We start from the raw sequence: 123,797 nt of genomic DNA, 5'->3' as shown, positions 1-123,797 counted from the left end.
TTTTTAGAGATCTTTGATCACATGGGAAATTCCAGATTCCAGCTTGATAAACGACTGTGCTGGCTATTATTTGTCTGTACATAGATGTAAACTGGATAAAAAAGTCATAAATAAATTGTTATAAATTAGGTAATGAAAACAATTACCTCTACTACAGAGACAGATTAGTTATGGAAATGATAAAACATCAGGAAATGAATCATAGTTAATTGAATAGCAGTCATGCTGATACCCAATAGACAAGGTTATGTTACATTAAAAATATCATAAATAGTATATTATGTTTGCATAAAATAAGGTGGAGAAGCAAACTGTACTGTAAATTATTTTATTTTATGCTTTGATTTTAAACTTTGCCAAGATATATAAACCATATATAAAAAATACAGCAAAGTACCTAGTTGATTATACAATTTTAAAAAGATATATAGATTTTCGAAACAGTAATTTGAAAATATTAAATCTTACACAAATTTTAGGGAAGCAATATGTTTCAAAATTGTTCATTGCACATTAAAAGATTCCTGGAAATTCTTTCAAAGGAATAATAATAAATATAAATAATATTTGTCGCTAATAAAAAGCGATTGATATATGAAAGATAAAAGTAAAAAACATCAAAACTTTTGCTGTGGTCTATGTTTTAAAATAAGTACAAGTAAAAGTATATTTATGAAGTGTCATAGACCATTAGTGGAATTACCTCTAATTCGCGTTTTTTAATGACAAACCAACAGGTATGGGTAACGGATCTAACGCCTACTAAGACCACGAAGCTTATATACTACAAGATGGGTTAGGAAACTGAATCCAATAATCCTCGGGACGTTTTAGTCCGATATCTTCTTCAAACGTAACAAATTGCTTCCGGCCTTTAATGACCTTCAGAAGCTGTTTAGGTGTATACCCAGATTAAATAGTTAGTTGGTGGAATTTCTTACTAAGTTCCACTTTTCGCTAGTTTTAGCTAATCCTTACAAGCGAACTACATTATCTCTCATGCATATAAGCTAGTAAATACAATTTTTCAGTGAAAAGTAAAATTTCAAAACAGTTAAGTACATAAGATATACTAGTTATACTAGCTTAGAACTGCAAATAATAATTATATTTTATACTATTGAATTAAAATGATTAGTTCAATATCACCTTGTAATATTTAAATAATAAGGGACTATCCTTGTCACTAATTATTATGATATATCTAGGTTTTACCTTTGTTTCTCCAAATAACTCTTTTTAATGTGCAGGCACGTCTGTGATATTGAAACATGGTTTATAGAAAAATGTTCGACGGGGGTATGCCCCCAAATTGAAAACACGACCCTTGAACCAAATAGAAATGCAATTGAAGTGCAACCGAAGAGGCGGTGAGCAAAGATTGATGGGGCGCATCGCCGAGAGGTGACTTTGCTATGAATTTTTCAGGGTTTCAGCACAGATGGGAAATTTCGGATTCTGATCTGATGGCGGGCTTTCGCTAGTAATATTTTTCTGTGTCCTAGGTGATCGGGAAGAATTCTTGTTCCCAGTTGTCTTTAAATTGCGGGACATGTGACTTGATAATGGTCTAAATAGTGTCCCATATTCTCTGATTAGTGCAATCTATGTAATAATAATAAATAGTTTGTTTAAAGAAGCATGTACCGTGATTTCAAGAAACATTTTTGATCCAAATTTAACTCAAACGTTTCTATCTATAGCTTTGTTTCTGAGATACAAGGTTTTTTACGTTTTCAAGCTTTTTCAAATTTCTTCTAAATACTTTACCAATTCAAATGGATTTTAGATTTTGACAATTGTTAAAAAAGTACTTAATTTAGCATAAAAAAGGTGGCAGATACCAGTACTCGAAGATTAGCCGCAAGATTTGAAATATGTCATATGCTGACAAAATCAGGTGAGTGTGTTTTACTTATCATTATCACTTTTTGAGTTTTCTACTAGATTTACTTGTCAGGTACTGTTTCATAGTTTATCTCATTTAAAATAATTAAATTCTCGTTTATAAAGGACGATATGCACTCATGGTAGTGCGGAAATTTGATTTTAATAATCTTTCCTTTAAATTATTAGTTTTGACAACAATGCATAGTAGTTCCCAAGTGTACATGCGCTGTAACTAACGCGCTCCGTTGTTTGAGGTTATACCAGCTTGTCCAGCGGCGAAGTATGATAGTTACTAAAGAAAGATTTTAAAAAATTCAGTTCTTTTCGATGGAATTTGAGGAATCAAACTAATGATACGTGTTACTAAAGGTCAAAGCTAGCCTCCGTATAAATATGACGCCCAATTAAGGTTACACCCTGCCCTCTAGATGCTACTTGGTGAATCAATTACAATGATTCAGTTCGTAATCCATGACCTGCTGTGATTTTTTAAATCGTGTCTAAATATTGAATATTACAATTAAAATGTTTTACTTTCAATTGTTTTTTACTTACTGTGCTAATGGCATGTTTACACTTATAAATCGGGACACCCCTGCACGTGTAAGAATTAGAAAAACGTATCTATTTCTTCCTTCCCGAACGATTTTTCATCGAGTGACGATTCCAGCAAAAAGCAACAGGCCAATTTGCCAGCGGTCCTGAATTTAAATGAGTCATGCTTGTGACAAGCAACTTTAACGTTTCGCTGGGCTCACCTTTACCCCTAAACGGTGGCGGTTAGGGGAATGTAGACTAAAACGCGGCGGAACTTTATAGTTTGGGGGGTGTGAGCGGTGGCTGCATCACAATTACAGGGTGGCAACTATCTTCTAAGTGTTCCGACGAAAATGTTTTAATTTAGACGCGTTCAAATTCAATTCTGATAGAGACGTTTTATCGAGTGTCCCAAATTTCAATCAAGATTTGAATTTTGTGCGATCTATGGGGTAAACGGTCATGGAAAATTTCGGCAATAAAAAAAAATTACAATTTTTGATTAAAAACCAGTCTTCAATCAAAATTACTTCTTGAATGAATTTTCTAGTTCTAAAATTTCAGTTGAAATAGATTTTTATTTCAATCAATTGAAATATTTCAGTAACGCAAATTCCTTACAACATAGATAACAATATTTTAATACATATTTTAAAGAGTTATCCGTACTAAGTCGGGTAACACCACAATTTGCAATTTCGTGACCCATTGCATGATACACCTTGTACGAAAGGATGTCATTAGATTTGCTTGTACCCCCATTAAACCACTTTAATTGGTCCATATTGAACATTAATACACATGTGCTGACACCTGTGAGAACAATTTCGTTGGATGGCAGCCTAAATTGCTGATACGGATCGCTAGGAACAGAGAGATATGACCATGTTCGTTGCAAATGAATCTATATTGCCAATCAACGGAATTGTAAACGCAATACACAGTCATTATGTGCTTTATTTAAGGTTTTTTTAAATAGAAATTTACAAACTTCCGGAAGATGAACTTTGAAGTGTTGGAGTAAGACAAGAGAAACGCTTCAGAGAGTTGTTTTTGTAAATCTACGATTTGTGAATACACGGTGGATTAAAGTTTCCAAAACGACAGCTCCCAAGACCCACGTAAACGATTTCGATACACCTCTTCTTTGACGTATTGCCGTCAATTTTTACATCATAGAGAAAACGGTGCCCACCAGATTCTCCAAAAATTTGTTCAGGATAATAATTATTCAGGTTCTTTTCCAAATTTGTTTGTCGACTTAACTTGATTACTGTTTTTGTTTCAAGATTGTACTATTTTCTTCCAATACTTAGATATGTCGCAAATTTGTAATGAATGTACCTAATCATTGTTTAAATAAAATTTATATGTGTAATAATTTGTGTTATATATTTTACAGCACTCCAAGACAATTTCTAGAAGATTTATAAACATTTGCAAAAATGATTTCAGTATATGTATAGAAATATAGTATAGTATTTTCTATATACATTATAGTTATCAACAATTGTTTAAATATTTTTATATCTACCATTTACTTTTCATGTAGATATTGTATTGTAGAGCTTTTTATAATGATGCACAAATACACAAGAGTTCACAGTTAAAACATCTGTTATTGTTTCTCTCAAAGATTTATTAAAACATGTAAAATTTTCTACATCTTTTACATCATCAAAACAGGTAAAAGGTAAACTAAAAGAGACAATTTTCGGATATCACATTACAAACTATTTGTACAATTGTAGCTTCCCGACGGGTATTGATCATGCTTTGTTATATTTGTACAAGGATATTGGGTAATCGTTATTTTCAACAGAGTTTCAAGTTTCAATTTGATAAACAACCGAGAAGCAAAATAAATTCCATTTCATTTCCTTCCCATTTGTAGTTTGCTCCTGTTAACTGGATTGCCGGCACCTCATAAAATATTTAAGGAGCAGAGTTGTTTAATAGATACCCTTTGACCTTTATTGATAACTGTAAGTACCTATTCGAAAGAAAAGTCTAACAATATACAAAATATAAGATTTTTTTCCTTCACATATTCTAGTTGCGTAGGAGCAATATCAATTTACTTCTGTCATCGTTTTGGCGTGAATTTTACACAAAAGCAAATATATTTCTAGTTTTAGTTGGCAAAGACTTTGTACACACTGAAGTGAAGTACATATTTTAATAATACACCAGATTTTTTTTACCCGTAGTAGGTGAAAGAGAGGTTAGGATCAATAGTCTGAACATTTTGATGGCTGGTTTTGCTCTCGTTAAAATTAATTGCTTCTTAACTGTCCTCTCACTTTGTATTGGCATTAGATTTTGGGCAATGTGTTTTTCATTGTATATCATGCTGTAGAATCTGCAAAAGTACACGCCAAAATACAACTTTCGCTTACCCACTTATTTGATGATTCGTGGCAATTTCGTTTAGACATTTAGATTTTTGGCAGGAAAATACTTGGGAAAAGTAAATGAACTACAACACCACTTAAACACGAAGTTTAGCTTTAAATAGGCAAGTCATTTATCAGGTATCATTAATCTTGTGTTAAAGAATAATAACAGTTGATGTGGAGGAAACTAACCATTAATATACTGAAGAACGTAAGCTTGATAAAGAGTTTTTATATTACAATTCAACTTCCGATTACTTCTAACAGTACTTCCATACGAATTTTTTCGTGGAAAGAACGTTATATTTTACGAAATGTTTCTCAACCTGAAGCAGATTTTTCACTGCAGTACATTGCATGTAATCTAATACTTCAATAAGTTAAAAAAATCCAATAACCCAAACATCTTTCTAAATTTCTAATTCTATTCTAAATTTTTTTGTCAAATAAATATACTTTTTTAATGTTTGCAAGCCTTTCATCGGGATCATCAAAGGGCGGTTTATTTTCGACGTAATTTATTTTCGGCTTGCCAGAAAATTGCGGCTAACTTTATCCACGCTAAGAATTATTGCAGAACAGAAGCCTTCGCCGGACGACTAAATATAAGCGTTTGTTAAAATAAAAGGGAAATAAGAATTCAAATACCTAAGGCGGCGGACAAAGATAACTCCATCTTACTACAGATTTAGCTGGCGATGTTAAAGGGTTGCTCGGACGAGCACGGTTACACATAAATAATGGAGAGCTTCAAGTTAAAGCGGTTAGAATATTACAAAGTTGAACAAATTTATTGTTCTGGGAAGAAGTTTGCTTACATCTGTAACAGCAGTGTGGGCGGGTATTTGTCGCGGGTAATGGGTTTTTAAATTTTAAATGAAAATTGTATGCAGAACGTGCACCTGGGGTAGTATTCCCAGTGGCGGCCGGTGCGGGGGGCTCTGGGGCGGCGCCCCCCCCTTAGGAGTTTTAAAAATAATTTAGTTTACAATGTTCGTTAAAATTGAAATGAAAAATTATTTTGAATACGTGGGCTCTGCATAGCTCCTACATCCGTAAAATGTTTACAACGGTGGTCATGGTTAACGTCACGCAGCAGTGAAAGACGGAGTAGGAGTAGCGCATATTTATTGTGCAGTTTGGGCATTGTTTAGTCCAAATAGTAGCTATTCACGACTTTTTTTCTTATTAAACGTAATTTGCTCAGGTGTGATGTAAAATTTTGTTACTTACGTATTGCTTCTTGTGTGTTTTTAAAAGATTGTAAAAGTTTAATTTGATTTTAAAAACAGACTAACAGTAATGCTATACAGGGTGCCCCAGAGTATCGTGTACAACGAAAGACCACAGATTCGTGGACTCAAAATAGGCAGATTAGGCTATTCACCTATATCCAAAATCGCTTCGTATGGCCGCTAGATGGCCTTAAAGTTCTTGAAAATATTTTGAATTTTGTAAATAACTCGAATACGTATTATTCGATTTTTATTATATTTGAGGTGTGGACTTTTGCTTTAAATCTACACATTCGTGAAACAAACAATTTCACATTGCAAAAGCAGATGTAAAAAATTGAAACAAAAGAATTTAAAATATGACGTAAATAAAGTATGTTAAAGATATTAACAATCAAGGTTTAATAAATAGGGAGGGTGTAGGTTTGTAAACAGAATAATAGGTCCCAAGAGAGGTATTAGAATTTTTAATAACGTACACCTAAGCAAAGAAGCAATTCATTTATAATACTTGAATTTTTTTAAATATATTGTTTTAGAACTATTTAATTGGAGCTACACGAATATCACCAACTATTAGCGACACAAATTATCTAAATTATAAAAATATTGAGCTATTTTTCTATTAAACTTTTCCTGAAATAAAACCAGAGATATTTCAACTAGTTTAAAACGAAGTTTGGTAAAGCTTGTCAAATAATCTTTGAATGTACATCATAATAAATAGTCAGTTGAAGCTATAAAGGAAAGCCCTATTTTATTACACTTTTCTAACTTCATTTTCTCGGTTCCAACAAATAACCGTGGCCTAAAATGTATATAGGAACAAATAAACTTACAAAATTATCATAATAATTAATATTTCATGGTTCACTCAAATTACAACGCTTCTGAAATATAATACGTACACCACATTTTATATAAATTTCTGGTAAATAAAATTATCCTTTAAAAATAACTATTAATCTTAGCACAATAATAAATAAAACTCAATTCGCGACAGAGTAAGTCTTCCTCTGCCGCAACAAGGATGTATTGCTTTTCCATTTAACCGTGAATAAGGGCTTACGAGTCATTAATATCCTGTGGGTGCATTTATTTTGCTGAGGCAGGGACTACAAGACGAAAAAAAATAATTTCATAGGGAATGGGTATTACTGTCCAGCTGCAAAGAATGCTGAAAAGGAATTTTGTCGATTTCATATTTCTCTGAAAATACGAGTATATATATAATCCTCCTTTCTCAGCAACTTAGTCTCAAGATGTGGCATACATGGAAACTATCATTCAGTAAATTTAATAAAAGCAACAAGATTTCACTACAACTGCCGATTCCTTAAATTGCGAAGTGAATAGTATTGTATATAGGTACAGATTATTTTCGTTATATTGATTTCTGTTTTATTGAGTCAGACGATTCCATATGAACATTTTTTACTTCTAGAATGCTTCTGACACTCTACTGGAAGAAGAGTTGAATACTCTTTCGCAATTTTCCTTCCCACAAAATTAACTGTAATCTAATGACTGAAAACAATGAAGGAAAATCAGCATATCCTGACGATACTTGGAAGAAGGAAAATAGGTCCATGCTGCTAGATGGAGAAGCAACTCTCAAAATATTTTGAACGTCTGAATCTTTATTTTGATATACCTGAAAATTGAAGGGAATGTAAAGATTGAATAGCTGTTCCTACAAGATGATCACAATGGCAAATTTTCAGCATATCCTGACGATACTTGGAAGAAGGAAAATAGGTCCATGCTGCTAGATGGAGATGCAACTCTCAAAATATTTTGAACGTCTGAATCTTTATTTTGATATACCTGAAAATTGAAGGGAATGTAAAGATTGAATAGCTGTTCCTACAAGATGATCACAATGGCAATGGTCAAATAAGAAAGTTACTCAATAATTTTAACAAAAAATTCCTGATTAAATCAAAAGAAGGACAAAGACTATTAAGATCTTAATGTGTGACCTTACTCATAACAGTAAAAAAATCAATTTTCTCGACGGAGTTTGGGAAAACAAACTTGTATGTATTTCCAAAGATCAATCTTGCAACTAAACATTGACTCAGCTCATTATCTACCCCAAGCCGATTAACCTCGCACTTCGAGCACGTTAATCTTTTAAAGTTCTGGCAATAGGGAGCCGCAGGGAAGCTCCAAAGCCTGTGACAATTTTTTCCAAGTTGCCGAGGAACAATCTGTGAGGCATTTCAAAATCAACAATCTTCCTGGCATGGGAAATTCAGCGACCACGGGCATGCGTTCAGCGTTGGAATAGGCAAGTCTTGTTTCGGTGTTGCAGTTCAGCGTCGACCCAGGTAAGGAGAACGCCGTCGCGACGCGCGGCGCCCCACGTGAACGTGTGCACTCATTTTCCGGCTTCGATTTTCCTCGCATTTCATTAGAGGAAATGAGCCTTGCTGCTTAAGTGTCAGTGAGAAATATTGGTAGCGCACCTCTTGGACCGAGATGGGTTCTATGGTAAGTGTCTCAGCTTGTATGGAGTTTTCTCATTATACAGTATAGAAAATAATTTATCAAACACTTTTCAAAATAATTTTTTTTTAAGATTTTTTTTCTACTAAAATGTTACAGAACATTAAATTTAGCTTATATATTTTGCTGTTGGCTACTATCATTGAAAGGAGTTGTATTTTATTATCACAGTTCTGTGGATTTAGTGGATTTACGATGCTACATGTAACAGTTCCGAATGCACATACATATAAATCTAATTTAACTCATTTTTTTATATTAATAAAAAAAATTGACTACCTGAAACAGTATTTGTATATCCTTATAATTATTCGGAATTTAATATGAATTATTTGTAATTCTATCAAAGATAATATTCAAATAATAAATCTTCTTCTATACACTGTCTCATACTTCATGAGGTCACCGATGTATCTAGGTTTTGCATTTTTGTATCTAGAAATTAGTATATACTAATTTGTTATCCTTAGAAAACCCTCTGTACAAATTTGAATATAATATCTTTAAAGGTGCTCAAGATATGGGTGCTCAAACAATTAGTTTTTTATTTTAGCGTGATAGTAATTTAAAACTGCCTTTTTTCGAGTCAGATTAATATTGGTAGGTACAAAAGAAGAAAGTTTTCTACATAAAGCAGAGCGGCCTTGTGATAAAATTACCGGGCAAGATATAAGAAAAGTAATAAGGAGCGTCAAAAATTAAAGAAAAAAGAAGTTCGTTAATTTAAATTGAGAGAATTATTTAGTTATTTAATATTATTTTATTATTTTGTTTGTTCTTTTACCATACATTCTCAGCGATAAATATTTTTAATAAATGTGAAAATCTTAAGGACAGACAGATTCCTACGCTCATTACTTAATATTGCTTATTAATTGTCATTACTAACTTGATTTAAAAAATTGCACGAGAATTGAATAGCTTTATAAAAAAATTAAAACATTAAAAAACTCCTGGGTAATCGAACACTTTTAAAAATAATTTGGAAGTTTTCGAGGACAATATTAACTAATATATTAAAAAAAAAGTCAACCCCTTATTTAATTTTTTTTCAGAACGGGACGCTTTTGACTAATATTAAATGTACTTATACTGAGTAATATTCATAATCAATTTGACACCATTTGCTGATTCAGGAGGATTTTAGCTATTAAAAATTTGCAGGTATTCATCTAATACACGAACTTGCAGAATGTACTTCTGACTTAGAAGTTATTATTGGAATAACTCCAGAACGAAGCCCGATAGGAAAATTTTTTTTATGAAGTACTACAACTATTTTGACATCCCCTGTATACCCCTTCATTTTCGACATCACCTTTCCGGACACCCTGTATATCTATTTTTTTAAATAAATGCACTTGCTGAAGTCAAACACCTTGTGTGACCTATTGAAATCAATTCATTTATTAGTAAATATCGAAACGAACAGTTAAATTATGTTTCAAGTTTTTTTTTTAAAGAAATGTCTAATACGATTTTCTAAGATTTGGTGAAGGGGTAGACCTCACTGACTATTTTTCATGCTGGAAACAATATGTTTAAATATCACCCCATTCATTCTGAAATAAAAGAGTAGTGCTTGCGAACGTGAAACACACTAAATAGTTTTTAACTTAGTGCAGGAAAAGTATTTTTATAGATTTCGTGCGGAAAACACGGTTATGATTTAGGTAATGGTTTTTCATTTATGAGATTTCTCTTACCAAAATCTAATAATATTAAACTACAACTGGCATTTTATACTGCGGTAATCGTATGTAACGACGCATATTACTGTGCGGGGTAATAAAATGTATCTACCTGCAACTGAACGGCAATTTCGCTGGCACCAATTTTGAGAGAGCCTTTTTACATTAAATTCCCATATTTCAAAAGCTTATTTTTCAGACCATTGCCTCTAGCTACGGTTACATAATAATATTGAAAATAAATATAAAATTGCTAGGAATAGGTTTCAGAAGAATGAAAATCAAGGACAGTATTCGATAAGTATTCGAAATGTCGGCAGAAATGTAACTGCTGGTAATTTCATTGAATTTTACTTGAGATGCGTCTTATTTATGTTATTGCTAAGTAGCTAAGATAAAAGTTATACGGGCTTAAATGATGACTAAAATTTGTATTGTAATACAATTTACGATAAACGTGGCTGAAAACATACATAGGTATTGTATTTTTGAAACCGAGAGAGTCGCACTAAACTAAATTTGTACAAGACATAGCTAATACAATGCGAAACAACGCCTTAATGTTAAAAATGTTGTCAGCGTAGTACATGGAGGAAACAATTTTTTTTTTAACCTGTCGAAACAATCGCTTGAATATTCAATTAAGTAAATGCGAAAATACCTGCCGATGCAGTTTCTCAATTTGAAAATTTTACTCTGGACGTAAATGGATTTAAAATTGCACCAGCAAACTTTTACAACCCACAGTATGGGCCGTTAAAGTTTAATGCACTGGTTAAAGTAGGGCTTCATTATTTCCCTTTACGGTGCAAACTTTGTGGTGGAAGTTTTTACTATTTTTTAATAAAAAGCAATGTGGTTTTTATTGTAGAAATATTACAGTGTATCAAATATTACACATTTTTAATGTTCGAATTCAAAAAAGAAAATCTGCGGATAAAATTACAGACATTAGCGATCGTAAATCTTTACGTCACATTATTGTCTAAGAGATAAAATTTTAAAATATATTATAAAAGTTACTACCGGTAAAAATTCTATGTGGATGTAAAGAAGTAATTTTTAATTTCAGTTATAATCTTTATCAAATTTACTAGAGCGACTCTATCCCTAAAAGTTATAAAACGTCTATAAAACAAAAACTGTTAAAATGCATTTTGCTTTTCATCACGTATTTCTAGTAGAATATCGTATCCCAGTGGTATCTCTATATGTGAAATATCGATCTGCAATTGGCACACAATTCAAACTATTTGTGGTTATTTGTGGTCCACTGCTCAGAATTCAATAAACATATATAGGAGCTGTAAGCCAAGCGAATAATGTAATTCATATTAAAATAAAAAAAAATGGGGGGAAAATGTAGAGTAATGACAATAAATAAAGAAGTCGTGCTATCGTATTTTTTAAATTTGAAGAAAAAATATGCAATTTCATCTATGTGGTCGAAGTATTCGATGTTGAAGGCTATTGTAAAGGTCAACGAAAACATGGATATTGGAAAATATAAGCTTACTGCTTATTTGATGAGTGAATCGAGAGGATACAAAGCAAAACAAGCTGCAGTATTGGAGAGAGCACATATTGAAGAATTTTTTACAGGGGCTTCCGATAAAGAATATTTAATGATGAAGGTAATATCTGTTGGTAATACATGTTGTTAGGTAATGGGGGCTTCTGGTGCTTGTTGATGCTGCGAATTGACTAATTTGAAAATTAGTGACGCATAGGACGGTGGCAGTTACCTACTTGCTTCAATACCTGATACCAAGCATTTTAAGAAAATTTACAATTACAGAAATGGATTGTTGAAATATGCAGATAATATATTTCTCTGCGCCCAATTCGCCTAACACAATACAGATTCTTTTTAAGATGCATCAATCAAAAATGTACTTAGCCTGTTGAAATTAACACTGGCCTCAATACCTTCATTCCTGAACATCGCAAATCCAGAATCATATACTGGCCATTGTATGAAGCGCACTTCAACAACTTTATTGGCTAATGAAGGTGCTGATCTTACAACCATCAAACGGAATGGTGGATGGAAGAGCTCCTCTTTAGCAGAAAGTTATGTTGAGGGGTCTATATCTAACAAAGTTGATATTGCAAGGAAATCCAGGGAAAATATAGCTGTTCCTTACAAGAAGAGACATCAGTAACTTGTGCAAATTCTTCACAAACTTTGGCAGATGTTATGCGTTCCGAAAATGATGGCAACAATGCTTCAAGGGTTGTTATTAACGCAAAGGATGATAAATGTGATAAAACAGAGAACTAAATATCTATTACTATAAATGTAAATGTTAATGTTAATAAGTAAATAAATTAAANGTTAATTTAAATTGAGAGAATTATTTAGTTATTTAATATTATTTTATTATTTTGTTTGTTCTTTTACCATACATTCTCAGCGATAAATATTTTTAATAAATGTGAAAATCTTAAGGACAGACAGATTCCTACGCTCATTACTTAATATTGCTTATTAATTGTCATTACTAACTTGATTTAAAAAATTGCACGAGAATTGAATAGCTTTATAAAAAAATTAAAACATTAAAAAACTCCTGGGTAATCGAACACTTTTAAAAATAATTTGGAAGTTTTCGAGGACAATATTAACTAATATATTAAAAAAAAAGTCAACCCCTTATTTAATTTTTTTTCAGAACGGGACGCTTTTGACTAATATTAAATGTACTTATACTGAGTAATATTCATAATCAATTTGACACCATTTGCTGATTCAGGAGGATTTTAGCTATTAAAAATTTGCAGGTATTCATCTAATACACGAACTTGCAGAATGTACTGCTGACTTAGAAGTTATAATTGGAATAACTCCAGAACGAAGCCCGATAGGAAATTTTTTTTTATGAAGTACTACAACTATTTTGACATCCCCTGTATACCCCTTCATTTTCGACATCACCTTTCCGGACACCCTGTATATCTATTTTTTTAAATAAATGCACTTGCTGAAGTCAAACACCTTGTGTGACCTATTGAAATCAATTCATTTATTAGTAAATATCGAAACGAACAGTTAAATTATGTTTCAAGTTTTTTTTTTAAAGAAATGTCTAATACGATTTTCTAAGATTTGGTGAAGGGGTAGACCTCACTGACTATTTTTCATGCTGGAAACAATATGTTTAAATATCACCCCATTCATTCTGAAATAAAAGAGTAGTGCTTGCGAACGTGAAACACACTAAATAGTTTTTAACTTAGTGCAGGAAAAGTATTTTTATAGATTTCGTGCGGAAAACACGGTTATGATTTAGGTAATGGTTTTTCATTTATGAGATTTCTCTTACCAAAATCTAATAATATTAAACTACAACTGGCATTTTATACTGCGGTAATCGTATGTAACGACGCATATTACTGTGCGGGGTAATAAAATGTATCTACCTGCAACTGAACGGCAATTTCGCTGGCACCAATTTTGAGAGAGCCTTTTTACATTAAATTCCCATATTTCAAAAGCTTATTTTTCAGACCATTGCCTCTAGCTACGGTTACATAATAATATTGAAAATAAATATAAAATTGCTAGGAATAGGTTTCAGAAGAATGAAAATCAAGGACAGTATTCGATAAGTATTCGAAATGTCGGCAGAAATGTAACTGCTGGTAATTTCATTGAATTTTACTTGAGATGCGTCTTATTTATGTTATTGCTAAGTAGCTAAGATAAAAGTTATACGGGCTTAAATGATGACTAAAATTTGTATTGTAATACAATTTACGATAAACGTGGCTGAAAACATACATAGGTATTGTATTTTTGAAACTGAGAGAGTCGCACGAAACTAAATTTGTACAAGACATAGCTAATACAATGCGAAACAACGCCTTAATGTTAAAAATGTTGTCACCGCCGTTCTCGGTAGTGAAAATTCGAAATATTTGGAATTATTCAAATCTCGCGGCTGAAAACATACATGGGTATTGTATTTTTGAAACCGAGAGAGTTGCACGAAACTAAATTTGTACAGGACATAGCTAATACGATGCGAAACATCGCCTTAATGTTAAAAATGTTGTCAGCGTAGTACATGGAGGAAACAATTTTTTTTTTAACCTGTCGAAACAATCGCTTGAATATTCAATTAAGTAAATGCGAAAATACCTGCCGATGCAGTTTCTCAATTTGAAAATTTTACTCTGGACGTAAATGGATTTAAAATTGCACCAGCAAACTTTTACAACCCACAGTATGGGCCGTTAAAGTTTAATGCACTGGTTAAAGTAGGGCTTCATTATTTCCCTTTACGGTGCAAACTTTGTGGTGGAAGTTTTTACTATTTTTTAATAAAAAGCAATGTGGTTTTTATTGTAGAAATATTACAGTGTATCAAATATTACACATTTTTAATGTTCGAATTCAAAAAAGAAAATCTGCGGATAAAATTACAGACATTAGCGATCGTAAATCTTTACGTCACATTATTGTCTAAGAGATAAAATTTTAAAATATATTATAAAAGTTACTACCGGTAAAAATTCTATGTGGATGTAAAGAAGTAATTTTTAATTTCAGTTATAATCTTTATCAAATTTACTAGAGCGACTCTATCCCTAAAAGTTATAAAACGTCTATAAAACAAAAACTGTTAAAATGCATTTTGCTTTTCATCACGTATTTCTAGTAGAATATCGTATCCCAGTGGTATCTCTATATGTGAAATATCGATCTGCAATTGGCACACAATTCAAACTATTTGTGGTTATTTGTGGTCCACTGCTCAGAATTCAATAAACATATATAGGAGCTGTAAGCCAAGCGAATAATGTAATTAATATTAAAATAAAATTGGAATAAAATTACTAAAATAGTTATTTATTGTATAGGTGTTTTAAGTAGCATTTTAGCAAGGAACGTTACGAAAAATGTTCGCGACGAATTTAACAAATGGGTGGAAAATGAAGAGTAATCACAATAAATAAAGAAGTCGTGCTATCGTATTTTTTAAATTTGAAGAAAAAATATGCAATTTCATCTATGTGGTCGAAGTATTCGATATTGAAGAATATTACAATAAAGGTTTACAAAAATATAGATATTGGAAAATATAACAAGCTTACTACTTATTTGAAGAGTGAATCGAGAGAATACAAAGCAAAAAAAGCTGCAGTATTGGAGAGAGCACATATTGAAGAATTTTTGCATAAAAATATAAAATTCATCTTAGAATATTTGACTTCCTATAATAATATATATTTTTTTTTAAACTTCTTATTAGTATTGTATCCCTTTTACAGAATTTTACTCTTAATATTCATTCCAGACTCTAATTTTTTTTATTTCCAAAGTACTTTTCTACTAGAATTGGAAAGATTGTAAAAAAAAACGTTAGCATGCATTTACTGACTCTCTAAACTTTTCCTGACGTTCATCACGTTTCCTGATCAAAAAACAGTATTATGAAGCTATCATCCGCAGCTTGATATTTTGAAATTGTTTGTAATAATGTGGGAGTTCCTTAATTGCCATGAATATTTTTACGCAGAGCAGGGCCTTTTGTCCTTTACGAATATATTTACTTACAGCTTTGATTGAATTGCCCAAACAAAAGTCTTTTCTTACTTCAGTTCCGTCCGTGGGATGTTTTATTTCGGAATACCATTGAATCAGAGATAACGCAGAAGCAAACGTGACATTAAGGGAATATTTCACGGAAATAGGAACCTTGTTATGCGACACCTACAAAAGTTCAATCCGATTACAGTTTTAAAGTATACAAATATACAAATACAAAAATAGGCACAAGAAAACTTTCTTTGGAAAGAAACTTGGTACATAATATAGAAATTTGGTCCAAACTTAATGAATTATTTAGTTCATCCGCTGAAGACGAAGGCGGATAACGTCTTTCATTTGCATCGGAATCAGAAATAAAGATCACGTCCTAATAAGAAGTTCGTATATCGTATAAGCAGCAAAAAAGCGAAATCTCAGCGGCAGCTAAATGAAAGCAATGTTGATGGCATATTTTGCGGTGCAAAAGCTACCCTTTGTGTCACATAATGACGAGGGCGAAATGTGAAAAAGGGCGAGACGAAAAAAACGCCGACAATAATGGGCTCTCTGCGAGATACCTGCACATAATATGGGACTCACATTAATTATTACAGAAAAGGACTTTTTCCGTCTGCGTTGTGCCCATAGATATCAATTGAAGGGAAAGGGGATGGACAGTTTTGGCACTAATGCAGGTTTACATCTGTTTCTTTTTTCATTAATTTTTAATAAGGACAGAGGAGCGGATATTCCTAAGGAATTTGTATTGTTCTCTTTATATTTTTACTATGTATTAACATTTTTCAATAATATATAAACAAATATTTTTGTTGTTTTCGTGTTTGTTTTGATGGTCGAAAGCTGCTATTGTCTATTACAGTCAGCTGAGGGGCATTTTAGTATATTGTTTTTAGAAGTTTGTCTTAGAAAACGTTGATATTGAATCAAAGATTTATAAGTTGATTTAATTTAATTAATCATTGGCGTATTTTATAATGGAGTGAAACACTCGAGCCCATTGCAATATTTTATTAGAAATTTTTTATATGAATTATTTATTTAAAAATATTTATTGGGAAGACTGATTTATTGCGCAACTTTTTTACCTCTTGTAATTTTTCGTTAAGACCGATAGTTTTCTAGTAAAAAAATTAGATGCGTCATCGTTCACTCTTAAAGGGGTAATTGCGAAAATTTGTAAAAATATAGTAGGCGGATGTCGTAACAAATAAATTGTTATTTATCACATTAATAAATTGACACTTTATTAGTAGGATGCTCATACCAAGTTTCGTGCCTCTAGCATTCTTCATGTTAAAGAAAACAAATTAGTCCAAGCATTATAGAGAAATGCTTACAGAAATTATTACCTGAACAAAAAAAATATGACCGTATAGAAAATTAAATTTTAAATTGAGTTTCTTGTTCTTTAAACTCGATCCAATATGGCGAACATGGTTTAAAAAAATCGCAAAGTTGAAAAAGAACGGTTTTTCTAAAATAACTAAAAAAATATAGCACGGATTGAAAAATTTTAAATGAGAAAGTTGTAGGTTTTAAAAAGATCTATCGACTGATTTTTTGAAAGTATCGATTGCTTTGTTACTTTTCGAGATATATCGAAAAAACCGTTAAAAATCTTCTCTTTTCTCTTCTTCTATAACTCGTTTACATTTACGTGCCCATATTTGCTATTTACTGCAAGCATAGCCCGCGGCAAGCCAAAAAGGTATATTTTTTAAAAATTTTAAAATATTAATTATTTTTCGAGATATATCGATTTTTTGAAAAAAAGGCACTCTCGAAAATTAGCTAGATCTTCTCAGCGGATAGCCCTACAGTAACGATTTTCGGTTTATTTTCTTCGTAAAGAGTTATATTATCATGTTGTTAAAAAATGTTGACGATTTTATTAATTTTAAGGATCAAAAAATGACTTTGAATAAGTTGCACTTTTTTGGGTATGTTTTTTTCAAATTACTATTTCAATTTTTATTTTATGAAAATTACTTTTAAAGAAACAAAACTAAACATTTACGGGTCTATTCTGCTTCTAAGTCGAAAATGCTATAATATTCGTATTTAGCTACCCCAGATTAAGTACAAAAAAATAATAAAAATTGAAATAGTTATTTGAAAAAACATACCCAAAAAAAGTGCAACATTTTCAATCATTTTTTGATCCTTAAAATTAATAAAATCATCAACATTTTTTAACAGCATGATAATATAACTCTTTACGAAGAAAATAAACCGAAAATCGTTACTGTAGGGCTATCCGCTGAGAAGATCTAGCCAATTTTCGAGAGCGCCTTTTTTTCAAAAAATCGATATATCTCGAAAAATAATTTATATTTTTTAATTTTTCAAAAATGTACTTTTTTGGCTTGCCGCGGGCTATGCTTGCAGTAAATAGCAAATATGGGCACGTAAATGTAAACGAGTTATAGAAGAAGAGAAAAGAGAAGATTTTTAACGGTTTTTTCGATATATCTCGAAAAGTAAAAAAGCAATCGATACTTTCAAAAAATCAGTCGATAGATCTTTTTAAAACCTACAACTTTCTCATTTAAAATTTTTCAATAGGTGCTATATTTTTTAAGTAATTTAAAAAAAACCGTTTTTGCAAACTTGCCAATTTTTTTAACCATGTTCGCCATTTTGGATCGAGTTTAAAAAATAAGAAATTCAATTTAAAATTTAATTTTCTATTCGGTCATATTTTTTTGTCCAGGTAATAATTTCTGCAAATTTAACATTAATCCGTGACAGAATGCTTGGACTAAATATTATGTTTTGTTAATGGAAGTAACAGATTTATCACCATTGCAAGCTTTTATTGTCTGACCCTCAAGCAAAGACCCCTCCCTGGACAAACTCAGTGCATGAAGATCTTATCGTCGCATAAAGGAAATAGTAAGCCAAATAAAACAAAACATCAGGCCGAGCACTGTCCTAATCCCGCCGTTGTAAATCCTTTTCGCTGCTTATCCTTGCTATTTCGGTAGATTATTCGGCTTCCTGATGAAGGGACCCGAGCAGCATAAATGTGTACGGCGATGGGATATCCCGGCCGCTGCAGGGAGCAGCTACGACACATTAAAATGCAAATGTTGTTATAAATTTTCATTAAAGTTAATCACTAGCCTATTATAATTCATTGAGCAAGGGCGCTTTGTCGAAAGCAAGGATAACATTTGCACGGAGTTGACGGGGTATTTACTAATGAGGTAAAAGTTAGAATGTGTTCGCCCTAGGGAAATTTACACGGAGGGAAGTTTTCGTTGGAATTTTAGAGGAAGTTTAAACAAGTTCGTGTCCTACCAAAGATGTTATCATTCGAGATAGCTATTTCCGCTTTGTTTGATGTTTTGCCACTTCTGAAAAGTGCAAAAGTTAACCGAGGTCACAAACAATATTTAAGAAATATTATTTTTCTGTCTACGGCGTGTCCTGTAAGTATATTCGTAAGATCAAGATGTCCTTGGATCATTTTAGACTAAAGAACCTTAATGTGTCAAAAACCTAAAAAAATATATTTATTCCAATATATCTAAGAATGTCTGATATTGGCAGATTTGTTGCGAATTATTTTTCAGGTATTATTCTTTAAAAAATTAAGCGAAATTTAAGCAAAACAGTTAAATAATTTCATTTCAATACAAAACTACTGTAAACAAATTGAGATAAGTTGCTATTTCTGTTTGAACATTCCTTATTTTTTTGATGCCAACCATTTGGTTAACACATTTTTCCCTGACATACTTCACAAAAAAATCTTCGACTTGTATGACGTAAAGTACAGTATTTGCGGTATATCTTCATTTGGTCCTGGTTGGTTTTGAAATTGGGAATTCTTATAATAATAATTGAATCTTTGTCTTCTATATCATCGATCATTATCTTTAGTAGATCATCTCTTCTCAAAGCTCCACAAACAAAAATTATTAAAATGACCTGAAAAGTCATTCTAATAGAAATCTAATATCAGGTGCTTCTTGTAAAAATCTCTCAATTTCCTCTTTCGTTAGAATTTTGAACTTTTTCGGACGGTATCCAACTGATTTGTTTTTCAAATATGGAATTAGTTTCGGAAATTGTCTGATATTTATATTTTTTTGGCATTCATTGTACTTTTTAACATGGAATATATAACGTACATTTGTTTAATGCGCTATTTCGATAGCGAAGATAATTTCTCAGCATAAATTCTCGCCTTCTAGAGTGTCATTTGATCCCGATTAATTTTTTCACACATTTCTCACAGGGAAAGCTCACAGTAGGACACCGGATTAAAATACGGTCACATAAAGGGGACGGTATAAAAAAGGATAGAAAATAAAGGGATAATGCCACTTACTTGCAAGGACTAAGGAAGATGTCGCTTTCCTTGAATAGGGCCTTAAAAATATAGCAGTTGATGTCTTATTTATGTTTGAAATAAAACATATTATTATTTAAAAGAAGGAATAGCGTTGCTAAAAGATAAGAGAAATTAGACAAACTAAAGACAATTATGAAGTCAGACTTGCTATCCGTCAGTTACAAGTACTCGAAAATCGTTTTACAACCATTTAATCTTGTTTTGAGTATGTGTTTTCTTCAATTAAGTATATGCTCAACCTATACGACTTTTTTTCTTGTCCTGTTATCAACTTTTAACGCGCTGTTCACTTGATGATCCCTTAAAGTGAATCAGATTGTTATCTTCGTCAAATACGTAGTAATTGGTGTCATAGAGGGGCAACAATGCACTTGAATGATATACACTTGGACGGACAAGCACGGTCCGTTATTATTCCAGGCAGTCCTTCACAATTACCGAGGAGTTAACAGGAATTCAAATTAGCAAGACTACGTTACGTGAAATCCTAATGGATATAAGGAACATCTCATTGGTAAAGTGAAGCATTCATGTTTAGAAGTCGGACGAGAAGCCGAATGGCAAGGGAAATGCAGGCGCTGTCGCCCCAGAAACGTGTCTGATCTCCTTGGCGAATCGGTGGGCAGATACTAATTAAGACAAACATATAACAGTTGCTGGAGAAAGGCTAATGATATAACAGTAACAGTTAACCTGTGAAGGACAGTCGGCATGCCACCATATATTTTGTTTTTTTATTATAAGGCAAACAGTGTTTTACCTCAAATGTATTTAGTACAAACCTGACCATTTCTGGATTATTGGAAGTCATAAAAAGCCACTATCGTTTTAATAGTCCAATCAAATTACTTTTTCAGGTGCCAAAAAATTGTTCAGTAATTGGAAATATGTAAAAATTAGGAAAAATTCCGTAGAATTCAATGAGATACTGAATTTTTGGGCTTCATTTTCAAAATCTCGTCTAAAGTTCGCAAAAAACAGTTTCTTTTTCATTTATAAACAAAACTAAACAAAACAAAAGTTGAAGGAATTTTTAATACGGATCGAATAAACTGGTTTTTATGGATAAATAAATTAATTAGTTATTGTAAAAAAACCTCTAAAAATCGCAATTTTTTCGAATAGCTGTATCTCTTTCAAAAATAAATAATTTTGTATGAAACTGATAGGATAGCTCTTTGTGAGTAAAATAAAATGATTTTTTCAAAATTGAAAAATATTTTATAGTTTTTGCAAAAATCGAGTTTTTCGAAAAAAAGCGTTTTTATAAAATCCCCAAAGGTCGTCACACCTTTAGGAATGGGGTTGGACTTGAAATTTTTGTTTAACAATTACACTATTAAGTATGTGCAAATATTGCACCAGCCTCAAATCGATTTCAAATTTCGCAAAAAACGATCAAAAATTCGGTTTTATTTTCGGGGCCATAAAACTTTGATTAACTTTTTGATTTCAATTCGTATCAAAATGTCGATACTGCCATTCGAAAGTTGACATTTTTTCACAAATTAAAAAAAAAGTCTTCTACGACCAACAGGGGTCGAGAAAAATCTGCACGATCTCATTTACTAGGGAATTCTTCAAGGTCCCCACTTGAGTCCGCTACTCTTTTTCCTATTTATTAATGACCTTGAGAATGTTAAACCGTGAAAATGTATCTCTTCACTGGGTGAGGATCACACTTTCCAGGACCTTTCTACCATATTAATACGTAAATATTTATTCGACCCAGTCCTACTAATGATCATTTTCATCTAAACACATCTTTCTTCATGAAATTCAATATAATATAAGAGCCTAAGTAAAGTAACGATATTAGAAACACTTTCTATGATAACCAACCGTCTTCTACAGTGTAATGGAACCAACAAAAAATACACCCCTCTGTCCTTTTCATACATGGATATTGCCACATCAAAAGCACAATATTTAAAGCGAGCGTTTGTTGGTCCATTCAAATTTTCTGGTTAATTACAGGTTTTCGCGAAACGCACGACTAAACCGCACATATTACAAACGATACGCTTTCGTATTGCGGAAAAAGCGCAGAGCCATCAGGATAATTAAAAATTAGAGGAACGTTTACCGCCCGATCTTTTTATGACGGAGTTATGTCGTCAAGGGCTAAGTAAACAGCGTTGATGAACACGGAGCCCAACGTAATTATAAAGTATACGGCGCATTTTGCCTTATTTAGGCCAAAACGCACAGGTCGGTCGTTATTTTCGTATACACTGACAAAAGGGTTGATTGAATGAAAAAGGTTTTGATTAGACTAAAACTGAATGTTCAAAAGCCTCCAATTAGAGTCAGAATCTGCAAAGACCTAAGATTAGTGATAGAAGATCAATGAAGGTGAATTATCTGAAGCAAATACCAAGAGTTTGACTTTTGGTCTCCAGTCAAGGACCTTTGGTTTCAAACATAATCTTTGGCCTCCGGTCATCGATCTTTGGCCTCTGGCGACTCGTTTTTGTCTTCTGGTCATTGATCTTTGTCCTCCGGTTATTGATCTTTCACCTTTAACGTTCAGTTGATTGGTGACTATAGTAGATTTTAAAACGAATTTTCCAGATTTCAGTCTTTCTATGTATAATGACGTATTTGTGGTATTTTGATGTTTTTAGAAGCTTCTACTGTATGTTTAATATAATTACCCACACTGAAACCAGTATTTTGATTCATTTTGTCTTTTTGATGTTTTTGTAGTATTTGCTAATGTTTCCAATATAATAAATTTATTTGGGTTTTAAAAACAGCTCTAAGAATTTGTTGCTATTTTTCTAATAATAATTTGAATCTAGAAGATATTTATTTTCATATGATATGGTAATTATGTTTCAATACTTTTAATAACAAATATAACAATATTTTCTATAAAAACTATTATTGAAGTACCTATCTCACTTTCTCAGTGTAAAAATATGGCCTATCTAAAAAATGGAGTTCTTCACCTTTTAAATTGTTATATTTGTGAATTCAGCCATTTTTTCTTCAAGCTGTAATATTTAAATTCGTTTTTTGAGTTAAGTTGAGAAATTTTCTGGTAAAGAGAGGAATGTTAATGTTTGTGCTACTAAACCATGTTTACATAAAAAACATATTTTTCTCTGAAACGCGGGATAATTTTTAAACAATTTTATTTTTGAAATGAAACCTTTGTTCCGCAATTTATGCGACTTTCGGGACCACTTTTATTATACTCGTACGAAATTCATTCTCGGTCTAATAATAAAAAGCGATGAATGGGCGATTGTTCTAGAAAATATTGCGTCGGATAATTTCATAAAAAGCTCAAACACGGTGTCGAAGCTTAAAGTATTAAAATGCGCCCACATACTTAACCGACGGTTTCATTGGGAACCAGCTGAATAGGAAATTTCACAAAAGCCCCAATATATTACTTTTTAATACAAAAACTTTAAATTACGGTTATGAGATGCTTTATCTGGGTCCCCCGGCAAAGCTGATTAATGACTAATTATCGATTTCCAACAAAATGCCGGTTAGCTTATGTTATTGGATATATTAATAACGGTTGCAAATCAATATATTACAGCAGCTTACAGCCAGGTTTCATAATTGCCACTGCAATTATTACAAAAAACTGGTATTCAGAAACAACGTTTTATAAAGCAATGAAGTCTCATTAATAATAATAATAGTAATACCCTACCCAGTAAGAATTTAAAAACGTGACTCCATTAGTAATTGATTTTTTAATGTTTTTCTATTAAAATTTGCCATAAAAGATAGATTATACACCCGATAAAATACAGGGTGAGTCGGATTCTACAAGTCAAAATAATAAGAAATGCCCACTCGTAAAATTAATTCACTCGTTTGTAAAATATTATTTTAATTTTATACGACAAATAACAATTGTCATCTTTTTCCCTTGAAAATGGTCAAGGTAGACTCCAAAAAATGTAATGAGACGATCCAATTAAATAAACAAGGGTATTGTTTGATCTATGCAGCATAGAATCGTTACAGAGATTTATTGATCTGAATAGAAGCAGCTATTTGAAGTTGCAAAAGATTTGGCCTTTCATTTTTAACATATCACAAATAGCTACGCAATCTTGCGAATGTTTTTTCATTAGGTAGACGTCAACTTGTAAAACGACCTACGTAAAGTGGTTTGACCTAAACTCCCTACAATTTTTCATATCACATGTCAGAAGCACGTCAGCAATAATGTAGGTATAACTGAGAACAAATCCAGATCATATAAGTACATATACTTTTCATGTTCTGTGATCTTAGAACACCACGGGGATGAAATGAAAAGTTTACCCAGACTTTGTCGAGGAAGGAGTCCCAATACTAGAATTAGACGAATCACTTAAACTTTTAAGACAAAAGTCCTCCGTTCGTGCCATTAATTTTTCACCAATGTCCCCACGACCGACTAATTTACCTAAACTTCTCCGAATGGAAAATGAAACCGCGATCTTATGATAGACTTAATCCTCAAAGAACATCAATTTACTCTGGCTGTTAGTCGGGCTCCAATTTATAATTTAAGAGGGAAACAAGATTGCTGAAAGTAGGATTAAAATTCAGTTATACGAATGGCATTCAGCTATAGCTTCTTGATGTCAAAGGCGGATTGTCAAATGAACTGAAATTACTGAGCACTTCAAGAGAATAATAACAGGTCTCGGCTGTATGCTATGAAAATTCATATAAATCGTGACTGTAACTAATAGGTCGCATCCTAATAACCTATCAGCAGCAATTTAGCGAACTAAAAGTGTATTTGTCACATGAGGACGCGCTAAATATGCTTCAAATTTTTTGATAATTAATTTGAAGAATAAATATCTGTCTTTACTCTTTTTTATCGGATTGGTTTCAGTTTCTAAACAATTACCAATAAAATTCTACAACTTCGCCCTAATTTGGACGATTGCGGTTGGAAAAATGGACATCCTGTATATAATTAGTTGTTTCCAAATATGTGACAATATAAAAAAGCGTTAAGAGAAGTCACATAGAGTTAAGAAAATAACAATCACCCTTGGCACCCTTTCCTTATAAGTTTTGATGGGTACATGCCTTATAATTATCTTAATTACTACAGAATCCTTTCAGAAAGTAAATTATAATTGAAAGGAGAGATAACAGGAAAGCAACGACGTTCCATAATTCCTCCTTAGAAATGTAAAACACTTCCCAAGTTCCCCTTTGAACAAATATATTTCATGCTTGCCATAGAAAACGGATTTAAATACATTTGTAAACTTTGAGCCAATTACGGTGTTTGCTTTGACTATCGATTTGCAGAATAAAATTATTATGGGGTTCAAGTTTTAGGCAGCATTTGTCAACCAACCGTTGCACGCAAAACTGTGTGTCACATTATATTATTTAATAAAAAAATACTATCCCTTGGGTTTATTTTTTATTACTCCTTGTTTAAATGTAGATACATTCGTGACTTTAATGGTTTTTTAAATACAGACATTTCTATTAATTAAATATTGTTAAGATATTGTCTGAAAGTATTTCTTTGTGGCATAGTTTTATTATTCTCCTTAAAATTCATCCAAATCAATTTTTTGAATTTTGAGAACCATTATTACCAATGAAGAACATATTTCCTGGGTATGTTTCGATGTAAACTGATTCATTGCTACTATTTCCCAAATTTTACAGGCCATTATCATAAAGCAACAACATCCCTTCATTATTGTTTCCCTATTCAGGGATCAGACAAGTTATATCGCTACACTGGCCATGAACCAAAATATATTTGCATATTTTAACAGCCCGTTGCAATATATAACCTTTCATGCGTGACATAATACGCTGCATAAGCCTAGCTAACTAGCGTAAATTTCAGGGAAAAGCTTCAGGTATTTTGTGGGATTGTCCCGTTGTTTTTTTTTAATTTGCAACGAGTAGTTCTTAGTACTATATATATCTCGTTCATTTGCTGCACACCTGAAATAAGTCCTAGTTAACTAAAATGTTATTTGTGTACAGTGGCTTTACTGCTAGCCTTTACCGTAAATGAACGTAAGTTAGTTTTACTAGTGAGCTCACTTCACTTCTAACAAATCCTGATAAATGTAAGGCAATTATTTCATACAAGCTATATTATTTTAAAAATCACTACGATATACAAGCTAAACCGAAATTTAGTACTGACATACATTTCCTTGAAATTAATTAATGTAAATAAAATATTATTGTAATTGGATTCTGTTGAAGATAAGCATAAATCACTTAAACGTAATTGACTAAATCTTCCAACTGGCGCATCCGCCATTTCATCGACAAGTCGTATTCGGTTTAATTCGACAGTCATTAATTGTATCCCGGTGTAATCCAGCCTCAAAACACTTTGAAAGCAATATAGGATTGTCTCTCACTACTTTTCAAAGTGGCAAAATGGATGGGGGGAGTCGGTATCAATTGTAATAGGGTGTCGATGAAACCAATCCTGATTTACGTTTCCTCTCAATAGTCGTCAGTAGTAATGTGTAATAAGACCTGTACATACATATTTTGCGGCGTTTTTCATCATCTTAATTAAGAGCGTTTTCTAGGACCTACGTATTTTATATCCGAGAAACTGTACGACCCAACTCTGCGTAATATGTATACAATCCAAGAGTTTACCTACGGATGAGGTCTCATTCCGGGTCATATCTTACGCTTCTTTGCACAGAAAACGTTTAAATTTGCTGTTCTTGCTGTTTCCGACCTTACAACTCAAGTCCCGTGTTTGTATTATATTACAATATTTCAGAAAGATCCAAAGTATCCTCCTGGGACTTCTAAATCAATAGAAAAAACAAACTCGCCTCACTTATAACCCAACGAACACTGGGACGGATAACGCTGTTTAAAATACAAGAGACAGAAACAAAGAGAGATGAGCGAAAAACACGGAGAAGACGTTAACATGATTCTATTTTAATATAAGTTTCGTACATACTGTTTTTCAGATAAGGGTGCTGTAAACTTTTGTATGCTGATTCCTTATTCTATTTTATACTGGTTGTGCATACAAAAACTTCACTTACTCTCTTCATCTATGCAGATATTTAAAGATATGACGCTCTGTATCTCAAAAATAATAGGCTATTCTTAAATTGTAACAATTTCTCCTCTCCTTCATTTTTGTTGTGCTGTCCTGTTACGCGCTGTATAAATAAACATTGGAATAAATGAATAAAATCCTGACGGGATTATTTTGAAGAGAAAAACTTTGGCTTTACGTTTCGAACTTTGTTTTAAATGGAATTACGGGGACTTCCACATATGGCCGATTTCATACGAAACTGTCAACGTTTTTTAAAAACTTTTGCGTAATATCCCTGCAATGATTTACATTTAAATTAAACCAGGGCTTTGTGTACAATCATCACAGGAACGTACAAGCAAAATGTCGGGTAATAACGCCCAAACGTCACCAGAAAATTAACCAATTGTAATTAGGTTTTGTCACGTTAATTTGCCATAAAGTGGCACAGGTTGCATGATGAATTCGAAATGAGCGAAGAGCTGAAAAAAGTGAAGGTTACATATTCCCGGTATTGATTTTAGTTAAACAGATACCCTTTCAACTGGTAACCTATCTTCATATTTTTCATCAATTTTATAATCATCTAGACTTATATTTAAGTACATATCATTACATTAAAGTATACAGGTACATTTCTAAGTAAATTGTTCCAAGATATTTTAAATCACTTCACTTCTTAAGAATTTTTAATGAAATTTGGTACAAGGGGTAGCCAACCATTAATAGTTTCTGCGTTAAATATAGATATCGCTAGTAACGACATTATACATATTTGCTTTGATGGGTTTTCCAAATGAAATTATTTTTAATGGAAAACTTGTTGAGAATCGCTGATTTCAACATACAGGGTGTTAGAAGTTTGACTGCCTTAATTTTAACAGACGATATAATGCATTAAAATAAACAAAAAAAACCTTATATGACATGGGTCCTAAACTCAACCATTTCCGAGAAAAAAATTATAAAAATTTCCAACTTGATGTAAAAAAGTACATAACTACGACCATAGAATACCACAAAATACAATGTTTTTCGCTTTTTTGAACTTCTTTATGCTTAATTCTAAAAAATAATTATCGTTGTAATGAATTTAAAATTCGATAAAATTCATATCGAGCAATGTGGCAGCGGCGAGTCTAGACTTCAAAAGAGTTTACTATTTCAGTCTCGAAATGGAGTTTATAATTATCATTACACTTTAATTAATACGTGGGAACTTGTAGGTACGTACAGAGAATGAATTTCAGACACTTACCGTACGTCGCTCATGCATAATGTAATCCAGTGGTTGGTTGTATGGGGTGGCACTTAAGTTGGAAGAACAAGAAAACACCAAAACTTTCCAGGAAGTGTCTTAATAACAATAAAAACAAAACAAACAAACAAAATAACGACACAACGGGCTCGAACAACATTATTAATTTATTTATTTACACGCGACAGCGTACCGAGATTCAGGGAATACGCGATCCATAGCAAAATTTGGAATGACTATCCATTATTATTAAATTAACCCGGGACTCTAAAACTAAGTAGACTGCTCAATGTGGAACCCAAGGAAAAACTTCCTTTTTCGGAGATCTCTCCTGAATTCGACACCTCGTTTCGACACGCCCATTTCTTGGGTCCAGACGTATTTGGCGGGAACCCTGAATATCGGGACGCTTTGGCATAACTACGCCATGTTAATAGTTGTCTAATGGACTGAATTTACATTTATATAAATAATTCTGTGACTAACTGGACTTACAAGTAACCCTAGCCTTCCTCTAGTGACTCCGTGTAGCAATACGGGACGGATTAGTCAATCTCATTTAATCTACTCTTACAGCTTGGAAAATCCGCCTAAAAACCAGCTATTTGATCTATTATTATTTTCCTCGCCACAATCTAACAACTTATTTAAATATATCGGAGTTTCTACGTTCTTTTGAATGCATTTGGCGCGTTAATAGAAATATCGATTTTCTCTTTATACCAGATGCTCAACACATGGCCCCGACGGTCTAAGTGAACTAGTTAAAAAATATTGCTAAATTTCATGAGGCCTTCTACCAAGGACGACCTTTTGGCGACGCTAAACCTACTTGAAAACTCTTAACCTTTCGATAATAATTAGTGTTGACTGAAATATTTTACTTTTTGGCCCACACGGAACTCTGAAATTCTAACTTTTTAGACTATAAGTCAAAGAAATACCTTATCATAAAAATGTTGCAGCCTTCTCCTGCCTATGACATGCCAAATGGTTTACGAATCCACAGCGTCCACATTTTTCTAAGTAGACAAGATAATTCGTTTAACGAAACGTTGCCTACAACATCGTTTACGCCGCCTTTACATTCACTATCGCATACAGGATAAAATAGATTTGCATAACTTTCAAACGCATTAATGCAATTCAGTGCACAACTGAGTTTAGTATTAATTACATTAGGCTGAAATCCGTGCTAGACGGAGCTTAATCCATCTTCGTGCTTGTTCGAAATCGTAAAACCAACGACGACGTGATAATCAGATTTTATTATCGTCAGATGTTGCTGTATGAAACGTGAGACGTCTGTAACGACTGGAGATGCAACTATTTACTAGATTTGTTAACTGTATTTCTCTCCAGACTTGAGCAAGTTATAACAAAATTTTGTTGCTAAGATTATTTAACCTCCTTGTAGAAGTTTGGTACTGTTTCCTTTTTTTTTCTTTTATGTAACAAAAATCGATGATTTAAGTTAGAAAAATATAAAAACCAATTCGGTTAGGAATGACGTACATCTTGGGCTAAAATTAAAGTGACCTTTCCAATTTCTCCATTTTTTATCATTATTTTTTATTATTTCATGAAAACATCCAACTCGTCAGTCCTCAGGGCGAGTTTTATGGAAATAGTGTCGCGAATCTGCGGGAATGTTTTATTTAGAGGCGAGTCCGCGTAATCACATTGTAGATCTAAAGTAGACACGCCATTCTCCACTTGGCAATAAATAAGCAGTTCCCGAGGCACTTACACGTTACTCCATTGCTTTTTCCGACCCTGGGGCTCCCCGCGACGCATACCAGGCCACTATTGTGCACCGGATCATTGAATTTCTACCGGGTGGTACACATACGCCTTAACTGGACTTCCCTTTTTATTTATGTATTTGAAAGTCAATTCAACTTAAAAAATCACATAATTTTCATTGACGAGGCAATTTTTTGCTTAAACGGAACAATGAACAGGCAAAATACTAGGTTTTGGAGCCCAGAAAATCCGTACTGGATGCAAGAAAAACATACACAACGGCCGGAAAAAGTGAATAATGTTTGGGCTGGAATAGTAGAAAATCGCATACTGGGACCTTGAGGGCAATTTGACAGGCGACATTTATTTGATTTTTTTTGCGTTTTCAGCCAATTCCCGCAATGGATTTTTTCTAACCCTAATGAGCACAATATGCCTGCTGGTGATGTCTGGTTCCAATAAGATGGTGCCCATCCACATTTTCGCCTCGATGTAAGAAATTACCTTAATGACGTTTTCGCAATCGATGGATCTGCAGAAGAGAGTCGATTGAATGGTCACCACGTTCCCCTTACTTAACACCACTAGATTTTTTTGGTAGGGTTATCTAAAAAATAAAGGGAATGTGCACAGACTATCGAAGGATTGAAAAATCGTATCAAAGAAGAAGTTTGAAACATAACACCAAAAGTTATTCAAAATGTAATTATAACTTTGAACATCGAATTGGAAATATGAAGAAAAGTCCAGTTTCTCACAATCCTTTGTTTTTAATAGACCACCGGTTTCGAGGTCAAACTTTTTCACCTCATCTTCAGGTCCTACAAAAAAGTTTGATTAATTTGATTGTGAGAAATTGGACTTTTCTTCTTATTTCTAAAATAAGTTATAATGGAAACTCACATTTATTAATTTTGAACTATGAATAGTTGTTATGTCACAATTTTGTAATATATAACTATTTTTATTTTTAATGGATCATAATCTATTCACATATTTATTTATTTTATTTATAATTGTCTTCCTATACAACAAAGTCAATTGCACATGGAAAAAAATGATTTTTCTAAAGCGTAGTCTCTTACAAATATTACTACGCGAGTTGCTTAGAGTGGGCATACGGAGGCTCAACAAAAAGGCAATTTATTTCCTGCCTGGGCGGTGCTAATACAACGCCTACTCTGTGCGGTTCCACATTTTAATTCAGTTTTCAGGAAGAATGGGGCTATCTATAATTGATATCTGCACAGCCAAGTTTCAATTCCAGGATATATAAAAATAAACGTAAAGGATATTGGATAAAGGTGTTGCTCAAAGTTAGAAGTTCACACGTAGAAATTCGGTGCTTTTTACATTTTTAACGTGATGTATGTATAAAAAAATATTTTTATTATTTTTATATTAATAATTTTCTTGCTCTAGAAGCTACATTTATTTCTTCTGAAATAAATATACTGTGTTCTGTTAAATAAATGTGACGACATGAAAAAAATTTAATTGAGAGAAAAGTAACATAGCTTATGTATGTATGCTAAAAGTATGTTACGTCGGCCTGATATTACTATATACAGGGTGTCCCATAATTAGTGTGCAATACTTTAGCAGAAGATTCTACAGTCAAAAATAAGATTATTTTTTCCTATAAACAAGGGTCGAAAAAAGGCTTTCTAAGGGAGCGCCCCCCCACCTAAAAGGGGCCTCAGGAGATCGTATTTTTCAAAATATTTCCAAAACCAAGTAACGTATCATTATGAATTTTAGTACGTTGGACGCTCAATGAATGTTCTAACGAACTACACGAAAACTGTTTAAAAATGTTAGTCAGGGGTGTCTCAGGCAGGGGACCTCACGGGTAAAATGCGCCCCCAATTTTAGGCATGTCAATATTTTCAAATTTAAACATCAAACAATGATTGATATGAGTTTTTCACAAAAAAATGTACTCTTGATTTACATTGATAAAATGCTTCGTTTTCGAGAAAAATCGATTTTAAAGTTGTATTATATAATCTCAAGAATGGAAAAGGATTACATGAATAGGTAGGTAGGCCATGAAAACAAACGTTTGTTTACTTGACCGTGAGCCCCCCTACCTGAGACACCCTTGACAAAAATTTTTAAACAGATTTCATGTAGTTCGTTAAAACATTTATTGAATGTCCAACATACCAAAATTCATAATGATACGTTAACTGGTTTTGCAAATATTTTGAAAAATATCATCTCCTGAAGCCCCTTTTAGCGGGGCGTAGTTCCCTTAGGAAGCATTTTTCGACCCTTGTTTGAACAATTAATCTTATATTTGACCGTAGAATCTACTACTAAAGTATTGCGTAGAATCTACTGCTAAATTATTGCACAATAATTATGAGACCCTGTATACTACTTTCATATTTTTGTATAACAAAAGACTGGATTTGCATTGTACTTTAACGGATTCAATCGAAATTATGAACGACCAAACGAAAAATAAATTGTTCGAAACCAATTTCCTTGCAAATTTTCATGCAAAAAGTGCCCGCGATTGTAAAAATTCAATTGTATGGATTTTCGTCTCTATTGCAATAAAAATGAAATTGCGTTCAGTTTCCGATCCGGCACGGTTTTGTATAAATCAAATGAACATGTGTAAAAATCTCTACGGTCTTTGTTTCGTGAAAACTGTAATCCCACTTCTGCATTTTATCGTCCGTGTAATTTCGCGCAATATGCTTTTGAAGTGGATTTATTGAATTTATTACCGCCTACTAATAGCCAAAGCATTGTATGTTTTGCTGCTGAAATTTTAATGGCCACTTTGAAAAAAAAAACGTATATTATTGTTAATTGTAACATTTATACGTTGAAAATAATCTTTCTTTAACTGATATAAGTAGGTAATCCGTTTTGAATACAAATTCAATTAAAAAATCCAACAATAAGTATGATATTCCACTCAAATTAACGTAGTTGACTTCGACTTCCATGTAATGGAAAGCTTCCAAAAACTAGTAAATATTTTAGCTTTCTCCCTTGATGAATTTCCCCGAACACGCTGTATTTTAGTCTGTCACAGTTAAGAGCTTTCTGCTTCCACCCGACGTAAATAAGGAACCTAACAAAAAATCGAACCCGTGTAAAAATAACCACAGGACCAAATCAAAGTGTTCCAGTCAGCGGTATGTGTCGGCAAACAAGGTCGTATCGCTAATCAATCCCCTTGCATGTTTTACAACGCTGTGAGCTACAAAAATAGACGTCACGCTGCATTACACACGTTAACCTCATAAATGCCTGCCTACAATTTCGTTTCACCCTCAAATGGGCACGGGGGTCAAAAGGTAAATTTTAAAGAATTTGGTTGTGTTGTCAATATTTAGACCACAAAATACGTTGCTGACTTAATGTGGTAATGGTGTTGGAGTATTGTGCTTATGCGCAATTCAGTTCAAAAACGCTAAACGGGGGAAGTTAAAAAGGAAAAAGTAAAGAATCAAGTTTTCATTGATCAGCTCAATAATTCCCCCGTGACATACAATGTGTTGTCTTTTATTTGCCTTGAATCTGAACCTTTTTTTTTTGGTACACTGAATCAGAATTTATTCACGTCTGGCCAGGAACCTTAAAGACAGTAGTTTTTCTATAATGAACAACTATATGGAACACCAGTATTTTTTAAGAGGTTGTGTTTCATTTTTGGGCCCACTGTGCTTGGCGCTAAAGTTTGTTTAAAATCATTAGGTCAAAAATAAGGTCTAATCCAACTCTTTCTGTTTGTTAACATCACAGAAATGAAATTTCCATTTATTTTTTCCTGTGGTAACTAATTTCCTATTATCAGAAGATATGTGGAGTGGGTGCCTATTGAGTTTTATTCCTCTTCGGTGATTCTCCCTTTCAATATCCAACAGAAGTCACAGGTTCCATTTCTTACATATTTTGGTAGAAAATACTTAGATGTAGGTTATTTACTTCATTGCTAGTGGTATTATTATGGTTTGAACCTCAAATTGTGTGTTGTTAATATCAATGTTCTCCTTGGGTATCAATGTTTTTGGAGCATACACTTTATGACATAAGTATTAACATCTCTGTTAACTACCATTACTTTTTTCGTTTCCTTACAATTCTTCGTAAAATCCATATGTTTTTTCTTACATTTTCTGTAATTTCATTGAAAATAATTCATCACTGGTGGAGGTAGCAGCTTCTTTAATATCGAATGGAATGTTTTCTTCGTCACTTCGGGCGCTTTTTGTCTTTAAACGTCTTAGAGACTCGTAAAAATATAAGCCCCAAAAAACTTAAAAACTAGTATACAACAGTGATACACACTTTTTGTTTTACTGTTTAGACTGTAAGAGTTTGGTAAAATTGCTTTAGTAAGTTCTTATGTTACTTTACTTTTCGATCTAGATCAAGTAATGACGAGCTAAAAAGTGATCGGAATAGACATTCTCTAGAGCAACAGCACAAAAAATACCTTCGTTTCAACTTTGTAGTTTTCCAGCCCCTTTTTCCGCAGTTTCACAACGAGCCAAGCAGCCAAGTCCAGTTTTACATGCAAGGCCCACGAGACCTGGATATCTGCATTACGGCTGTTGTACTCTCTCAATTGCTTCAGTTCTGAAATGTCCCGGCATGACTTGCTGCGGCTGTCGCAGCCAGATCGCAGATAGTCCGCATATATTTACATTCAACCGTTTCGACATTTCCGTCATATTCACAGGCCATACGTTCCTGGTTTAATAAATATCTACCGCAAAATGACAGGGGGAAAGGGAGGGTGTGAAAGGGGATGTAACGTAACGCGTCCGATTACGAAATATTAGCAGATAACCGTTATTGTCCACACTGATTGGTTTTCTCTGCCGCAGCGTAGCCGTTTGGCGTTTTGCTTACGTAATGAGCGAGAGAAGCAAATACATTTGTATTATTAATTTGTAGGACAAAGTTTTATGTGTCACAAATGTTATAAAAAATGTTGAAGAATTGTATGAAGCATAAAGATAACGTGAAAAAAATTAAATGTGAGGACAAGATCTAATAAAGAGTTTGAACTTTTGATTTGTTCAAATTCGTAACTACCTCATTTTTAGAACAAACACACTTGTGTCCTTTTCCTTTTTACCTGAAACTAAAGGCTTTTTTTCGCGAGTGAATATTGGTGAATACGTCTGACTTGTAGTTACTGTTTCTATCTCTTTTAATCTTATTTCTAACCTTGTCTAACCTGAACAGATCGCGAAAATGTATATATTCACTATTCAGTGATATGTAGATGTACTTTGACGACTCTGACTGTTTTAACTCTGATGTTTAACTCTGACGGTTTTAACTTCTAACCAGTAACCATAATTTGTCATCATTTATTGCTTCCAGTAATCCAGTGTTGTGGGAATTGGTGTTATATCTCACTATATAATATATGTATTTGCTTCAAATAAAACTGAAGGAATATATCAATGCTTTCTTTAGAATATTTTTAAGTGGCAAATTTAAAAAGCGTGAAAAGTATGTAGATTCTGATGTTGCAAGATATGCGAATATTCGACATAATCGTTATCGTAAGAGAATGGAAGGTTAGGTCGGATTTTTATGTAATTCATACGAAAAAGACTTGAATTACAAATGATTCCACCAATATTATCTCTGGCCTAGGTCACAAAAAAAAGGATAATCCTGAAGCAAAGTGGATTGCAAATATGTCCCATATAAAAAATTAATCTCACCATCAAGTAAAATATTTGCTGTTTCAACGTNTTTTAATTTTGGCGCTAACACATAAAACATACAAGACTATACACACATATACAATCATAACAATATATATATATCATTTTGGCGAAACAAATTCCATTTTAGATACCAGGTCATTGGCTTAGACTTTTTCAGAGATGAAGTCCTTTGATAAGTATTTATTGCTATTTGCAGGATGTACTAATCTATGGTTGTTATGTTCCTTGATTTTTATGAATTTCTGATAGTTCTAAAACTCAGTATAAGTCGTACTTATTTTTCTGGATTTGCATTGCTGTAGAATCAGACTTAGTTTTCTCTCTTTTACACCCCTGTTACAGAGTAGGAGTTTCCACCAGATAATGTTCCTTCTATAGGTATATTTGATTCAGTCTAAATGCTTTCACTTACAGATGGTGTTCCTGTCTCTGGACATGGTGGTGACGGGACTCAGCGTTCATATACGTAGCTATCTATGTGGATTGACTTTCTATTAATGTGTGCCCTAGGATTCGATTTTTTTCTTGACAAGGACAGTCTAGGAACATACAGCTACCGTATTCTTGCAATTACTTCATTAGTATGGTCCAGATACCTTTCTTGTAGTTTTATATCCAAGAATATAAATGATAAATTTATCAACAACATCTGAACCAACACTCTTGTTTTAGAATTGTCGACTTCAGATAACTTTCTTCTTAAGTGTTTCTTAAGTCTCTTGATGTTTATTTCTTTGATGGTTTATATCACATTCGAAGTACTAGTACGTATTTCATATATTCAACGACACAACTTCAAGAGAGAGTTTGCTAGAGAATAATGATCCATTAATAGCGAATTGCAGAAATAATATTTTTGATAAAATACAGTAAGGGGAAAATTTGTGTTAAAAAATAACGAGTAATAGCCTAAAAAGAGCCCCAAACTATGATAATAAAACCGAGATTCCTACAGAAAAAACTACAGTTTGATTGACTGAGACAATATTTTCCCCAGTCCAACTCAGTTGTTCCTCCAAATACCGTTTTAATAGAAACATCTACATAAAGGACATTTTTTCACCGTTAGCTCGTTTTTGCGGAAATGGGAAGAAAATTTCCTCCGCTTTAGTTCGGGCTGAAGGCGGCAGGAAAAAACAATAATATAACAGCGAGATGGCAGCTGCTGTAGCATTACGGCCTGATTTAAAGTTTCCCATTTTATTACGCTCGGAGACAGCCGTGGATGCGCTGGCGCTCGTTTGTTATTCGGATGGCGGGCGTTCAACGGCCATCTTCTATTTATTCAATTGTTTCCAACATCGACGTAATTGAACTAGGAATCTATGAGTGCAATTTATGTGCAATAAATTGCATGCCTAATGATATGTTTTATCTACAGTCAGCACGACGACTGCGACAACGATACGGTGAAAATTTAGTAATTTATTAGAGGGGAGAAATCTGCAAGGTCACATTATGACCTCATTTGCTAGAATGTATACAGGGTGTATGACATTACTTCAGCATGAGATAGAGTAATCATAAATGAACAAAAAAGTTGCACAACACTAGTGCTTAAATTTTAGCTCGAATTTTAGTAATTATGAATCTCTTAAAACAGGAACTTAACAAATTATGAATTTGAAAGATATGTAATTAAAGTACCCAAAGATTTACGTCGTCCAAATTATCATATGTATTAAAAATAATGTAGATACATACCAAAGAGCAAAATTCAGTAATTTTTAATGCACAAGTATAAAATAAACTACGACGTATGTTCAAAATGTGCACCATCATTTTCTATGCATGCACGACACCTTCAAATCCAATATTCGCGTACTCGCTGGAAAACATCTCAAAAAAGGAAATAGTGCTATGCAAAAAACACTCCAATTCGGTTGAATTCCAGATACCAACTGTGTATTGGTGGACAGCGAATTTTAAATTTATTACAGCGCTAATTATTTTATAGAATTAAGCATAAAAAAGTTCAAAAAAGTGTTAAACATTGTATTTTATGGTATTCTATGCACGTAGTTATGTCAATATTCCTTAATTAATAGAACTTTTGTACAACAAATTGGAGATTTTGATAATTTTTTTCTCAGAAATGATTGAGTTTAGAACCCACGTCATATAAGGTTTTTTTGTTTATTTTAATGCATTCTATCTTCTATAAATTAAACTTCTAAGACCCTGTATAGTAGGGCCTGAATTTGATGAATTAGCTTCGATATCCTCCTTGTTACAAGAAATATTTGTCCTTTTCCATTTTACTTCATAAGTACTGACTCTGCTGTTTTTGTTTGGCATAGAGACATTTGGAAGATTGGCATTTTATTATTCAGTAGACCGCATTTGCGCCCAACAACGATTTACATTGGTAAAACCTCAGTGTAAGCTTGAGGGAATTTTGGAAAATTTCATTAATTATGGGAACTGTCCTTTCCATAAACAATAATTACTTATAATTAATAACTTATAGTAGTTTTGCTCAGCAAGCAAAATCTACATCTTTAATATGATAAGCGATACGTATATGTCGGCTTCAGTTAACAAAATATTATGTAGCTAGTCTTGGTCGATCGTCTGTGGGAATTCATCACTGGCCAAATTAACATCCAGATTAAATCAGCGTCGCCAGCAGATGCCTTGTAATTAATTAACCTAAAGCGGTTATTATCTCCCTTTCAGTAAAAGTTCCAAATGATTATTTCAAGGAGTTCTATTATTAATATTTTTACTGTTTAGGTATATCTAGGCGTTGTTAGTTGAATAAAACTTTAATCGTAGCGAAGAAATGGAAGAATCCATTAATTAATAACTGAAAAACACAGTTTTTGTACTTAAATGTAATGAAAATTTGAAAGGGTTTATTTAAGTGAAGAACCAACGCAAGCAAATAATCTTGATGACAAAATGAGCTCAACATGCCTTATTCCAAAGTAGATTCATTTTTGAGAGCCCAAGTTCCAATTAGAACAGAAAACACAATCAAACTATTAATTACCTGCACCATTACAGAGTAAGAAATTTATATATGATGAGGCAAAATGGCTCAAAAACTGCATCAAAAAGCTGTTTCTTCAAGACAAGTTGATCAGACTAAAATTTTTTATGCTAAAATATCATATATTAAACCTACACAGCCATCATGACGCTTCCGTTTCTTCTGAAATAGAGACATGTTTCTTGAAACATCGAGAAGTATAAACCTATGACATGGCAACCAAACCAGGCAGCTAGGCAAAATGAACTATTATTTAATAACTTTCTCTCTCGCATTAACAGTTCTGTTATGGTAGATCCAAAACACATGTACCTACAAAACCGCATGGAGACTACGGCAATGCAATTCAGTTCGTCTCTCTGCAGACATTTATTTCACGCTCCATTTAGGATACAAAGTTTGTGTATTTGATACCGAATCCTTGTCGAGGCTGAGCATCTGACCTTTCTGTAAACCGTAGGATTTTCAATACTCGCTATCTATCAAGCCTGCTCAGTTACAAGTATAACTGTTCCGAGTTGTCGATATCAGCCCGTTTTGTCGCAGATATAAAGTTCTAACATAAAATCAGCATGTCGTCGCTTATTTCTTTTTTTAATATAACTAATTCTTCCTTTTATTTTAATTATACATAATACTTACGAACTTCCAAGTTCGTATAATGGGAGATAGAAAAGAAGTTGATTATTTAATATGTATTACTTTAAAATATTTTTAAAAAATACACCTCATTGTTCTAGTACCGCTAATTTATATAAAGACTTGTTTAAAGTGATACACTTTGTCCGCAATTGTCAGTATTTAGGCCAACACTTGAAGGAAAGTCTACTCGAAAAGTGGTTGATTTTATTAAAACATTGATGCGCTTATTTTAACCACATTAGGTTGCACTCGGTGCAGAAAAGTTGTGCAGCGGCAAAAATATCAGTGCCTAAAGATTTATATATTTGGGATGATATAGAAAATATATAATTAAGGAGAAAGAAAACACCAATTAACAGTAGGCTCAATGTTCCGTTGGTTGAATTTTGTTTCGACAGTACATCTTCTGCTAATGTTAAAATTAGTTATTTCTTAACTATTACTTTGACACTTCTAAAGAAAATCTCTTTTGTTGTGGTATTAGTCCAGGGGCGAATATTATTAGTGGTTATTGTTTTGATATTAATCAATTAGTCCATGGGTCTGCCTGACCTATAGCAGACCAGATCCTCCTGACCATTCTCCCGATAATCTTTATTTAATCCAGTTATCAGTGAATCTTCTTTGGCCGTATTTGGAAAAATACTATAATGTTAAAGCCATTACTTTTTGAAGTGATAGTTCTTAGAAGAAGTACTTAGAAGTAGCTTTATCAAAGTGAAGCTACATATTGACTTTTAGACAAGGGTTTATATAAATTTTGGATGTTTTATGTTGTAACCTGAGGGGTTATTTATCTATCTACCGCTATGACCAGTACCATAACGGTGTTAACTGACAAAAGAGTTTACTATTAACTTCTCGAAAGGGAGTTTATAATTTCATTACACTTTAATTAATACTTGGGAACTTAGAAATGTTGTACGTTCAGAGAATGAATACCTGACACTTACCGTATGTCGCTCATGTATAAGATAATCCAGTGGTTGGTTGTTTAGGGTGACCCTTAAATTGGAAGAACAATAAAGAAACACCAAAACTTCCAAAAAGGGTTTTAATAACAATAAAAATTAAACAAATAAACTAACGACACAACCGGTTCGAACAACATTAATTTTATTTTATTTGTTTTATATTTTCGTTTGTACGACAAAAATTGAGTTACCTTTAAAAAAAATTTCCAAGTTCGTACACAAGCTGTATATTTTACCTCCTCGTTTACATCTGTAAACAGAGTTGTATTCGTTTATAGATGATATCCACCTCCTTTGTCATCAGAATTTCCTTTTGATTGTGGGCTACGTCGTATTCTAAAGACAATCTAGAGGAATACGCTCCTTAGTTAAGAGCTAGGTAGGATCATTAATCATTGTAAATCCCATGAGCATACCCCCCTCTCCTCTCCCGTGTCCAAACAACGCATTCCTCGGTGTACATGATATTAATATACGGAAATAGTAGCTTTATAATTTGAAATGTTTAATACAAGGTTATATTTTCACATTAAAGCTCAAAGCTCGTTAATTCCATAAGTTGTTGATACTGGTTAATACACTACAAACGTAATTTGAATTATAACATATTATAGGATGTTTCATAAATAGTTTTCAACAATTTAGGCATGTATTGCCTTAAAGACCGGATGGTTCACGAAATATATATACAAAGTTATCGTTTTTGATGATTTACGTAAATGCAAAAATAAAATGTTATTACTTGTTTCAGAGACACTGCATATATTTTAATATTACTTGTGCTCCATAGGTCTCGTATATAAAAATGCTGGTTAGCATTATTTTTAGACAACTCATGGCAACAACTCGGGTTATGTTTTTAGGATCAATAACTGCATCAGCAGAAGCACTCACCACGTTGATATTAATGAAAGTTCCCTTAGTTTCAAAAGGAAAACTTTAGTTGCAAAATCGAATTAATACTTTACTCAATCTCCGAAAAACTTAAGGCGCAACTTTTCTTAAAAAAATTGATGAACTAATATGAAGTGAATTGACGATCCTTGCATTTTCTTGAGCACTGAAATTGCATTGAAAGGCTGCAAATATTTTCTGTACTTGTGTATCCTATGTTTTTATATCAGTATTTTTTTTAAAATTTTCAATTTTTTCGGATAAGTCTAAAATAGATTATTTTTCTAAAAACCATGTAAAATATTTTTACCTGACTACATAATACATCAGAGTGGAGCTTCTTCGTCTTATTTGTGAATACATCGACAGAAACCTACTACGAGACTTTCTGGAAATAATTTATGTACGAAGTTCAACCAATGTATGACATAAGCTCTTTTCATATACATTTACATGTCATATTTCTAGATGTCGGCCGCAACGGTAGATACGGAAATATTTTTCAGGAAACTTTTGTTTTGCAGCTGTATTTAACCCCCGTACTCTCACATGGTTTGGGAAATATCAGAGAATTTTATATGGGAAATTACGTCTCTTAGACCGATCGAAATAACTCATTTAGAAGGAAAGAAAGGAAAATTGTTACCTGGACTTTTATAAGTCGAAATGGTAAAGGGGCTTATAATAAAGAAATAAAAAATAAATGCGTGAGCAGGTGTGGCGGAGGGTTGATTTGAGGGGTTGAAATGTTATGGAAAATTGTATCAGTGGAATTTCTGGCGAAAGTTGAGGTCAAACAAAAAAGTATCTAATACAAAAGTTGCAGATCATGCAAAAATCTACAACTTTTGTAGAAGTCACATTTTAAGATAACCTCAAATTTTCCGAGAAAAAATGCGAAAAACAGTTTTTTTTCTGATTATTCGTTTTTTATTTCTCATTTCCACAAAAATAATTTAATTTTGACGAAACTTGGTGAAAGTATACATTTTGTGTCTTAAATAACCACTTTTTTTTTAAATAAAAAAATCAAGAAGTTTCCGAGGTATTTATTTTTTCCGGTCTGAAACACTTTTTTTCAAAGAAAAATTTTACTTAGAAAAATCATCGTATCAAAAATGCAAAAAAAAAATTAAAAAATGATTAGCAGTAATGAATTTTTCAGTAATTGTTGATAATTTGTTTAAATTTAAAAAAAATCAAAAACTGATTCATTCAATTGTACGGAAAAAAATACAAAAAAAACTGTCTCATTGTTTGACCCAAAACTTTATTTTTATACAGTATTGCCATAAACTAAGTCGAATAGGGAATAAATAAAATAAATGATAAAATTTTTCCGTAGGATCGATTTGTCTACTTATTCTTTTAAAATTTTGATGAATTCATAGATATACAGTGTGTCCAAGATAAGGATGGGATAGCATTAGGATCTAGGAAACGTAAGAGATACGGGGTGGCTGAGATTAGAAAAATGTTGTGTTTTTTTTTATAGATAACAATATGCCGTTTAGAAAGTTTTAAAATTCCGTGTAGTTCCGGAGATATCCGGAAAAACCCGAAATTTTGCAAAATTATTTAATTTTTTTCTGGCATTATTTGAAAACGAATTTTAAAATAAATTGCATATTTACAATGCCACTTTTTTCGCCCTATATAATGGCTCCACATTTTTGCAATCCGACGTTTCGTCTTCGAGGGGACACCATCAGGTTAATTTTTTTAAATACATCGCTGCTATTTTTATGATAAAATCTAGTCACGTTTAATTCTGAATTAGATGATATTACTATTGTAAAAAGTTTTTAATTTCTTTTAGCTATCATTTAAAATTTTTCCTGAGTACGGCTCTGAATGCTTTCAAAATATCTATTGATGAAGGATGAAGTCATTACAATATAAAAGTCAATATCGCTCAAAATATCCAACAAAATTTTCTACTACTATTAGCAATACTAATTAGAAATAATAAAACATTTCATAAATTCGTATTATTTTTTTATTAGGTACAATTTTTTAAATTATTGATTAAAATAAATTGTTGGATATTTTGTGCTGTATTGACTAATATTGTTATGACTGCCTCCAATAGATATTTTTTTTATTAATTCGACTTGGATGTTTATAGCGATACTGTACAAAAATAAAGTTTTGGGTCAAACAATGAGACACAGCTTTTTTTGTATTTTTTCCATAGAATTATAATCAGTTTTTGATTATTTTTTTTAATTTAAGCAAATTATCAAAATTACTGGAATTGTTCAGTAATTTTTTATTTTTTTGTGAATTTTTGAGCATGTTTTTGAACTGTGATTATAGATTTTTTTATTTCACCTAAAAGTATATATCAAAACGAAAAAAATGATCACGGCAGAACTCTGTACGATGATTTTTTTAAGTAGAATTTTTCTTTGAAAAAAATAAAATGTTTCATATTGGAAAAAATCAATATCTCGGAAACTTTTTGATTTTTTATCTAAAAAAATTTACAGTTATTTAAGACACAGAAAGGTATACTTTCACCAAGTTTCGTCAATATTAAATTATTTTTTCGGAAATGAGACAAAAAACGAGAAATCAGAAAAAAAGTGTTTTTCGCATTTTTCTCGGAAATTTTGAGGTTATCTTAAAAAGTTTGACTGACAAAAGTCAACTTTTGTATTGGATACTTTTTTCCTTGACATCAACTTTCGCCAGAAATCCCAATGATACAATTTTTCACAACTTTTCAACCCCCCAAATCAACCCTCCGCCACCCTTGCTCATGAATTTATTTTTTTTTTGGATATATTATACGCCCATTTACCATTTCCACTTATAAAAATCCAGGCAACAATTTTTTTTTCAAGTGTAATATGGTCGGACTATGGTATATCTGCCCGGTCTTTATGGTTAAGTAAAATTTGACGTCAGTTCGATTCATAATGTTTTTGAAACTTTTGAAAAACACATTCTTGATTTCGAAGTACCTAATAGAATTATCGATATTAGCATATTTGTTTTTTATGAATTACAAACTTTAATCCTACAGAAAAGATTTTCGACAGCTTATTCAAAACACCATTTAAAAAATATTCCCATTGATTTTATCGTGTCTAAATTGTAGTTGTTTCATTTTACCCAACTCCGCACTTTTGTCCGTATTTGGCACACACACACACAAAACGAAGGTAAATATCACGAACAGGAGGCCTGAAAAAAGTCCAACCTTTCATAAACAAGACAAAGCTTCCATTAAACTGAATAAATAAAAACCGTTTGCGCGAAGCGCGACCCTCGCTCTTGAATGCTTACGCTGCTGCTATATATCATTTTACCTTTTATTAAAAATGAAACTCAGCTGTTCGTCCGAAGTATCGGGAAGCTGAAGGAAACACGAGACAGTATCACGAGCTGCAGAAATTGGAGAGAAAATTATAAAACAGCAAAATATTTGGCGTTATTCAAAAGATAATTTACTTACAAAGATCCCAAATGCAACTGAGTTAGAAGTGATTTTTGAAGATTGATTGTAGAGTTGTGTTAGTTATTAGATGAACTGTGTTTAACTTGTATATATAATGACACTTGTTACATGATAGTATGACAATAATGAACTATCGATAATATACGGCGAATATCAGCCAAATGCTACAGACGCATCGCTTCGTTATGTAGAACGTTTTTTGATTAAAAGAAAATGGCTAAAACCCTTACACTGAATCTGCATCACCTTTACCGGAAACTGTATCAAGGCCGTGTATATTTGGAGCGTTGAACCAATCGATGGAAACTGACTCGACTGTCTGGCGTCTGATACACTGCCGTAAGAAATTCCGACAACCGTCTACATCCGGACTGAAAATCCGCTTTAAATATGCATCAGTCCGCACCTTAAAATTTTACATGCCCGGGGCTGTCAGTCATTTCGTACGCATCAAATATAACGAAGGGGGCGAATACGTCCCCCTTTATCACTCACTTATTGTGTTTCGTCGAGAACGTAATAAAAACACAAGAAGTGCCGGAGTGCCTCCGTAGAAGACCTGGAAAATAAATATTGCATTCCCTCGCCTTCCTAACTACTCAGACATAAAGCTTTTTGCTGCGGAACTTCTTGTGAGACCTACTTAGAGAATTAGTTATTTCAGCCAACTCGGAGTTTTGTTTTAACGTGATAATAGTTTTTTTGGTCGACCACCGGACAAAAACAGACCGTGGGGATGGTATTTTGCTTTAAGTGATTCGTTATGGGTAATATTAATACGAACTAAAAAAATCCGTTGCCTCGACTGTCCTCTCAAAATAAACCATTTCAAAACTACGTAAAAATGTGATTTTCAGTCTTGTTAAGCTGTATAATGTACATTTAACATAACTAACAGATAATTAACATGTTTATTTTCATATTTAGAAGGAATTTAATGTATTAAATTAAAAACAAAAACAATGTAATGCATTGAAATTGATATTGATTTTTTAACCAACAACTGCTTAAAGAAGCAAAATTGTATCGAGGTAACTTGATGTTCTGTAAGTTCTGTACCCTCTGAATTATTGAACTATACATATATGTAGTAATGTTAGCATTCACAAGTGCCAGCTGCCAGCAACAGACCTTTCCCAGTTTTGCTTGTAGTTGACTTTAACAACGTACTTGAGTTCTTCCTGCGTTTTTTAAAGGAAAAGCCATGATTTATTATTAAATCTAGATGCTTTCCCCTGCTTTCCATCCACCAGGTGTTCGTTCAATTTTATCACGACGACTGAATCACCAAATATAATTTCTTATGAATACTGAGTACATTTACATCTAGAAAACAATGTATCAAAAGGTCAATGCATGACTTCAAAAACTGAGGACACTACAAAAACAACAGTCGAAAGTGTACGAAGTACACAATGGCTTTGTAATTTATAAGGTCTCCAGGCTCCAGCAAAATGTCCGCCCATTTTAGTACAAACATCGCTAACGCATCTTCTTGCTGCTAATGGTGCAAGTCCAAAACTAACCCGTATATTTTGTCGCGTTGTATTCATGAGCTTGTACGGAAATTTCTCCGTTTTTTGTCCGCTTATGAGCAGAAACAGTGAATAGGGACATTAACTTACATACTACTATGTAGGAAAAAAGACACATTTTCTTACTAGTACTCAATGAAATGTGGTAGGTTTTATTATAACCTACTGTACGTTGTTTATTATCAATTATTTAATAAACAGTTCTATCTGAATTTCGTAAAAATGCAAGAAAGTAATTGTGTTCCTGGGGTTGTTTTTGAAGTAGTTCAAGAAGCAATTTTCCATTTATTTCCAGCAATATCCATGGAACATTACGAAAAAGTGTTCGCCAAATTTAACGAATGGAGGGAAAAACAAGAGTAATGACAATAAATGCTATAGTATTTTTTACATTTGAAGAAAAAATATGCAATTTCATCTATTTGGTCGAAGTATTCGATGTTGAAGGCTACTATAAAGGTCTACAAAAATATAGATACAGGAAAATATAACAAGCTTACTGCTTATTTGAAGAGTGAATGCACTAATGATGGGAGTTTCTGATCCCTGTCGATGCTGCGAATAGGAACATTTTTGAAAATTGAAAATCTACTTGTTTCAATACCTGAAAGCCCGATTATAAGGTGATTGTGGATAAAATAAATTGTAAGTACTTTGAAACGGTATTAAACACAATGTTGATAATTCTTTTGTCCGATTCCTTAACAGCATTCGGAGATTTATAAGTTCCCAAAGCTGCAATTTCAAGAAATACTCGTACTATACGGTGATATATAGTTTAAAGGATTGTCTGACTTGGATACTTTTCGTTACATTTTCGCAACCTCTTTCTTCGAGCAAAAATTTACTCAAAATCATTTTAAATGCAAATATACCAATTTTTTAATCAACGAATAGCGTCTTTGAATGTTTTAGGCATAATTACAATTTCCCTATAATTCCGTAGCCAATACTTACACGATTTGTAACGAGGTGATTAAAAAAATATATATATTTTTAAATTAATCAGTTACTGAGGTGGCTCGTCTTCAGCAAGATCAAACTGTGTATGTGTAATATCTTGTTTGCTGAGAAGGGCCTACTTGTTGCCACTTAATAATGCAGTTTGGATCCATTAATATTTCCAATACTACTCAGGACATTGTTCGTAATTAGTTGGCAACTAAAACTTCGAGGTAGCAAACCTAGCAGTGAGCAATCATATTACAGAAATATACGCCCTAAATTTCTGGTTGAGGACAAGCATCCCTTCATATCTGGGTGAAGAAATAGAACGAGGGCTAGATTAACTTAAAATAAACTTTGAAAGCCGTTGACTATGCAAATACACTGCAAAAACTTAATTCGGACAGCAGTCTCTTAAATTAAGCTTCCTTAGAATAATATCTAAAATTGAAAAGTGAAAAAAAATTCACAGTTGCTAATTCTTTCAGTTTTAAAAAAATTTATAATTCGTAAGTCGTTAATAGCTATCAAAAATATGGTGAGTCCCGGATTAGATCCTCGAGAAACTCCTGATTCTATAGCAAATACTACAGATTTACGCCCACTGCGGGAAACATAATAAAGTCAATATTTCAAATAAATTTTAAAATACTATGGTACCAGAAGTAAACGTACACCAAGATGACGATATATCTCTACATATCAACTTAGCATGTTTCCAAGTTAACATCTCCCTCAAATTTTAATAATCGCGTAGAGTACAATTAAGCCATCGGGGCGGTTTTTTTTTACCTCGGTCGCTCCAAGGATCCTTTTTATGCCGACGAGTATATCAGGCAAGGTTGCAAGATAAAAAGGTCTTTCGTTTCCATACAATCCTAGGCGAACAATACAGTCCACTATTATCTCGCCTCGACAAAGCTTGTTTGGTAATTAACGTGGCACAGTCGAGGAAGTCATTAAGCGGTTATTTAGTGGAAAATTCTGCAGCTCCCATGTCATAAATTACCCTCGAGGAATAAATTCAGCACAAGATGTATGTCTTGGTAGAAAAACAACAAGAGCGGCGTTGGTAACAGGGACCAGATTTATAGTTGAAATAGTACCTTCTCATAATGACACACTTGTTAGTTCGAATCAAGGATGTTATATTAAACCATATGATGCAAAAAAAAATAAAAAAGGTGATAAATATACACTTACTTTACGAAACAAGGAATTACCAACATGTCGAGTACTGCTGGACTTGAGAAGGATTGACACAACATATTTTCACATGATGCTTTATGAATAAATAAATAGAAATAGTTGATGAACAGTACATCTTATTAATTGTAAAGAATCCTGTTGGCTATTTCATTTCTGTTACTTAAACTGTCAGCAACATAACTTTCTGCAATTGTGGCTGATTTCCACCCACCACGTCTCTTGATTGCTAATACATCAACTCTTGTATTAGCCAACATTGCCGATGTTCTTCGAAATGAATGACCTGTATATGTTTCAGGATGTTCTAGATTCAAAAACTCTGCATTCTTATTAGGAATCATAGAAAGGGTATTCTTGCCAACTGGTTGGTTACAGCATCTACCTGCTTGATAGCGCATAAAGAAGCGTGAAGTAAAGCTTTCTTCGGAAGTGGAAAAAGATACATTAGAGGCCGTGGGGAAACTATTGCCCCAAAAATTGCGGATAATATATGAAAAAGATTGATGCTGAATACTACTTGATCTGTTGATTTGACTTGTATAAAGCACACTTTAGCATTTTCTGTAAAAAAGATGTTATTTTTCTACAATATTCTCTTTTTATACTTGTTAACGGAACTGGATAATATGTTCACCGGGTAATCTCCTTAGAAAACTTTATATATTTCCAGAGAAAACTTTCCTTTCGCATATCGATTAAGAGGACGACTTCGAAAATTGCATCAGTTAGCGGGATTTGTCTCTTCCTTTATGGCATTTTTTCGGGGATAGCAACGGGATCGTTTAGAATGACAACGCATTGTTAGAACTGACTTCGTTCCACACGCTAAGGAGATACGGAGCCTCGCTTAAAATTGGAACACAATATTTTCCTAAAACTCTCATCAACGTTTAGGTATGCTAAAAAGCAACTTTAAATGCGGATTAATAATGTAGAAAACAACTACTCTGAGGACTAAAGCCCCGTCCATGAATGAATTGCACCCACAACGTATACCATCCATGTTAGCTACGTCTGGAGATGTGCTGTTATGTTTTATACAATTTAATATCAGAAATGTATGACCTATTCCTAAACGACTACTATGCTTGCTCATGGCGACGTATTAGCATTTTACATTGCTAACACGTCCTATGATGCTGTAATATACGATGTCAGGACTTCTTCAGAACATGACACTTCAACCCCTTGAATTATGTTGTGGCTGTATGTCGTCAGTCTCGGTTTACGGATTCACTTTCATGTCTTCGGGGGGTCCAAATGAGGTCACGTAATTTCTTTGTTCGGAACAAAGGGGTAGGGATCCCGTAGCGAAACGGCCGAGACAGTTGCACACTTGCGAAAACTAATTGGAACTAGGGAAAACTATTATAATTACCGGATATTGCGTTGCAATGTTAAATACTTCTCTAGTGAAGTATTTAATCTCAGCTCAGTTTCTGACGTTGAAAAACTGTTTACTTATTTACCTACTAATGAACTTTTTTTTTTGTTTACATCGCTAGATTTTGATTTTATTCGTTGCATATACTTTCGTCTGGAAACTCCAAACTGTAATTAAGTGTAAGATAAAAAGGCAAACATGAACTTGGCCAGACTCATTAAATTTGCATAGGATTGGTTAATTTGCTTTAAATTGTGTGCTAGTAGCTAAAACCAGAACGAATCAAACTGTGTAAACTTAGCGAACGAAACGACGTTCTGGGTAACTTTTAAGTAGCGTCGCTGTTTATTAGCTGTTTGAGGGGTCTATTATGCAGGGGAGAGTTAAATCGTTTCGATGGAAATTCAGTGATTGCTGATTTTACTCCCTTTGAATACGGGGTCTGTTCAGAAAATAACCGAACTTTAGTATTAGGTTGCATTCTCTACAAATATTTATGAAAAATTTACAATTTCTTACGAGAATTTACACAATCGAAGATAAAAAGTTGAGAAGTTCTTTGATTGCACTTACATTACATCTAAAAACACAAGTCACTATTTTTAACCAAACTGTTCGAAAAGTAAACAATGACAGTACATTTATATCTTAAACAATCGTTATGAGAATAATACAACTTTAAAAATTTTATTAAATTGACATTTTAACCTGGCGCTTACCTCATGTGATCTAATTAATTTTAGGCTGAAAAAACTGACAAACAGAGAAAGTAAACTTCCTCATAGCGGCCTTAATTAATTACGGAATTAATCTCAGCAAGTACTAGCCGCAAAATAGAGGCCACAGCTACCTCTGTGCCACTGGATTATTTTGCAGTCATTTATCACGTAGATTTTCCGAAACCATACTAAACTTTTGGAACTGTAATGCAATTAGCACCGGGTAAACGAAGAACTATTTAAGCCGTGACGTTTGGAAAACGGATGAAACATAGTTGCAGTAACTTTGATATTATTAATTACTTTTGGTAAGGAAACTGCCAGCCCGAACTGCGCTGATCGCTTCTGAGAGATAGATCATCTCTATTTAGATTCAATTTATTTACACTACCATCCGTAGTTGAATTAATTCATTCAAAAATGTTCTAAATAATATATAATAAACAAAGCAGTGTTAGTAGTTCCTCAAGGTTCTATCCTTAGCCCCTATTATTCAGTTTATTTATAAGTGCTGTTCTTTGATTTATGGATTTATTTCTATAAAAATATTATTTAACAATATTTAGTTGTATCTGGCAGAGCATTTAAAGCTTTCGGCTTTGTTAGAAGAGAATACATACATCAATAATATGGTCAAGGAATTATTCTTTATTTCTATATTTGTACCTTCATTTTTGTACCTACATCTGTATCTTTATTGTACTTATATCTGTATCTTTATTGTATCTATATCCATACTGTGTTTATTGTACCTATATCTGTATGTTGTACTTATTATTGTATCTATATTTGTACTTTGTATCTATATCTGTACTATCTGTAATTTTTGTACCTATATATGTACCTTTAGTGTACCTATATTCGTACTGTGTTTATTGTACCTTTATTTGTACCTTTATTGTAGCTATATCCTTATATATACCTTGTACATATTATTGCACCTATACCTGTACCTTATATCTATATTTTACCTTTATCTGTAATTTTTGTACCTATATCTGTACCTTTATTGTAGCTATATCCTTTTATGTACTTTGTACATATTATTGCACCTGTACCTGTACCTTATATCTATATTTTACTTTATCTGTAATTTTTGTACCTATATATGTACCTTTAGTGTACCTATATTCGTACTGTGTTTATTGTACCTTTATCTGTACCTTTATTGTAGCTATATCCTTATATATACCTTGTACATATTATTGCACCTATACCTGTACCTTATATCTTTACCTTTATCTGTAATTTTTGTACCTATATCTGTACCTTTAGTGTACCTATATTCGTACTGTGTTTATTGTACCTTTATCTGTACCTTTATTGTAGCTATATCCCTGTATGTACCTTGTACATATTATTGCACCTATACCTGTACCTTATATCTATATTTTACCTTTATCTGTAATTTTTGTACCTATATCTGTACCTTGCATATCTTTGCACCTCAATTCTTGTTATTTTTGTCACTTCAGAATACCTCATCTGTTTGAATTTGTTATATGTTTCGTTCAACATATATTTCTTTCAACTTGTATATTTTAGTTAATATTAGTTTGAGCAGTTTTTATTTGAATTTATTTATGGAATATTTTACTTATATTATAATTCCACTTCCGAAAAAGTAATATTGCCAATACCTCATCCGTATTTCATAAACGTGACTTACCCTTTAATTTTTTTAATCAGAAGCTACTATTACACGCTGCCATTAGCTGCTCATTAAAACCCGACTGAAATGAAACGAGAAATCGTCACGGAAAATGTACTTTTAAAAAGCCTGACGTGTATTGTGCTGATACTGGAAAACGTCGCTTCAATTACAAAAAGCGTAACGTTTCTTATCGCGCTGCTGTAGCGGGTTCTAATAACGAGTTGATTTCACAGAAAGCATGTGGTCTGTAACAGGGAAATTAAACTGTTACGTTGGGCCCTGAAAAAAGATAAATTATTGCCCATTTAATAAAAATGTTCGTTTGTTTTTGTTAAGCCAGCTCGTGTCTCCGAAATCCCATGAAAAACAAAAAATTATGTTTGTGTAAAACTGTATTTATTAGTTGAAGACGTACCTTTCTCCATTTGTTGTGTGTGTCTTTTGTTTTATTGTCTTTCTTATTGCACGATATCCAATTAAATATTTCATTTTCATTGCAATTATCAGCAACATTTACAAAAAGAAGAACTTTAAATACTTATTATTAGAAAATGATTTTAATTTTTCTCGACAGAAAAATTAAGCCCTTCTCAATGCCTCTTCTAATTAAAATTAATTCCCAGGAAGTAATCTTTTTTTAAAGTGCCGTTAAACTTTGTAACGTTATGAATTTTTCAGGCCAATATTTGAATATCTCCGGGGCACACGGTATTCTATCTGCTCAACTTTTCGGAGGGGCCTGGATGCTCTTTTTTCCTTGATTTATCTGATGCGTTAAACAGCATAAGCAGTTCCTTTCTGAGGCTGTCACCCCTCGGCATTGTATTTCTTTGCAGGATTTAATTAAATTTTAAAAAATGCCTAATGCTGAGTGACGCCAGAGGCCGTATCATTTTACATGGAGGCCTTGGAATTTATCAAAGATTTTTTTCTCAAAGGACGGAAAATAGATTAATACTTCAGAGAGAAGAACGACATCGTCAACAAATGTGCTTAAGAATATAAGATTTTAGAATTAAACAGGGTATAAAAGCGATTTCGCGACATCTCTCGTCAAAGCAAGCAAAAACAAAGTAAATATTTTAGGCTATTCAAGAACCAATCAAGATGTAGATTGGTAAACTGAGGAAGTGAAAAAATGTAACTAGTGGCGTTGGAATTAGGATAGTTTTAAGAAATTTCCGCTGTCGAAAATGTTAATTCAGTTTTTGTGAAGCAATAATGCTTTAAAATCTAATAAACAATTTAGAGTAACATATTTTATATTTTAATATTACATTAAAGTAAATTAATGATTAGATATTTTTTTTTCATTTATCGTAAAGATTTATGTAATTTAAACTTCTAATCTAGGGTTGTTCTAGAAATTTCCATTATAATTACTAAATTGGTTCTATAAGAAACAAAAGAAGTGGGTTGGGACCTTTAAGAGATAATCCGACGGCCGGTAGCCTTACAGACTCCGTTTTGAATTAAGCCGGGGCAGCGGAAAAGCAAACACATTATTTTACGGGAGAATTCAATATTTATTTAACGACATTTTGCGGTAGTTTGATAAAGGGTATTACGGTCACTAGATAACGGCATTTGATACGGAGCTGTCCGTTGGCCTTTGTTCACTGGGTCCGGCGAGTTTTATCTGAATCCAACTAGACAGTGGCGCAGAAAATTCTATTAAAATACAGGGTGCCTCACGGTGACGGACCATTAGAATTATTTCAGACTACTTCGATTTGAATGTTGAAAATTTCGGATACCGGGTTTTCGGGCATGCCCTTCTCAACTAAAATAATGGCGACCACGTACCACTTCCGGTTATAATGGAAGTCGCCATCAACTTTCTTATTTTTAATGGAGCACCCTATATATTATTGCAATTTTTCTACGTGTTATTTTAGGTGGACTTTTATGAAGTTTCCCTATTCCTAAAATTAACCGTTTTCGAGATATTTAATTTTTTTCAAAAGTCCATCTAAAATAAGTGTTCCATTTAAAATAAGCAAGTTGATGGCGACTTCCGGTATAACCGGAAGTGGTACGTGGACGCCATTATTTTAGTTGAGAAGGGCATGCCCGAAAACCCTGTATTCCAAATTTTCAAAATTCAAATCGAAGCAGTCTGAAATAATTCTAATGGGTCACCGTGAAACAGCTTGTATACATTAGAATGTCCCATATTACTATTAGATTGGAAATGTAAGGATACTATTGTGTCTCGTAATACGAATTAAGAAAACAGAAAGTTATTAACAATTTTGTAAGGTGATCTACTGTTTAGGAAAAATATCAAACAATTCTGGTAATTAATGTATGTCGTTTATACAATATTTTAATTTATTTAATAAGCACGATTTAAATTATGCATAATTACTCAATAATCACCAAATTATACCGATTTTGAAACATGTAATTATTTACTCTTCCAACAAATTAAATGCATTTATTTAAATAATGTATTCTAAAATTAAAATATGCATAATACATGCTATTATTATTTAACATAAATTTTAACATTAACACAAACTGGTTGATACGGAAATTGTTTTATATTTACATTTAGATAAATAAATTATCATCTATTTTTACTGTGATTTATTTTTTCAGCAATGTAGGAGCTAAAGCTGAAGCTTTTAAAATTGTCTATTATTTTCCTCGGCTTTTGAGAATTTTTTTGTTGAAATTACCACCACCTTAAAAATGTATATTATTTCTTTCGGCTTTTGAAAATTCTTTTTGTTGAAATTACCACCAACTTGATCCCCATAAATCATTTGAATCAAACAACGTAACATTTTAAACGTACAAGTTAGGGTCATAAAATCAACATCGCCTGAAAACACAACGAATTGCGAAAGGATCAAATCAATTGCAGAACCAACAACGCCACCAAAAACGATTTGTTTAAGAAAGTTTGTAGCCGGTAACAAATCTCCCGTAAATAACCATGAATGCCCTATACAACGGCAGTAAATTAAACTCAAACTCATTTGCCCCAAACCTGAATTACCATCGGTATTCAAATCGATGTCGTGAAACCTCGCCGAACATTACATTGAAGCGGATAAGAAAACATTCAACTCTATGGAATGGCGGCGGCGCCGGTCAAAAATCGGCCTCGTGACGTGACTGTAGAACTGAATCAACAAAGTTGGTTGGCATCGAGAACCGTAGCCCGCCTGTTTATCAGCTGGAAAATTCACCAATAAATTCGTCTTGAAGCAAGTGTATCTTTTTTCTTTAAAAAAATTTTTTGTATCACAACATTTAATAAGAATATACAGTTTTTTTTCAAATTTTCATGAACTATATACAGGGTGATTCACAAATGGTGACCAAAAATGAATCCTCGTATTCTTTGATGAATTTTAAGGAGAGTCTTTCCTATAAAGTTTTTATCTAGGACGCTTCGTTAAAAAGATACAGGGTGTTGAACATCAAAAAATATTTTTAATTTTTTTAAATAATTTAAAGACTAGTAAGTGAAATAATTTGAAATTAGACATAAATGTGTATGTAAACATTGTCCAAAATCTGAGGGCTTTTCCCAAAATATACGTGCTCCAGTGGCGAAGATACAGGGTATCGGTAGTATCTGTATAGTATAGAATTTTTAGGGTTCAGAAAAATGTGAACAAATTCCGGTAGACAATAAAGGCCCTGATCAATCCAAAACCGCATTCAGTTTTTGTCTCGCTCCTTCAATTTTTGGAGGGTAATCCCATGCTTTACTGAAATCTGATAATGAGAAAAGTCACGTTCATACCAACGATCCCAAACGCAATAAAGTGAAAATGCTCCACCGACGCCATAATACTTCCTTTGTTACATTCAATTCATTTTTTTTCTTTAATAAACCTAATATTAAATGTTAGGTACCGTATTTTTTTTCAAAACATTAAGAAATAGAAGGAAAACTAAAAGCTTATTAAATTTAACTCACTTCTGATTTTCGTTAAGCATCAAAAAACTGTTAGCAGCTCGGATAAGTATCTACCGTACACAGCGCGTTATATTTATCTCAATTTTGCTGGAGCATCCTTTTATCGGAATTATGAAAGCATGATTCACACGGTTTAATTAAAAGCTTTCAGGTCCTTTAGAAATCGTCCATATTTAGAAAATTTTATTATCCGCGCTGATCCTGCAAAGTGAAAATTACGGCCGTCGTGCATTAAAACACTTTAATTTAATTATGAGGCACGATTAAAAAGTTTAACGCATTGCGACGGTGTTAACAGACCAGCTGGATTACATAGAGAGCTTCATACAGCATATTATTTTTTTTATAAAAACGTACATTTATCTAATCAAATCAATTAATAGGCGAGCGGTTCACCCCTAAAGGATGCTTCTAAAATATAAGGTAACCGACTAAATAAAAAAAAAACTACCGCATTAAAACTTTTTTTATTTTATAAAGTGTATTTTTCTGATAATTTACACATTTTTTTATATTTTTCGGCGTGGTCAGTCAATTGTTATAAACAAAAAAGTTGTAAAAAAAATACCTGCCGAATGGCTTTGAAAACAGTTTTTTATTGTAAAATGTAAAACACTTTCTGTTTGACAAAAATTCGAAAAATGTTTCGTTTCCGAGATATTTACAATTCAATGTGAAAAAAGTGACGAAATCGCCTATAACAGAAGTTCATACCTTTGGTCCATTACAAACTAAAATCGGTTGATTAAAAGAAGGAAACTAATAACATCTACATTTAAATCGATAAATTGTAAACTACTCAAAAATAGAATATATTACTGATATGTCGCGTACTACATTACATTTAGTGGATATTTTGAAATTCTTCTGAAATTTCTGCAAGCAAAACGGTTCTATTATTTTACGGAGAACAAAGTTTTTTAAGTCAATTTATTTACACCACAAGGGACAGCTTCTGCTAAGAAGGGGGCTGATATATGAAAACGATTGCCCTGTGGTCGTGGAACAGCGCCTTAAATCTTAAACTTAAATCTAAATTTAACTTCAACTCACAGATCATCTGCAGCAGCCGCTTTTTAGGGAGAAATACCACGAAGTGGGTTCTGGGACCCTCTTTCCTTGAGGGACCGATTAGTTAGAGTCACAACTTCGTAAGCCCTTGAAAAATCATTATAAATACGTTAGGCAAAAGGCAGATTAAGTATTTGCATTGATTTAAAATACCTACGAATTAAAATACAGGTGAGTTGGACTAGCTTTGGAAAGCTAGGTACATTTATTTATCATACAACATACAGGCAATTAAACAAAAATAATATATTGCTATTATAATTATATCGTACATATCATATTATATCATCATCATATCAAACTATTTCATCTTGATGGCATCAAAATACTCTTCCTATATCCTATATTATTGGATTCGACATACCCTTTTTACGTCTATTAATACCACAGAAACCTGCAGTTTTCACAGTTCGTTTTGGCATAAATTACTCTATCTTCTATCGTCATCTGTGAGCAAAACATGTACGTTATTCTGACTCGGAAATACTGAGACCTACATTTAATAATCTTATCAGTTGAAAAACTTTTTTTTTTCAAATGGAATGACCCATATAACATGTGTTAATGCGAAATTGAATGCCCTTTCGACTGGTATAAAGTTGTCCATACTTATCTTTAATAGTTCTCCAGAAAAATCAAGTTATTTTTTAAAGTCCCAAAAAGTAGCTATGTAACAGTGTCAAGAAGGCCTTGCAAAACCACTTTTCTCTCATATTTATAATTCCTGGAAGTGACAGTACCAATGTTTCCTGACATGTTTAAAAAGTGGTTTGACAAACAAAAGTAAACCACTAACGACAATTAAAACAAAACGCAAAACGAAACAAACTGAAACTCGGAACACAACAAGGAGAAGAATACTTAGACTGCTGATTTACATCAATCGCTCGAAGTGTCCTCCATTTTGATTAATACACAAACGAATTCGGATTTTAAAAGACTGTTCAACATTAGTCAGCATGTCTGTTCTTTACAAGGCCCATATGATTCCAGACAACTTTTATTAAAACAATTTTTTTTATATATTTTACAGTTACAGAATTACACAAGAATCCCTCTTAGGTGGAACCCCTGTATATATTCATTTTGAAATAATAGTAGCTTCTTTTTTGTTTTTATTTTTTTTTAATTTAGATTTAATACTTATATACCCTCTTCTCCCCCAACTTGCTCCAATATTAACCATTTTCACCTCATAACTTGCCTTCAACGAATGTTTTACTGTGCACTTGACAGCGCAATCTCGACTCCGATATTAATTAAGTGTAACAAGTGCAATTTTCTCGGATTCGTTCCGGGGCATTCTCGTCGGGAAATAAAGCCCTCCCGATGCACTTATAGCCGAAAGCAACCTAATTGAACAAGAGCAAACAAACGAATCTGCAGACTTTCTTTCGTAGAGGATATTAAAGTTTATTTAGGAGGGTTATTTACGCCATGGTGTGATACAAGTCGGCCAGGTTTTCACGCTTTGTACGTCTCGGTATTTGCTTCGCTCTTTGCCGGGCTCCTGAACATCGTCGCTTCCTGGTTTAATGCGAGAAAAGTTCGAGAGAATTTAATTGTAAATTAGGTGGCGCGCTCGACTTTGTAAAGAACGCCGCGAAGAAATAGTCGGAATGAAATAGACCTATGTATAATGTATTCTAACAAGAACTAGAATCGTTTTAAATAAATAATAGTCTTCGGTAACGTAAGTTTACTTTCCAATTAAACTTAAAGCACTAAAATTTAGGTTTGACCACATAAACAACATTTTAACGTAGCCCTACAAAAATTATCAAGGGGATTAAGATCCGGAAACGTCGCTGGCCATTCTATTTACCTTTCCTACCCACCCATCCTTTTGAAATAATGTTATTTAACTTCTCTGACACTAACTGTCATGTTGAAACCACGATAACTCGCTTGGTAAGTAGACCATTTATGAATAGAGTCATAAAGTGGCCAGCGCGGTATTTGGATCTTAATCTCATAGATTATTATTTTCATGCGGTTACGTTGATAGTACCGTTTATAAAAACAAACTTAATAATTCATTTAAAATGTGAGGGGTATTTTTCTCCTCGTTTGTTAATAGTATGGTAAATAATGTATAGTTATAATAAATAAATTATTAGCAATATCTATCACAAATTACTAAATTTTAGATATAGATTCGTTGAATAAACAATGACGATGATCTAATGACGTTGTGTGAAGCACCTGCTCTGTGAACTATAGCTTGAAATAACAAGTAAACAGCTAACAACATTTATTATCCTTCTCCTTAAGAATTATCATAACCGTTTACTAGATATTGTAAGTGTAATTCAATGCTAGACGAGACTGTAGTCCGCAGAGTAGTTGTTTAATATAATTTGAATATTTAAAAGTTTATTTCACTTAATGCTTTCATAGTATCGACGGATTAGTAGGTCGCTCTTTGTCGGTAAGTACAAAGCAATGCTCTGATAACTAAGACATGACATACTTTGTCTTACGCAACTTTAATATTTAGTGCATTTCATAAATACCTGTTTTTCTTCTACAGCAAATGTAGCATATAGCAGAATAATATAAAGTGTGTTTTGAATATAACCAACGAAGTGCAAATGGAATCAATGCAGCAATTATCCTGAAATATTTCTTTTTAAAATACTCGACAGTTGTGGAATGTTTAATAGTCGTATAGAAAAGGGTAAAAGTAGGAAAGGATTCAGCTTGGCAAGGATACATAGGTACTAGAGAAAAATATTGAAATTAATAGATATACATTTTCAAATCGAGGCATATTTTCAGCAAAAGCGACATACTATTTTAATAAAGAGTTCTTCATAAAGTACTGTAAGAATGAAAATGCCCATAAAAATTAAAACTGTTGGAACTGGAGAACTCTAAATAAAATATTAACTTTTACTTGAAAGAGTTAAAAAGTTACTGTAAAATTGAATGCTATCAGCTATAATCAATGTATTACAGTGACATCAAAGTTTTGAGCAACGTTTCCTATACCTACGTGTTTTAGCAATTTATCACAAAGTTGAATAAATTTAAAATATTTTCGCCCCACAAAAAAAGAACATTTTTTTTCAAGAATCTTTTCGGACTTATGATTTTTACATATTTTTTAGTTTTTTAGTTGCTATAGACGGATATTTCCAATTTAAAAAAAAATAATATATTTAAAAATGGTTCCTTCGTTTTTATTTTTCAAATAAAGTGGAAGAAATATTCTTGGAAATAATAGAAAGTAAAAATACTTACAAAGACGTAGAAATTATTACTTTAGTTAGATAAATTATTACTTCGAGTTTCGTCTGTTTACGTCAAACATCTTCAGAGATATTATGAATCAATGTAATGCTTTTTTCAACTTCAACACTTTATTTCTCGAAAACAGTCGAGATTTTTATCAAGTTTTTTTTAATTTTCTACCTAACCGAAATGTTTAAGAATAATTCTGACACCCTGTACACCTAAACTTTCCATTTTTCATTAAAACTTCTCCAGAATATTTTAACTTATGATGCGACAGCTCACTGTCACTTGATGAAATTTATTCGAATTTTTGTAGACAAAAATATTGGCATTATTCTGTTTAATTTGTAATTTCACTGTCAATACATTTGATCTCAAATATTCGTAACTCTGGTGAAGATACAGGTGTAAATGTTTATACAGATAAGCCTTTCCTTCCTTTGTAAAAGAAACCTCATACAAATGTCGGGTCAACATAAATATACACATTTATATTTAGAATTATTGGGATGGCCGTTTTATGTATCGTCTGATGTCCCCTCCCACTCCGGCTAGGGTTTATTTACCTACACATTTATTTATGAGGCCACAAACTTTCTACCCTCAGTTTTGCAATGCTTCGCAGTACGCTGTACGACTTCTGAAAACTTTATATTATGTGTATTTTATATGTGATAAATAATTTATGGGGTTCATGCAATATACATTTTAAAAGCTGTAGTTGCGACAACATGAATATTTTATGTGTATATCGTGAACGCAAATATTTTCATAGCAAACGTATTTTAATTAAACACATAAAAATTTAGTTTGAAACGGGGCGGAAGTAAACTTGGCAAATCGATATACTGCGTAAAACTAGTTTTGTTTAACCAAAAACGTCACACTGAAAACAAGCAAATAAATACATCATTCGTTATCTCCCCCTTCAATGCAGCAGATAATTATTAAAAAATAATCTATTTTTTGCCAATTTCCATACATAGAGATTTTATGGGATGTTTATTCTACTATTACTTACACACATCTACGTGGCTAAGCAACTTTTACGAAAAATGTCAAATTTGCTTCAACATATCGCGTATATATCCTCATTCTATGCGACCACATCGATTTAAAACAATAGTGGCTACTTTTAATCTACACAGGACTACATGTATTGACCTTTTGCTGGCCAATCCTTTTCCTGACCACTAATAGAATAGAAAAGGTACAGCAAAACCCTCAGGATTTATCACCAGGCATTCTAATGCTTTGTTTTAATGGAATAGGTATGTCAAATAATCCCTTACTTTAGAGTAACCAGCAAATTAGAATTTAAAAAATATTTGGTAGATACTATCTGTATTTCCTGTCCTGTCTCTACATCTCTGAGAGGTTACATAATTTTCATTTCCAACAGTGGGTTTTGGACAGTTACTTATTGATTATTTGACATGTCACCACCTGTTTGCATTTTCATTTAATAAAACAACATTTCAAAGTATTACCACAGACTTGTATTTAGTTTGAAAAGATAAGCGGAAGCTCATATTTCACATTAACGGCATCTGGCTACAAAACTAGTTTAAAATTAATTTCGTGTAATACATTCAGGTAATCCACAGGTTTAGAATTTTTAAATTGCAAAGGATAGTATTCCTTTGAACGTTTAATCATTCTTACTTTGTAGATCGTTGCGCCTGAAACTTTTAACTGCAATCGACTCTCTCCGGGACTTCTGAATCATTAAAACTTCTGGAAATAATTTAAATAACTACAAGTTTCAAGATTCGTATCGCATTTATATGCGATCCGGATAGAGGGGTAGATGTCTTCCAGAACAAACCTGAATAGTGAAAAATATCGCATACAATCGTGAATCGTCAATCGTGTTGTCGAATTCCGTGTATTCACCAAACTATACAAGTACATATTCATCTTTATACTTCTAAATAAAGCTTAGTTTCAGCTGGTTTCAGTTTAACCTGGAATAGTTTGGAATTAATGCAATTAAAATTAGGATTTACGGCCAAAGGATAAAGGTAGAGACAGAAAGGATTACGAGGATGTTCCTTACTTTGGGCACAACTATTTACCACCAATATTTCAGTAGAGGAAGGTCCTCTGATGAAACGAAAATGACTGCTATACAAATTTTCTGCTAATTCAAGATTGTTTTGGTTTAAATTTTGTATGTAAATAGAATCGAATCATACTTATTGCGTGCAAAATGAAATTTTCATTGCATAAAAAACTACAGTCTTGTTTATAAAAAAATAATGATACTTTAACGAAATATTTATGCTTTAGAAGGATTCAATTGACATGCCTTTATCATATTTACTGTTAAATCTATCTTTTTCGTCACGCGTGACTCGTTTGTCTTCGAACAAAGCGAATCACGATATTTTTTGTGTCAAGCTTTGTTTCGCATAGGCAATTCCAGGAGTAGTTCCCCTTTGCCGAGCATTTTTATTTGCCTAACAAATATATGTTTTTGTTTCAGAGGAAAAAAATGGCCTGGAAAGTTTTGTTCCTGATAAGTTTCCTCGGTGTGACGGATAGAGCCTGGGGTGGCAGGAGCAGGAGGCGGGAGCTGCGGACCAGGGAAGCGGTTATATACGCCATTCCCGTGAGTAAACACATTTCTCAGGGAAAAATATTACATTTAAAGTGCTCTGATAGATGTCAACTGAATCCCTTCACACATTCCTTCCCAGAATGACATATTATAAAAGTAACGCATCGCGCACAAGCTTGAAAACAAATATTACCTATGTCCTCGATTCAGTACTTTTGAACTTATAATTAGTAGATACACTGACAAAAATATTTTTCTTCAAACGCCAACACATTATGACTAGTTACAAATCGAATGAATCATGATTATTCTCACTCGCTTACATAAATAACTTTAAACACGTTTTAAAGTAGATTGCCAATGAAGAAAAGTATTGCAAACTTAGACCTGGTAAGTACTCGGAATACCAAAGGTATTTTTCGAAAAATTAGCCCGGATGTCTCAGTACATTTAGTGTAAATGACGGTTAATTTTGATTGGCTATAACTACGTAACTAATAACTTTTAAAACCTACTTTGAAAAATTTGATTTGACTGAATATTCACAAAGTTATTCTAATTGTTTATAAATACAAAAATTCGACCAATGTTTAAACAAGCCCCAGAGCTCTCCTGATTGACGGATTCGAATATTTCAAAAAGTGTTCGAAAGCTAGAGAGCCCGTCTATGTGTGATTACATTTTCAAGTATCTAAGGGTCTTGGTTTTTGCTGCGCAAAATTTTGAAAATTTGAAAATTTTTTTCAAAATCTGGATTACAAAATTATTATGCAAAATCTATAAAACCGATTTTGATGAAATTTGATGTAATGATTCTACTCTACATAACATGAAGTTTTCTTGAGCCAAGTATGAAGGTCCTATACCCAATTTAGGACCCCAAAAAAATTCCCTAAAAAGTAATGTTTTTTAACCACATTTTTGGCGATTTTTTCGATTTTTACAATAATGATCATGATTCATTCGATTTGTAAGTAATCATATTTTGTAAAAAATTTAATTACAAACGTTTTTTCCACCTCCATTTTCGCCTAAAATCAACTGTCGAAAAGATACATAATTAAATAAGAAGAAAAATATGACATTTTTCGAATTTCTTTAACATATTGTGCCGCCAAAAGTTAAGCCCACGTTTTTTTTACGCGCATAGAAAAATTTTCATTTCTAGTAATATTTGAAAGCCAAAAATCTCCGTGGATATACGATTCACCCAAACCAAAACAGATACCGCCTAGTCTACAGTGCTTTCGAAAAGTAACGAATAAATTCATTATTTTTTAAATTGAGAAGTTTTCGAAAAAATCCCCTGGCACGTCGATTTTGTTTTTAAAAAAGACACTTTTTAACATACGACCCATATTTGTGACGTCATCGTTGTTCGAGATATGACGTCATCGGCAATTTTTTTAAATAGCAACCCCCAATTTTGACAATGCCATTTGAAAGAGCGTATCATTCTACATATGCATCCTCAAAAATCATGGTTGCCTGACAGTAGCCTTAGCGACCGAGACTGTTTTTTATTGCTGTCAGATAAAAACTTGAAATCGTACTTTATTAAATAGTTTCTTTCGTTTTTTGAGTTATTTCTTTAGTTCGTATCTTTTGTTTGGCAAAAGCAGTGCATTTGAAGTGTTTATTGAGTAGTAACCTTGTCATTTTATAAAAAAAATGGTTAAATTATTAAATTAACTAAACGAGAACGAATTGAAATTCTTTGCATGATCGGATTTGGAGACAGGATGCGCACCCAAAAAGAAATAGTTGAATTGTTCAATGAAACTCATCCTGATCGACATCCCATTAGTCAAAGCATGGTAAGCAATATTGAGTCTAAATACCATAACTTTGGACATGTTCGTGATCTTCCTAAATCTGCTTAATGCTTAATGTTTTGTTGGCAATATAAGAAAATCATCACTCAACACTTAACCAATTGGCTTCTGATTTCAATATGGCAGCGTCCACAGTTCACAAAATTATGAAAAAAGCAAAGTATCATCCTTATAAGGTATGCCTTGTTCATGAGCTATCCGAAGACGACTTTGATCGGCGAAATCAATTCTGCGAGCAAATGCAAGAGCTATGCAATAATGATAATAATTTCGTAAAAAACGTAATTTTTTCTGACGAGGCTACGTTTGTTTTGAACGGCCATGTCAATAGGCAAAACTGCCGTTATTGGGCTACCGAAAATCCCCGATGGATGATGGAGAATCACACTCAAAGTCCCCAGAAAGCAAATGTATGGTGCGGCATAGTCGACGGAAGAATTCTGGGTCCCTATTTCTTTGACGTCAACCTAACTGGTGCAAGATATTTGGATTTTCTTCGAGACGACCTCATTCCTGAACTAATAACTTTATATCCAGATATAGAGGGACGTGATCTTCCAAGAAATTACATTTTCTTTCAACAAGATGGTGCACCTCCCCATTATGCAACACCTGTCCGTGCTTATTTAGATGAGCTGTTCCCGAATCGTTGGATAGGGAGAACGCCTGATTTGACACCCCTAGATTATTTCTTGTGGGGATACTTAAAAAGCAAAGTATACGTTACTGGACCGGTTAATTTAGAAGATTAATAGCAAGGATTCGTCACGAGATACAACGTATACCTCCTGAAGTTATTGATAATGTCCAAAAAGAATTTATTAATCGTCTTGGCTACTGTCAGGCAGCCAACGGTGCACAATTTGAACATTTAATTTAGTCGATTTTTACATAATCATTATCATTTTCAGTATTGTGAAAATTAAATTTTAAAATCTTCAAACATTATTCTCTTGAAATTTTTGTTATGTAACACCATAATTTTTCATGATCTGTGTATGTAGAATGACACGCTCTTTCAAATGGCATGGTCAAAATTGGGGGTTGCTATTTAAAAAAATTGTCGATGACGTTATATCTCGAACAACGATGACGTCACAAATATGGGTCGTATGTCAAAAAGTGCCTTTTTTAAAAGCAAAATCGACGTGCTAGAGGATTTTTTCGAAAACTTCTCAATTTAAAAAATAATGAATTTATTCGTTACTTTTCGAAAGCACTGTATAATGATTTTAGGAACAAATACTCTTTTTTTCTGTGATTCACTCCATTCAGGTGATATTCTGACAAGCTCTATTATTGGCTGCAGAACTTTGCAGCGCTGCATACGTTTCCCGTGAGCCCCTCTCGAGTCGCCCTTTAAAGGAAGCGATAGGGGTCCACCTCTGGGGGCAGATACCTATTTCTCCGGGGCTGCCCAGCAGGCCGTGAAAGTTAATCTGTCGGGAATTCTGGATGACCAGAGTAAGTCCACGGATAGAGTGTCATTATAGAGGGAGGAAGTGAACCGCCGATGATTGGCCATCTGATCCTGCCGTTCCGGAACGTCGGCTTTCTGCGTCCGTTTTGAACCGCTTCCGGGGCTGTGAGGATGATGAAGTTCTTACATGTATCATAAGTTCGCGGAAGAGGAGGTCTCGGGAAGCCCGTCCGTCTTAAGGAGTCGCAGTGCTAGAAAGGCCAAGAGTCTAAAGACACTAATTCACGTTACTATATTTTCAGTAACACTCTTATTTCTTTAATCAAAATTAACTTTAATTGACTCAAAGTAATCTAAGAAACATGCCCCTGAAGTTATAACATGAACATAAAGAACACCCTGTATATCTACTAGAAGACCCTGCCAAATAACCAATATTTAAGTTTCTTTCAATTTTTTTTATTTTTATCACTCTGTTTTAGTGTTTGGCATTGCGGTACTTCTGTACAATTAGTCAAGAGCTTCGTTAGATTGCGAATCAAAAGCCCTGTAGAAATTTTAATAAACTAGTACCTCTGGAATTTGAGTTAGAAGCTGCATTACATTTGTTTGCTACGGTCGGTTAAATTGAGACATTCGTGAAATTTCACAGTAGTTCGCCCAGATTTAGACGGCTGGATGTCGACACACTTACTAAAATACTATTGGAATATTAATTGTTGTTTTGCCAACATCAAAGAGGCACAACAAACTGAAACTACCAGAATAAACTTAAACTATAATCAAAACTGCATTACATTTAATATAAAATGGATACATCATCAGTGACTACTATTTATAATCCTCACTTGGAACTGTTAATCAATAAAACAGTTCTCTCTCTTTCACAAAACGATATAAGAAGTTTATGTTGGAAAATATGCATTATCCTGTAGCTACCTGTAATATGTCTGTTCAAAGTTGAATAATGACAGTATTTCACATTTGCGAATAACATCAGCTTAGAAAGAACATTTCCGACTTACCACCTGGGATCTAATCAACAGACTGACCACCGATAATGAATTATATACTGGAAAGGATGGAGAAAATAAGAAGAGGAAGAAATTCTAGAAACTGCTCTTCCGAAAACGTTCCAAAAAAGTTGAGTCTGAAAAATTTAGAATTATTAACCATTGAATATAATTGTCCTACTTTACTAAGCAACTCATCTTTGTTAGGCACAGATCTTTATACTCACGTTTTTCTAGAATCAGTAATTTCAAAGGATAGGAAATAAAAGAGCAGTGCTGAAATATTCCACCTCATTTCTGGTGGCAAGTAATCCTCTACTCTGCAGAAAACTACACCGAATAGCTTCTAACTCGCGAAGAGAATCCTAATTAGTGGATGCCGTCACTTTCTAATTAACCCAAGTGAGAACTCCGCAACGAAACTGTGTTACATTGAGAAAAAGCTTTCTTAAGAAATAACTAAGTTTTACCAACCCGTGTTATGTTACTAGTAAAGTGATCTTAACTTTTAGATAATTAATATAAATAGAAGAATTGTCAAGTACAGCCACTAGTATTATTTAAATTTTTAGATTATAATAGTGTCCCTAGAACAAAAAACACTTTTTTAAATGCAGTTCGACCAAAGAAACGGAAATACGACTACAGTTCCGTATTAATTACTGATTTTAATCGAAATGCACGACGCCGACTGAACAATTATGTTTGAAATCTATTTCGTTTTTAATTAAACCGTACCAGCGCCAACTCAACGACATAAAGAACAAGACTCTAGGAAGTTTAGGATGTAATTTAAACGTAAAGCTGATTGCAGGGGTTACTCTTGGCACGTCATTGAGAAGATCCCAGTCGAACGAGGCGGAATGAAGGAATTTTAAGTAATTCAAATCGCTTAAGCAGAGATATCATTTCTGCATGTGATCAGTGAATGCACTATCTACAGTATCTAAGTTGATACTTATGAACACAATCATATACTTCAGACGGAACCCCACAAGATTTCCTTTCGACGTTTTATAAAAACAGGGTAGCTTCATTTCAATTTAAGTGACGATTTTTAATACAATCGGTTTCAGAATCACTCTGTACCGCCCACAGCGAAATTAATTGCAACCGCTTTGAGCAAACTCCATAAAATTAAAAGTCTCTCTCTCAAAAACGCGATAGAATTAATGACGGCTTTCACCTTAAATCTATGTAATGTACAAAAGGCGGCTCATCTAATCCCCGTAGCTTAATTATATTTGCTTTCGCTCGAAGAGATAATCCATTTTTATATCGCTCCCCAGGTATCCTCACGGATACAATTTATCTTCTCGAAAATCCCTACGAAAACCATATATCTCTCATGAGATCTCTTGTACAGCGAGGTTTTCAATTATATTTAACGCACAACAATAAGTTAACAAGTTATGAAGGCCGTATCTCTCGCTCTCGAATCGGAAGTAGGATGGATTACTACCGGAAACAAGTCGTCTGCACATTTTTTTAATCTCTCATGGCATATAACGAATGGTCAAAAACGTATTGCTGTGTTGGACTTACTATTCATGTCATACTAAATCTCAAGCTACAAAATGTAATAATAACATAGCTTCAACAAAAAACAAACTGAAGAAAATATTGGTAGATGCATAAGTTTCTAAATTTTTGTTATTGAATTCAAAATTTGATTTTAATAAACAAACTCGATGATATATCCCCCCTCGTTGTTCCATTGGTTTGGAATTAAACAATTCATCAGTTTATGTTAAAATGACTTATTTGGAAACTATATTTGTGTTATATTTTAAATGATCAACGTCGTGATACATTCTTTTAAATTTTTTCATGTTTTGGATAAAACTTACCTTGTGTCTGTTATCCATGCTATTTGGAAATCGTGTAGTGATATTCACAATTTTTTTTTTCTATTTAACTAGAGTTAGTTTCCTACACTCTAACGACATCAGGGGTTCCGCAGGGATCGATACTCGGGCCGCTGTTCTCTATTTCATTCATAAATGATTTATTAGAAAATATTCTAGCGCATGCTCCGCTATGTGCTGATGATCTATTGGCATTGTTGGATCCATTCGAGACTTTTATAACAGCAAGCACTTATAGTGTCAAAATAACATATTGCCATTAACTGTATGGTTATAACCTTTACAAAGAATACCGTTCTAGTTCATATAATTACAGTACAAATGATACTTTATTGAACAGATGCACATAATTTAAATACCTAGGTGTGATCTTTGACACAAAATTGACTTTTGTCTATCACATTGAGATAGCAACATCTAATACCTATAGAATTTTTTTATTATGAGAAATTATAAATACTTTTTTGTTTGTCTACTCTCAGAACAAACGTACTTAAAAATTCTCTTGTTTATAAAATGTACAACTATATACACTAATTAAATGAGTTCATCATGCTTTGACATTTTTAACTTTTATGTTAATTCTACAATGCAATGATATTAAAGTGTAGATATTTATTGTTTGTTGTTTATTGACATTTTATTCTGTGTAGTTAGTTTGTAGTCGATGTTTTTATTTTAATTTACGGCCATATATTTTTTACCATATGATTTGATTTTACATTTCTGAGAACAAGAAAAAGCACGATTTTAATTAAAGGTAACATTATAAAAAATTATTTGGAACATTTTAAATGACCTTATATATGAAATCATTTATTATTTTACGGAGTCAATATTCATGAAGTGCACTTTCAGATTCGATCGACACACGCCAACAAAAATTCGCCGGTAAAAATACAACCGCGGCACAGTTTATTAACCCAAAAAGCATATTTTATGAAATCTATGCGACGTGCCTATTATAAACGACGCTAATAAATCTCCCAAATTGCTCTGTTGTATTAAAATGCGGATTTAAAATGGCGTATGGATATACTTTGCGATAAATTTCGCTATATTTATTGTTCGGTCGTTCATGCTTTTCAAATTGAATTTTATCGTAGCCGTTTAAAACTTATTGGCGCCATTTAGCAGGTCAAATGCTGTCATATCCATTTGGATTTATATCATGGAGCCCGCATAGCGGTTTACGGCGCTTTTATATCCGCAAAAATAGAAAATAATTAAAAATGAAATCAACAGCATTTTTTGTCGAGTAGATCATTTCATTGTTGAAAGTTGTAATGTCTAACTCAAAGTGTTCATTATAAAAGAATTGTTATCACAAAACAAAAAAGATATAATAAAACTTTGAATGCAATTTTGGAAGTTTTCTTTAAAAAATTCACGTTCTGAACAGAACGAAACGCAGACAAATTGTACGTAATAAGCAGATTTCTTCCTAACGTCATCTGCCTCCATACGTTCTCGTGGAAGCAGCGCCATTTCCTTATTCTCGAATCATTTATTCACCGCTTTCGAGGGAGGCCCATTGAGTAACAGGACGAAAGTTGTTTTCCTGCAACTTATGTGTAGAATGACTGAGGAGAAAGTTTCCTAAGAGGTTGATCTCGTAAAACTTACTTGACATGGCCGTCACGCCAACCCTAAAAGTTTTCTTTTCCAATACCAGAAAGACTGGGGCTTCCGTTTTTTGAATGGCGTAAATGGCGAAAGAGATACGAATCCTTAAAATAGCTGCTCGTAACGTCAATCGCCACAAATTATTGGTTTTATGTTGTTTGATATTTAAAAGTTATTTTTGTTTGTGACCAATAAAATGTGTTGTAGTTTTCAAACGAATATACCAAAAAATTAGCAAAATCTGTTCGAGTATAAGCATGTACCTAAATAACAGATTTTTAATAACAATAATTAAAACATTTTATTTGTGTGAGTTGTAGTATCATACTAGACTGATTTCATTAAAAAAGTCAAAAATTATTTTGTATTATCCCTTATATCTAAAAATATATTTGACAATATGATATTAGGGTTCTATATAAAAACCACGGATATTTTTCAAAGATACTGGAATACCTTTAAAAGTTTTAACAAGTCCCGTCGTATCTAACAAAAGAGTTTTATTAAACTGAAAATTTGATTACCCATCAATTAAAAGCAAAAATTAAAATGCTTTTCTTGTTCCGAATTCAATTAAAAATACATTGAAAGAAGACGAAAACAAATTTAAAAGATAATTGAAGTACAGGTAAGTTGCTTAGACAAAAAAGAGCTTTGAGAAAAAGGCGTTATATTGGATATAATCAACGTTAATTAATTTTGTTTTGATATAATTACATTCCTTTGATAATCCTCAAATGTTTATATAATTAGAGGTTAAATACAAATTGTGTATTTGATTTGTTGCCAAATTTACCAAGATAAATAATTGTGTAAATCATACAGCATAGCAAAACCATAGAAATTACTTTACTTTAGCAGTAATCTTTAAAAAAATACTACTTTTTTTTAGCAATTGTTGAATTTAACCGTAAAAGTTGTCAATAAACCGTTACCATGAGTTTTACTAATTATTCTAATATTTATTTACTAAGTCTTCTTTAGAGTAATTCATTTCACTATTATTACTGTCGCTTTTCTATTAAACCTTATGTGAATCGAAAATTTTCCAGATTATCCTTTGACAGGAGCCTAATGCGTTATTTTACATATAAGCTATTTGTAAACTTCGCATTTTTTCATAGAAATGAGATTTCATGAAAAACTAATGAATTTTGGTATAGGAGCAGGTATAGCAAAGTTGTAGAGAATTTAATTCTGCATCTCATGGTATGAAAATATACAGGGCGTTGCATTTAAAAAAATCGAGATTTTTCAATTTTTCAATTGGCAATTTTGACATGATATTTTGGTCACCCTGTATAACGCAGGCCAGTTTTTGGAGCATGATTCGGAAGAGTCATCCTTACTAAACATCTGATAAAAAAATGGGCTTAGTAGCTATTGGTATAACCTGTCAGTATCAAAAAATGTAAGCAGCCAATATCGACTAGAAAAACCTTTCAAGCGAGATATCTGAATCCGAAAAAAATATAAAAAATGTGTGTTTCCATTTTAAAAAACCAAAGTTGGTGTCTGGCCAGTAAAAGTGGAACACCCTGTAAAGTTGAATTTATTTTTAATTTGTACATTCCGAGAAATGTGGCAACACAGTGAAAAGAAAAATTCATATATCCCTCATTTTAACATAGATGTTGGACTTTCCCGCACTAGTGGGACACGCTGTATATGTTCATACTATCTTCGGATATGTTTAACAGCTAACGTACCTACCTCACCGTCATTGTCCGTCAAATGAAACATATATGCTGACCGTCAGCGTGCTGATCGGCAGCGTCAGTGTGAAACGGGACTAATTGTAATCAAAGCGTCTCGGCAAGAGGATCGTGGGCAGAGTGACGTATAGTGTATTAGTGTTTTGCGGGCTTTTGTTCCCCGTTTCACACCAAAGGTCCGAAAATTACCTATTTGTTCTGGTGAACACATCACATTTCATCTACTTTTTTTGTCGGCAGTTTATACAGAAAACAAACTACCTAAAGGAGAGGCAAAAACGAGGGACTGGCGGAATTCTAATGAGATACAAATGACTGAGTCAACTGAGCGTTCTCATCCATCGATCCATCAGCGTGGGTTAAATCTATATCTGACAGGCCCGATGCCAACAGTAATTTATTACCATTTTAGAAACACAAAGCCTAATAAATTCATCATTATTAGATACGCGGGAGGCGGAATCTGCGGCAAAAGTCACGAAACCGATTTAGTTAAAGAACGCCAAATATAGTCACTTAATATATCACTATAATTTCTTAGAACCCCTGTTTAACGATCCTAATCTAATCGACATAATTACTTACTTGCGAGGGCGAAAACTTTGATATTTATCTGATTACTTTGATCACTCGATATTTTTCAAAAAATTTAAAACTAAAACCAAATCTCTTTATCTGTCTGTTACTCACGATCTTGCAATGAACCTTTACTCTTTTTGACAGGTATACTGTGGCTCCGAACAGAACTTTTTTCTGTTTTTTTTTCACGTAAAAAATGTAGCCCTAGTAAAAAATTTGGAATGTTTGACAATATTAATCATACGATAGGGCTTTTACAGGTCAAGCTATCCCTTGGGCTTTTCATCCCCATTGACAAAGGGTGAAATTGGCGATGCGAAACGAATTGGAAAACCTCGGTCAACCAACCACGATAAACTGACCGAAGGAGGGAAACTAGAAATATTGCCTATAAATATCAACTTAAAAAATGTGTTACGCCGCGTAAACATCGGTGAATTTAGGTTAAGTTTACAGAACAAAAAGGAATATAGCGCAATAAATTTGAATTTGAATTTATATATACTCTGGTAATATGTTGCGAAGTTGACAGTACCAACAAAGGACAATAATAGTGACTATAACTTAATTATAATTGAACTGCCTGATATAATGACGTATTTTCTATTTTTATTTGTCTGTTGCTTTTAATTCGACATTTTTAGTCAGGAAAAATACAATGTCGCAAGTGTTTACTGACATTTTTTTTTAAATAATAAATAAAAATTAAAATACCTAATAAACAGTGAAAACTAGTTAATGCCAATGTGTGACATATCCTTATTTTGCTACTATACAACAGTTGTAGATATCATCATAATTAAGTGTAAACATTGTTTCAGGATGACAAATGCCCATACCCCTGTCAGTGTCCCGCGATGGGTGAAGAATGCGGCGAATGCGAAGAATGCCCCCGCCAAATGGGTGAACCATGTAGCGAAGATAAACCATGCGACATGCAGAGAGGACTAATTTGTAGATACAAACATGGAGATTCCGAAGGAGTTTGCAGAGGTAAGAATAATAATTATATGTAAACAGAGAAATGAGAACGAAAAAATTGCATGGACATATCGTGAAGTATCTACGTTGTTCATAGAATCTTTTTTTATATTCCTCCTCAACTTGATACGGTATTATTCAGTTTCAAGTGACAAATGGTTCAAAATATTTTCATTTACTAAAATTAATAGTAACAATTTTTGGCATAATATTAAAGCAAGGGTTATTAAATATGATTCGTACAAAAACATGCTACATAGAATATAATAAAAGACATTTTCTGCTCTTTGTATACTTTGTACACTTCTAACTTCTATGATATTCGATAGTTAACGTGAAATATTAAGTTTAACCTTAGTTTCTCGGTATCGTAACTTCAACCGACGGTTTTCCAAACACTGTGGAAGACAATATTGTTTCTTTAATTTTTATCTTGATCTCAAGGCGTAATTCAGTTACAAAGGGTCGTTTAATGAAAGGCAACTTCCGTTCCGTTAAGTTAAAACGACAAAACTTTTATTTTATTTTCACATAAAAGTTTTCTTGGTATAACTCCACATGAACTGATGAAAAAGATATTATGAATTATGTACACTATTATACAGAATTTCACCTACCTTTTGAATCAAATTCAAGTACAAGCAACTAGAACGTGTTCTCCATATCTATTACGGGTCATAAATGTAGACATTAGGTAAGGCAGGATATTGGAGATCTGTGCAAACTGAGCTAGTGACAACGTAAAGTAGCTTACAGACGTTCAGTCACGCTTCCCTGATATGAATGTGACACAAAAGTAATTTCATGTAGCAAAAGTGTCTCGTACCTCTGAACATATATGTTGAGCATGAAGATATATCTAGAAGTATGATAAAATAGTTTCCCTTAAGACATTTTCAAATTACTACTATATTATTACATTGTGTGCCAGTAACTTAACTGTAATAATGTTCGTGTTAAAACTCCCTGAAATTATCGAGAGAACTGGAAAAAAATGCATAACCAACAGTTTCTGTTTAATATTCTCCATTTTAATGCGAATCCCTCCAGCTCCGAATCACCATGCAATATTTATGACTGGCTTTTCCCACCGAAATTTAAATAATACATTGTCGAGAACTGCATTACTATTGTGTTACTGTTGCATGCATCTTTGAATAACAAATGGGACGTCGCCATGGCAACTGCAGTGCTTTTTCTCGGATCGCCCGCATTCCAAATCTAAATAGCGGTAAATTTATACTCCGCTTCACTTTAGGGAACAAATTAATGCGCGCCTTAATTCCCCAGCTATGAATCTTCCGAGGATTTCGCTAAAAATTCTATCCTGTGCTTATATTGCAGCTGAAATGTAAATATGTCAGAGCGCAAGGACGCCATTCGAGGAATTTAAAGGAGGAGTAGGTAAGAATACCCTTTCTATGATTCCTAATAAGATTGTACAGTTTTTTAAATTAGGACATCCTGAAACATATACAAGCCATTCATTCCGAAGAACATCGGCAACGTTACTGGTTAATACAGGAGTTGAGTATTAGCAATCAAGAGACATGGTGGATGGATATCAGCCACAACTGCAGAAAGTTATGTTGCTGACAGTTTAGTTTAGAAATTTTTGGAATTACTTTGAAATACCTCAACGCCTTCGAAGCGAAGCACCAAACCCTTTAACGCTGATTCTCCGCTTTCTGAAAAACGTCCATTGTGCGGGTAAAATCCGAAATGTTCCTCGGCTTCCTCTCTCACGGTTAACTTCCGATTGAACCCGACTTAGCAGATAAATCGCCAAGTTTATCTCGAGACTTCTGAAAATTCGGAAAGCCAAGCGTCACATCCGCCAGTCGGTTAGGTCGGCCGGCGCCCGCGAATGTCATAAACCGCAAATGTATCCCCGCGCGAAGGCGACGAGCGGCATCTTGATCGCATCTAATAGGGGTGAACGACTAGCAGGCGGCATTCAGACTTGAGATCGGCAAAGCCAAAAAGAAAATCTAACAAACGTCTGTAAATATTGATGGTATGATTTGGACTCATTTTCGGTCTACAAATCTTTCCCAGTCTACAGCGTGCTTTGGAGAGACAAAAGAATAAATTGTAGGCAAGTACGCAGCGGTTAACGATGTTATCTTTACATTCAATACAACGAAAAACGTGCTGTTGAAAATTAAAAATTCAGATAAATATTTTAAATCCCGGAATTCCGAATTCTTTCGGATAGAACTGATTGACGTGAAACTTGAACTGAGAAACAAGAGATATATAGTGCCGACGAGCGCTTTTGCCCAGGGGGTGGAAGCCTCCTTCTAGGGGTGAAAAATAAAATATTGAAAATAACCCCGGAATCGATAAACCAATCAATTTTAAGCAAAAAGTATCTTATGAACATTTTTCATTAAATCAATATTTTCTGAGTTATTGGTGATTGAAAATGGACATTTCTTATTTAAAAAAAGACGTTTTTCAGTAGATTTCCTCGAATAACTCGAAAAATAGACATTCTGTGAAAAATAAACACCTCGAAGAAAATGAAGCTTATAGAAAAAGAAAAAGAATGAGTTATTTTTCATTTATTTAGGTGCAATAGGTGCTGAGATACGGCTGGTTGAAGATAATTTCATGTCCGCCAGAAACTAAATTGGAAGCATTTAACGTAAAATAACTAAAAAAATTCTATTATTCAAGAAAAATGCACTGAACATTTTTTAAAGTACTTTAAAAAATGTTTAAAATGAATTTGACTTTATGTCATTAGCATAAAAATTAACAGAGCCATGATCAAAATAAAACTGTTTATTCGCTACAGGCAGATTTCGATCGTCATCTATGCAAAAATTGAAAATGAAGTTTCACTCGCAACATCAAAAACAAGCTGTACGCATGTGTTATCGATCACCAAATTTGCATCATGCTGAAGTTAACAGTTTAGAGACTATAAATAAAAATAACTTTAATTTTCACCTCCTTTCAGGCACCCGTAACTTGTTAACGAAGGTATGAAAAACGTATGAAAATAATTTATATGAAGAACTGATATTATTTTGGCCTCATCTATTTGTACTCGACTTTTTTGTATCAAGTACCGGGACACCCTGTATAGTTATAGCTCGGAGCCTTTATAATCAAACATACTATATACACTTATTTTACACTAAAGATACGGTGTATATTAACATAAATCCGTATGTAAAAATAGAATCAAAATTGAACTACACTTTTTACGCCCTATAAATTGTAAAATTTTGTTGGTAATCCCCCTGAAGTGAAACGTTTTGCAAAGCATGAAATGAATAAGTATTAAACTTGAAAATGATAGTCATTTACTGAGATCCGAATACCATCACGAAACTCGGGATATGCAGGGTATTACAAATCCTTAGTGGAGTGAGAAAGGGGAATTATTTCCAAGGAAAGATTTGTAGAAAGCAGTTTGCTGAGGTACATTTAATAAATTTCGTCTTAGGGTGCGTTCACACGACGCGAAGTTCGGCGAGTATACTCGCTCACAAATCAAGCTGTCTGTCGTTGTTCTATTGTGACCCCGCCAGTACAAAATTCTAGCTATGACAGCTTACACATTGACGACTGAGTATGCTCGTCGAACCCGACGACGTGAGAAAGCGTCTTTATTCTGGTTTCATGAAAACAGCTTAAAAGTTTTTTGATAAACATTTATGTTATACAGGGCTGTTAAATATATTTTATCCGTATTTTAAATATTTAAATCTAGACAATTAATTATTATATATTTTGGAAAAGGTCTATATAAAAGAACATCCTTGTTTTTTAATGTACAATACTTTAGTATTAATTACCCTTTTGTTAATAACTTTCCCTAAATATTTCCATTTACTAATTCTATGGCTTTTCTTATTCTCTCATTTGACACCTATTCACGAAAACCGAGCCCACAAAAAGCGGTTTTACATTCAGTACCGTTTTTATATTATCACTTAATACCAGCGAGAAGGGGCATCAATTTAGGCCGTGTAAATTAATTGATAAATTCGTCCAATTCTAAACAAATGCAAATCAATTAGGGCGAGGGTTTAACGTGTATCCGTTTGAGTTTAATTAGCACTTGTTTTGGTTTTTGTAATTAACTAAATGCGTTCTTGGAAATGGATCTTCGTTATTTGAAATGAACTCTTACAGGACACAAACAACGCATTATGTGTGGTAGGTGTAACTTAATTTGCCAGGGGAACAACCGGTGGAAGAGGCGGGAAGCAAATAAATAAAATTTATTAAATTTTACAGACGGAAAACGATTACACCAATACATTTTTTATTTTGAGGATTTTTATTACTTTTTTTTAATGTCTTATTTGGTGCTTGTAAATATTGGACAAAAAATCGCTATAAACAGATGTAAAAAAAGATATATAAGTTCTGTAAAAAATTGTCCTGTGTAGGACAGAATGAAATTCCGAATAACTTTTCTAATACAATTTAATTAAATTCAAAAGTTGCACAGAAACTTTAACCTGAAATTCATTTTAAAAAATATATAGTTTTTATAACTTTTTCAAAGATAATGTTAAGTCAAAACATTCCAAAATTGTACCATACCAAATTTAACCATAATACATATTTGATTTTTCCTGAAAAATGGTTTAACTATTCATTCATTCTGACCTGAAATCCCGGAAACCAAAGATTTTTCGAGCATTTGCTTCTATACAAAACAATTTCATTATTTTCCACATGAGATATTTTCCAAAGTTCCGTGTATATTGTTACGAAAAGTAAGATTATTTATATGAGTATAGCACCCCTGTACTCTAATTATAAAAATATGTTTAATTGTTAAAATATTAATAAATTATTTTGTTTTAGAATCATCAGGAGTGCCGTGCGTTGTATATAACAAGACTTATGAGCATGGTGAGACCTTCACTTTAGACTGTAGGACTCAGTGTGCTTGTCAAGTAAGTAATTAAAGAAATAAATTAAATAAATAATGCTTTCTATGATTAAAAACACATCAGTGCAAAATCCTTTCATATTGATAGTTGATATATAATGCTCCTTAGTTGAATGATAAACTAGTCTGGTTAGAACTTTTAACAGTTCCCGTATAGGATCTATTTAAAAGTATTGAAACCGACCGAGGAGAAAGTTACCTACTTTCTAGTTATTTGTACGCCAAAATTTTCATTCATTCATTCAAATTCCTAAAACAAACTTAGCAACTCGCAACAAGTTTTTGTGAAATTTGATAAATTCGTAAAGTAGTCCCTTAGGTTTGCCACACACGCAGTGGATCGTCTAGTTCTATATAGAGACCAGGTGTAATTGGCAGCAATGGTGATTTCTTAAGTTGTATTCGTAGAGTTGATTAAATAACATTTTCCTAGCAAAAAATAATCTAACAAGTTTATAACTGAAATATTCATTCATTCAATTTTTAAGAGCTATATCACTAATTAATTGAAAATTTTCGTCATAGAATAAAGTATGTAAAGCAAAAAAGAATTAGGTGTCCATTTCTTCTACAGAAAGTAATTGTTGCTTGCAGTTTTCAAACAATTAATTATTTTCACTGACAGACAGATTGGGTGGATATTCGCTTACAGAATGAAACATTTCTACAAAGTATTCATTTTGCATCACATAAAATGCTTAGACAGAGCTACTATTTTTGGTCCAAAATTTCTTTATTCGTCGTCTAGGAAGCTATAAAAATTAATTGCCCTTTGAAACTACTTGGCGAATAGTAACAGTAAACAGACATGAAGTAATGATTCAACAGCAGTGTTTTAAAATTTGAAATACGCGTTGGTTTCGTTGGCAGAAAGCGTGGTGTCTGCAGCACGATATCGATTTAACATGTATCATTTTTGTTTTCAGAACGGAACTTACGGGTGTTCATCTTTATGTCCGCAAGAGCACATATCACCGAGAGGTTCGTGTCAGCACCCGCGCTTAGTTGAAATTCCAGGACAGTGCTGCAGGGAGTGGATGTGCGACAGTCAAACTGGTATGGAAAACACATTTCTCCTTTTATTCCAGTTAGATGAATGACTAAATAAAATATAAAGTCTGATTTATAGAGTCCGGAATCATCGAATAATAATAAATTAACGTAGACATAGTGGAAACCAAATCTCGCTTGCGATAATGCAAAAACGCAGCTCATTAAAGTTGCGTTTTTGAGTAGCGCGGGAAATTTCTCATTTCTGGCAACACAACAAATATTTCAACCGCATCAGGAACATGTTTTTTACAATACCATTACAAACTGCCTGGTAGCGGGATTATCGGCGCTTCCTCCTGCTGGAAAAAAGCGTGATTAATGTTCGTTTTACAAACTGTCTTCTCCCTTTTTATACACATGGGATTTTAAGCTTTAACCCTTTGCGATACATTGGCGTGGGAAGTGGAAGTGATAAATTTGACACAGTCCAAGGAAACTCCCTTATTTGATTGTTCTTTCTTTTTTCATTTAAGTAATCACTCCAGTGTCTACTTCACTTTACGCCCGGCTGTGACTGGATGAAATATTATATTTTTCTATAAGATTTTACCCTGGCAGCGTAGAAATTTTAACTAGTTTTGTACTTACCGTCCTCGGTCGCAGTGAAGGAAACTCAAATATTTATTTTGTTTTTGTATAGTTCCTGAAAATGAAATTGAAGCCTACTTAATTGAAAACGTGACATAGTCCATTTAAGTTTGCAATGACGTCACAGTGCGAAATGGCACAGTGTTGCCAAGTTGGATTTTTTTTCAGGAAACAAATTTTTTGATAGCGAATCAAGTTTATTAGAATTGTAAGCTAAAACCACAGATTATGTAGTCCATTTAAATATGTAAACTATCAATATATTAATTTTCATTTGGAATTGTGTAATATAAATGACTTATATGACGTAACACACGAGTGCCATACAAAATTTTATCCAACACTTTTATAGAATTTCGTTTAATAAAAGTAACTTAAAATTTCAAGTCGTCAATATCAGAAAAAGTAATTTAACGAAATGAATGTATTTTTAAATATTACAAAGGATACGAGTATCAACCTAAATTGTGTCTGTAACCAAAGTTTCAGTAAACAAACAATATTTTTTGAGTTGAAATCACGTTGAAATCCTAAAACCAAGACTGAAAAAATGGAAAATGTGGAAATTCCATCTGAAATTTTAGAAAAAGCTAATGCGGTTGCTGCGGGCATCATTCCAGAGAGATCAAAATCTATATACAACAAAAAACTGAAGGAATTTCAAAATAAAGATGTCTTGCTGGCTTATTTTTTCAGTTTAAGTGAGAAATTAGCTGCATCCACATTGTGGACTAAATATTCCATGTTGAAGTCAACTTTGAGTCATAGGCCACATTATTGCTTTTAAACCAAAGAAATTATAGTTAGTATCATTATCTACAAGTGTTGGATAAATATTGTTTCTATAAATAAATAAAAAACGTTATTTATCACTGTACTAACATATGTGTCCATCATTTTAGCAGAGCAGCCACCATCTTGCCAACCAGCGTTTTCCAGATGGTCCAGCTGTACCAGCGATTGCGGCTCGGGATTGTCCACCCGTCGATCCAACCTAAATGCCCGTTGTCAACCTGATACCGAGACTCGTATATGTCAGACAAGGAGGTGTTTGGACTCGACTCAACTTAACAGCCACCAGAAACATCATCACTTAAGGGTAACTGACAACTGCATGCCCTAGCATATGTTTTCGAAATGCGCTTCGTTCTATTGAAGGAGAAATGAAAATAGTTATGTACGAGAGGCACAAGAAAAAATGACATGTCTGGGGGTTTAGACATACGCTTTGCTTGAGGTTACCAAAAACACAAAACTTTTTTAAAGAACGTCCCCGTCTTTCTTAACGATGCAGGTATTAGTCGTAATTTCAGAGATAGGACAAATTCCTTCTTATACCGCAGGCTGAGCAATTCATTTGTAAGATTAACCGCGCTTGTTAGACACCCGGAAGGATGTCATCTCCGAAAGTTATCGCTCACGGCTTCCCGTGCGCTCACACTATGCACAGGAGGAATACTAAAGATCCAAATCTGCACGCCGCATGTTACACTTGATACTCGTTTTTGGCTATGAAGTGATTACATGAAGCGAATACAATTTCTTCAAATGTATTGAATTCTCTGACCAAGAACTATAAGTATTCAAAAATTGGTAAAGATATAGTGATACTAGTGTTATTTTTAACTTCCCGATCAACAATTCTTTAGGAAAGTAAAAAATGGGTAAGCCTAAATATAGGCAAGAAGCAATAAAACGACTTACCAAGTTAGGTTGGGTCAATGTGTTTTATAATGACAAATTACATAGAACTTCTGAAGAATACAGTGTCTGAATAAAAACTATTTCTTTGCTTATTTCTTTGCGAGATCTTCCTTGAGAATTTGATCTAACCAAGGATTCAGACTACACAACTACATTTTAGCAGGAGAAAAACATAATATATTTTTAACGGGGCATTTTACCGTACAAACCAAGACAACCAGTGGTTATTTTGCCATTATAGGTCATTTGTTTAATCCATAAGAAATACTCACTGACTATTTTTGTCCATGAAAACTTCTCGAACTTTATTTTCTCTAATTTAATGGACTTTAGAACTTTACACGGTCGATAGCCGCACAGTTTAAGGTGTCAGTACTTAAATCGATGTGTCGATCTGCCCAAATTTCGAATCCCGCGGCCGGTAGACCGTAGATTAGCTATGCTTGTACGGAGGATTGGCACCCTCAAGAATGTTGGTTTGGGTCAATGTGAGAGATTGACACCGGTTGGCATTTTGACCGCCCCCCTAATTAATGAGGTTTTCCAGGTTTTCCTCATTCCTGCACTGAATGGTGGTTAGGGCCTACCAACATAAGTCGTTCCTGGGCGGAAATGCGGCCTGCGTAATAATAATATGCCGCCTCCTCTCCCGCACAAGTCTCCGACTTCTGGGCTAAATATCGTAGTTAGAATAAGGAGTAGAGATGTTATTATTATTAGAAAAAAAGAGGCATACAAAAGCATATATCATTTCAGCAATGGTAAACTATACAAAATACAATTCTATACTTTTTTACAGCCGAAGGATGTTTCAAATTTACTATGGTTATGATACATTTTTTTACAAGTGTCCTGTTATTTTATTTTATTTTAAATTATTTAATACACTGTTTAACATGTACTATCCAATTGTAGAACAGGGATTTTACAAACATTAATAAAATAAGTACATTAATTACAAACAAAATTAAAAGGAACAAAAAATTACAGACCATCATAAAAAAAGAAGGAAATAAATAAAATCTATACACTAAATAATACACATAATTGAAGATTAAAATTACATATTTGAAACTACCAGACATTAAAAATAAAGTATTTTTAAGTCATTAAGGCTGCAGATAAAAATATAAATATCTACAGAATTTGAGAAACTCCTGATATAGTAAAATTGAGTGAGTGTTATTGTGAAAGTCGTTAGTTCATTTATTCCACAGTACATAGAAAGAAAATGCAAACAAATCCACGACATTTGCACACAGTAAATACTGTGAATCAGTTGTTCGATGCTCCAACAGCAGTATCACATGTCAATTTTATTATGTTACCCGAAAGACCCATCAAAATCAATACAAATACTGTACAGGATGTCCGGAAGCGAGTGAGTAGTTTCCTTGAGTGAAAAAAACAGATTTAGATGAAACTAAGTCTTTGTAGAAGATGATGTTATAACAAAAAGGCTATTTTCTGAATTCTTTGTGGGTCTCTGGAAGATAGAAGCGTTGGCCACTGGATCTCAGTTAATTTTTTTTTACCGTAAATAAAATAGCGTTTTATAAAACACCTGAGTTTTCTCCAAATCTCTACGAACAAGAAAGAAACAAGATTCCACATGTATTAGCTACAAAAACAATCCTTCATGAAAAAAAAACTAACAAAGCTACTTTTTTAAGGTCTGTAATTTAAAAAAAAAGCAGTATTGGACAAAGGTAACATATACTCGGTTTATTTTCATAGAAGTTGCTCTTAAGGTTTGGTACATTCATTTTTAGACAATACCTATGTAAATAATAAAAATTTAATTTTTCGTCTAACTCATGTAATGACTACACGTGCGTAATTTTAATCAGCAAAGTACGTCTAATTAGCTATAGCGCCTTAATTAGCCCTTCAGGACAAAGTAACAGGCCCAAACACGGTGGGGTGTTGGGGGGTGCGCGCAAGCACCTAACAACCCTAACCGAGGACGAAATTAACACCACTTCCTTCCCATTGCCGCTCATTGTGTACGAATGTATTGTTCCAGAGGGGGCACGAATGTAAGGCGACACACCGCCTCAGCACCGCCGTGTTCCTGCGTTTTGGTCCCTGCAGGAGCAGGAAGCGCTTCCGGCCCAAGTACTGCGGCGTCTGCCCGGTGCCGGGCGTCTCCTGCCAACCAACTTTGAGCACCACGGTGAAGGTCGAGTTTCTCTGTGAAGGTAAATAAACAATATTTCCTTAAAGTGTTGTAAATAATCACCATTTGGAAAGTTGCAATATAAAAAAATTATAGTTTGAATCTACTCAGATAGCTAACCCTCTTAATAATCTCTTAGAACAAAGGTGGAAGCGGTCGACGCTTATGTTTCCCGTTGGGACAGCTCTCTAACTGAACTTATGACAATGAGTGATTCCTTGTGTATGTGCATCTCTGATGATTAGTGTTCTGATTGGCTATGACTATAGAAATGCACAGACAAAACTGGCTTGTTCCATCGATTCAATAGTACACTGTTAGAAAGCTTTGTTCCTGAACATTGTAGGGTTTTGTGGTTCATCGAAAATTCCTTTTCAGTGTACCACAGGTTGAAGAGGTTGAAGGAGATTTTTCGCAGCTCGATCAATACTTTTTGGGGGGTGCTAAATGATCTAAGGACGAAATCAATTCTTTTTGGTCAAACTTATTTCTGTAGTGGTCTCTGTCTCGACAGTCTCGTACACATAAGTAGCAAGGAACCTTCGTATTTCCTTGTATTTGTCCCAGAATTGATTCGAATAGGCTATTGGAATTGACGCTTATATATTGCGATTGTAAAGCAAAACATCTCCCGGGTTCATTGATTAAGTTTTTACGCATCCAAAATCTACTCGTTTGAAGGCTGTGTCCAAGAAGAAACCTACTGAATGCAACAGCCTTCTTTTTAGTTTTTTGAGGTTATAGACATAATTTTTGGCAATTTGAAACAAACTTAAAGCTCCTCCTGTGGTAGATTCAGTTTCTGGGGTCCAAATACAAAGGTGACATGATTTTTATGCCTGAAGAGGATCACTTTTTTGTGCCTATATTATTTTCAGAATGAATCTTTCCACATTCCTAATAGATCTATCTCTTCATCTCCACAGTAAATCGCAAGGGTTTCTCCAAATCTAAGTTACCCCAAAGATAAGCTTGGTATAACTGCAAATATCGACCATACTATTTCCTCCAAACCTAAAGTATGTTTTTAAGAATAGTGCGGTTATGTCATAATATAAAACCGTAAAATATTCTTAAAATCAAAGCTTATTTGAGTGGACCAACACCAAAACAAGGTCGTACAACCACTTGTGGCGAACCGTTTGAAAAATAATTTTCCGCTTCCTTGAGCATGAAACATATTGAATCATAATTTCTCGTTTTGGTTACAAGTGACAAAAAATATATTTTTCCAGGGTCAGAATCAACGGAGAACGCATCAGAGTTGCTACCGGAGTACCTCGAACCGGGCGCCGATCTCTGGGCGGACGACCTCACCGAGGAGCCCGACGTCTCCACCGAGTCCAAGCTGATGACTGTCTTAGTGCAGTGGGTGTTGAAGTGCAGGTGTGCCGCCGACCCCTCGGCACCCACCTCGAGTACCGGTGAGGTGGTTCTGCATCGCGTACATCGGACTGCAGCTCCTTAAAGTGTTACTCCAACTTAGACACGACGGTAGCGTATCATATCACCAGAAAAGTTAGGTAGAAGGCGTGGAGTGGGTCCAGATGGGCTAGCGAGCCCGATTGTTATAATTAGGCCTTCGAGCGCTTGTGTTTCTTATCTGTGCCTTTCGAACGGTTCAGATTTGCGACTGGTTTTGTGAAGTCACCACTTTTCTTTTCAAAAACTGTCATGAAATGTTGGCATATTTGTTTCTTAAGAGTCAAAAAGATTTTTTTGAAGAAAACAGATTTAGAATTATTGCAGGTTATCTATCGAATGGCAGTAAAAAAATATTTACCAGCATCTTGTAGTCATACGACGCCAATCTGTGTAGTTGGTTGCCTACCCTTTTACCAGGAAGAGCTGATGTACTGAGCAAAAATAAAATTGATTAGTTGTGTTTCAACACAAGAACTGAAATAAATTCATTTCTATTTTCTTTCAGTACTATATATTATAGAAGTTTGACAACACATTATAGTCCAGACGGTATCTGTTTCAAAAAGATACGTCTTTCCAAGAACTTTTAAAACCTGCTTTAAAAAATTTGATTTGATTGAATATTCCCAAACTTATTCTAATTGTTTATAAGTACAAAAATTCGATCAATGTTTAAACAAGCGCCATAGCTCTCCCAATTGACGGATTCGAGTTTTTTTAAAAAAGTTTTAAAACTAGAGAGCCCTTCTATATATGATTATATTTTAAAGTATCTTAGGGTCTTGGTTTTTGCTGTGCAAAATTTTGAAAATTTGCAAATTTTTTTTCAAAATCTGGATTGCAAAATTATTATGCAAAATCTATCGAACCGATTTTGATGAAATTTGGTGGGATGAAGTTTTATTGAGGCAAGTATAAAGGTCCTATACCCAATTTAAATACCCCAAAAAAAAAATCCCTAAAAAGCATTGTTTTTTAACTCCATTTTTGCGATTTTTTTTATTTTTACCATAATAATTATGATTCATTCGATTTGTAACTAGTCATGTTTTGTTAAAAATTTAATTACAAACATTTTTTCCTTTTCCATTTTCGCCTAAGATCAACTCTTGAAAAGATACATAATTAAATAGGAAGAAAAATATGACATTTTTCAAATTTTTTTAACATATTGTGCCGCCAAAAGTTAAGCCCACGTTTTTATTTATGCGCATAGAAAATTTTTCATTTTTAGTGATATTTGAAAACCAAAAAGCCAAAAATCTCCGTGGATATACGATTTACCCAAACCAAAACAGATATCGCCTAGTCTATTAATAGTTTCAACATATCAGTTATCATTTATTTCCTGTATTTCCAGTCATTGTTTTTAGTTATTTGCGCATTTCTTAAATAAAGAATGCCTTGCCTCGAAATCAAAAAGTTGATTTTATCAATTTTAGTTTTACCTAAATAACTACAAATATCTCACACTGGGAAGTGTATCGACAGAAAAACAGACATTTGAATGATGAAATGGATTTTAAAGATGAGTAGTACTTGATGTCATCGCGTTGAGAAAAATTACCTTGTGATATTGTAATTTTATTTATAATATTGTTTTTATTTCGATATGACAGAGACGTCTTTATATTAATAATTAGACATTTACTGAAACGAGATTTAGAGTAGGGTGTCTACTTCTGCAGAAAATGAACAACAAGAACTAAGGCCATTCCAAACAAAACAGTTTCAATGATTAAATGAGCCTTATAAATGGACACCATTACTGTTTTTCCGGATAAACCGAGACTGGAGAGCTGATTCGTTTAATGAAAAACCCAGATTAACATCATTGTGTTCATAGAGAAACCCTGAGGTTAACTAAAATTAAATTGTTTTTACACGGAAAATAGATTTTCAGGCGTAAATAATTCTATGCTATAATTTCCATCTAGTTGTTTGCTCACTTAATTTGCTTTAGGACATTTATCATGAAACATCGCAACAAAGTTTTGAAATTCGAAGTGATATACGAAATATGACTATTTATATTTTTAAACTGCACAGATAAGACAATACAGCTTGTTCAAAAGGACCAATTGTATCTCTAATAGTAGTCATCATCATGTAATACAAGTATTTAATTTATCTATGACATGTACTAAGAAAAGTGGGTTTCGTGTAATGTGATGTATTTTTGTTGCTGAAATATTTATATCAATATTGTTTTGATTATCAACACGATCATCAAAGATATGTCGACTTTGTAAATAAAATTTTGTATGAAATTTACGAGAAAGTACTAGCATTCTTTGATTAAATATTCAAAAACACCACCATTGACCTCTAAACACTTTCTGCTTCGTTTACGAAAGACGTCTGTATATGTTCTGAACATATATTATTTTGACGTATAGAATTCATTCCAGGAGTTTGGTGCGATTCTCCCTGTATTATAGCAAGCTAGATAAATTAAATACAAGACATATGCTTAAATGATATATCTATTATAAGGAATTCTGTTATGTTATCGAACCCTACGCTTTAACAAGTTCTAAACAGCTAAATCCCTTACCAGTTATGAAAAATAATTTAAAATTGATGTAAATATTTTGTAAATTTAATACCACTTGTAAAATGAAATGATATTTTGTAACACGAGCTTCAAAAACTGCTAGATGTAGGAGTAAAGAAGGGAAGCGTGAGAGATCTAACAAATAAGAACACCCTAAGTGCACCTTTTAGAACGTCGGACTGAAGGAAAAAAAAATTAAAAATAAAGAGACATACTCGGCACAATCCGGCTGTGGAGCCGTGATAATAATTATTATTGTAATAATGATGAATACTAATAATAAAATAAATTTTCTAGTAGCTGTTGTCATGGTAATCTAGGAATTATTTTTTATTAATTGTAATTTTTAGAGGATAACATATACTAAGTATTGTTTGTAAATAGAATGTACTTAAATGGTAATAAAGGATTATAATAAAGTTTACTAAAAATGCTTTGTTTCCATCTTTATAGTCCATATTTTATGATAAGTTTTTAAAGCTTTAATCTTGAAGTTTTCGTTTAGTTTCATTTATACTATCACGTATTAGAATAGTTTCTTACATCTGCTAATCCACCTGATAAGATACGACAACAGAAAATGGGAAAATTTACTAATATTAAAATTCCCGTCTTTCTCTTGAATTAAGAGATTTGACAACAACAACAAACAAACAATTTTTTTAAGGTCACAGCAACCTGTGCAGGTATGAAAATTAAGAAAAAAGGTAAAAAAAAACAGTTTTCATGACGAATTTATGAAAAACTTATGGTGCGTGTTTCTGATGAATCAAGCATAGACAACTTTAAAAACAAAATAAAATATTAAATATTTTCTTAACAATAATTTATTAATACTTGTTTTTGCACTGTACAAGTAACATAACTTTTATAAACAATTTTTTTACAGGTACACTAGTATCTTAAAACCAAAGTAAACTCTACTAATCATTAAACTACCGTATGTTTATCACAGTTGGCGTATCCACAAGAATATCATCGACGAATTTCTCCCAATCGCTTCTCCATTTGCTGTAAGCAGCTTCCTTTTCCGCCTCTTCCATAGCGCTAAATTCGATGGAATTCATGGCCAGCTGCTTCAGGAACCTCAGGTCCTCGTTCCTGCTAGCCATCCCCATGAACGCGAAATACCAATCGTAACTCAACCCGTTGGAACCCCAGAAGCTAGGGTCGTCGGAAGTAATCACCACGGGAAAGTTATTGGCTATCAGAATCGACCCTGGATGATTCCGGTGGTCGTCCACTAGCTTCAGAACTTGGTTGGAGATGGGGGATATCTCCAGAGCTATCTTACGCTCCTTCACCACGTCGTATAACGCAGGGTGTTTCAAGATGGCGTACCCGTGGCCGATACGAGTGGTGTTTAATAAGATAGCGTCGAACAGGTTTAAGTCTGTCGATTCACCATTCCAGTTGGTTTCCCCGGCGTGGAAGAAGAATTTCGTGCCCTTGTCTTTGAGTTTCAGGAGCTGGGGAATGAAGTCTATCAATGGATATCCTGCAATAAAAGAAATGTAGGAGAATACATTTTATAATTAAAAAAAAGTTTGTCAATATCTGGTTAGTCATTCTTGGAAAAAGAACTTTGAAAACAAAGCTTCAACTAAAGGAAAAGTATAATGTTCCCAGGTATACAGTGAAGTTCATTTTCGTAAAAACATTATTTTGATAGCTGTTGCGATGTAAATTGTACACAGATATTCCTAAAGTTAATACACAATTTCATAAAGTAAATAGAAATTATTTAATTGTGACAGCGCGGACCTTGTTCTATTTATATTAACAAATTTTTTTTATTTAGAATGTAGCGTAAAAGATTTGTTTTAATATTAACACAATCAATGAACTCAAAATATTTCTTTGCCTGAGCAAGCACGGAAAACGCAAAGACTAGAAAATTATTTCGTTCTCAAGAATAGTTATTGCGTTTTAGAAATTGAAGAAAAAAAACGTATGCGTAAAAGGTACAAGGTAATAGTACCAATCAGAGAAATTGACATATATTAGCCAGAAATGAAATTTGCTCCTGTTTAAAATGACATAACTGACATAATTGAACTTTATTGGAGTCACAATTTAACGCTTCGTTTTCGAGATACAGGGTGGATATACCGAATTTTCTACAGAAATCGGTCGGCTTGATCGCAATTTATGAAATTGGAATGACAGTTGACACGATGTATCTCCTGCTTGATTAAGTCTTATTTTAGCCATAAATACTAGTTTTTACAGTATCGTGTCTTTCAGTCATAGCCAAATAAATTCCATCAATCTTCAGGAGTTCCGCAAGGGTCAATCATGGGACCACTCTTCTTTGTTACTTTTATTAACGATCTAACTGAATGTCTTATTTACTGTATGCGCACGAGCTTAAATTGTTATTGGAAGGAAATTCTTCTATTGTACTAGATTATAAAATAATCTTAACATTTACATTACCCATGTGTAAAATTGTATATTCTACAGTTGACGCAAAACTACTATAGTGTTTGACTATAAAATTGGTGAATGAATTATTTTTTTTAATTCAGTTAAGCCTTTCTTTTTTACCTTAAGACGTTATCACATTGAGTATTGTATTTTCAAATAAATAAACCAATAAAAATAAAGCATTTCCAGATGTAGGATTAAAATTTGGCAAAGTATTTTAGTTACATCCTATATAAATTCATAATTTAAAATATGGAAATGTAGTGTACAAAAATGTAACAGACAATGTATGAAAATAAGAGAAAACTTTAATACCCAATCTTCACATTATATTTCAATGAAACAAGGAGATACCATCAGGATATTTTGGTTGATAGCATACACTTTAATACTTAATCATTTTTCAAGCGAATTGTAAGTCACACGGTCCCCTGTAGGTGAGCGAATATAGAATCTACATTATCATATCTATTAAAGATATGTTGATAAAATTAGCTCTGAATATATTTTCGAGGCCATTATTGTGGTATATTTTTTCCATCTGCTTTATATAAGTTAAAAAGTTGGATTACCTGTCACTTAGTAGACAAATATTGGTCTAAACTAAAATCTGCTAGCGAAACACACACAGTTTTATTCAATCAAATAATACAGCTACTTTCAATAATGTACAAAATTGCATACTGACCTAGATCTTCCTGTCCAACCAAATCAAATCCTGCCACAAAATCAGGATAAAGCTCCAGAAATTTCAGACACAACTCGACATACCCATCGACTGTCGTATTGTCGACTTTCCTTCGGGGAGCATAAATATACCTAGCTCCTTGGAAATCCGGATAGTCTTTCTTAAACTTCTGCACCGTTTCATAGTAAATCCCCACAACTTGCACTCCCTCGTAAGTATTCCCTTCCAAATCGTACATATCCGGAAGAATGCCCCTGAACTCCAAATACATCACGTTGTCATCATACAACTCCTTCAGGACTTGGTAAAGGTACTCTTGCCAGACATCCTTGTTCCCCAACAGACCAGCCACTGTCTCGAAAATACCCATGAACGCAGACCACACGGAATTCAAATCGGGATAAGCCGAGTCAGGGTCGTCTACCACGAGAGTAAGCTGCGATTTCAGGAAAGTGTCGAAGCTCTCGTTTGAAGACCTAAGTGTGCTTAGACGTTGCCAGTCGCAGTCGTTACCGACGGAAGTTTCGTTGAAAAAGTACAACAAGTATATTCCGTTCTTCCAACAGCCGTATAGGTTGTCCTTGTATGTTAAGTTGAAGAGGTACTCGTTAGAGCCTATGGCAGTATCGTGACAGTGAAGAGATGCTCCCTTTGGAAGTTTCTTAATGATTTTGAAGACCTAAAAACATAAAAATCGTTGATAAGTCCCAATATTTTTATTGCGTGGTTAACTAATCAAGTGATTAAACTGTGAAAGAATCGCATTTGGAAGGTACAAGTTTATTTACAGTCTAATCATCTGATTGGTTAAGAGAGCATTGACTCCAGATACTGGATGGCAAAATTTCGTTTATTTTAAGATCACGTTTATTTTGATAAAAAAAATCTCATGATGACTTCAATGCTAATTTATTATGAACAATTATTACGAGAATACTCATTGATATTGAAGACCCAATTGAGCAACATTTGTCTTGATCTTATTTAAGGGTAATGAACGAATAGTGATGTAGATTAGTATTAGATGTTTGTTTGTAGAAAAATTGTGCCATGTCTGGTTATTGCCGTGTCTTACAGACTGCTTATCTCTATTCCTAGTTTAATCAAGAAAATATGGATACATTATTTTTGTGTGATTGGTTGTAGAGCATTTTTTAACAAATCTAAGATAAAATTTTCTATATACTTTACACGGAGAATCAAATTCAATTGCCAAACAAGGATATCTAGGACAATCGCTTTTTTATATTAAATAGAATTTCCATTAATACAGGTGCCAACTTCCTACAATTACTATCAGGAGTTACTTTCACAAAAACAATGATTTTAATAAAAACATTTATTTTCCTTGCCCACATCTAAATCCTTATTCACAAACGCAATGTTACTATTACAAATACTTGTTTACAATCGTGTTATATTAGTTTATAAATAAAATTCGTTTGCATAAACAATAGCACTTACCTCGGATCTTTCAACTTTAGCCTTGCCCTTGAAGAAGTGCTGAGCCGGCAAAAACTCACCCGGGTTAGCAAAACCGTAATCGTACTCTTTGAATTTGTACCCCATGAGTACTTCATTGGCCGCTTCTTCCTTAGTGTTTAGTACTAAGGAAGAACCCACGGCGATACTCCGATCACTTTTTATCAGTTTAGCGCGATCTTCCCAGTAGCTTGCCAATGTCGAGGTTGCACAGAGGGAGATGACGATCACGGTCACTCTCAGTAGTTGCATTCTGACAAGCGACGTCGTACCGCTTACGCGAAACAAGACAATGAACTGAACGGACACTTTGTGATTGATTCAATTACAAATATTTGTCGCTGTTTTTATACATCATAGCCGTTCATGATACGTCGGCTGGCTCGTGTAGTAAAAATTCATTTGCGATTTGCGATTGCGCTTTTATTTGATAGAAAAATACAGCGTGTAGCCAGAAACTTTATTTACTGAATTTAGAAACCTTTTCTAATATGAGACGTATTTATTTCGATATATATGTCCGGATATAATTAAAAATAAATTGAGATGTTTGTACTTAGTTTTTTACTTTATAAAATTGTCTGCAGCCTCTAAAAATAGATACCGAAAAGATAAATATTATGTAGGTCATAAGTTATTATGGAAAGAAACAACAAAACATTCATACAATTAATATCAACACGATATATTTTGAAGATCAAAACATTTTATGGTTTACTGGGTATCAGAAAACAACAAACATCTTTATAATGATTTTTATGACGATATTTCTGTACTTACAATTGCAATTTTTTACATGCAACAAAGTCAGATATTCTCTAGAAAAGCGAATATCCAATATGGCAAAAAAAAGAACAAAAGAGGGACATTTTCGATTAAAAAAATGAAAGCAAAAATAAAAATTTTAAGGTCAAATTTCTCTTCGGCAAGAAATTCCTTATTAAATTTTACAACTTTTCACAAATCTGACCAGTTTTGTACACAGATTCATAAATGATTACAAGCCACATGACCAGTAATTTTGTATGGAACAGTTATTTTATTTTATTCAAAAATTATTAAAAGAATAGGATCAATATTGCATTAAAACACAATTCAACTTTTATTCAAGCAATCAGCGAACTGAGCGAACACATTAGCATTATCTCGAGTTTGTCGTTGTTCATTATAATCGAATCATTAATATTGGTGACGCTGGGACTTATGAATTTTTAGTTGACAGTACTAGCCGTGTAGTATATTCAATCTTTTTCTTTTTTCAATTTTTACAGCCACATAAAAAACATTACTATTAAGGAAAAAATCATTAATATATTAAATACAATTGTTTATCTGTGACATTTTTTCTGAATTGGTTATTTCTGCAGCAACATAAAAAAATAAAATTGTGCTATTGTTTTGGAGGAAATGATTAATCAAAGCATTGTAGTGACTTACGTACTCAGTTGAAACCTACACGTTTTAATAAAACTAGACATTTTAAAACCAGCAATAAAATAGTTTAACATAATTTTAGTAAAATAGTAGCCGTCATGTTAATCAAAATGACGTTACTAAATTGATTATTTTAATCAAATTTATCTTTTGAGTGCAAGTTTGAATTTTATAAAATCTAAATTGAAAATCAAGGATGTAGAATAAATTACTTAGGTTCGGGGAAATAAAAAAAAACATTGCAAATAAATTTACCAGATTTGTACAGTAGGAAAAGAATGAAAAAAGCATCTCACGCTGTATAATCAAATCATAATCTAATAATATTTTATTTTCTAGTTGTTAACCTTAACGACAGTAACTGTACCTACTTTCATTTAAAGTATTCTAGGACATAATCAATATCTAAAGTATGTGCAACAATGATTTTTCAAGTTATACTATCAAAGATAATCTAATATACAGGTATTTTACATTTTTCTTGTTCTCATTGTTGTGTATTTAAAGTGTATTATTTACTATTCGTGACAGGTATCTACTGGTATAATAATAGCAAAATTCGTTCAAGTTGGAGATAAGACCGTATGTTTCTTAAATTGTCTGTATATGATAATAAATGGAACGCTAAAGAAATAGCGTGTACTGCTTTTTATGTTCTATTTCTTTTCATATTTTTATTTTAGTATTTGGAATATTAATATAATAATTGTAATTTGTTTACTTTCAGACAACAGATATAACATCCATCTGGGCTTATTGTACATATTAGATATATGTGGGAATTCCTCAAATAAAACCCCTGTTTTGTTTACTTGTTTTGTTTATTTTTTTCCAATGACTTATTATGACTATTTAATTATTAATATTAATTAATAACTATTAATCACGTATCAGAAATTATATAGTAAGCCTCTCAGTACTGATGACTTCTTTATCTCATATTAAACGAAAAACCACTTATCTAACATGAATTTTGCGTCATAAAATCTAATAGAAATGTTTTATCTCATGACCAATGAAGTATATACATATAAAATTTCTACTATGTACTATAGTGCAATAATAAATCACAAAATTCTATTCCAAAAATTGCTGAAATATTTTTTTATTAATATAAAAATATTGCGTCAATGTAAATGAATATATATTTATAATGATAATAATGAGTGAGTAACAGTTTTATCGAATATTTATAATGAAAAACACTAATACAAGTAGGTACCTATATTGTCAAATAATTTGTAATTGATTTTTTATTTATATCAATGAAAACTTTACCTTCTGTTATCATTATAAATATTTTATCATTACGAATTACTCATATTCATATTAATATCTGTTATATTTTTTATACAACAAATGTTTGGATTATAGTTAAATATTTGTAACATAGCTACCTTATTTTTCTAAGCAGTCATATAATAGAAAATAGAGATGAAATCAAATTTCAGTAATATCACTCAGTTCTGAAATAGTTCCATAAACTTTAAGAACGAAAGTGTCCCCACCTAGTGATTATCTTTATTAAATTATATGTATATGTATGTTATTTAAATTAAATCTAAGTTATTTAACAGAACGACATTGTGGTGCCGATATTGCACGAGTCTTATTATGTCAACTTTTGGTTAGGCCACCAAACATACAAGCGAAAGATGAATTCGCGAAAACACAGTTACATACATGTAGGTTAACATTATTCTAGTCCTTGCCCTTTATTATTATTTAGAATTGAAAATAATTTTCATTATTACTCATATTTGAGAAACTTATTATCTTTACGATTATATCAAACGCAGTATTTTTCAAAATATTAAATAACGTATAAGCTTCCTATAAACCATAAGTTTGGAATAGGATTTACGTTTAGCATCTTCTAAAAGTCACTATGTCTATATTTTGTTGTACCTCTTGATTTCAAGTTTGATAAAGCTTTGTACATCTTCAACGTCATCTAATGATGCTTATCTTTCTGTGTCCATTATCAAAATGATTGTCTACGTATTATAAAAAGTATACAGAGTGATTAATATATTTCCGAGAAAGAAAAATAAATGTTTCCTTCTAAAGGTTCTTAATTTGTTTATTAAAACTTAAGGAGACTACAAACTCTATGTTCTGACAAAAACATGTAGCTAAATCCTCAATAACTAAATTTTGTAAAAATTTTTTATACTACATTTTATAGCTTAAATAGGCTATTTTTCCAAAAAAACTCATTTTATGTTTCTTAAATGTTTAAAGAAAATTATTAAAACGACTCGCAGAGTTAATTTTCATCGTTAGAATGATTTTATTTCCACGAAAATTATTGAATTCTGTATAGCATCTATGCATTCATTTTTCATAGCCAGTTGACTTATTTGTACCGGACTTCCGTTTGATAAAGATTACTATTTATTTATCCCTTAGTAATTTAGTTCTTATTAATTATTATGTTGATATGTTAATTTTAATTACTTTCAAGACTCGCTGCTTCAAAAATACAAAAAATATCCGTATTCCTGAGTAAGAACTATTCATTCCAGCCAAATTTCAATTTCTTAGTTAAATATCACTCATGGTAAAGTAAAAATACAAAATAAAACAAATGGTGAATTTTGGAACTATTTATATATTTTATGGACAATGAAATTTGTAATGTTTAAAGTAAATATTATCTCAAATAATAAATAAACACAATCTAGTTCTACAATGGTACACAGGACATTAAACAATTTGCTATTTATGTACAATTTTAGTTGTTAGTTGTTAGTTATTATTATTAACTAGTTCCTTGGAAATAAATACATATTTTACTTAAGCATATCCTCCAAAAATATCTGCCAGTCTAAGCTCCATTTCTCTAAAGCAGTATCCTTCTCATCATCGTTCATGGCACTGTACCTAATAGAATCCATGGCAAACTTCTTCAGTACCTCGATCCCAACGTCCACTGGTGTCATAGCTAAGAAAGCAACGTACCAATCGTAACTGAGTCCACTGGCACCCCATGCAGAAGGATCGTCGTTGGAAATAACCACGGGAAAGTCCTTGGCTAACAAGGAAATAGCTGGGTGGGTCCTAGGATCCTCATTCAACATCAAAACTTGGTTAGAAATCGGGCACAGCTCAATGGCTATATCTTTAGCTTTTACCAAATGCATTAAAATGGGATGCCTTGACAAAGCAAACGCGTGGCCTATTCTAGACGAATTTAGAAGAACTGCGTCTATTAAATTAAGGTCCGTGCTTCCATACCAATTAGTTTCACCGGCGTGGAAGAAAAATTTTAATTCTTCGCTAGCTTCTAACAGCACTTTGTGGAATTCTACTATTGGTCTTCCTTCTTCTTCGTAGCCCACGAAGTCGAACCCTGCAATGAACTGGGGATAAAGTTTTTTCAGTGTTATAAGCTCATCTAGGCCACTTTTGAGGACTTCCGGTGTGACGCCCCTGTATATCGAATGAATGTACCTTGCGCCTAAGAATCTCGGATGATCCTGTTTGAACTCCTCCACAGTCTCTATGAACACGTTAAAGAACTCCTTCGTGTCATACACCGTCCCATTTAGGTCGTATAAAGGCATGAAAGTGCCTCTTAGTTCAGTGTACATGACGTTGTCTTCATACAACTCCTTTAGAAGCTGATAGATGTATTCCTTGAACACGGGTTTGTAGCACACCATATCGTACGCGGTGGAAAATATTTTCTTGAAACGTTGCCAAATAACGTCAATGCTCGGATAAACATCTAGAGGATTATCAACTTCCAAAGACATCTGTTTCTTCAGCCATTGGTCGAAATTGGGATCTTCCTCTCTGTATTTCTTCAGTTCCTTCCAATCGCACGTTTTGTCGTCATCGGCATTTCCCAGGAATCGCAGTTTAAAAATACCATTAATGAAGCACCCGTAAATATTTTCTTTGTAAGTGATATTCTCGATCATGAAGTCTGCAGAGACCGCTGCTGTTAGATGCGTATGCAGCGAAGCACCTTTCGGAAGTTTCTTAATTATAGAAAACACGTTTGACTTTTCTATGTCGGGTCTAGCTTGAAAAAAGTGACGGGATGGTAAGAAATTAGATACGTTTTGGTGAGCCTCCGTCAATTCCGCTTTTTTCTCTTTTAATATCAACTCGTTAACCACCAGTTCCTTATCGGACAAATTCAGTTTGCCGCCGGCAAATAAGGTATTATCGCTGTTTAATATGTTTATTCTCTGCGTTAAATAGTCGTCACTTTCACTTAAATTAACCACACTGAACATGATAGCAGCGGCAAGCAGCGCACTGAACAGCAGACGAAGGAATGGTAACATGATGCGTAAGGGGAAAATCCCGACTAGTTATTCACTCGGTTCCCTCCAACGCTTTTTAAGCAAAGTTCGGTTAATCCCCCGACAAATATGTTAATGTCTCAAGAATTAAACATCACTTTTCAGTTGGTCCAGGAAAATTATGATGATGCTCTCTCTACGTGAGGAAGCTTAGTAGGGTTTTTATTATCTGATTTCCAGCAAAAGTAGTAATTCGTGATAAAATTCCGATAACATTTGCACCATATTTCATTATTTATTTCCACTTCGTTCCACCTCCGAATTTTGATACATATTTTTACCTACATAGGTACCTAAATAATAATCTTTTTTAAACATGTACCAATTTAGATACTTGTATCTTTTTGACTAACTGCGTTCTATTTGATATTTTTACAGTCAGTGATACTCAAGATTAGGCTAAAAGTACAGCTAAGAGCGTTTTGTTTGATATTTTCGCTCATTGTAGTTATTTAAACAAAGGCAATTCGAAAAAAAATATGATTTGCTAACGAATTAATTATTTTTAGTTAGATTCCTTCACATTTTTAAATATACATACTTCCAAATCTAGAAAGGTACCAAAAAAATTATATTCCTAGACATAGTTAAAAATTCTTTGACTGGTTTTGCTCGAGCATATTTCTGTTTTTAATTCCTATCCAACCGTGTGAATTTATTCGGGATTCCCAGAAACTATTCGCACGGTATGTGGGAATCCCCTAAACCTTTCTGAATAAGATCTTACAATATCCTTGAATACAAGTTTCTCTGTTTAGATTTCTGTATTGTTGTAAATAACAAAATGTGTCGAAATCGTTTTATCTGTGTACGACATTTCTTGAATCAAAATTCAATAATAGTGGAAAAGTGGTAAGTGATATCTTTAGTACATAACAGACATACGAATGGCATAAAATCACAAGTTAAAAATTCTAAAATGTAGCGTAAACTGTAACCCTTTTGTTCTTACTATATGTATGGTTATTTACAAAACAAACAGGAGAAACATGTGTTTGGGTTAGAATTTTTAGATCATAGTTCATTGATCCTGCATATACAGAATGTCCCCAATGACAAAATCGTGCTAATTGTTAATACGTTCGCACCTATACCTATGTATTTACACATTATTTTTGCAATTTTTCTATATTCATTTCTATTATCGTGTCTAATTTATGACCTAATTCTAAAATATGACTGTTAAAATAATTTGTAGAAAAAATTACGTTGTAGTATTCTCTCAAAGAAACGATTTGGTATTATTAAATTTATTTAAAATTAATGTTATAATGCTGCATAAAAAGATGTTATACATTGAGGCTCAATGGTCTAGGGGTATGATTCTCGCTTTGGGTGCGAGAGGTCCCGGGTTCAAATCCCGGTTGAGCCCACTTTTTCTATTTTTTTTTAATATTTTGTATTATAAAATAATTTTAAATTAGACATTCATTTGAAATAATCTAGATACTTTACGATGTTTTTTTAATATATCACTTGTAACGACAAAACACAGTGTGTGGATACTATACCATTGTGGGTTGCATACAACATATACAGCGATGCTCACATATCAATGACATATTTCTATATAACTTCCAAAAGCAAGGCTATTTTTATGGTTATTAGATGAAGAAGTAATTTTATTTACAGTTTTTGGTTTTAAGTATTTTTGTTTATTATTCCAAATTTTGTTAATCATTCTTTGGTTATTCATTATTAATAAAAAGCCCATTAAAAACATTTATAGGTATACTTATTGCTATTTACATTGTTATAGTAACCGTAAATAGATAAAAAAAACCTCAAAGCATATAGTTTATGGTGAAAGCTGAGCAAAAACACTCTAGACCATGGATTCCCCGAAATTCTGAATTGAACATTGGGGAAGTACAGAAGACATGTTAACGAGCGCTTTATTTTCTTATGTTTTAGACAAGAAACAACAATTTTTCCTGAAAATCATAAGGATATCTATTTATAAATTCGTGTTTAAAATTAAACTTCACTAATCTACGAAATCTTTACACGAAAAGTTTCAAAAGTTAACATGATGCTGAAAAATCGGGTATAATCATTTTAAAACTACTTTACTTTTATATGAAAAAATAGTTTGTATTGCCCGAGTAGAAGTTATATTTATGTATATTCTAAATTATCCTGAATTAATCCAAAAGTAATACCATGCAATTCTTGTTTTTAATGTAGGTAGTTTTCATTGATTTTGCTTTTGTATTTACAGATTTTTATCCTTAAGGCTTGTTTAAAATCTTAAAATCAATTTAAATAAAATGTACTTTCTTCCTTCATTTTGATAGTGAATCTTGTAATCAAAAGCTTTAAACTTCACTGCCTGTTGATAAGGATGAAAACAATAAAGGACTTCTACCTGTACAAATGTCGTAGCACTACATTTTCCAATAGAATAATACATACTTCATGTTTAACGCTGACAATGTACATGCTGCCAAATGATTTCTACTATCGAGTACAGGAATCTGCTGGCAATGCAAAGAAGGCCTTTATAAGAATTAATATTTGCCCCATAGCATACAAAACTTTAAGCTAATTTGTGGAAAATAGGTGCTTGATAATCTTACTTTCTTTTCGATACAAGTACATATATTTATTGTAGCGCAAATGTATTTAATGAACATAACCATTAAGCTTTTCAAATGTGAGACTCTTACGTCTTCACTTTACTTCTTTATTTGTCAATTTTGGAATACTAGTGCCTGGTTCCGAAAATACTCTTCTGTAAGTAGTGCTCTTTGTAACTTTGTATATTCGTACGTATTGATCTATTTTTCCTGCTTTCAGCCAATCCTTCCACTGAACTGAAGCACGAGAAGCTCGTGAAGGCTCAGAGATGTCGCTAGGTGGTTTCTCTTGCTTCAGCTGAACGCGAAGAATAACGAGTAGCAAAACAATTTTACAGTTATTTACTACTTATTTAAATTTGTAACAAATAGTTTTCCACAAGTTGTTAATCCCCATATAAGGGCAAGCTTACAAAAAATGAAATGTGCATGGTGGTTTCGTTAATTTAACAGCTTCTAAATATTTTAAATTTTAAGAACTATGTGGCATTATTTCGTCGACTTGTGATTGTACTTATGCTAATGATTGTTATCTTGTATGTCTATAGAAAACCCAAAAACCATAATTGGTGCGTGTGCAGGATTTGTTGGAATACCAATTTCGCTTATCGAAGTTTTATTAAATTAATAAGTGCTGACAATTGTCTATATTTTGCAAAATTACGTAAAAATAAATAATATTTCGTATGTATTTAGCTCTTAGTCAATGTAAATTAAACGATATTATAGGCTGCAATACAAAGCACGCGTCTGCGCTGATTGTGTCCCATTTTGTAATGGGAATTGGTCCAGAGTCGGTGAAGCTGAGAGAGCGCTTCCGCCATGGATATCACTGTTACTAAATTAATAGTTTTATTCGCCCTTATCGTAGGAATATCAGCTAATGGAGAAAAAATACCGCTGGGTAAGTTCTGTGTCATGGAATGGCCCTAACTGCATTTATTAGAACTGTGTAGAAATTAAATCAAATGCTAGGTTATAAATTTCAGGTAAATCGAAAGGTAGGCATTTTTCTTAGTGATAGATAGAAGCTACTAGTAAACACTTTTCAATTCCCTTGGAAAGTCAAAACATACAAGTATATGCATATAAGAATAAATGTAGTAATATTAAACAAATTAAATTACTTTAGTGAAGTAGTTATTAATTAAGATTAGAAGAATTATTAATACAAAGTATAAAAAATGAAAGGACGGTTGAAATTTAGATATTTCTATATAAAATAAAATAGTCAACAGATACATAAAACAATGTATATTTAATTATTGTTAGTTACAGCTAAAAGAAAGAATGACTTTTTTAATTCAATATTTTTCAAATACTTGATAGTTTCATCTTTCCTTTATTAACTACCCTGCTATTAAACACAATCATACTCAATACCGTTGGTTGACAGATTTGTACATCAACTCAATGGATTTTTGTTCTTAATTACTGCAGACATCTTATCCTAGAGATATTTAAATGTGACATATATTTTTCTTGAAATTTTCGAAAACGAAAAGTTTTTTAACTTTAAAATATCCTATCATCAGGAAGAGTTTGACTTTAAATTTCAGAACACCCTGTAGTAATGTTCAGATGTCTATTAATTACATATTAAAAAGGGCTTGAAAGAATATTCTTTAAAAATGCAGAAATATTCAGCTCTACTGTCGTGGATAATCGCGTATCGATCTTTATTCGAAGTGTTATACCAAACTGTACCTACACATGCAAGAATAGAAGAATACATCTTTTTCATTTTAGATTACTGGTATGTTTATGAAATTAGTGACACCTAAAGGGAAATTGCCATAATTAGGAATTTTAATTAGATTAACTATTTTAAAGCGAAGTAATTTTTTAAGTTTGTATGGTGAGATTTTAGTAAACCTTACTGTATTTGTTTCATGACACCACGATCCACTAAATTAAATACTAATTCAGTGTAATTTGGAAGACTAAATAAATTATTAACAATTTTTTTCTTTCATATGTTATCAGGTGCAATTTTCGAACAAGGAACAGACGATGTCCAAACAGCATTCAAATTCGCGATGCTGCAACACAACCAAAATGTCACCGGAAGAAAATTTGAATTCCAGGCCTACGTGGATGTCATTAACACAGCGGATGCCTTCAAATTGTCTAGGCTGAGTAGGTATTTCTTCAATTTTATTTAATAAATTAGATTTGGTGATAGAAACAACAGATAATATAGCTTGGCGATAGCTATTTTGTCTGTGTAGAAATTATGGAAAAGTTATGTTATATCGAATGTGTAATATAAACAAAAGTTATTAATGGTTCCAAAATAAATAACCTACTACTACTAGTATTCAATAAGAAACACTTTTAGTTTACATATGTCTTTAAAAACATACATGTGTTCAATGGTTGACTATATAAAAATATTATTATTATTGTACCAATGTTTGTAAAATTAAACAACTACACATAGATTTTATGACGCCGTGATATGTAAATACAGGCAGAATAGATGTTTTAATTATGGTAAAAGAATGTATAATGTTTCCGTGCAGAACGCAAAAGATATGTAAGAACTAATTCATAATTAGCTTTATTAAAAACTCAACTTCCACACACGCATCCACTCATGTAGCTGAAAATGAAAATTAGTTTTAACATGAAGGCGAGATGCATTTGGAAATATTTTTGAAATGTAAAATTTCTGGATAATAAAATTAACATTTTAAAAACAGGAAAATATATAGATATGTACCTAAAGCTTCTACATTGTTAAATATTTACGATTTTGTTTTTATACACTTTTAATATTATCAATTTTTAACTATGAGAAGGAAAGCTAATACCTAATTAACGACAAGTATAATTTTTTTAGTTTGCAATCAGTTCTCCAGAGGAGTGTATTCCATGTTGGGAGCCGTCTCTCCGGATTCATTCGACACATTTCACTCCTACAGCAACACCTTCCAGATGCCCTTCGTCACCCCCTGGTTTCCCGAAAAGGTGTTAGCTCCATCTTCAGGTTTCCTGGATTACGCTATTTCCATGAGACCTGAGTACCATCAGGCTATCATAGACACTGTCAAGTACTACGGATGGAAAAGAATAATATATCTGTATGATTCGAACGATGGTAAGTAGATACTTAAGTAATAATATTACGGTTTTATTTATCAAATTCAGTCCATAATTTAAAATATAGAATCTAGTAAGCCAGCCACACTACCAAATTTGAAGTTGATATATACTTGAGTCAAAAATTGTTTACTTCCAATTTTTGAAGGCCCTGATTTTGCGGAAAAAGTTTGTTTTGTCGAAATATTAAGTAATCCAAGTTTCAATCCAATTTAATTCAATTAAAAAAACAATAGAGACTTGGACAGAAAATTTTAAACACTTAAATTTTAGGCTTGCTTCGGCTGCAACAAATCTACCAGTCGCTCAGTCCAGCAAGTGAGACTTTTCAAGTAACAACAGTTAGAAGAATTAGCAACGCAAGCGAAGCCCTGAACTTTCTTAAAGGATTGGAGGCACAGTCGCGATGGCAGAACAAATATGTGGTACTAGACTGTACCGCAGATATGGCGAAGGAGATTGTGGTTGGACATGTGAGGGATATAGGTCTTGGTCGAAGGACCTACCACTACCTACTTTCTGGACTGGTGAGTTTGTCTGATGAAAGACTTACTTTGTTATTTTGCTAAAACATTTTGGTTAAGACTGTTGGGTCTTGATGAATCCATTCGTCTTAACATGGCCAAACCAGCTATATTTCAGTTCCTTAAGTAAAAATAACGCATGAGCAACATTTGTTTTCCTAGGTTATTTTAGAATGTAATTTTACATTTATAGAAAAGTCGCGTTCTTATTCGAACGTTAACATTGTGACATTCATAATAATGTAGCTGCATTGCTTGGAATTAGGTCAGGTCAGTCGATCGAATAGTTTTGAACTTGGAAAATATAGCGCTGTTTCAAGTAGTGCAACTTTACCTTTGCATTAAACACTCGTTTCATTTTACGTGAATCGTGAATTATATTCCCCTGTATTTCGCAATGATATTACTTTCTTTCATTACAAAATATATCCTAATTCCAATTTATGATTTCTCTTTTTTTGTAGACACTGTCGTGTTTGTTTTATGGAAGATATTGACTTATACAACGAAAATTATCATCTCATGACCTATGGACCATAAGCATAAAGCAGTAGACAAGTTTACAATTTGAATTATTTAATGCTCTTAAAATTTATTTATTTTTTTCAATGAAATAACATTAATAAATTATTATTTTTAATTAATCTTGTGTTATTCTGTGCATTTTATCGATAGTATCTAAAAATACAATCTCCATAAAGATGCAAAAAATATCGTCAAATCTACTTAATATTTTCTTAATGGTAGTGCTTTCTGGTTATATTTGTACATTGCGTGTTATACGCAAATAAAGGATTAACGACTACGGTAATGTTACGAGAGTAATGAAAACTTTTCTGCAGAATACTTCACGTCATTTCAGAAACTAGGGAATTAAGTAATTCAACAAATGCCATTAGGACTTGGTTCCAATTGTAAGTTATTGCTTCCTGTCAAGGTACTAAGGGACAGCTTGATACCAATGCGGATATTAAATATTCCATGTATGTAGCAGATTGTTAGGAGGAAAAGAAATATTAAAATTCATCTGCAGCTGGGGAATTGGAGGAATTTGATTCATGTTTTAGATAAAAGACAGCTATTTTTTATAAGGAAGGTAGCTATATCAATTTTTTTTCAGGTTATGGATGACCGATGGGAAAGTGAAGTAGCAGAGTATGGTGCTATGAATATTACTGGCTTCCGGATAGTGGATAATACCAAAAAGCACGTCAGACATTTTCTGGAAGGTAAAATTGGTACAATACCATAAATGTATCATTGATAAATGATTTTAGGGTGGAGAAATCTTGATCCTCTGACATCACTAGGAGCCGGTAAAGATAGCATTTCGGCACAAGCTGCTTTAATGTACGACGCAGTATTTGTCCTGGTCGAAGCCTTCAATAAATTGTTAAGGAAGAAACCGGACGTATTTAGAAATAGTTTTAGGAGAGCTCCATACAATAGTACGACCAAAGCTTTGGATTGCAATGTGAGCGGAGGATGGGTGACGCCTTGGGAACATGGAGATAAAATATCGAGGTTTTTGAGGAAGGTATTGAATTTTGTATATGTGTATTTCTTCAGTGATTTTTAACCATTTGTTGTCGCTTTCTAGGTAGAACTGGAAGGACTCTCCGGTGAAGTCCGTTTCAGCGAGGAAGGACGTAGGCAGAATTATACCCTTCACGTCGTTGAGATGACCGTGAACAGTGCCATGGTGAAGGTGGCGGAATGGAGTGATGAGTCAGGATTTACGCCTGTATCCGCGAAATACACCAGGCCAAAGTCCACCCTTCACATAGAAAGGAATAAAACTTACATCGTTACTACGATTGTGGTTAGTTCGCCGTTCTGTTTTGTTTTCTGTTTATAATTGTGATATTATTAACCAACTTTTTTGTTTCTGTTTCTTGCAAGTATTGTTAGAACTTGTTATTTTAAAAATTGGTTGGTTGTTAGATGTTCTATTTCAGGTTACTACCTCAGGGTTTTTAAATGTGTCATGTTGTGGTAATTTTCCGTGTTGCGTTCGTATACTTTTGCTTCTGTACAAATTTTCGAATAATTACAGATTGCGCAAACATTTTTTTCTAATTTACATTTTACATGCAAACCGTTATATCGTATTTTAAATAAAAGCACAAATCGTACTCCTTTTATTTGTTGATATATCTAAATTTATTTAAATAGGTTGGAATATGTGAGGCTTTTCGTAATATATTTCATTCAATATTTCCGCTTTGCATGTTCGCCTTCTTTATGTAAATCCGGCACAACACGGCTTAAGATTAAAAAGTGACAATAACTAACTGTTTCTAGTTTTATAATTAAGTACTTGGAAATATTGACATGACATTACAACCCCGTATTTATGGTAATAATAAAACAAGTTACGAAATATTTATTAGTATTGGTTGGCTCAATATGTCACGTTGACTATTATGTTGCTCCAGGTAATTTAGGAAACGGAAATCGTTAATACTTTCAACAAACAAAAAGAAACAAAATCTATAAAATGACAGAGCTGCGTGAATACTTTTTATTTTGAATATGTATCGATTTATTAGCTATTTAGTTTATTCGCAATCATGTAGGTATACAAAAATAATACGTAAAATATTTTTAATCGAATGCTAACAAATAAACAAACATCAAAAAATGTGTGTTTATTTAAAAGGAATTTCAATATTAAATGAGTTCATGAAATTTCTAAGTGCCAATTCTTTAATTTATTTGTTTTAAATATGTACAATGTGTGTTGTTCTTATTTTTCTTCTATTTTCCCATTCAATAACATTTCTGATCATTATCAAAGTTAATAGATACATTTCATACATGCAAACTAATGTTAACTGATGTTAATGTCACCGGTTATGAGTAAAATCCCTATTTTAGGAATTCAGATTATTTATCTGTATCACGAACATCTCCAACAAAGCCAACAGTATTTTATTGTGTTTCAATGGCTATATTAAGCTCAAAATGTGTACTTAGAGCTTTTGACGAATAGTTTTATTTTGATTTTCATTTATGATATTTTTTCTTTTCATCTTTTCTCAGAAGAAATAGTTTTTATAATTTCAGAAAAAATAATCCAAAATTTTGCTGAAAACTGACCACGGAAGTTTTCACAATTTTTATTATTATTAACTTTCATTGATTATTATTAATGCTTATTGAAAAATCCTCTGCAAGATTGTAAGTACCCTGTATGACAAGGAGGGCGTCTAGAAGAAAAAATATTTCAACTAAATGCCTGGTAACTATGCATGCAACATATTTTATGATTGCCGAGAAATATGGTAATCTTTGTTATCAAAATATACTGCCTGGAAAATAACGTCACTCTAGTTAATTATTCGCATAATTTCCTGAAAACACAATTTCATGGAAAGAACTTCATTAAATGGTGCGTATTGAGAAATATAGAACCAGGTATCAATGGGACTTATCATTAAAAATAAAACTATACTAAATTTAAAAATATTTTACAAATGCGTTTCCTTTATTAAATTGTGTGTTTCGTTTCTAATAATTTTCATGAAATTTCAAGTTTCTGACCCCAATAAAGCATCATTTCACTTTTATTATTCAGTGAATCAAATTATTGATGATAATTAAATCACATTCTATCGACAATTTCTCAGTGATTACTAAAATCTTTGAAATAATCATTTTCAGGAAGAGCCTTACATCATGCTAAGAATTCCAGAACCTGGGGAGATTCTTTTGGGGAACGACCGCTTTGAGGGTTACTGCAAAGATTTAGCGAACCTGATATCTAAGAAACTTCTAATAAACTGTAAGTAATTCAAAAACTCAATATTTAAAAAATATTGTAGTAATTTTTACTTATGTGGTTGAATTCTTCCTAGATTTCATTTGGATTTTATTCGGTATTGAAATTTTGTACAACGTTGCATAAAAATAAGTCTTACAATAATTGGAAACCCCCTAAAACTATTTTAATTGACTCTAAATCAACCTGAGATGAAATTTTTGTAACGCACCTACAATTTTATGAAGATCAATTAAAAAATAATAATAATTTGCAATTATGAAACATATGACTCTATATTCAGAAAATAAATTAATGTATTTTTTTAATCATATTTGTTCTAGACGAACTGAGAATTGTCAAAGATGGTCAGTATGGAGCTGAAAATCATGATGTTAGTGGAGGATGGGATGGTATGGTTGGAGAACTAATACGTCAGGTAATTCACTATCATTACATTTCTCAATTTAATTGAGTTGAGTTGCACTTATCGACTTTATAAAACTTTACTAGTGCAAGCATCATTCTCAATTCTTTTTACATATCTGAGGCTACAGAATATTAGTTTTATAATTTTAGAAACGTTTTAGATCAGTCTTACATCACTTGCGACGAATATACGTACATTACTTAATATGAAAAAAATGTGAAAGCAGTAGTATGTGGTAATAAATATTTATTTGAAGATCTACGTACGAAATCGTCTTGAAATTTCAAATTCAGACGTTCTAACCGACCATAGATAGTCCAACTCGAATCAATAGTCTAGTTATTTTAATATGCGCTATTGTATTTCTATACTCTTGATTGCTAAAAGCTAAAATTAGACACAGTTACGTACTTCTACTGTTATTGACTTATACTTGAGAAGGATCCTAACACTGTCCCCATCATGACGTTAAACTCATATTAGTCCTGTGTCTTTTTTATATCCCTAGTCTATTCAACTGAGAGAATTGCATACATAGGGAATTTGTGCCTTTGATGTTTGTCTAATAACAAAGTCTGTAATTTTTCATGACGTTAAACTTGCGTCAATGCAAAAAGCGGCAGTATTACTGCGGTTTCCATGGTGCTCTTATCACTGTGGTTTATTGTTTCCGTCAGACTTGAAATGTTCAAAATGGCCTATGTTTATAGCAATACAGAATTAACAGATAGTTGTTTTAATTTATGTCAATGCAAGACACCGTTGTTTTTTTTTGCCTTTTCTAGGAAGCTGACATGGCCATAGCCCCGATTACGATAACATCGGAAAGAGAGCGGGTGATAGACTTCAGCAAACCATTCATGTCACTGGGCATCTCCATTATGATCAAGAAGCCGATGAAGCAGAAGCCGGGTGTCTTCAGCTTCTTAAACCCCTTGTCCAAGGAGATATGGGTGAGCGTCCTATTCGCCTATGTCGGCGTGAGCATCGTTTTATTTGTCGTCTCAAGATTCTCACCGTACGAGTGGAGACTGCTCCATTTCACAGGAGAGCACAGGTAATTGTAGTTACCTCAGTACATGTTCTTATAAACTGTTACTATTGGTTTCAGTGATCCGCCCAGTCAAAACACGAACCAAGGTGGAACCATGGCGAACGACTTCACCATGTTAAACTCCTTGTGGTTTTCTTTGGGGGCGTTTATGCAGCAAGGGTGCGACATCTCACCCAGATCCATATCTGGTAGGATAGTAGGGGCGTGTTGGTGGTTTTTTACTCTCATACTCATATCCAGTTATACTGCCAATTTGGCGGCTTTTCTTACTGTGGAACGAATGGTCGCACCTATCAATTCCGCTGAAGACTTGGCGTCGCAAACGGAAGTGGAGTATGGGACACTGTATCATGGAGCAACATGGGATTTTTTTAGAGTAAGATATAACAGCGATGTGTCAGTAAGCTTCCAGATATGGAAACTAGCTCTACTGCTACTCTACTTTTTTCTACTTTTGACAGTTGAAATCACTAATCGACTTTTAAACTATAATTCAAGTCTATGTCTTCAATGATTCTGATCAACAGTTGCTCTTGTTTTTCTTTTGTAAGAAATATTAGTTATGTTGAAGAATCTTCCTCTTTATTTATAATTGTCAGGACAAAACCTGAGTATGCTTGCAACACTTAGAACTCACTCACTATTCCATCTTTCACTGTATTCAATCTGCTCCCATAGCAATTGTAATGCAATATTGATGAACTTATTTTATGTCTAAATCATCACTTCATCAAGTCACTTTTCAATTTGTCTAAAACTACCTTTGTAATACTAAATTTAGTCTATCAGGAATTTCAAGTTTAGATAAAATTCTGTTTGTATTTTTTGTGTCTTTTGTGTCCTTAGATAATTAAGATTATGATAAAATAAGTGCTAACATATGTCAGCGTAACAAACTTCACGATCTTCTTTCACGAGTAGCATTTCGTGATAAAGAAATAATGAAACCTTAATCATTTTAATGAAGTTACTCTTTTAAATAAGAAATTCAAAGTTATAATAAGAAAGTTATGTGACACATCAATTATTTGCGAACAAATGAGCTTTAAGATTATGATTTCGTTGGGCTGCTATTAATTTCATTACAATTTTGGATTAAAATTAATACCACTCTCATATTCCCATCCTCATAATTCGGTAAGGAGGCAGCAATCCGAGCGAAGCTGGTCCATTTACATAACACTGCCACCGACAAAAGCTCTGTAACAATCTCCCTACATTAGCAGATTAAAAGGTTTTACATATTTTAGAGCTCGAGTTACATTGAATACCATCTGACACTGAGTCCGTTTCCATTCTAGAGGTCGCAGATCTCGCTGTATTCGAGAATGTGGGAATTCATGAATTCCAGGAAACACGTGTTCGTCAGTTCATACGACGAGGGAATCAAGAGGGTCCGGACGTCGAAGGGCAAGTACGCGCTGCTCATAGAATCGCCTAAAAATGATTACATCAACGAGAGGGAGCCCTGCGACACCATGAAGGTCGGCACGAATCTGGATGCGAAGGGGTTTGGGATCGCTACTCCTCTGGGATCGCCCCTTAGGTGAATGTTGGCAGTTGCTGTTTTAAATAGTTACTATTTCCAATTTTTAACAGACTATAGGCACAACATGTAAATATTATAGTGAGTATGCTCTAGAAAGGAGAAATATGTGATGACATCACCATTACAAAAAGAATTAAACAGAATAGTGACAATGCCTTAGCATTTTTTAGTTGACAGTACCAGCACTGCGATGTTGGTTGCCTAAGCTCAGGGGTTACGAGGCTTGTAATCAATTATGAAGGCTTCGTCTGCCATTGGTTTTATAAGCTACGCCTCGGTCAAAGTTATTACATGTCCTGTACTTAATGTTTAACGGACCATATTCAAGGAAGCAGTAGGTTTTTGCTACCATGGTGTCATTTGCAAAACCTGTTACTAATCAAAACATAATAGTTGATGTCACAAATGTCATTTAACATATAACTCTTTATTCTTGTTTACCTTTATATTCTTTCTTGGAACCAGTAACTGTTTTTTATAAGACCTGCCCAAAATCATTATTACATTATTTCTATTTCGACCCAAATAATTGGCATCATCCATATTAAACGAATAACGATTTGCATGCTTCTAATTAGAGCATGGCATGGGAACCATGACCTACAAACTATTGTAAAGCGTAATTGCGATTCTATAATGAGATACATACCTTGAACCAAACGATGATAATTAAATATTATATTACATGAACACTGTTAAATTTCTACCTCACAAAATGCAATGCAACACAAATCAATAAATGCATTAACGTAATTCGTAATAAACCATATTTGATGTGAGTAAGAAATATTGGACAATAGTTATATGAATTTACGTGTAACCTAACATAATATAGTTAGAACAACTATGGAAATGCCTTCAGATTCCATTAATTCGAAATAACGACTATTTCTTGTACGAGCTGTAGTTGGGATATCTTAAAAAACGGGAATTCAGGAAAGACAGTAAAAGAAATTCGATTGCGAAAATCGCCAACTGATCAGTTCTTATAGCACCGTTGGAAAATTCTGAGAGGCTTGAATCTTATAAGAATTTTGCAAATGCAATTCTATCAGTGATGTCTACTTTGTGTCGTACATAAATAAAGAATGAAGCAACTGAAGAAGGGGCAAACTAATTTTTGCTGGAATACCTACAGTACAACTCACGTAATAAAAGTGTAATCCCTAGACCTGGGCGAGGTCCGGAACATTTTCAAAATTGCAAAAATGTTTAAAAAATTTAAAAAAATACTTATTTTATCTGAGTTTTTTACTTATATCTTGGAACCTATGCATTTTGGAGAGGGAAAAAAGTTGTAGAATTGAATTTTGCACAATATACTGTAAGTTAAAAATGTTTAAATTTATTACCGCTGTTGCAAAATAGCAATAATTGATGAAAAAAAGGCAAAATAACCAAGTTTTTTGGATAACTTTTTTAAAACTTTTGTAAAATAAGAGTATATTAAAAAAACACACCTTTCATTAAAATCGGTTCTATAGTTTTTGCAAAATAAATTTTTGAAAAAAATTTTCGAGTTTTCAAAATGTTGCACAGCCTCAAATAAAGCATCTAGATTCTTGAAGATTTTTTCACATGGAAAAGACCGCTCAACCTTTTCAGTTTTTTTCAAAAATTATAATTTTAAAGTACCTACTCGGAAAGACGTTTCTTTTAAAAAAAATTAAATTCCGTTTATTAATTCTGGAGATATAAACGGTCGTTTAAGGAAATGTAACATACTTTTAATAAAACATCGCCCCCCACCCACTGCTGTAACAGTTATGGTAATTCACGCTATAAATTATTAACCTCCGACTCCTTTATTTTCAGCAAAAACAGCATTATGCGTATATTATTTAAATTTTATTACTGTTGTTTCGCTACACCTTTTTAACTGTGCTATTTCACCAGACCCAAACAAACTTTTCCAGGGACGCCATAAATTTGGCGGTGCTGAGCTTGAAGGAAGACGGGGAACTAACCAAATTAAAGAATAAGTGGTGGTACGACAGGACGGAGTGTCTACGCGACAAACAGGTATTAAAAGGGATGTTACACCCTTTTGCAGTAACGTACGCTACAGGTAATCGAGGAACAGAATCAAATGTTTTTTTACAAAAACAATAGTAAGTAACATATTGCATCTGTTCTGTAAATCGATCTGGTTATTACAGTTAACTATAATGTTTCAATTCAGAACATGAGTAAAATTATTAATTCTCTCTCCAAATTACATAAAAAATAACTGTTTGATTGATTCATCAGACAGCTTCCCTTTTCCTATACAATTATAAACATCAACAGAAAAAAATATATATACTCATTTTTTATACACTAAGCGCAGAAATTAAGGGATATTTAAAAAATCCCAACATTTTGGGTGATTTTCAAAGAGCTGTAATTTGGAGCGAAATGGTCGTAGAGAGAATAAAAAAAAGGAAATTGAAGCTTCAAGTGCCTAGTTTTCAGATCTGCAGTTTAAAATTTTTTAGCATTAGCAGTTTTTGAGAAGCTCTTTTAGATAATTTAATTCTTTTCAATTTGAGCGGTTCCGGAGCCTTGTCAAAAATGATTTTTTTGCTTTGATCCACAATAACTCAGCTACAAATAATCGTACAACGCTCCGCAATCGCACAAATTGGAGAGAATAACATCATCTAAAAGAGCTTTATGATGAAAATGCCAAAAAAATGTTTGAAATCCATAGGGCTTTTTAAAAAAGCATACATTTACAACTTTTTTCCGTTGATTTTCTCATGATTACTCAAATACTGCTGACGCTAAAAAATTTTAAACTGCAGACCTTAAAACTAGACACTTGAAACTTGAATTTCCTCTTTTTGATTCTCTCTACGACCTTTTCCCTCTTTGAAAATCGCCCAAAATTTTGGGATTTAATTAATTTCTGTGTCTAGTGTATTTAAAACAGGTTACTAATGGAAATACTGCATTATTTTCAACCAAGCAAAATTACTTTCCAGAACCTTGTACATAACTTCTTTATTAGAAATAGTTGCAAAATGTAATTAATCAAAAGCAGGCACGTATTTCGTTAACTAAATTATACTAAATTATAACGTGATATTCACACATCCCTGGAATAATTTGTCATTTGACGCTTATATTAACGGTTAAATTAGATGTTCTTCTAGCGGGGGATCGATTCTACTTAATGTACTAATTGGTATCCGGCCAACATTATTTAGGTCTAAAATTGGTTACCGCATTCCAAATTTCAAGCCTGAGATTTTCTTATTATGCAGTGGAACAAGAAAAATGTGCGAATAAAAGATATTTTGTTTAGTGTTTATAAAGCATGTACAAATAACAAATTTTTCACTACATATATAATTTATCACACATCTAAGACAATTCGGGTTTATTAGGTTATTTTCACGTTTAAAATTCAGCATTTCAATGGAAAACGCAAACCAATAAATTATTATAATTAATTATCGCTCATAAAAATTTTATTTATGTACAACATATTACTGAAAATGCATAATAAATTGAATATTTCATAATTATGAGGGTATATATGTAATTGTAAAAACAGACCTGTAAAATATAAAACACATGTTCCAATTTAAACTGTTAGCTAATGATATGTTCAACAAAAATGGTTCTGTCTTGGTATAAATAATATTTAATGCATTATTAATGTAAATTCAATATCAAATTTCCTTTTTACTATACCCTTTAAACAGAAAAAGAGTCATAATACAGCAGATGGGTATCCCAGAATTAACCTATTTCAACTGAATTTATATATTTAATGTAAAAATTAAAAATAAAAACTATAAAGACATATTTTTTCCAATTAGTGTCCATATTAACTGTAAAAATATGAGAAATATTTTCATTTACCCACTACGGAGGAGTTATTTTTATTTAAGTAGTTCAAATTACAACAACGTTGGGAAACAAATATTTCGTGTATTTTTTTTACAAAACTTTCTTTTGCTTATTCGTATCGACATTATCCCTTCTCGTTCAGCCCTGCTGGAATAATAAACGCGTCGATATCTTTTCGGTAGCTTTTCAAATAAAACCGTGACTTTTAAATTTTGCTCCAGGATGCGTCTAGAAGTGAACTGTCCCTAAGCAACGTCGCGGGAATATTTTATATCCTCATAGCGGGACTCTTCATAGCTATGGCCGTAGCCGTCCTCGAATTCTGCTACAAATCCCACTCGGAAGCGAAGCGGGCTAAGATTCCTTTGGGCGACGCCATGAAGGCCAAAGCCAGGCTGACGATAGGCGTCGGGACGGATTTCGACAACGGAAGGGTGAGCGTTATATTGAATATTTTTCTTCCAGAGCGGCGCTGCGTCCGTTTTATTCGAAGAAAAAAATCGCCACCGGGTTGTTTCAATTAAGACTTTTGAGGGCTTACATTTTAGGGGTTGTAGCCCTCTTAAGAGATATTTCTTTTCCTGTAATAAATAACTCAACTGATTTTATTGATTGGGGAATTTGTTATTTGAGATTACCTCATTTTTGTTATAAATTTGGAAGTTTTGCAAAATATGTTACGATTTTCTATTAACTTGATTATTTCTATAACTTTCCACAAAAACATGAAAAGAAAGAAAATATACCTACTATTCATTTCATGCCAATTTAAATTTATTAGTTATGAGCAATAGAAATAAATTAATTGATCGGTAATAAACATATTTCTAAATTTTCAAAATAAGGAATTATTTAAATATAAAGTTTTGTAACAGTGTGATCAACTAAGAACTAGGATATTTCTCTTAAATGTTAGGATGCACGATCCTTTCGCGATTGTGATGATCCACTTGACAATATATGGCCTGTTGTTATTTTTTTGAGGAGCTATTTTTGGCCAAATCATTTTAGTGGTTTTCTATTTAAAATGTGGCTACTGTCGAAATAAATGAAATAGACCCCTGAGTTTGGAAACCGATATTAAGGAAACATAGGGGCAAAAAATTTGGTCCATATATAGCCTCACTATTACTCTATTGCGTGCTAAAATTTCAATTAGTTTCGTTATCCCATTATTTAGTTATTAATGAAAATGTTGAAAAAATTTCGGTTTTCTGCCTACCAAATTGATACCTCTCACTTTAACTCGTCGTAATTTTTTTTGTCAATTGATAAAAAAATTTCAAATTTTTACTGACTATAAGTCGAACTATTATCTTTAGTACTGTGAAGGTCATTTGTCTTCAAAGCTTTTCTTTTTTTATTTTTAAGCAAAACAGAAGGGAGTGCTATCTCCATAAATATTGTGTTCTTTAAAAAAAGAAAAAAATGACATAGGTAGTAAATAACTGTAAACAACAATCTGAAAAAATTTCTTAAAATAATACAGTTACAAAGGCTATACTGTATATCCTGCATCGGACCGTGAACGTAATTGACCAATCCGATACTGTTTTTAAGAATATCATATTTATAACTGTATTATTTTAACAATTTTTTTCAGATTGTTGTTTACAGTTATTTACTACCTATGTCAGTTGTTTTCTTTTTTTTAAGAACGCAATATTTATGGAGATAGCATTCCCTTCTGTTTTGCTTAAAAATAAAAAAAGAAGAGCTTTTGAGACAAATGACTTTCACAGTACTAAAGATAATAGTTCGAATTATCGTCAGTAAAAAGTTGGAATTTTTTTATCAATTAACATAAAAATTACGACGAGTTAAAGTGAGAGGTTGCCCCTATGTTTTCTTAATATCGGTTTCCAAACTCAGAGGTGTCTATTTCATTTATTTCGAAGTAGGAAGCTCTAATCAACATCATTTAAAATCGCTACATCTTAATTTCACAGAATAGCTTTCTAAGTGGACAAAATTTTAGATTTGTGAGGTTTCTGGATAAAGTTAAAAATACAGGAGCCCTAGAATTGCCTGAAGATGAAAAATTAACAATTTCTGATCCCTATATAATATACTTTCACGATTTTAAGCCAGGCCTAATATTTTTAGAATTTTAGCAGTATCTATTATCAGTCAGTTATTATAGCCATCAGTATCAGTAAATTGGTTACTTTTTTATCCTCAGATAATTCCAACGGCTTGTAGATTTTTGAGCTAAATTTTAAATTTTAGTTCTTAAAAAAAATGATAAAATGTAACTTATAGCAGTTTTAATTGATGCTCAACCAGATTTTACAATTAGTACAGAAATCGATAAAGTTCCAAACATCGCTTCTAAAAAATTAAAGCAAGTCTTGGATTGCCAACTAGATCGCCTTAATTGGTTCAGCAGGTACATCTATCTTGAATTTAAAAAAATATATATACGATTGTCCTGGTTCATAGCAGACTACAATTTATTCCAAAAGGGGTTTCATTCCGTTGTTGGCATCATTTTAAGTTCATTGTGTTCGAATGTTTTGCAATCAACCTCTGTTTCCATTCTCATCATTTCATTCATTAACTGTATAATTCTAGTACAAGCAAGGAATTTATCACATAACTCTCAACGTCAACATAATTAAAGATGAATTTAAATTTTAGTTTGAAAATGAAAGGTTCTAGTAATTGAAATATGACCGTATATTTTTGGAAACTTTATTTCAGACGAATAGGTGTCCACGCCACGTAAAAATCAACACCCGTGCTAATCAACATTACCCACCTCACCAACATCAAACCACGTAGAATGTAATACAACAACAAAACGGTAAAACCAAATCCAATATGTAGCACACTTATTGAACCGTTTTAGGCTATAAACGACGCACAGCCTTACCCTGTTGCCTGATATCCTTTGCAATTTATAATTAATTTCGTACAATCATAATCTATAATCAGCGGTAATGCGCAATATACGAGTAACGGCAAATGAGAGAGGTTTCGTAGCTGTTTATCCTACAAGTAATGGTCGTTGTGATATTCAGAATTTTTTCTGCTTATTTTTTGTTCTGAAATGACAACAATTTTAACCTTTTTTTCAACAAACTGTCTCGAATATGTATATTTACATTAAACCTTTGCTAAAAACGGTTCTTTTAATATAATGTATCCGTTGTTCAAAGACCGAATGTGATGATATTTGTTTATATAAAATTTTACTATGAAAACGGTGCTATTGTCTGGTTTCGTCCACTTCAATCCGGAAGTAGGTATCTCGTAATTGCAAAAAACTAGGAAAAATAAACTCATCTAATTTAATATAAATGGAAGACGGGCGGCGACTCTTTGTTTGCCCCTAGTCACTTTTACATCTCACAATGCCATGGTACGCTTCACGTTTCTGAGTTTTAAATAGCGCACAAGCCTTTACAAAGAAACTCCGAGCATTATGAACACTCAGTTGTGTACAAAAGCATCGTTAATGCACCGAGCCTAATATGGAATGTTTTCGCATCAATGCTGTGTTCCGAAGGGCGTTCGCGGGTCGACTTGAGTAATAAATACTGTTCCTTTTACCCAACACATCTGTTATTAGCAGTAAAAGCAACGTGGCGTCTAATAATTACAATAATAATAAAAACATTTCCAATATACGTACTGTACTTTTATTTTATTTTGAAAAATACTGAGCTAATTCAAATACATTTAGAAATTGGAGTTAATATGTCTCGTCCTCTCACATACAAATCTTAGATTACTTAATATCAAATCCACAAATTCATTATTGTTGTATCAGTGTGGCAATTTCACAAAAATATTTATCACTGCTGACTAAGAAACCAGAACAAAAGCAAGTATTGAAGTGTAAAAATTTCCTGAATCCCCATTGAATCAAATGGCAATGAATGTTGATAAGATATGTTAAAGTGACACTATTATTATTTTGTGCATTTCATGAGCACTCAAAAAGGTAAAGATTTGTACTGCATTGTATAGCTTTTGGTATGTTTATACTCTTCAGACTTTTCTGTTGGATTTAATAGCATTGCATTAATTTAAAAGCAAGGCAATAAATTACGCCCTATCAAAAGACATCTATAATTACCGTAAATTATAGTTAATTATACCCTTAAGCAGGTAGGTGTATAAAAAACTATTACGTCGGCCTTTGGCAACCCCCCTTCCTTTCCGCCGCATTGGAACTGAACCGTGCGGATTTGAAATTTGTTATGGAAATAGTGAAAAATGAACCTGCCGCCTCGCTCGCAAAAAAGACCGTAATTAAGGAGAAAAGCGTACTGACGATGACACCGTTTTATTATAGATACATTATGATGTATATCCTGGGTAATTTATCGATTTATCTCGAGTAAAAAATATGTATACGTTAATAGTGCTCTGCTTTTGGGTCGGCCGAGCAGAGGAGGGATTCTATTAATAGAACTGGATGGAGGGCGACTGCAAAGTTGAAAAGTAAATCGTGGACGGTTAGTGGAATTATTTATAGTTTAATAAGAGCGGACAGATACAAACAGAACAATTAATTATTATATTTCAAATTTGTTTTCAGCAATCAATGACAGGATACATTAAATTATTGTTACTATAAATGTTTACTACATAAATTTGAATACTTTTCTCGGTATTCCTTCTATGAAACATGATATAACAAGAAGAATATAGGTAGTTTAAGACGATGGGGTTATATGTATAGTACAGCTTATTACTAAGCATGTGTTTGCTGTCATAATCTAACGATCGGAATTATTTAACATTTTAATTTTATTCTAAGGTTTGCTATGAGTATTTGGTGCAAACTTTAATGTTCTAAACCTTAATATAAACCAAGCGGTATATTTGCCTAGATGCCTTAGTATCCATCAAATGATTATTGAAACGGAACACTGGAAATGAACATGACATTTATTATTCATTTCCATTTACATTGAAAATAATCCATAATTCTGTTAAAATGAATGGCAACGTACGTCACAAATCATTTCAATCCGCCGCTTACAGAGCTGACTCGATGATCAAATAATTGAATTTTTCAAATGCTTTAATTTAGAAAAGAAATTGTATGTGAGAGCAACTAAAGTTAAAGAAAAAGCGTCATTCATATTTCTCAACAGAAATTAATAAAAAAAAACGTTTTAAATTTATCTAAGCATAAATAAATCACGAGAATTCAAAAAATTGACAGTAACATTTCAAATTTTAAACCACTTTCGTGCAGATAAAAAAAGGCCTATTTCACTGGGTGTTCTCTGATAAACTCCTACATTTCCACAAACTAGTAATAATAATAGTAACACACGGAAGTATGTAACAGCCACAAACTGCATCATTACACATTTCGCTCGTTTGCATCTAGCACTTCATCAGACCCCATATAAAGAATATATTCATGAAACACACCCCAAGCCTAGTAAGTACCTATATAGTACATTCCTTAGTCATTTTATCTTCACCTAACGAGAAAGCGTCGTGTACTGTGCACCCCATCCCCTAATGGAATAAATTACGAGCACAGGTGTCGCTGCGTATACGAGGTGGATCATCTGTGTCGTCTCGATTAAAAATATGCCCGATTTTATTTTTTTTTTAGTGTTTCCAAGACTGCTTTTATGAATATTTCTATTTTTTCGATTTATTTCAATAAAAAATAGGTACGACTGTAAACTGTTTCCGGCGACACCGGAAACCGAACAGATGGATGAAAAAAAAAATTGCAGGGTGCTTTTTCCCCAAAATAAAGCTTTTCAGTTACATTTTTGTTTCTTCCATTGAATATTCTGATTCAGCAAAGCTTTTTACATTAAAATACAACTGTTTTGATTTTGACCTATTCATACCTACTGACGAGATTCTCAAAAAATTATATGATGTCGAGACGATGCATTTGGACCACGTATATAGGTTTAAGTTAATCAAATTCGTTTGGATTTAACGATATATCAGAAAGTATTAGATACAGAAAAAACGGATCTAGTTTGAACTCTATTTCTAGACAAATTCTTCCAACAAATACCTTCATTTGTAGTCAAGATACAGAGCGATATCCATTGCTTTGTCATTTTCGATCATCTCTGTATCTTATGACAAATGAATCAGAATTAAAGAAAACCTGTTCTATGTAAACCTTTTGGTGTAAAGCTGACATTACTTTGAAATGACTGGAATGTAAAAATGTCTCTTTTTCTAAATCATAGCCTACTACGAATCCCATTCAAAAAATATGTTTTCTCCACTTCTAATAATTTTTGAGATACCGTGAATTCCCATCGAATTTGTCTTACTCTGTACACTTGACTCGTGTGATACCTAATTAATGACTCCCTTCTGATTGCAGTACTACACGCCGGCCAATCAAGCAGGACCTAACGAGCAGGAACAAGCTCACAGCAACACCCACACGCAAGTTTGAAAATGAGTCCTAGGACTTTCGTCATAACCATCAATTTCATCGTGTTTGTCCGGTACGAAGTAAGAGTTACTGTCTTTAATGCGGTATAAAGATACTATAACCATGATAAGCGGAAGCTATCAAAAATAATTTTTTGATATTTACGTTTTTTGAAAACATTGGCTATATTTTTCTCTAAATATATTTAACTACATTCAAAAGCATGCTACATTTAGTAATCAAATTTAAATTGAATTGGAAAACCAAAAAAAAAAATCATTCACATTTCTATTCTGATAGGTACTTTGTAAATGATTTACGTGTGTTTTAATTTAGAATTTAATTCTGGAAAAGCCAGATTACTACACTTATTATTCCCTTAAGTATCTACGGGGTGTTCCGGTTTGATCCAAATAACCCTATCAAATTTTAGGGCTGCGTGCGATTTTAATTACTTTTTATATGTATATACAGGGTGTTTTAGTCTGTCTCTATAAAACCTGTTACGTTTTTTTGAGACGAAAGTTTTCGTGAAACATTAGAAATGTTACTTTAGAATCCCATAAAGAAGTTCAAAAATAAACTTTGTATTTTATGGTATTCTATGCACGCAATTATGTCAATATTCGAAAGGAAATAAACAAGTTTAATAAAGGCAGAATTTGAGTAACTTTATTTTTGGTATTACCACATTTACGTAAAAATACAGGGATATTTTAAATGACTAAAACAATATAGAAACTATAAAAGATATTAGGTACAGAATATTATTATTTCTAATCAAATAAAGGAGAACCTTTTTTGCACATTTTCATTTAAAATTCTTATTCTTACACTAAATTTTGTATAATCAAAAACTGTATAATAAATAAATGACGATGCTAAATCAAAAGTGAAAAATCAAACATGTTTAAACATATCCTGAGGTACAGTACATAGGTGTTATTGAATCAAATGAAATTACCCTTGTTTATTATTAACCCAAAGGCTGTTAAGTAAAATAATGTAAGGTTATAAAAATCATCATCATTTAAATAATAAAGGTGTTGCCCTAATACTTCTGCAGCAGCTCTTAGAATTAGGGTACTCTTTAATTTTGGTGATTTAATTTAAAATAAACGGTAGTGGATAATGTTCATGTAAACCATGTATCGTGATAATAATTCCAGAAGAAAGAAAATTACATATAGCTGTCATATTTATATTCATATACATAAATGTAACATTTTTACTCAAGTATTAGGTTGTAAGCTTATTGTATACAATTTTCGTCAATTTAGATAGATTAAATACCTGTTGTTGTACATCCGTACATTTTATTACCTGTTTTAAAATTCCTTGGTTAACAATACCTTCAATGCACATTTCAAGTACTGTGGTAAGTACATTTTATCCAGGAAAGTACTTTTACTGATATTAGAAATTTAATTTAGTATCCAAATTATATCGTCTAAGACATATCATGCAAACGGAGCTATTATAATGGAAATGAGCATTAACTCAATTAAGAATAGATGAAAACGCCGAACGAAAAAAATACAATTTGTTTCGACCGAGGATGATTGATGGTCTGTAAT

At 32.8% G+C, this 123,797-nt stretch overlaps 4 protein-coding genes and 1 non-coding gene across 5 annotated transcripts; 3 read left to right on the top strand and 2 right to left on the bottom strand.

The window, feature by feature from the left end:
- Positions 1-8,448: 8,448 nt before the first annotated feature.
- On the top strand, positions 8,449-86,124 carry LOC108905582 (connective tissue growth factor). The gene is made up of 8 exons (XM_018708520.2): positions 8,449-8,554; positions 63,097-63,222; positions 74,049-74,220; positions 79,045-79,136; positions 80,059-80,188; positions 81,676-81,872; positions 84,504-84,678; positions 85,892-86,124. Exons 1-8 carry the CDS (start codon positions 8,543-8,545, stop codon positions 86,122-86,124), a joined length of 1,137 nt encoding a protein of 378 aa, XP_018564036.1. The 5' UTR covers positions 8,449-8,542.
- A 3,323-nt stretch (positions 86,125-89,447) lies between these two features.
- LOC108905539 (adenosine deaminase 2) lies at positions 89,448-93,554 on the bottom strand. Its single transcript, XM_018708475.1, has 3 exons — positions 93,221-93,554; positions 91,757-92,435; positions 89,448-90,136 (listed from the first exon to the last, which is right to left on the bottom strand). The coding sequence occupies exons 1-3, from the start codon at positions 93,488-93,490 to the stop codon at positions 89,574-89,576; spliced, it is 1,512 nt and encodes a 503-aa protein (XP_018563991.1). The 5' UTR covers positions 93,491-93,554; the 3' UTR covers positions 89,448-89,573.
- Positions 93,555-97,286: 3,732 nt separating this feature from the next.
- LOC108905555 (adenosine deaminase 2) lies at positions 97,287-99,105 on the bottom strand. Its single transcript, XM_018708494.2, has one exon. It carries the CDS (start codon positions 98,971-98,973, stop codon positions 97,468-97,470), a length of 1,506 nt encoding a protein of 501 aa, XP_018564010.1. The 5' UTR covers positions 98,974-99,105; the 3' UTR covers positions 97,287-97,467.
- Positions 99,106-99,788: 683 nt separating this feature from the next.
- LOC108905566 (glutamate receptor 1) lies at positions 99,789-122,409 on the top strand. The gene is given in 15 exon segments (XM_018708509.1): positions 99,789-99,843; positions 102,300-102,474; positions 103,557-103,709; positions 104,416-104,673; positions 104,949-105,202; positions 106,320-106,428; positions 106,477-106,736; positions 106,800-107,021; positions 108,866-108,986; positions 109,307-109,401; positions 110,178-110,822; positions 111,748-111,992; positions 113,912-114,017; positions 116,057-116,269; positions 122,167-122,409. Coding segments are annotated over 14 exon segments (2,838 nt in total). The 5' UTR covers positions 99,789-99,843; positions 102,300-102,392; the 3' UTR covers positions 122,242-122,409.
- Trnap-ugg lies at positions 100,292-100,363 on the top strand. Its single transcript has one exon. It is a non-coding gene; the product is annotated as a tRNA-Pro (tRNA).
- Positions 122,410-123,797: the final 1,388 nt, after the last annotated feature.

Source organism: Anoplophora glabripennis, unplaced genomic scaffold (genome assembly GCF_000390285.2).
Source record: "Anoplophora glabripennis isolate ALB-LARVAE unplaced genomic scaffold, Agla_2.0 scaffold53, whole genome shotgun sequence".
Lineage (NCBI taxonomy): Eukaryota > Metazoa > Arthropoda > Insecta > Coleoptera > Cerambycidae > Anoplophora > Anoplophora glabripennis.
The sequence above is the reverse complement of the archived record's forward strand: the minus strand, read 5'-3'. Positions and strand labels throughout refer to the sequence as shown.

Bases quoted from the DNA above. Each gene is read 5' to 3' on its own strand.
- LOC108905582 (XM_018708520.2), top strand. The intron at 63,223-74,048 runs GTGAGTAAACAC...ACATTGTTTCAG, and splicing joins CGGTTATATACGCCATTCCC to GATGACAAATGCCCATACCC. The intron at 84,679-85,891 runs GTAAATAAACAA...ATATTTTTCCAG, and splicing joins GGTCGAGTTTCTCTGTGAAG to GGTCAGAATCAACGGAGAAC.
- LOC108905539 (XM_018708475.1), bottom strand. From the start codon at position 93,490: ATGCAACTACTGAGAGTGACCGTGATCGTCATCTCCCTCTGTGCAACC. The intron at 92,436-93,220 runs GTAAGTGCTATT...TTATGTTTTTAG, and splicing joins CTAAAGTTGAAAGATCCGAG to GTCTTCAAAATCATTAAGAA. The intron at 90,137-91,756 runs GTCAGTATGCAA...CTTTTATTGCAG, and splicing joins GGTTGGACAGGAAGATCTAG to GATATCCATTGATAGACTTC.
- LOC108905555 (XM_018708494.2), bottom strand. From the start codon at position 98,973: ATGTTACCATTCCTTCGTCTGCTGTTCAGTGCGCTGCTTGCCGCTGCT.